This window comes from Melanostigma gelatinosum, assembly GCF_949748355.1.
Source record: "Melanostigma gelatinosum genome assembly, chromosome: 12".
Taxonomy (NCBI): Eukaryota; Metazoa; Chordata; class Actinopteri; order Perciformes; family Zoarcidae; genus Melanostigma; species Melanostigma gelatinosum.
In genome coordinates, this window is record NC_136645.1 from 20,195,462 (window position 1) to 20,302,210 (window position 106,749).

Below are 106,749 nucleotides of genomic sequence, written 5' to 3' on the forward strand. Positions count from 1 at the left end.
TTTTTCGTCTGAGTCTGCCTTTATCAGATGAGCTGCTTCTTTGGGGATCTTGTAGTAACTGTACTGTTCGTTATATTGTGACCCCACCGAGCAAAAAGTGCTGGATGTCTGGGTAAAATAACACTATTGGGATCTTTATCGTGGGCTTCAGTGAGGACACGCGTGTTTCTGATAAACAAGAGATCATCACTCAGCCTGCAAACTGAACTGTATTTTTCACATTTAGATTTCAGTCAAATTTCATGAGCGGTGGAGTTCCAGGCATGAAAGAAAAGAAATCTGTCACAGAGTAAATAAGTACATGACTATAAGTCTTCATTTTACGCATAACTCTTCATCCACATCCGAGCATTATGAGAATGACCTGGTACACGAGTGTGGATGGTAGTGTTCATCTCCTCTGGAAGCGCTCAAGGCCAGTCAGTTCTGTATTCGTGCAGCATGCAGTAATAACGTCTCCGTCTTAATAAAGAGACGCTGGAAAGGTAGTCAACTGGTTGTCGTATCTTTGTACAAAAAGGCTATGGAGAAATATTGAACACAACACTGTATTTCTCTCCAGAAAGATTTTTTGTTAACCACGAGGTGTGGGTCTTCATTTGCAAGTGTCATCTGATCTCTATCTTTAAGGATACTTGTAATGCCACATTTTACGCACTCGAAATATTGGCACATGCCGTGCTGGGTACATGGTGGGAATAATAACTTCTTCTAAAATGAACTTCAGATGCACCACAGTACTGAAAACGGAGGTGGAAACCACAGCAGCTCCTCAATTTATTTAAAATAAATTGTTTATTAGTACGTATACAGTTGCGTATTTTTGGTTGTGCGCATATCATGACCTGGTAAGGTTGGCATTATTAAATAGCTTTGAGCTGCTTGCAAGTTGGTCCTTGCTTGAATGTTGCTGACATTCATTTTAAGGAGTCACTTATCTCCGTGTTAGCTCACAAAATCTGATCTACATCAAAGGAACTGAGACGTTTAATGCCACATATATTTGGACAAACATTCGCCCAATGCCGTAGAGCGCAAAGCTCAGGTAGTTGGAGAAGGACAATTACGCATGGGGCCACCTAACGTAGAGTATTCGAAAGGGAGAAACCTTTTGTGTTAACTGATAGTACAAAGGTCCTGTTGTGTGCCACAGCAATAAAATCCCGATTTATTCTGTAATGTGAGCCTACATGTGTGCGCTATGACATCTCCAAAAACATGTCCACTATCGCCAACTCAGGGGCGCATTAGATTAACTTTACTTTTGGAGAGTTAAAGATTAGTAAAATATGTCAACAACACGCAGACACGTTTCAGCCCTGGTGGGGGAGGAGGAGAGGGAAGAGGGGGGAGCGTGGCAGAGCTCAAACATGATTTACAATTGCCAACAAAGGATCACAAAAAGCTCTCTTTAACTTTCTGTCTAAATATGTGTTTTGGAAACAATCTGATAACCATATGCTTTCAATAAACTGGACAAATACACCGTTGAGATACGAGATGGTGCCTTGCTGTTATAAAAGGCACAGAAAGTCTAAAGTAAACGGAATATTACCACTTTACAAATATCCATTGATGCCAAATCCATATTCGGATAGCGTGGACAGGTGTGGGTTTGAAGTTGTCAGTCTCTCTTTTTATCAGTGTGCCGTGTAGTGTCCTGCTTGTTATGCAAAGTGTAGGCAAACATAAGCGCCCAGTTGCTGTGGAAATAGCAGATATCGGAGCAGACTTGGTACGAAAAGTGATTTAACAATATTTAACAATAAACCGAGCAAGCTCCGGAGCAGGTGATACCTGCCCGATGCTCCTGATTAATACTTCCTCAACTGCAGTCTCCTTTGATTATTTATTAAGCGAAATCTATTTATTATTATTTTAGCAAACAGAAGTACCAGGTGGGGCTTTATTTTCGTCTTCAGCTTTTTGTTTGAAGGACGTTTTGAGGGGGGCAATCAAAGTCCAACAACTCGCTGACCAGATTGTTGTCATCCTGAACTAGCAGCGAAGCCTTTCAATGTGCCCCCCCCCTTCCCCTTCTTCTTTTTCTGGCAAAGAGCTGCCGGGTGGGAAAAAAGAGAAAAAGGAAACTTCTTCAAGATAGAAAAAACATCTTAAAAACATTTAATTGCAACCCGGATGCCATATGTACACCTCTTGTGAACCCCCTCAACAATGTGACTGCCTTTTAGAAAGTATGGAGTGCGTCTTTGGAGACGTGTGCGCTTTTGGAGAGGTGCGCGCATCGTGACCAGAATGACCCCGAACACACTTTACACAAGAAGTAATTCACTTTTAACGTGCTTTAGAGTTCCCTTTCACAGGCAAGGCATTGTACCTCTTACCTCAGCTTTAGAAGACAGTGTACACCAATTACAGCGGAATAGCTGTCCTATGGACACAGTTTGTCTTTTAGAAAAGACGTGAAGCACGAGTAGGGCTGTGGCTGCAAGCCGCCCTCTTTCTCCTCCTAAACTAATGCAGAAGGGTTTTTCTTTCTTCTGATAGCTTGTTGTTGTTTATTACTGGGTCTTCGTGGACAAAAAGAACAAAGTTGCGTTTTCTGCAAATGGATAAAATCCTCAGAAGACATGTTATTTTGAGACTACCTTCATTTTTATAAAAACAATAGTCATCAATTTAGTAATTGAAGATTAGTATATATTTGGATCGTCTTTTTTATTATTTCTTGCAGTTCATTATACAGAAATCTTCATTTAGCTGACTTCAATTTCAAATTTGGACATATTGCCATTTCTTACTCACAATTCTAATAGGTTGATACAGCAATTATAATTTGCCTTAATTAATATCTTTAGAGAAAAAGATGACAATAATTCAAATAATTTGTGTCTTTTTTTTTTAAATGTGTATGTTGAGCTCAGTGGTGCACAACCTATCCAGGACAGTGTAACCACTATGGACCTGCAGCCATCACTACAAACCATTGGGGATAATAATCAGCAGCATGTCACACACAGTTACAGCCTGTGCACCACATGAGCTCACTGACTGAGTTATTGATTCAAACATGTTGGTCCATTCATATTACATCGGGAATCATCGTTTGCGTAATACAAGGACACATGTGTTGTTCTTTATATAGCTATACTTTCACTTTATCATTCCAGCTGCTGCGTTAAAATAAAAATAATAAAATTAGCTTCTAAATAACGGAATGTTATAAATGTATCTAAGGTAGAAAGGAGATTTGTTTCTGCTGCACGTGTCCTCATTCTATAGTTGTTGGGGGTGTTGTCGCAGTGCCAGAACTCGGCTGCTCCGAGGCTCTGTTTTCACTCCTGAAGAGAAAACAACGTTTCATGTCATTACAAAAGCGAGACCAAACGATGCCTTCGTGTAATGTCGGAAATATGAAAACTATAAGTCGACTAAAGGTGAACAACCCAACAGAGTTGTATAATTTGAGTGTGCCACAAAAGCATCGCCATTTTCAAAATGCTGAGCGTCGAAAATGCATTGCTCTCAGTTCAGTCTCACTTTTGTTGTTTGAAACAGCGCTTGGTTCATAAACAAACATCAATTTCCATCCCATCATCCCACATCCACACATGTAGTGTTTTTTCTGCGAATATGAGGGTTTAGCAATCTGTGGAAGTGTAGATTATGGTTCCAATATTGTTTCCACTACTTTGAGGCCAATACAAAACAACATAATTAATGCAGTTATGTATGTTAACCCAGAGTCATCCAGTAAAAACAATGAATCTCAAAACTTGGTTAGTTTACATTTTTCAGACAAACCTAAGGACTAAGTGTTCCTTGATGGGTTAAGCTAATTGTTTTACTTTCTAAACTAAAGACCCGTTGGATTATGTAAAAAAACAAACATGGTCACAAAGATGGAAATAGGTCTGTTTCTCTGAGCAAGTATGTAGATGTTTAAATAGAGAGGCATTATGTGGAGAAACAAAATGTACAGACAAAAAGAAAAACTGAACCGTTATGATAAACTGAATGTAAAAATATATATAAAAAAACAGTAGAAAAATAAATGGATAAACAATAACAATTGAAAAGTACCCGGTGCCCGGTCTAGTTATGTTGTATTTGTGATTATATGTATTAAACGCACTGACATAACTGGGAGTTTGAGTACGAAGAGCATTAGAACGCAGCATCAGCTCTTTGCTAACACGTCCAGTTGTGGGAGTCAAAACGTGCGGCGCAGCTGCGTCCTCCTCCTCCTCAGTTGTTAAAAAGTAGATCTACACAAGGATGCGGCGCCACGCGGACGGCTCTCCAGCACGTGATCAGACCCGTCCGCTGCGTTGTCAGATCTACACTGAGCTAGACCGCGCGCAGCTTATTCGGCTGCTCGTTACTTCCTGAATCAGGGTTAGCTTGCTGCTGTTTCTTTTGTGGGTAGTAACGTTAGCATGTTAGATGAGAGCCGGAGACTGAACGCAGGCTACTGGAGGCGACTTTCCTAAGTGGCACACACACAAAAGAAGACTTTCGGCGACAACATGGACGCGTGGGTAGGTGTCGCCTCACTTTTAAATGTTATTTCTTTCCCCCAAATTACAGACACACTGTGATACTGTGACGGTGGCAGCGCTGCTGTAAGAGGAGAAGACTTGTTTATCTTTGTGAAGTGAGCTAACGTTACTTATGAGCCCACTTGTTTTGCTCACCGAGAGGTCCCAAGTCCACGAAACTCTGTGCGTGTGTGAGACTGACCCCTCATGTCGAAGCCTTTCGTTACAGATGTATGGCTGTTTTTATGAAGAACCCTTTCACCCACATTGTTTATTTGGCTCCTGAAATGAGTTGACCCTCTGTATGTTACTCCTAAGTTATATAAGACAATGAAGGGAAGTACAGTGCAGCCACATGACTGCACGATAATGCTTCTATTAATAAGCTGAAAGATTTAGTTTTGATAAGGTGTCTGCTGGTACGATTTACAGCTCCTTCCTATTGTTTATTGCCCTGCTTAAACCCTGTTCAAGTTAAACCTGCAGGAAGCTTAAACAAAGCAGCACTGCCACCAGACAGCTGTTAAGATTTGGGAGTTTTTCTTTTCCTTAAAGGAGCGGAATCAAGCTTTGAGGACTCAGCACCAGGGGGCATCTCGTCTGTCACAATATCTGCTGTCAGTGCAACATGAACCATGTGTCACAGGCCAGACTCTCATCTGATCAATACAAGGAACAGAAAGAAGAAGTCACCCAAAAAACAGCTATTTTTTTGCTACATGTCACGTGAAACTCCCCCCCCCCCCCCCCCCCCCTGAGTGATTTCTGGATCTCTGTTTGACTAAAAAGTCGGTGTGATGTCCTCCTTCACGGTCTGTTTATCCACTTTGATGTATCCAGGAGCAGCCACCTCACACCCAGTACATTTCCATGAGAACATGACCTCCCCTCTGAGACAACAAAAGCTCTCCTTACAGAATAGTCAGATGTTGGTGCGAGTGAGGGAGGGAGGGAGGGGGGGGGGCATTAGAGGAATGGGCGTCCACTGCTCAAACAATGAGTCGGGACAACACTTGCACAAGCGTCTTTGTGTGAACTCCGAATAAAGTTTTCCTGAGATGCAAAAGATAGCGTTGAACGGTCTGAGGAAAAGTGTGGGTGGAACCTGATAGGCCCCGAAAAGTGTTGGATAACAGAGAGAGGCCTGTGTGTGTGTGTTGAGGGCCACACTTGCCTTTTTGCACAGATCTTGCATAACGCCGGTTTAATCTCGTCTTTACGACGGCTGCGTGACAGCGATCTCGCCAGCCCTCGTATACCTTCCCAATCAAACCCGATCCCTATCATGACAGCTGGAGTCAAGCCTCCCAGTCACACACGCATGGTAATGGCTCCCCTCCTGTCTGGTTCTATGCAGCTGATCTGGCCCAACCTGTATGAGAGCATGTCATCCAAACAGGCAGGTAGAACAGCTGGAGTGTGGGCAGAGGTGCGGACTCCTATGGCTCACAGACAGCCCTCCATTAAAACTTCACTCACTTAAATCCACTTGATATTCTCACCAGGAAAGTCTTTCTGCATGCATCAGACAATGAGCTCAGTGTTTCGATAGCTCGAGGAGACGTGCCTCATTGTGCTGTTACGGCCTGTTTGTATCAGACGTGGATTACTCAACATGTTTTCTTTTGAACCTTTAAGCTTTCCGCCGTCTGATTGTGGCTGAGTTGGAGAAACAAGGGTCCATGTTATCCAACGGCCTGCTATTGTGTCATAAAAAACCCAAGTGGGGAGAGATAATGGAAAGATAATTTTGCTGCACTTATGAAATATCATTCGCGGGTCATTGTGAGTGATTACAGCTGTGATTTAGGCTCAGTTTGATCTTCTCAGGCTGTGAAGAATTCACACTCAGATTGACAACAAGTATTGCAGCGTTTACTGGTGATCAGGATTGGAACTAATTGTACATAATATCCCCGATAGTTCTGTCTATCTTGAGGCAGACTTCCTGTCATGTCCGATTGTGGTTGATTGCCAAACATCCCCTCTGCTGGTTGGATGTGTTGTCTGTGGGTTTCGTTGCTGGGGAGGAGTCTGCTGGTAGGTCTCCAGGCTGCTTGAGAGCGATCTCTCACTCTCACCTGGAGAACGAAGGGAACACTGACGGTATTAGTGTGACGGGGGGGAAACTGAACTCTGTGGGTCTGACAATGTCTTCTCATGTAAGTACCGTACTTCCATTTGGGACTCGTGGAAAATGAGCTACCGGTACTTTCCTTTTTTGAATTGTTACAAAGTCAGTCTTTCTTAAAAGTGAGTTGTTGGAGTATTGTTATGTTTCATGGCGTGTTGAAATTCAAGACAAATCTCTCTTTGGTTCTGAACAATTGTAGTTCACTGTTTATCAAGCTCAACTGTAGTATTTTGTTCAATCAGCAGCATGGTTTTCATAAGAAATCCCATAAGGATGACTATAACCACCATCAGCACGGATTATTCAACAGTCACGTCCTCATATTGACATATTCAGAGGAAGAACAGCTGTCTATGTGATGTAAGCATATTGTAAGACATGCATGTGTCTCTGTGTCCAGCGTGCCTTGGAGGTGTATAAGGAGATGGTGCTGCTGTACCTGGAGGAGGGCCGGCAGCAGGTCAACTCGCGCTGCGTGGACCTGGAGCCGTGGCAGATCATCGGAGTGACGTTCTTCACCACGCTGGGGGTGGTCTGGATCAAAGGCTTCCTCTTCCAGCGAGAAAGTAATCTGTCACACGTGGCGCATGGGTGCAAAGTAGAGAGGGGGGGGGGCGGGGGGCAACTTTCCTGAGGCAAAGATGGCAAATTGTAACAGTGTGATTTACATATTCTCTGAAATGTTAACATGTTTACTGACTTTTTTTTAAAGAAGTTTCCCTGGCACTCTGCAGTTAGTATCTTCTACTACAGTACTTGTTCCTCTAGTATGTTTGACTGCGTAAATGCCATCAATCAACAAGACTTTCTAGATCTGCTATCTATCTATTCATCAATCAGTGGTTGAATTCCTCAGCAACAAGGCCGGCTCCTCCTTGCTCAGACTGAGGCGTCTCAAAGGGAACTGCTTGTCTCCGGCGCTTTGTGTAATCTCATTGTCATCGACCACGTCTGGCCTTGACTTGTGATTAGAGATCACAGTCAGCTGTTTAATGTCTGTGGTTGAATGTGTGTGCCAGTCTTTCACCACAGCTGCTGCCTTGTGTGTGTGTGTGTTTTTTTTTCTTTTTGGCCAATAGGTCTCCTGTCCAGAATCAAGAAGCTGTGCTTTCGACTTGTCAGAAAAATCCCCTTTGTCGGCGCAACAGTAAGTATCAGTGGTGAACAGGTTCCTTGTTTTTGTCGTCGACGCCTATAAAGTAACTCCGTCCTCTCGTTACGACAGATCCAGAGCCAGCTCAACAAGGCTTTGGACGACATGTCTGCCAGCCTGTGCACGTTGAAGGAGGGGATGAGCTACACCAAACAGCTGCCCTCTAAAGGCCTCTCTCAGAGCCAAGTGCTGGACAAAATCAGAGAGTACCAGACTCTGAGTAAGTCGCCACTCAATCCTGAGCTTCATCATCTGTGTGGCCGACTGCCTGAGGGAGTGTGGCCTTTTTGTCATGTATTGAATAGAAAGAAATGTCTCGTGTGGTTGCAGATGAGGTGCAGTGGGACACCGGCTGTGTTTCGGGGGCCGTGTACTGGGGTGATGAATCACTGACCAATCTGCTGGTGAAGGTATGCATCTTTGTGTCGTACATCTCCGGGCTTTGGAATTCCAAGCACGAAGAGCCACGGTTGAACTTGAATACATTTTCGCTACAGTAAGCAGGGTTTCTTTTTTGTATTTTGTTTTTTGGACCAACAACTCCTGCCTTTTTAAAAGAGACCGCTGCCGCCCTGCTTTGTGTGTCACAGTCAATATTTTAACTTCTTTTGTCACTTTTTGTTCCCCCTCTTCTGATCCCAGGTATATGGAGACTTTGCATGGAGCAACCCGCTCCACCCAGACATCTTTCCCGGCGTGAGAAAGATGGAGGCAGAGGTTGTCAGGATGTCTTGCACGCTCTTCCACGGTGGACCGAACTCCTGTGGCACAGTAAGTCGTCCTAATTATGCTGACAGATTGTAAAAGCTTAAGGATTCATCTAAGCAAACTCTCTGCCTCCTTGCCCAGGTTACCTCAGGAGGAACTGAGAGCATACTGATGGCCTGCAAGGCGTACAGAGACATGGCGTATGAACGCGGTGTGAAGTACCCTGAAATGTAAGACGAGCCTTATTAGATATGGTTGATGAGTGATTTCAGTTTTCTTGTTCTGAATCATTGTGCCTTCTTGGGTTCTTAGTATTACAGATATGGCAGCACTGCACTTAATGATGGTCATGACAACACATTTTTAAGGCTTGTTGTTGTTGCTAGTGGTGTCACGGCTCACCCCTCACGGTTCGGATCAATCGAGTATTTATTTTTCTTTTCTTTTTTTACTCTTTAATCATCATAGTGTGTAATACAGTTTTACTGCTGCTGTTCCTTTTCAAGTAACAAGTCCCCGAATATCAATGCAGAATGTCAGTGAACAGATATAAAGCAGTAGTGTGTTCACGTGAACGGAGCAGCTTAGAAGCATTTAACGGTGAAGTCATGGCGAGCGGAGGAACGTCAGAAGCCACGGCGTCATTTAAGTCGCAAGTTTGGGAACATTTTGTCTTCCCTGTAACGTATAATGACGGATGAGGGTGGTGGACGAAACCTTTACGGTATGTAGGCGTTATTTAAAGAGAGACGCACGACAACGGCAAAACATCGGCATGTCCACACATATGAAGAGACACCATCCCGTCTGTCAGCGACGGGGACACTCCGGTGTAGAAAACAAAGGATTTCTAAATCTGGTTAAAATGCTTGAGCCACGCTACGAAATCCACTCACGCAGCCACTTCAGTGTGAAGCTGTTCCAGACCTCTATGAGAAGGACAACACTGCAGAGACTGCTTTCACCACGGCGGAGTGACTCTTAGTCCGGTGCTGTAGACACGCCCCCTCTGTGAGAGTCACACACACACACACATGGGCAGGTGCTGTAGACACGCCCCCTCTGTGAGAGTCACACAGACACACACCTGGTTCAGGTGCTGACAGAAGCATCAGAGTGAAGCTAGACGGGCCCAATAATATTCCAGTCACCACAGAAAGGTCTACCCTCTCCCCAGACAATGGAGATATTCTCATGTTTTTGAAAATAATGTCACAGTAATGTAACATTATTGTGTATTTGAATGACATAACCTGACAGGAAGTAAATATAGACCTATGGTGTTGCCGTTCAGTTCAGTGTAAACAGTGGAAGTGGAACTGGCTGTTTCTTTCTTTCAATATTGACCAAAGGATGAGGGAATCAACATACCTCATGTTGCACTTAAACTTAACAGAATTCTTGAATGTATTTTTATTTATTTATTTCATTTTGTTTCAAATTGGACATCTTCAATATTTTTGTTTTCATGTAAGACGATAGCCCAAAGTTCTTTGCTTTAAGTGTTCTTGAAGTTCTTTAATTAATAAATGGAAAGCAAAGTTATATTTGTCTCCTCCCCTTTTCTTTGTTGATCCGAACCGTGACTCCTGAACCGTGAACCGTGAGGTTTGTGATCCGTTACACCCCTATTGTTGACTGTGTCTTCTTCTAAAGTTCTAATACTATCTTTGTGTGTTTTTTTTCTACTTTGTGCAGTCTCGCCCCTGTGAGCGTCCACGCAGCCTTCGACAAAGCGGCGCATTACTTCGGGATGAAGCTTGTTCACGTTCCCCTTGACAAGCACACCATGGAAGTAGACGTGAAGGTGAGAATCCACAGTGTGTGCTGATCGACTGCTCTCCTTAGACTCTAGTTATTCCCGTATTGTTTCCTTTGTCTCAAGGCTATGAGGAGAGCCATCAACAAGAACACCGCCATGCTCGTGTGCTCGACGCCTCAGTTTCCTCATGGAATCGTGGACCCAGTTGAGGAAGTAGCCAAGGTCAGGAATGAAACATTTTCCCCCCCTAAAACACAAATGAAAAACGAGGAAGTGAAGCTCTCTGACACTTTGCCCCGGTGTGTTCCAGCTGGCTGTGCGCTACAACCTCCCGCTGCATGTGGATGCCTGTCTGGGAGGTTTCCTCATTGTCTTCATGGCCAAAGCCGGTTACCCACTCGCCCCGTATGACTTCAGGGTAAAAGGTGTTACCAGCATCTCTGCTGACACGCACAAGGTGAGTGGTTTTGTGTTCCCTTCAAATCAATTTCGTCTCGTTTTGTTGATTTCCAAACTTAAAGAATACAAAGAAAGTCATGATATCTACCAACAAATCTGGAAATCGTCATTGTGTTATGTGTAAAGACCAATGTTGACTATTGTGTTGCCACTACATGTCTCTCCAGTATGGCTACGCCCCCAAAGGATCCTCAGTGATCCTCTACAGCGATAAAAAGTACCGTCACTACCAGTACTTTGTGGCTCCGGACTGGCAGGGGGGAATCTATGCCTCGCCCTCCATCGCAGGCTCCAGGCCTGGAGGAATCATCGCCGCCTGCTGGGCGACCATGATGCACATGGGGGAGGACGGATACATCAACGCCACCAAGAAGATCATCAGCACGGCGCGCAAAATCCAAAAAGAGTAAGACACTGGCGCGTATTGACAGCGAAGTAGAGATGTGTTACGAAGAACTTTTGATCACCCCCAACATTGACTTGTTTTTTGTTTTTTTGACAGAATCTGCAAGATAAACGGTGTGTTTGTTTTTGGGGAGCCAAAGGTGTCCGTGGTGGCAATAGGCTCAGATGTTTTTGATATTTTCCGTCTGTCTAATGCGCTGACGACAAAGGGCTGGAATCTGAACACACTGCAGTACCCATCCAGGTACGTATATTGAATAAAATAAATATTAATATTACAATCAACAGTCCAGAGTGTAATGTTAGGTGTGGTGTTCTCTTTCACAGCATCCACATTTGCTGCACAGTTCTGCACACGAAGTCGGGCGTCGCTGATAAATTTATCTGCGATGTCAAAGAGCAGGTGGCCATCATCATGAAGAACCCCAAAGAGAAAACCACAGGAATGGTGAGCTCGCTCTGCACATGCGCGCGCGCACACACACACACACACACACACACACACACACACACACGTTGCATTCATACACTGAATATACAGTACAACTTAAAACTTGTAAAATGTACAATCATCATATAAATACAGGTACACACGTTCGATTTTTAGTGTGTATTCAACCGTGGCCTCTGTCGTCGAGCCAATTTCCATTTGGCGTGAGGCATGACATGACATGGTTATGTGAAATATGTTCGTCAGTCTCTATTGTTTACCACGCCGTTGGTACGCGTGGCATTTTGTTTGTCTGCTGCGCAAGCGGTCGATTGACGTTGACGCACGCTGCATGCGTGTGTCCGTTTGAAATGGGAGTGGAAACTCCGCCCAGCAGACACAAACCTGCTTTGTGCCAGTCAGGTTCGTTAGGAGCACACCCAGGAATGAAGCGTCGCCTTCAGTTGAACAACGATCACGTGATGCATGAAGCAAAGTCCTGCTGAAAAGAGATCCTGAGATTATAGTAGTACATATGCACTATACATTCAGGTTTTACATTACTGAGGCTCAGAGTGTCCCATTGACATTTGGGATGGGCTCAGCTGTCTCTGTTTTGTCTAATGGGGCTGCTGCTGCTGCTGCAGTAGTGTCAAACACAAACACAGTTGCTTTCCATCCGCAGTATATACAGCTCAGACGAACTGTATTCTCTGGGGGTTGTTAAAAGGTATGCTGGGAGATGTAGGCACACAGTGCGCTTTGTTAACTCATTCATGTCCTCCTGTCGTTTCAGGGAGCGATCTACGGCATGGCCCAGTCCATCCCAGACAGATCCATGGTGACGGAGATCTCCCGATGTTTCCTGGACTGTCTCTACAGCACTGAGGTTTCCAAGCCAGACACCAGCCACATGAACGGCAACGGCAAAGCCCACTGAAGCAGGACGGGGCCCTTCCTGCCTCGACCCCTCCGCACGCAGGGAAACACGCTCGCCTCCTCCCTGAGCTAATGGCTCAACGGTTGCCTTATCTTGCATACCTACACCATACTGAAAACATCTGCAAAGATCTCAGAAGCACAAGCCATCGTCATTTAAAATCGCTTGTAGCATTGTGCCTAAGTGGCACAGAGAAGAAATGACTGGTTCCAAACGAGTTTTAGTCTTTTCATTTGATTTCATTGATGTAGTGGAAGTATTCGTTTGTGTGTTATTCTATTTGTTTGAAAAATTCATTTCAATTTCAGCTTTTGTTAAATGCGTATGTCTGTCATAATCTCAACCAATTTACGAAGCAAAACATTCCTTTTTGAATTTTCTTTTTCTTTTTTTTTTTTACTGCCGGAACATTTCAGCTTGTCTCCATCACCGCGTCACCATCTGTCATGACTCGGCAAAAAACACAGACCAGCGAATGCTCGTTAGAAACGCTGTGCTGCCCTCTGGCATGGAAGCGCATGTAGTGTTTTAGACTGACTCTACGTGTGGAGGCCTGACGAAGGTGAAAGTTCTCATCATCATGCCATAGTTCTCTGGAAGACAGCATCTTTTTAATGTAAAAGCACTGCAACGCCCTGAAAAGAACATATCAGGTTAATCTGTGAATCACTTGAAACAACAGCTCTGATGTTGTAGTAGGGGTTTGCCTGGGAGCATCAACATGCATGTCCTTGTTTTTTAGCACTTAGTGTGACGACGATCGATTTGTTTTAAGTCTAAATTCGTGGACCATCTGCAGTGGTGGGATGTGTAGACGGAGGGAGAGAGATTTGGATAGCGGGAGTTTTTAAATGTCATTCATATTCAATAAAATTGTCTTTTAAATTTGAAATAAGGGAGAATATTGAAAGCGGTTAGTAGAATCCAAAGCTTTTTTTAGCCGCTTTAATGTAATTGTTTTTTAGATTTGGTACTTTCACTCAGTAGCTGGCTTGTAAAGCAATGACATTTAACAGGCTGTTTCCAACTCTGCTCTACTGTATTTTATCAAGAAGCAGGAACTCAATATTTCCTGCAAACATTCACCTGTGTACCACTTGTTTTAATCACTTGTCTCCGAATTCAATCTACCTCAGTTTCTAACCAATGCAGTTACTCATCCACTGTGACATATTCCAACAGGACAACTGTGTTTCTCCCCCATTTATAACATAATAAACTTCACAATATTTTGGCAATTTAACACACTGTTATAGAAGTGTTCTTAGGTCTACTGAAAGGAAATGGATCCGTCCTGTGATGGAGGTGTTTTGACCCAAACATTTGATAGTTTTATGTTGGTAGAAACCCACTCTGCCTGAATGTGGCTATATTTTGGTAGATATCCATTCAGCAGGATATTTACACATTTACTGACCGGTTGACCGCTCACCGGTGCATTCTGTAACACCAAAACAACCTTCTGTTGGGCTCTTTCTTTCCTAATATTGCTTGTTTAAATTGTGTATTTCCATTAGGTTAATTCCATGTTTGTGCAATATATACCTTTTCCTTTGATGGAATACTCTACTATAAATGTTAAGAAAACTAATTAGAAGCATAGTATTTAATGACAGCGTATTGGCCTTGTTAGTGTAATTTAACCATTTGTGTGACCACTAGGTGTTTTTTGATCACTTAATTTGTGAGCGTTTTGTGTTTTCAGCTATTGTTTTAACATGCTGAGCCGTTTTAAAGAGATTAGACATGAATGTATTAAGGTTCTTCTTACATGTTCGGGGATTTTAGTCAGTACCTGGTTAAAAGACTGACATCCCCATTAGCGATTGAAGCTTATACCATCATGTGACCAGGTGTGGAGACCCTTACCCATGCAAAGAAAAGACTGTTTCAATCATGACTCATCCTGTGTGCTTTGGAGAAATATCTTATGACGATTGAACGGCAAAGAAATCTCTTCTGAATAAAAACTTTTAATGCAAATTCCTCTTTAAGCGAAGTGACTACAAACTGTAACCGAGGAAATGTAAATGGAGACGTTGTGTAGCAACAATGAGCGTTCAGCTCTGTGCCTTCGGAGGTTTGAACTTGTGACGTCAAAGCAGATTCTCTCCAACATCATCAGGGATTTGGCTTTGTAACTGCAACATCATTAAGCTCCACATGCACATGGTGGACTAAGTAACACACAAACACCTTGACATATAATGTAAAACAAATACATCAGTCTTTAAATGTTTAATTTAGTTGTTAATGTCAGATGCCTTGACAACCATTGTAATTAGTTTCTTGGAGTGCTGGATGGCATTTTATTGGAAGGTGTTTTCTTTACTTCTGTCCATGTCATCATGTGAGGTTCTGAATGTTTAAAGATTTGTCTTCATGTCAGAGTGCATGTGTGAGTGAGGAAGCACCTGCCAGGTTTAACATGATCGACATCAAATGCTGTTTACCCACTCTGGCCAGTTAACACAGTCACAGTCTTAGCTGACTACAGCAGATGCTCTGTTATGTTTTCAATAAAATGCATTCAGCCTGATAAGATCATTTTCTGGGTGGTTTTTTTTTATAGTTATGACAAGAACAGTTGGACAGAGAAAATAGCATTTACTGACAGTAAAGTACAAACACATTGGCACATAAGACTAGTTGTGACAAAGGGACACATGTACCATTGTGAATGTTATCTGTAATAACTGGAATCTTTGCTGAGAAAATTGACTTGAAATCTTTGTGCAAACATTATTTTACTGTTGGTTCACGAACAACAAAACTACCAACATATTTTTAAAACACACATTGGACCCTTTGCAGTACCTACAGCTACATTTTCCACAATTCAGTGGAAGGAAGTATTCTTTGGATTTGCAGGATTTCTCAGAGGAACGAATACATGAGGATCTGTTGGCTGATGCAGTGTTGCTCACATCAGTGATGCCTGGTCAATGAAGGTGGCCAAAGTGATGTCCCGCTGGGACAGCCCCCCACAGTCATGTGTGCTGAGAGTGATCTGGACCTGGGGGAAAGGGAGCAGGGAACTCATCATATGAAAAGAAACGATTATTTTGTATCAAGTCACTGTGTGTTTGCTTTAGCCATTAGATGGACAGCCAACTTTATAAAAGCATCATCCATTGCCTTCCCATTGACATCCAGCAATGCCAAAAAGAGATTCAATAAAGGCAATTTGGACACAGCTAGACATGCGCACTATTAATACACTGGGAATAAACTGCCATTTTCAACACAATGCAATTAAATGTACTTCCCAGTAAAAAGATCTCAGGAAAGTTTGCGAGAAGTTGTTTCCTAACGTTCCGCAAATGTTCGCGGGAAGTTGTGAGCACAGTCATGAGTGTATGAAGTGATTTGGGGGCCTTTTGTAAGTAGGGTATAATTAATATCTAAACTCCATAATACATATACAGCTGTTTGGTTCCTCTTTAGTTGGGGGACCCCACTTGGGCGTGTGACGCGACGCGACGCGACGTCATGTCAGGCGCGATGCTCGGGACTCAAGCACGCGCAGTGTTGAGTTGACTAAATTGTTTGCATGAGCGGCTCTTTTCAGCAACCACACAGGCATGTTTTCAACGGGCACTGCACTCGTGAAACAAACACCAGTTAGCATTTACTTGCTGTCGTGTTTCCGGCCACCTGATGAATGTAAGTCAAACATCCGCTCTCTTTGAGCGCTGCTTCAGTCTCCACCAACTCCATCTGTCAGCTGCGAAATGCTCCACCGTGTTCAGCAGCTAACGTCAGTAGCTAGCTAGCTAAACTGTGTCAGGGCAGCGTGCGGTGAGTTCATAAGCTAGGGCAGTAGACGTGAACCAAAACAGTTCAGCTTAGAGACAAACACCTCACTGCTTTTGCAAGGACACTCGCGTTGCACAAACTCCTTCCTGTCTCATTAGCTAAACACGACACACCTGTGTGATCTTTATGACAGCAGGGAGATGTGCGCATTCAGCCAACTTCAGTTATTGGGAAAATGCTTTTTAATGTCAGTGTCTTTCACGATTTTGCCAAAACATGACACAGAAAGCCAGTCAGGACCAAGTCCAACTGTGCTCTCACTGAATGGTCTTTGCATGTGTCCTTTTTCTTTTACCTTATTATAGACATTGAACCACTCAGGGTGGTGGTCCATCTTCTCTGCCTGCAAAGCCACTCTGGACATGAAACCAAAAGCCTGAAAGGTAAAGAAGTCATGCAGTCATGTATGTGCATCATACACAGTAGATGCTAGTTCTGTGGATCCTGTGAGTTAACTGATACGTTAGATACCTGATTGAAGTCTTTGAAAATAAACTCTTTGTAAATGGCGTCCCGTCCCACGACCTCCACCCACTGAGCGTTGCGTAGCAGGGGGAGCAGGTGGTTCCTCTCCTCCTCAGCCAGACTCTGAATTTTACCAGCCTGGTAGGAAAGAGCAGAAGTAACAGTACAGCAGATCTGAGGGGGGCAGTTTCACTAACACAGACTGTGATTGGTTGCACAGGATCCCATCTGGAAACAATGAGAGGCTGCATTCCTAGTTTAAAAGACTAGCTGGTTCAAAGGTATGTTGTGGTGGGAGGGAGGGAGGGGGTGGGCCTCCCTTTTGGTCCGAATCTTGACACATAATGCATGGTCACATGGATTTAAACTGATGCTCCTTTCATGCAGCCCTCGTGACCCTGACTAAACTGCACTTTCGACATTTCACAAATGGATTTTTGAGGGCTTCGTCCCCAGACGAGCGGTAAAGCCTACAAACCAGAGCAAAACAGATGTGACGACCAGAGAGCAATGACATCAACAGGTATCATAGCAACAGACTAATCTACTCAATCAGCAGAGAGAATGGGCAGCACACACAATACCCACTGGCTTAAATCTCTTCTACTCATCGGATGCGGTTAATGCAAACACAGACGCAGGAAAATGTGCTCATGTCGTTCTTAACGCTGCAGAATTATATGGGCACATTATAAACTTTGTATCGAAATGATCTGCATTCCTCAGTCTGCCATTAAACATTATCTCCAGGAGTTTAACACCATGACAGTGGCTAAATGGCAACAAGTGTGTGTGTGTGAGGCGGTACGCAGCTCGGTGTGGCAGACTGAACACACACACACACCGTAGAGAGGTTGTGTACTCACCATGTTTGCAGAGTGTTTTCATGCACAGAGGCGGTTCAGCTCCAGCTCCCTGTTGCACAGATCTGCTGTGGCAGCTAGTGAGAGCGACTGGAATGAGTCCATTCAGCAACAGGTCCTGTTGAGCTGCCCCTGCAGAAGCCTGAGCAGAAAGCCTCACTGTTGATAGGCCGCTCGGCCACATCTCGGCACATGCATAATCATGAACTGTCATCTGTTGCACAAGGCATGCGTGAGGCCAGCTATCGAAGCAGGATTCTGCACACACACTTTGTGCACTGGCTGTGTGACGAAAGAAAGAAGCTACCGTCAGTCATGTGCACTCTTCAATGATATGTTATGTTGTATATGCACACATATTAAAACATGAACTTCTATTTTAGAAATAACCGCGCACTGTTAATGATGTCTCTGTTCAACAAGGACGGCAGATTTTAAAGCCAGCGCTGCTCTTCAGCTGGCTGGAGTTCATGTCAAAGGTTAATGAGCTGCTCCTCGGAGACCCCCCCCCCGTGAACTCATCTGTCACGGCGAGCGCTCAGGGAAATGAGCTGCTTAATGAAATGAGGAGAGGGACAGGATGTGACAAGTGATCAACATTTAACAGTTGGCTGGGCGGGGAAATGAGACTGGCGCTGGGATTTAGAACATAACCATTAGATTGGAGTCAAATGGTTTCGTGGATTGTGTTTGGAAATGGAGCTAATCCCTCTGACTTCTACACTAACACACACACACACACACCCATATAAGCTTTTTAAACTGCTGAACTGTCTTTTTTCATCATTAATTCTTATTTCATTCGTCATCTATGCAACAAAATTGCGGACTAATATGACCCCAAACAGGATTCCAAACATATGCATCACTAACCACTTTAAAGGAACCTCCAACCACGCATGCATGCTGCCCTTTGACCGCTTTTTATATTGGCGTGAGTGTTATAAAGATGAGCAGTGGAATTGTCTGTTTTCAAGCAGCAACATGGAGCCCGGGAGAACGCTTCAAGCACGTCTAACTCTGTTAATCCTTGTAAGCAGCAGCTACGGAGGACACTTGAAATCAGGTGAGTCTTCTATAGGAGTCATTAGTGGTACATGTGGATCCTTCTGCTACAGAGTTAGGTCTCCGTAATCAAGGGTAATGTTCAGTTATGACAAATGGACCTGTCGGTAGTATGAGAAGTTACTCAGTCAATCGTATTTAGTCACTGTTATCTTGGTGGTGATAGGCATCTGATACACCCTTCTGCTATCTTGTGTTTATGATGCACAAAAAGCTTTGCCTACATCATAAATGAGTGCTGTTTTTCAATCCATGCAGGGCCCACTCTGAAAATGGACCAGGCTCTGTTAACATTACATAACCAGCTGAGTGAAGAGGTGCAGGTCTTCTACACATCAGATTACTGCTACAAGGTAAAGGAACTGTCTGTTTGTCTCTTCCCTCCATCGGTCTGGTTGTCCAAGATGTCAGCAAAGTTACTAAAGTTCTCCATTTATATGTTTTCGAGGTTCATAGTGATGGTGTTTCTCTACCAGATCAAGAGGTACTCCACTGATTTAGCGTTGGACCCTTCTGCAGTTGGTGGACTCGCAAGACAGATTGGAAAACTTAAATTAAGTTCAAAGTATCTTTTGATATCCTGACTTTCAGTATGAGTCGAGCTTTAAAGACACTGGATCCTGCATTTCCCATAATGCAACACAATGGCGTTTTTGACAAGACTTGTCTGTCAAACCCCGCATCCTCAGTGTGTAATGCAAATAAACCATAGCATCCTTGAATCCCTTTACCTTTCATCACCGTGAACCCTTCAGATTTGTCTTGAGACCCCTTTGAGTGTGCCGTACATTAAGCCAGTGTTTCTCCTGTTTCTACTCCCCAGTGTGTGTACCAGCAGTTAGTTACTGTGAAACCCAACAACAACAATGCATCTGCGGTGGTCAGCACTAAATTCGCTCTGACTCTGCAAGTGGAATCGCAGAGCAGGAATGCAACTCTTTGCAGGTAACAAGTTTTAACATTGTAACAAAGCATCAATAACATCAAACCAACCTACGATCCTCAGAGGTAGAAATGCTGATTTGTTTCCTGTTGACCCATCTTAACTAGCCGTGGGAGTGTATTGCTCTTGTTTCCAGCCGTGATATAGTGCGGTGGCATCCGATGATTGCATCAGCAGTCTGTGGGATTATTTACAGGGCTGGGGGAGTAATCCTGACCTGCTTTCTGGACCTGAGTGATGCCCTCCCTTAAACTACCTCCCCGGGTATCGATCAGGAGCCTTTTTGGGGTTAATAAGACCTGACATTCCAATATTGATGAAAAGGGCTCATTAAAGCTTCAGAGCTGCTCGTCCTGTGGAAGCCTCAGCGGGGATGTTAACTGGAGGAGACGGGCGGCATATTTATAAACAATCAGGACTGACAAGACACGAGGGCAGAGTTTTCCATTCGGGGGTCACCTGTAAACACGGTGCCAGAGATTTGGTTGCAACACGACGAGCCTCTGGTGCTTTTTCTTACCCTCTCAGAGGTCTGGTCTTGAGCTCTCTAGATCAATGCTGAGGTCTCTAACAGGACTGTGCTGCTATTGATTCCCTTTTCCTCTTTGAAAAAAAAACACTCCAAGTGATAGCTAGTATGTCATCCCAGCAGTGGATCAATATGAGCGGTTAATGCATGTTTTTGGGGCCTGACATTGGAGATGACGAGAGTACAGAGGGATGCACTTTAAGTCCCTAGACACTAGGTGGTGCTCCTGAGCTTCATAGTGTTAAAAAGAAGGCGATAGGAAGACCACTTTTCATCGTCGGGTCAAAAGGGAAACGGCAGAAAGTGAATGGAAAAGGTCATTTAATATCTGCTGCTGAGGAAATGTCATTTCAAAGGGGATCAAATAAAAACAGCCTGTGGTTTTATGTGCTTTTAAGGGAAGTGTGTCTCAATATTTGACTGTTTTGGATGCAGGTGGAGTCAGACATATGGAGAAGGCGGTCATTACTCCGTTTGGATCCAGATGTCCGAGGCCGCCGGTAAACCCAGCTGCACCGACGCTTTGGATAAGAAACCGAACAATGCGCACCTGCGTAAGTGCACAACACTGATGAAGAATACAGGATGATGACGTTCCGTAATCAGCCGCGTAGTTTTGAATAACGTACTGGGAGCCAAGGTGATTGCTTTGCTGAGACACAGTGACAGTAAAGGAACCTTGGTCCGCGCTCAGGCCAAGCCTTTGATCCGCCCTCTACTTAATTGAGTCAGCAAAGAGGGGAATCACTCGGCCTGTCCACATCTACCGAGCAGTAATACTCCTCCATCTCCCGGGACATGATGCGTATTGATCAGATAAGACGTGCTTTCTTGAAAAGGGATAAAATAAAAGCTTTTCTGTTTGTTTTCGAAGGCCTGGCTCCGCGCGTGGAGCATTGTGGGTAATGCATTAGGGAGTGTGGAAGGATTAGGGCGTAATGGGCTTTTGAAAGCGTCTCTCTCCATAATGTACACTGTACTTAACAATATTGCAGATTATGTTGTAGATCAGACTTTTAAGGCCAAGTAGCCATTATCCAAGCAAGATGTATGGTCAGCGTGACGGCACCCCTCGCCGTATGATGAGCTTCCATTAGCGCCGCAGACCAGTGATTACACAAACTCCCCATAGGACCTGCTCAGCTTAAGTAATGGTCTGGTCAGCAGCTCAAGGCAGGTTAGAGTTGCCCTGCTGGGGAATTTCAAAGTTTACTCCAGCGTCTCCGATTGATCGTCCGTGGCTCTCTGTGAGCTCATTCGACGGGTGCAGTATATTCTTCAAGGATATGTTTCTGTGCAGCTACTATCGGATCCACCCTTTAATCACGTTAGCACTGTATTCTGCATTGTTTCACAAACCACAAGTCACCTGCCGAGGATGAGGGTGAACCTAATCGAGTTGTTCTGAAATGAGGCCATTCATTTTCTATTCATTCCGACAACAACTAATAGAGCGAGCGCGGCAGACGTCTGCTGTTGTTCTCACTGCATGCACAGCAGAGATGCCACGACTTCTCCCGAGGCGATACAGTGACCACTCTTTGTTCAGAGTGGATGTCGTCGTGTGGATTCAAGCTCGGGTTCAAATGGCGGCTTTTTGTTTGTTTTTCCACTGAAGACAAACACGGCGCGTACATCCCCCTTATTTCATGTGCTTTGACGCAAGAAGGCCATAACTGATGTCACCCTGTGGTATAGTTCTGTGATTGGTAGCACAGCTGTAAAATGTCTCAATGGTTTTTCATTGCTGCTGGTGCAGACGGCGGGTGAGCAATAATGTAGTAAACTTGCATTTAAAAAAAGTTTAAATGGTTTTCAGCATCATTTACATTTGTATCCACAGCAATCAGTGAAACAGATGCAGGAACAGAAACTCTTTTTTGTCCTTTTGGTTCCTTAAACAATGAACATGTTTTATCCTAATATTTGTTCTGTGATCTGGGTAGGTTCATTCATTCTTTGAGCAAATAAAAGACATTTCAGCTGCTATGTTTGTGCCCTCTCGTACGATATACTTCATCTTGCCCTCGCTCCTTTCTATGACGCCCTCTGGCAGACCAGCTCTCTCCCTCAGTCTTTGTTTTCTTGTCCTTGTTCCAGTGTAGCCTCACATTTTCCTTTTCGTACGCCTGCAGGGTTAGATTACCCAGATGGATCGACCAAGAGTTTTCCATTAGGTCCTTGTTTGTCACTTGAGGGATCCCCCTCTGACACTGGTTGACTGACAGAGAGCCACAAGGGAGTCCAGAGGCGAGTAGAGCAGACAGTTTGGAGTGCTAATCAGGCCTTTTATCCCCAGTCAGATCCCCTTCTGATAGAGATGTACAGCATGAAGCTCCTGACATGGACTTCCAGACAGACGGACTATGGCGTCGGATGGTACAGTCTGATGACACAAAAGTCCATTTTTCAACACTTCCTTTTCTTATTTTCCAGCTCTTGTGGTGGCAGCTCTCTTACTGGCCATAATCGCTCTCTTGTTCGTTGTGGCACCCTACATCTACAGGTACCCGTATGTTTCTTTACATCATCCATAATGAAAATACCATCCTGCACTTCCTCCTCCCTCAGAACAAGGCAGCTCAGACTTGTTGTCCCGTTTACAGGAGGCGTTGTACATCCAAACTTATTAAGACCATTTGCTGCCAGGGCCCACAGTACTCCGTGGATAATGTAAGTAAAGTCTGCCTCTCATGAATGCATTAGATTAATATCTTAATAAATGCATTGCGATGACACAGAAGAGTGGTCTGATTGATTAGATTTAGATCAATCATAAAGCAATCAAATGAAATGACTGGCAGACTCATCAGTGCACACTGTAAAATGTTTGAGATGCTAAACGGCTCTGTATGAACCATAAAATACACAATTGTATTCATGGATAATGTGCGTATGATAATGATTTTTAATACCCTTGCTTGGCCCTAAACTCCTGGAATTTCCCAGAATTTGAAGCGTTCAGAAGAGCGCTTTACAACACAACTCCACCACCTTTATTTCTTCACATTAAAGTTGCCTTGATCCAACAGGAACATTGCATTATTTTTATTGGCAACTATACGCAGCCTGAGCTGCATACCAAAATTGCTCTGAGACTCCAGTCATCAAGACGTTTAGGAGACACTAATGGAATGATTGATACAAATGTTAGCAGAGCCAATTGTACAGCAGACTTGGATGGAAGCGATGCAGCGTCGTGTCCGTCCAATCGTCTTGCTTGATGGCAAGAGCTGCTGTGTAATTTCTGTGAGCATGAATGGCTCCTCTCATTCTTCCATGCAAGATGTCTCTGTCTTCCATATGCTGTCTGGATGGCAGATCCATCATGGCATATTAGCGCTGGTGTCTTCCTGCTCTGGCTCTTTAAACTGCCGCGCAGAGGCCAGCGAGTTGGGCTAATCCAACTGAGAGGGCAACAGGCCAGAGTCATCTCAGTGCTGCCTTCACAGGGAGAGGGAAAAAGAGGTGCCGACACACAGCACAGAGGATGACCTGTGTAGAAAGATATCCAACTTCATTTAGAGGAGTTCTGACCCATGTGACAATTTGGATTTTGGGTTTTGGCAGAATTTCTACATCTCGGAACAATTCTAGTGTCATACAAGTTTCAACTACTTTTGTTTTGTGCTACAAGTATATGATAGTGTTTATGTATTTCTAATTGTGTACTCTTTTTCTTTTTTTTAACCTCTATTTTTTTCAATTTAAAAGTACAGATAATACCAAAAAACTCCACTTTGGTAGAGAGAAGGTAAACACTGCGCTACAGAGTGTATCAGGGCCTTTCAGCCATTGTTTTGGATTCACTGTCTTGGTTCAGTATTTCTGTTCTCATCCATCTTAATTCCAGCAAAAGCAGGCAGCGGTTTTGAGCAGAGAGCTCTAATAAATCCACTGCACGCTACCTACTCTGCACCAAAAGACTGTCGGGCAAAGTTAGCAGCTAGCGAGCACAGAGAACTATTTATCACCATCTTTCTCAGGAGTCAACAACTAAAAGAGCTAAAAGTAGAGTAAATACTGGACTTATTCAAACGTGACTCCAAATGAGTGCTCATGTTGCTCCTTGTCTGCCAGATGTGTGGATGTCTCATCTTTTCCCTGATCATCTGTATGAGCGAGAGCCTTTCAATGTTTACACTTCGTTCCGTTGCCCAGAACTAGACAAAGAAATCAGTCAATACTGCTGAAATACGTTAAACCGAATAGTCTTGAAAAATCGAAAAAATAGCAGTCACAAGTTGAAGCAACACACGACACTCGGTAGTCCCATACAGCAAGTTAACACATGTTATACGTTTCACAACACCTCGTATGAGCCAGACTGGTGTTTAGTTACTCGAAAGCCACATTATTTAGTCTACTCTCTAATGGTTTCTACAGGACCGAGCACAGGCTTGTGAAGCTGAGCACGACACCACTAAAGCTAAACCAGCACGTCTGCTCTCACTGGACACTTTCCGAGGGTATGTACGCCATCAACAACCATCCTGTTTATCGGTCTATCACCACATGTGGCTCGCTCACATGCTTATTCTTTTTAGAGCAGTCTGGGGCATGATGACGATCTACAGGCCCAATGTAATGAATAATTACAGGGGTCACAGTGTGGCCGCATGCTCCCCTAAGCTCTTGTTATCAGGCGGTATAGCTTTGGGCAGGATTTCTGATATCAGTGCGTCCCGGGTTTGGAACAGTGTGTTTCTGTTGGACAGGAGTGATGCATGTGATTGAATCTGGGCTCCCTGCTAGCCTTAATTGTGGCCTGGGGGTAGACACAAAGCACGCCTCTCTGGAAACAGGATGCTGGTGTGGCTTTGACCTCCCCCTCGCCAAATAATTGATGTAATAATACCGTCAACATATCAGCACACATCCACACGGCCATAGATCTCCTGCCAAAATGGGGAGCGAGAGGAAATCCAGCAGCATCCAGCGGACAATTGGCATCTTTTCCATCTGTGGCTTCCTTTTTGGACGGAAAGCCATCTGAAACTAACCGTGCATATGTGCTGAATTCAAAGTACCGCATAGTTTGGGAGCTGAATTAGTTGAGTACACTTGGACCAGACTTTGCAAAGGTTCAAGGAAAGGCCAGATTTCATGTCCGTTGAGTTACGCTGCCTGCCGCAGTTCTTATTAGCCGACATGTCCCTCTGGTGTTACAGGTACTTGTCACATATTGATGTCCTGATACTACTGGAAGCTGTCATACCTGGCAACACACTCAATCAAACTGTGACTCAGCAACCCAAGATGAACGCTGCGTGTGCCTCCAACGGCCTTATGACTTATGAGCCATACTCCCCCCCCCCAATAAGTAACAACTTTCTGCAGAGAACAGACGCATCGTCGACATAAAAATTCTGAGACATTTCTGAAAGCGAAAGGCTTTTTCTTCTGAGCTGAAAGGTTTTCCTGATCATTGCTCAGGCTGCTTCTGACATGATATACAGAGAGCAGCGGGGTACGGTTGCGGTGTTAATTTTTCTAAAAGGATTTTGTTTTTAATCTTGTGCCGCGCTGCTAAAAGCCTGTCGCCGGTTTCCATGCCATGGAAAATCGCAGCGTCAGTAGTTCGCAGTGCCACACGACGGAGGGAACGACTATTACGGCAAAACAATGGATTGTCAGCTGCATTTAGCACCAGCTGGCTGACTCGTTCTCTTCATTATTTTGACTGAGCTCCAAGTTTTCCTCTGATTCAGTTTCAGATATGCTCTGATGTTTGACCACAAAAAAAAAAAAAAAGAACCTTGGCATTTCCACTCAAGTAGTAATTTATTATGACTAGATTGGATGTCCGTGTATTTGATATGGCCGGCACAGGAGGTAACTCAATACTCTGCAGTGATAGAGTGCAACTATCCATTTGCAACGGGGGAAATGTACGGTACTAAGCTATCACTAATTGGTAAAGCATGTACAGTGATTCAAATCAAAGAAGTCCATAAGCGTCTATCAGCGAGTCATAACCAGTTGTCACTGCTGCAAGCGAGACACATCCATCTGTAATCTGTTAAACTATAAATCACGAATGCCGAAATCCCAGACATAAATTAAGTCTGTTGCTGAAGTGACAAACGCTCATTGGAGAGCTTCACGGGGATATTTACAGCTTCAACCTGATTAGGAACCAAGAAACTAGCCTGTGGTGTTTCAACCCCGGACATTATTAACTTAGGTGCGACAGAAAGCAAAGTGACGTCAGTGCACATCATATTAATAAGCACTTGTAGTTTCCCTTAATCATAATTAGCCACCACTAGTGTCACATGCGTGTGTGGTATTTGTAATGTAAAATTGAGCTCCGCGAGTGCTTTGATTAAAAGATGGCCAGTAAGATGTTGGAGGGATGTTCACCGGGTCTCATCTGGCCAGTAAATTTACCTCTTGTCTTTGTCACTATGGCAACTAATGGATGTGTTTCGTCCAAATTTAAATGATGGCACGCATTCATATGTGTGTGAGCGTATTTAGAGAGAACGAGCACACGGACACGTGCCGCAAGGTTCACTCGACTTTAATAGCCCCTTTGAGATGAAGGCGGCCGATTTAAAATCTTGTCTCAGCAGGTTGGGGCTGAAAGAGCAGTAATGGCTTCGGTGCATCCCTTAATTGAATCTAGGCAGAGAAACAAGAGGAGGCAGAGGAAGATACAGTGCATCTTATCAGGGAGTCTTGTTCTTAGAGGTTGTCCTGATCTTGTTATGCCTCTTAAAGACCCCCTCGATGATATTTCTTTTTTCTTTTTGATTCAATGAAACATGAATTAAAAGCATAAATCCAAGTATTTAGGAGGGCGAACGGTCTTTAGATGTGCCTCAGAGCAAACCTCTCGACCATGCAACCATTTACATTCCCCCACAAGTTTTGTGTGTTGTGTAACACCCCCCCCCCCCCCCCATCCCCATCCCCATCCATACTCTGACATGCAACGCAAACACCTCTCTTCCCTCCGGTGTCTGATTCGGTGGAGCACTCCATCACGTGTGCTGTGTTCTCAGCAGCCTTGGCCAGTGCTAAAGTATAAAGTGTATCATATATTAGACGCAAAGTCTTTAGTCAGCACTCCTGCCTGGGGAGATCCAGAGGACAAGTGTTCATTTCCTGAGTGATTCATAATGCTTAGATTGCATTACCTTGCATTTGTGAGTGTGACAGAATAAAAAGCCCCTCCTCTGGCCTCTTTGATTCCAAACTTCATATTGTATCAGATGTGGTTCGACGGTAAGAAAGCAGTTAGATATGAACACGTTAAGCTTTATTTATAATTGTTTTTAAACAGTTTTCACACATGTTTCCGTCATTCAGACTACATGCGTGACGGTTAATCCAATTGTTGGTGATTTGCTCAACAGTGTGGTATAGTGCCGACTAGGGGTGTAACGATACGCGTATTCGTATTGAAGCGTTCGGTACGAGGCTCACGGTTCGGTACGCATGACGAACCGAATACGTTTGAATAAAAATAAAAAATAAAAATAAATTTAAAAACCTTTATTTAACCAGGTAGTCCCATTGAGATTAAAAATCTCTTTTGCAAGATGTAAGTAACAATACAAGATGTAAGCAAGATGTAAGTAACAATACTACATAACATTAAGGAGCAGTTTTAGTTTTTTATGCTTATGTGTTGCTAAGAAGACACCCCAGAAGATGGGTCACTCAGGTATAGTTCCATCATTGTTCAAAGTCAAAGAATAACTTCATGATGTTAGTTGTAATGAATAAATATATTTTAAAATCAAGTACATTTCTCTGGCATTTATAGTTTTCTACTGTACCGAAACGTACCGAACCGTGGCTCCACTGTACCGTACCGAACCGTGAATTTTGTGAACCGTTACACCCCTAGTGTCGACTCATTGTAGTGTCTTTGTAGGTTTGCCCTGACAGCGATGGTGTTTGTGAACTATGGAGGAGGAGGCTACTGGTTCTTTCAACATGCACCATGGAATGGTTGAGTAAAGTATAAGACGTACACTATTCAAGTTAATAGCTGGAAGGACAACAGCTGACAGCGGTCATCCTGTTTCAAGGAAAGAGCCGATACTGGTGACATTAATGTCCGCCTTCCTTCACATGAAGCCAAATGTGAAATGAATGTGTGAACCCAAAGCTATTAGTCGATGGCAGCGCTCTGCTTGTCATATCTGCAACATTTCCTGACCCGTTGTCACTAATTATGATCAATGAAGTCTCAAACCAAACACACGTGGGTGCCATTCCTCAAATGAGCCGAATCAAAGGCGCAAAACCATCGATTTAGATTGTTATTAACAAACGGGGAAGAGACGAGAAAGAGGCGGGACCAATGTTTAAATGGCAGCTGGGAGAATACGGGAGGGGCAGAGCATGTGGAGTACTCGCCTCCTGAGAAAGAGGCGGTGGTGACAGGTTAAAGCGACGTAAACAAGCTAAAATGTCACTGCAACTTTTATGAAATCCATGTTCTGTGTTTAGGGGTGTTCTCAATTTAAATCTTATAATAGTCTCTTTGCCACACCTACAAGGGTGTATTGATTTCAGGGGTGGTTTGATTAATCTTCTCTTTGCTGCTGTCACAGGAGTGTAAACATTTATTCACCGTTTTGAAAATGGAAAGTTAATGTGAAGCGGCACTTTAAAGACATAACATCATTCTTAATTTACCTTGTATTCATTTTGGATTGCAGAGATTAGAAAAGGGCAAGAAGTGTGAACTGTGTATACCGGCATCCAATTGCGGTGTGTGTGTGTCTATTGATACTGATGCATGCTTCTGGATTTATTGCAGGTCTAACTGTGGCAGATCTTGTCATGCCGTGGTAGGTTTGCCAAAGAGGACTGTCATATATTTCCAGTTCTATTTTAATATGTACAAACATACATGTTTTAATAGCACAACACTGTTGTTCCTTCCAGGTTTGTGTTTGTTATCGGGACTTCAGTGGTGTTGGCCTTCAGATCCATGCAGAGGAGAGGAGTTAGCCGCCTGCAGCTGCTGCGCAAGATCTCCTGGAGAACAGTCGTCCTCCTGATGCTTGGCTTCTGCTTCCTCAACTACTCTCCACGAGACGGACCACGTAGGTGCAAAACATGTGGCGCAGGATGGAACAAACGCATTATGTTTTGTTCTGTACTGGAGTACTCTGGTATGTCTAATAATACGTCCACTTGTTACATGTACGGCACATTAGCAACATCGGAGAACAGAGAAGAGGCCTCTCTTGTGTTAATGCACCTGTTAGTCTGAAAAATGAAGCTGGGTAAAAAAACAAACTACATAGGCTTTATATTATGTGACATCTAAAGATTCATTCCATATTATCTCATACACACCTGCAACAATTGGTGGTTAAATCAAGTTTTTCTTGACTTAGCTTTATAGCAAACTGAATATGTTTTGGTTTTTGACTGTTGGTGGCACAAAACTAGACATGTATCAATAGTAACTTGGGTTCCAGGAATTTTCATGGGCATTTTTCTCTGTTTTCTTATGTTTTACAGACTAAAAGAATCAGCAGACTGATTTGATTCGGAAAATAATCTCTATCTGCAGCCCTAATATAGTAGAAGATACGTGTAATATAGTTTATATTTGTCATGTTCATAATATGCACAAACTAAATGCCTTTAGTCATGTGACAAAGACAAAGATGTGTTTTGATCCAGATGTGTGATAAAAGCCAAAGCTGCAGGGCTGTGTCGGGGTTAGAGGAGGGGGAAAATCCCCATTTCATCGTCCACCTGGGGATGCACAGGGCGCCCTGCACACATTAGCCATCCCCAGTGCTAATGGACTTTCCTGGGTGAATGTCTGCGTAACTGGGTTAACAAAAATATTATTATTGTGAGTGTGCAGTCTCACAACCCAGCACCAGGGGACGTTTAACGGGGCAGATTGAGCAAAAACAACCGCTTGCGGTAATGGACAATTACAAACAGATAGTGTTACTCTCTCCAGCCCCATGCAGCTGCTGTAGAGGCTGCTGCTGATCATAACAGCAGAGTGACTTTTACCATAAACTGCAGCTTTGCCCTCCGTCTCCAAGGACGTCCTCGGCAGTTCAGTCCCAGGGTCTGATCTAATAAGAGAGTGGAGTCACATCGGCTCAATACGTTAAACCGGTTCAAGGTCAGACGGGACAGAAGAAGGTGTTAACCTTTGACAGAAAGCATGAGTCATTTCAAATAAACGCCGCTGCGGTTAGATCATCATCAAAGCAGTCACCTTGAAACTCCAGTTTTTTCATTTTTATTTTGTCACTCAAATGACAGACTTGCGCACTACGTTGTTGGTTTAGACGTTTAGAAAGCACTTGATTTAATGGATGAATTTCACATTCAATTAGATAAACTCAAAAACGAGTTGTGGCGAAGCTGAACACGTGTCTGTTTCTCTTAATTGTGTCAATCAAAAACATTATTTTGCTCTAGGCGACAGTGTGCTTTTAAAATATTCAATCTTTGACCATTTGACATCTTTTTTGGATGATGACAAGTTACAAGAAATGATCAGTCGGATGAAGATGAGGTCAGAACGTCAGATTGAAACACCTACTGAGCCTTCAGAGAGTGTTCAAATAAGAAAAACGCTCTTTTTGAAAAGTTTTTGGCTCAGCTATTTGCTCTACTTAAGACTTTATTCCGTTCTGCTCACTTCCGCCATACAATCATTGTTCTATTCACTGAAAGTGCTCAGAGATGGGAAGTAGACAGCAGAGCTTTCACTTCTTAAATGATATTGAACGTCAGAAAGGATCTCAATTCCACACCCAAAAAAAACCCCTCCATAAATTCATCAAAAAGTGAAACAAAAGATTTTACAGTTTCCTGCTAAACTGTGACTTTCAGGATTGTTTTTTTCATTTCAGTGACGAATGTGTGTGGGGACACAGATGCAGTTAGTTATCTGGGTGGAGGTGTAACCAGCAGATGTAACAAATGTGTCATAAGTAAGAGCTTCCTCCTTTCCCGTGAAAGGAGAGATTTCCGCCTCTTATTTGATTTGTCCGGATCAATGATTGGGATTACACGGGTTTTCATGGCACTTTGTGCGGCAAAGAGGTTTTCAATTAACTAATGTCTAGATTACCATCAATCTCTCAACCACAAGCCCATTTTATCCCCCCCCCCCCCCCAATTTGTTGAGACAAAGAGATAACTGGGAATCTTTGATTAGGTTCTTGACGTGTCCGTATCCTGAAGGCTGACACCATTTCCCAGTGTGGCCAGCTGTCCATCATCCTCCCACAGGAAGTAGTAGCACTGTGGTGGAACGATAGAGACGAGCTTCTCATGTCCTCCACCATCAATCTCCTGATTTATGATTTGCTCAGATCAGCAGGAAAAAGCTCCACACCACTGAGTTCTATCTTTGCTTGTACCGTACATGAGTTGTAAGGTCATGTGTTCATCATTGGGTGTCAAGGCACTTGTAGTTCTTCATGCTGTGTGTCGGTGACCGTGTTTCAGTGTCCTGGTCCTGGCTGAGGGTCCCTGGAGTGCTGCAGCGTCTGGGCTTCACCTACTTTGTTCTGTCTCTCCTGCAGACTTTCTGGGGCCAGAAAGAAATCCCACTGAGAGCGGTGAGCAGCTCTGTCAAGTCCACTTTAGTCTGTCATTACACACCAGGGGGACAAAGGAAAAAGTCCAGCCTGAGAAAAACACATTTATAAAAAGCAAATTTGCTCCCACGGTGCACCTTGGATTCCGGAGTCTGTTATTGTTGCTGCGATAACTGGCCAAACATGCCAAACATGCATCCAAATACAGTTGTTAAACGGTGTCAAAGAAGATGAGCAGAAGAATATGTGTGTGCTGTGATGCAGAACCCCTGGTGGAGCCCCGTCCAGGACGTGGTCCTCTACTGGCCACAGTGGCTGATTATCATCCTGCTTGAGACTCTGTGGCTCTGCATCACTTTGCTCATGCCCGTACCCAACTGCCCCACGTAAGTCCAAACAAGGTTCCCTCTGTTGCGTAACTGACCAAGTGCAATCCTCTCATTAATCAACCGCACACATATGCTAAACGTGTAAATCTCTCCATGCTGAGATGATCTCCAGTTGGGGCTGCAAGCAGCGGCGTTAATGTGCACCTTGTGTTGCCGGTGTTATGAACCGCCGTGATTTATGGGCCTGTGGTGGATGCTTCAGAGGGCATAATTAGCCAATCTCAGTCTGTCATGTGCAATAAGAGGAGCGGAGGCAGAGGATCCATCTTCCTCGCTCGGCGTCTTCTGCTCCAGTGCTGCTTTTTTTTCTCCCCATTTCTGTGGCCCTGCATGACATCAGTGTTCAAATACAGTGTTCAAATAGTTTGAGTTCAAACAGCAGCACTGTCTCTTCCAAAGTCTCATTTGTTTTGCTTTATTTATTTTTTTGCGGAATGTGAGGATGATAATGATGCGTCTTATTTATCGGTGCCCTCAGGGACACCTTACAGGCACAGTTAAAAAGCAGCAGTGTGTCATAAAATCAAACAAACCAGAAATATACAATATTAAGTGTATGTATTAATTCATTAATTAAAGTGAATATCTTGCGAGAGAGAGTTTGTGCAGAGCAGCTGAAGGCTGAGGCTAGACGATATGTGGTCAACACAAACCTCGTACAAAGCTTGAAGCAGTCGGATAGAAACACCTGCCTGAGGAACTTTGTGTCGCGTGTTCCTTGCATTTTATTTCATTATTTAATCACTTATTATTTTGTTACTTTTCCAATGTAAAAAAACCATCTTTTAATACCGATTGTTCTATAATGTTTGCTATCAGAGGGTATTTGGGAGCTGGTGGAATCGGTGATAACGGTCTTTACCCAAACTGCACTGGAGGCGCAGCAGCATACATTGATGGCTGGATGTTCGGTGACAACATGTACAGATACCCCACATGCAAAGTAAGATCTTTTTCACACGCACTATTCATTATTTTGTCCATCTATCTTAAAACCTTACAGGTGGAATTAAAACTACCTTGCTGGTCCTTTTCATCTTGCTTTTTCCAGGAAATGTATCGCACCACGCAGCCCTTTGACCCAGAGGGGGTTCTGGGTACAATCAACTCCATTGTCATGGGATTCCTGGGGATGCAGGTACGATGGATCGTTTATTTCTCCTGATCTGAGTTATTTTTAAGGTGTCAGCAAATTTAGTTTTTATTTCGTTCCAAATTTCCTACTGCTTGGAATTGGAGTAATGTTTTTCATGATACTGTATTTTGAAAATCTGTAGTTTAGCTCAGTTCAGGTTATTTATTGAATAATTATGAAGGCTAATTAAAGGGGTCAGGTCACCCTGAATGGGTTTTGTGATATCTGGCATTTCATTTGTGACGCTCAAACCATTTTAAATTCACATTTGAAACATTTCGTTGGCACCACTGTCGCAACTGAATCGCTCTCCATTTCCCCCCCAGAGTAAGTAAGTACAAATAAACGGTTGCAACATGGTACAATTTCCGGAAATACTGATTTTGTGTTTCATAAATTTACTGTCGCACGTCGACACAACGTCTTTTAATAAAACAATGTCTTACGTAAAGAACCAGTGCTAATAAAATGAGCTATCGTACCGTTTTTAACGGCAGGGTTTCACCATTTCTTTCTAGTATCGGTACACCGTGCAACACTGGATGAGAGGGTCCGGCACAACAAACCCGTAAATCATTCTAAAGAACAAACGCATCCCTACCTCCTAGCAGGAGTTAACTGTGTATGTGGACGACTCTTTGTAAGTGCACAGCTGCCCCCCTTTAATGACAAAATGTTGTGAGGAAAAAGTGAAGAGAGAGAGAGAGCTTTAGGTCTTTAGACCTGAGCTTCTGACGGCGACTGTGTCGCTCATAAGCATTTGTGTTGTGGGAAGTAGCCATGCAAAAGCAGCCACATTGCTCAATTCCCAGTGGGCGGTTAGCACTGAGCCCTTCAGTCAGCGAGTCTTAGACGACACACCAGGTGTCCGCTGCCCTCCTCTGTGCTCGCCCGTGCTAATGTCCTCAGCTGAAACATATTCGTCATCACCAAATTAATCAGAGGGTGTGGATGACTTCCACCCTACATCTGGAGAAATGTGACCGCCACGTCAGGGACACGCCATTGACACCCACATCCCAGGCATATTCGGTTACCCAAGGACAAATACATGTCCACACCGGTTGTTGGTGTTTACTTAGTGTTTCTCATTAAATGTATGATTAAATGAGTTGTGGTGTCTGTGCTTATCTCTGCCTCCTACCACAGGCCGGGAAAATCATCATGTTCTACAAGGGGACGAACATCCGCATCCTCTGTCGATTCCTAGTGTGGGCCGTCATCCTGGTACGTTACATCATGCGGAGGCTGTAAACACAGCTGGTAAAGCAAATGAGTATAAAAGTGAATTGATCATTGAAAACCAAGACAACAAATCACTTAAAACATCGTCCTGCCTCTATGACTCACACAGAACTACCGGTAAGCACTTTTATGGTTTTGCTTTGCAACTTGTTTTCCTGCCACTCCGGTATTACTCATAGCTGCCGAAGCCACTCATTAGCAGGACTTAGTTGAGGACATGTGTGTGTGTGATCTCTGTACAATTAAACAACATCCATGTGTGGCTGTGTTTCCGGGCAGGCATGGGTATCCAGTGCCTCAGGGGCATACACACTGTCTCTCATTGCCTGTGTGCCTCACATGTGGTTTTAGATTAAAAGAGTTGTGCATATTACTTACAGTCTACTGCATCTGATGAAGGGAATGGCAAATTCATAAACCTGCACAGTCTTAACAAATATTTAAAGACCATTCACATGACGGTATGGATACAGTGGAATAACAGAAATAGATCAAAGTCCATTCAAACCCAGAATAAAAAGATTAATTTCTTCATGAATCTGCGACGAGAGCATTCGTGGTTGTATTTGTTTTGGATCTGTGTTCGTTCTGGGTGGTCCCAAAACACAAGAAGAGGCAAGCTGGCCTATTTCATTGAGAGGGGGAATGCGTCCCACAGGGAGAAGCCCAGTGTTACACGAGACGGCCCGTTTTGCATTTCTAAACCTGTGACAGGAGGCTGTGAAGTCTGCTCTAACGAGATTGACAGATATCCATGTAGAAAGGCTTTGCCGAGCTCTGCTTGGCCGCTGTCTGTATTTGCACGTACAGCGAGATGCTGCGGAGATGTAGCCGGTTTGCAGAGTGTTGTTAGTAGGAGCCTGCAGTGCCGTGGAGGCAGACATCCTGAACTGGCAGTGCTGTGACCTGAAGCGATGATGGAGCTGGAGGTGCTGGCTGCAAATCAGCCTTTGAAATCAAACTGTGCAGGATGAAAAGGAAAAGCACAGAAACAGATCCAATTAGTTTTAGGTTGTGTACGTTGTTGTACATTACTGTTGCTTTTCTACTATTTTAGATATCAGGTTCCTGCAGACTGTGTCTCTGTTTGACCAATGTGATTAAACCACACTGAAGGTTCTTAAACTAAGCAAACGGCTTCATCCATTAACTTAGTTTTTATCACTTCTACGTCTGGCATGTAGGTTTGTCGCATCGTCAAGTTTATTTAGCCCAATATCGCATGCAATATCTCAATGGAGTTGTCAGGCCCGTGATGCTAATGGCTCCTCTTCTAGCCCATACGTTCCCCAAAAACCTCAGCATGTGAGAAAACAAGACGAGGAGTGCACAGTCATGCTCGCAGCTCCGTGCAATGCTCTGCGCTAAATGCTAACATGCTCACAATAACAACATGCAAGCAGTTGTGTTTACCGTGTTATAGTTTAGCGTGTTAGCATGCTAACAGTTGCTAATAGCGCTAAATATAAAATACAGCTACGGCTGACTGTCATATCATTAGTTTAGCAGATATTTGGTCATGAACCACAGTATTGAGTGTTAAGATTTTGATTTTGAATATTAAGATCTGATGATGTAATGTGGAAAATAAGAGAATCACCAATGTTATTACAATTAATCCTGAATGTTTGTTCTACATTTTATGGCGATCCATAAATGTCCAGACATACAAATGTTGACCTCATGCTGGCTCCACAATTCTTTAAGATTCATCATCTGGGAACCATGAATGTCACATTATGCAAATACATTTGTTTAGTTGTCAAGACGATACACATTTTCAAGACAATTTGTTCAACAGCTGTTTCATTCTGGAACAAAGTGGTGGACAGACAGACAAACACTGCCGACCCCAAACAACAAACAAGAAAACAATATTGTAATCCAATAAGTATTTAATAATTGTAATAGGTCAGGATGTGATCAGGTAAGAATCCTCTTCATATATGTGAGAATCAATTGAAATTCTCTTGTGAGAATTGAATGTCGTTAACCTCAATTCTTAAATGACAAATCTCCCCATTATGTCTCCCGGTGTTGAATCTTATTGACTATCATTGTGGAGCGAGTGACTGGAGGGAGCTGAAATATATTAGATCCATTTGGCTTCTCCCAGAGGCACCGAGTGATAAAGTAACACACGAGGAAATAAATAAACATGAGGCGTTTATGTTTTCCCCACTGTATCCCTTGGTTCACCGGCTGTTGCTACATAGACGGTGGGGATGCTACTCAAGATTGCGATGCTGTAGATGTTCTATTCAGGATCATACAGCGTTTAGTGATTGATCAATACAGGGACTTAAAATCCTGCTTAACTGAAATGGAGAACAACAATAAAATGGATGTTCTCACGTTGCAATGGTTGATAGAGAGCTGGCCTTATTTTTTATTGATTTTGGGAAGAGATACAGACCAGATGTGTTTTGTATATTTACTTTAGTTTCTTCTTTAATCTCTAGTAGCTAAATCTGTTTTTAGTCCCGCAAAAGAAAGAAAGCTAAATAGGTTTTTGGCCTGTTCTTCATATTGCCTTTTCTAATCTGATTTTGCCTGAGAGGGGAGGAAGAGCAGAGCTGAACTGCCTCTAGTTTCAGACATGTGCTCTTAACATTAGCGGGTCGTCTCGGTGGAGGAGGAAGCTCATTTCTGCAGGCATCCAACCACAGGATTGCTATTATGCACAGGAGGTTCACCAACCAGAACCAGAAAGTGTTGATACAGTAAAAGACAAGCCAGGTTTTACACCACAGCTCTCTGTGGTTTGATTTTTTTTGCGGCGGATTGGTATTCAGGGGCGACCATGCATCTTCCTCCTAATAAACAACAGTCCCTGTTAATTACAATCCAACGATCAGGCTCCAGAAGTGAGATTGAAATTGAGCGATTGCCCCACATACCAGCCCCGTCCCACATCCTGCTGCCTGGATAGCCTGGAGACTCAATCGTGCCCCGGCTAGGCTATTTCCACACCATCGATTCTGTCATCTATACACATGATGGATATGCACCTAACTATCATGTTTGGACTCTGATCCATTGCCCTGGGTTTGTCTCTGGAGCACACAACGTTTCCTCAAGTATCTAAATGACATGTAAAGGTAAATAGACGAGACAATAAAAGCTTTGATCGAGATCATACACAGTTCCTCTGTATCGCGGCTGATGAGGCTGTGCAGTTGACTTCAGACGGGGTGTGACCCTGTAGGTGGCTGTCTTTGAGGTGCACGACGTTCCAGTGTGGAGGCTCAAATTGTCGTGTTTGCATTCCGATATTGTGTGTGTGTGACTTGATGGACCTTAATCATCTGACTTTCAGATAATCGGTTAATCTGCCGGACTCTCTTTATTCTGTTGCCTCACGTTTTAGCAGCCCAATGCTGCTTGCTTTATCACCCTCCATCGATTTGAAATCTGTTTCATTTCCACCCTCAGGGAATCTCTGCAGCCATCCTTTCTAAGTGCACACGAGACGGAGGATTTATACCTGTCAATAAAAACCTTTGGTAAGTGCTTCCTGACCCTCTAAATCCAGCCACTTTTCCTCACAAAAGAAAGGATGGGTTTCCAACAGGCACAAATCAAGGCTGCTAAAACACGCGTTTACTTACCTCTAACGACAGCTACGACTGTAAATAATCACCCGCGCTGTCGGGAGTGTGAGGTGGAGAGGTTATACATCCTCCCAACATGATCACTCTTCCTTACAGCCAGGAAAATCCAGGATGCTTTATCCTCTCTACTCACTCGCGACACATTTTACCAGCTCCGTGTGATGGAATGAGATCAAGCTCTGGGAGAAGGCATCTATACAACCGCAGTGTTGTCTCACCGCTCCCAAACTATCATATGCCTTTTTGGTAAAACAAGGCGCGGCATCTTGATAAGTGTGTATAATGGTTTTGCATGAAATGCAAACCTCGGACGCAGATTACTTTACGGCATTTGTTCCACTCCCACATTCCCCTTAATATGATGTGAATCATTTTAATGTTGCAGCAGGAAGAATACCATTTCATCTGTGATGTGTAAGCAAATTCTTCATGATGTTCCACAGGGGCCCCCGCTAACGCTGTCTTCATCCCTCGCCATTACCTGCCTGGCTTTTATAGGCAGTTCATCACACACAGGTTATTGAGCTCTTGAGTACGAGTCCCTGCCTGGATGTCTAGAAGTAATTAACTCCCAGCTAAGAATCCTTTTTGGCCCCACTTCAGCTGAGATCAAAAAAATAAATAAATAAAAAGCCCACTGCAAGGAGGCTCCGGGAGGCAGCCATTTTACATCAGATGATATTACATCAAACATTCTTGCACTTAGGAACAGACAGGGACATGGCTGGCTGGCACGGCTCCACGTGGGGCACGTGCCAAGGATCCACCGCTGATGCCGGGACAGTTTGCTGGATTGGCTCGAGACCCCTGGCCGTTATTTAGCTGCAGCACAGGATTGATAGACTGTGTTTTTACACCCTTGTTCACACCGTGCCACTGACATTGTAGTGATGCCCAGATGTGTGTTACTGATGGTCTGTCTCTCCAGGTCCTTGTCCTATGTGGCGTGTATGGGCTGTTTCTCCTTCCTGCTGCTGGGAGGCATGTACTTTGTCATCGATATTAAGGGCTGGTGGGGCGGACAGCCGTTCATATACCCAGGTACTGTTTGTTCACAAATCAACGGGCTCACTGTATTGCACTGGTATGTTATGCTTTGGTTACAAACATTATTGGCACATGATGAAGCACCTTGACTGCATTGAAAAATGCAGTTCGTTTCTTAAAGCTGTTATTGTATTCAGCTAAAACATTTTTATATTAACAATGGGTCATGTGACTACTTGTAGATCTAAACAGCTTTATTGAACGTTGTAACGTCTTTCAGCTCGTCGTTTTATTGTTCTAGCCTGTAACTGTAATGTTTTGGTCTCCCCCCCCCCCCCCCCCCCCCTCTCAATGTTGTTTCCATAAACAGGCGGCTGTATTCAGCTAAAATGCTCTTGAAGCCCACTGTACACGGCCTACCCAGCAGCAGACAGACATAGTTAGCGTCTAGCTGGTGAACATAGCGGAGCATTTAGCAGCTAAAGAGTCATATTTCCCTCAGAAGTTGGCAGAGAGCAAAACAGAGCTACAAGGAGAGTGAATATTGAACTTGAGGCCAAATTACTGCGTACTTTTCTTTGTCTCTGTCGGATGTGTAAATAAGCAACCGTTTGCTAACAAGTTCGCCACGTCAACTTTAGATATGATGACATGTCAGTGTTGTGTTTACAGCTAAAACATCAGTTAAATCAGGCGTAAAGGAGAAATTCTGGTACATTTGAACCTGGGTCAAATAATTGCAGCCATGTTGACGACACTTTAACTTCACTTTGCACTCGCTACCTCCATTGGAGTAATTAGGGAAACAGGAAGCGCTGATATATCGGAGCAAGCAAATGCAAAACCAGTTTTACATTTAATTCTTTAGTCGTGATCAGACTCAGAGGCGAGCGTTTAAAATGATAAATGTAAAATGGAGCTTTATTTTGAAATATATATTTTGTCCGAATAAAAGTTGGCGGTGAGAGGTACAAATACTTTACATTAGGACAGAGTCGTCCTGTTTGACTCTCCTCCTCTCCTCCTCAGGGATGAACTCCATCTTTGTCTATGTTGGCCACTCTCTCCTGGGTTTCTACTTCCCCTTCAGCTGGGAGATGCGCTTCCAGGAGAGCCACTGGGAGTGGCTCTTCCAAAGCCTGTGGGCGACCGCTCTGTGGGTGCTCATCGCTTACCTGCTGTACAGGAAGAAATTCTTCCTCAAAATATAAACCAGGATGATCAAATGTCCCCTTTTCATTCTGTAGATGCAATTTTCTTTTTTTTTGTTCGACGCAAATGCTATTCATGTTAAATTATATAGATTATCATAACTTCAGTGGGAAAAATCTGGCCTACTGTTGTTTGCATGTGAATGAATTGTACTGATGCTCATATCCAAGCCTTCCGATGAAGCAAGCCGCTCAGAGAAAGTGCTTTTAAGTTTTTATCAAACATGCTGCAGCACAGCAAACAAGTATGAACATGTTCATCCATGAAACCCATTAAATCGGCACATCATTTCTAAAGAACATGTCTGATTCATCGTCTGTGTGGGCAGCTGAGGATTTATTTGATGCCACTTGTTTTGTGCACTGAATAGACTGATTAAATCAAATATACTGAGGTGGTACTTAACAAATTACGCCGAGTGATTCCACTACGCACCAGGCCAGCCATTATGAGTCTGTTGCCATGGCCATTCCTTCTCCTTCTGTCTGGCTGTGTGTGTGTGTGTGTGTGTGCACCGATACCATCTGCTGTCCGAGTGACAGTACTTTAATAGGGGTCAAGATGCACAGCTCACAAAGGAGTTTCATTAATGGGACAGACACCTCTTGCACTCATTGTATTAGAAAATCAGGGAAATTACACAAATCCAATTCATCAGAGAGCAGCGACGTGCCCCCTCACAGAGCCCGAGCTCGTTACCGGTCTCACATTTAACACATTGAGCTACGCACCTGCTGAAACCCAGTTTATTTTACCGTTTGGATTATAACGTTTCCACATGGTTGACAATCGGATTTATCGATGTGTGGGACGCACACATGACGGGAACCCTGAGACCAGTGTGCCCTCAGCATCAGGTCAGGTGGTGTGTACATCATGAAATGAGCATCCAGTTCATGAAATGGAAAAGCACCGTGCTCTTCTTCCAGAGTGAAACCATACGACACACACTGCTCAGTAATGACATTGCGTAATATGCTGTAGTGGTTTTGGTAAGTGTCTAACGAGCAGAAGTTGTTGTTTGAATCCCTGTAGGTGCATCCTGCCTTCTTGAACAACACTCAAGTTCATAATTGCCGCAGCGAGCGATGGAAACGCATAGCTGCATCTTCTTGAGATGAAAATGAAATCAATACAGACTCACCACAGAGGTCTAAAGATGTCTTTTGTGTGTTTATATGCAGTGATAAAGCTTTTTAATTTAAGGTATAAGCATTTAGCTGACTCGATATGAGCGACTTACAGGAACTGCAGCAGCTCAAAACTCAGAAACATCACGAGAAGTTGTTAATACTGATCAGAATTAGAATGTCTAGACGGCGGAGATGATGAATATTCCGCTGATGTTTCAGATTGAATTTCTGCGACAGGAACGTCGTCAGAATGAGCCCATAAGAAAGCGTTGTCGTGGTTCCATGACTACACCACAGCATTTCCGTGTCTCTATTGATTCTCAGCGAGCGTATGTCTCAGGATACCTATAGCCCGTCACATGGAAACTTTATCCCAGATACAATGTTCTCGTTCAGACCGCTCGGCTCGTCCTGTATCGCATAATGATCCCCACACTCCCTACAGCCAGCAACATCGACGGTGAACACGTGGGTACGGAATCTGCTAATGTATTGACATCAATATTATATCTGAAAGAAAGTGACACATTTATTGGACATTTTTAAGCAGCACCTTTATTTTATATTCATATATTGGGTTTTAGATGGAAGCTGAAAGGTGAATCATTGGTGTGTGGCTGTGTAACAATACAACTGAATTTAATAGCAATATAATCTGGATATTATTCAGCTTTCAACTTGTATTTTCAGCAGGTCCCAAGTCCGTGTATAATTCAAATGAATGATATAATACACATAAATATGAACTGACTACAGCTAGTTCTTTTACTTACTCACATAGGATTCTTCCTCTTTATATACAGTCTGTGGCTTCTTCTAGTGTTTCCTTTTTTAATATAGCCTAGTTGATACAAATGAGACAAATTGGACCAAAGACAGCAGGTGCAAATATATAACGGCAGTGTTTTCTCCTGGCTGGAGCTCCTGAGAAGCCCTGCTGTCCCCTCTGCAGCCCAGTGAGCTCCAGACATTGGTCGGAGAGCGATTGCTGTGTGAGTGACTGGTGTCCTGCCCCGAGGCTGCAGCAATGCATCACTCCACACACCATCCAGTCACAGAGAGATCCCATCACTTGAACCACGGCCTTTAGCCACGGACCTGAGGGAGGGGGAGGGGAGGTCCCGTCCTCAGAGGAGTTTGGCCAGAGTCACACAGCATGGTCTTACAGTGTTCGGTGATTTATGAGCAGACAGACTGCACATGTTTGCTAGTTATTAGGGAAGTATAACTAATTCCTATGGTGTTTTAGGGCTGCAGCTCAGCAGTGAAATGGTTCATCATTCAGCCTGATACATCCCCGTTGGCAGGAGTTGATCAGATGCTGGGCCGCTGACTGAAACCTTGTTCTCAAATCGACCTTTTAAAATATTTGGATCCACTGAAGAATCCATGAAGAACTATCGTTGGTGCTGCTAGATGTGAAGTAATGATTCACTTCATCCATAAATGATTACAGATCTGTTATGATGAAGCAGTGATTAAAATGAGCTCACCTGATACCCGGGTATCAGGTGAGCTCATTTTAATCACTTAAATGGTGCATGTTAAAGGTACAGGCACTGTTTTATTAAAAAGGCCTTTTTAATAAAACAGTGCCTGTACCTTTAACATGCACCATTTAATGATAATTGTTAATAATCCCCCCCGCGGAGTGTTAATGAGGTGACTGACCTGTTAAATTATGCTCTTACATTTCCTGTAGATGCTGTGCTGCCTGCTGCTGCGGAAGCAGCGGGGCAGTGGGTAGTGAAGCAGTGAGCCTCCTCCCCCTGTCCAGCCAGCCAGTTAGCCCCGCAGCAGCCACTGGAGCCGCACACAGCAGCGCGTCTATGGCACACTGAGCATTTCATCCCCTGCCGGAGCCGCGCGCACAGGACACACTGGTTTATACAGCGCCTTCATTGCTTTGAACGGCTCGATTCTTTTTGGGATTTTTTGTTTTTTAGTATTCGTCGCTCTAAGGAACTTTTTTGAATCTCATTTCCATTCAGAAACTTTCACTTATGGTTCGCGAATATGGGGTCAAGTTGTGGTTTCTCTCGGGGAAACATCGTTGTGCTGCTGCTGCTGCTGGGAGGTAAGCGTCATCTTTACATGTATTGGTAGACTCGTGCACATGAGGGGCCACAAGGTGAAATTGGAAACAATTATAAATATATGTTGCACTAAAGACCGTTTCCAATTAGTTACTTGCAAAAGATAGGGAAACATAACAACAATAATAATTATTTTTGTAAATAAAATAAAACTGAATGTTAAAGAGGAGAAAATTAGAAATTGTGTTTTATAATCCTAAATCCCGTTTGAGATATTATCAGTTAATCTGACAGCATCAGTTTTTGTTTCAAGCATCCTCTTAATCTCCTGTCAGGCAGAAAGGCAATTACTTGTGGTATGAAATAAGATATATATAATAGTTTGGGATGCATTCTAATTTCACAAAATGTATGATTCTGTGCAAAACTGACAGTCCTATACGGTGCAACAAATTAAGAGAAATACAGAGAGGAAAGATTTCTGAGCTGCAACAAACTGAGCCAGTGGACCTGAAGTCTAGATGGCAGCTGACAAATAGGCTACACATGGAATTGTCTGCTCATGTGTGAAGCTCAATAGCTTTGCTAAATTGCAACATTTTGGAAGCGGAGTGAGTTTTAAGGCTTTTCCCAGAAGAGTCTGAAATGGCACGAACACAAAGTTGGCATCGTTTCTTGCTGCAGAAAGTGATACTTGCATTGTGCGCCGTCTGTTATGCGTAGTATGGCACTCTGAAACCTGGAGTCAAATGAATACGACCGTACATCATAATATTATAATCCCATTCACAATCCCACAGCCCAACTGTACCAACAGTTCCCTCCCATGCTGTCTATATATAAAGTGTCTCTCATAGCTCAGGAGTGTGCAAATCTCATGTGTGTGTGGCAAGTATGTCAAATGTGATGCTTGGACAAATATAGGCCATTGTGTGGAATCCCTGAATTTGTTTTTGGACTTTGTCTCAACTGAGGTTACTATCAGCGCTTTCATACAGGATGTAAAGTGTAAAACTGGGATGCTCATCACAGTCTTTTAGTGGCATTGAGATGTGAAGAGGGTGTTCATTTCCATGTGGATGGGTCGGAGCTGTTTCATGTCTGCAAAACTGGACTTACACTACCAATAAACTACAAGACGACGTAATCGCCCAAGGGAGCACTTTCCTGCAGTGTTGTTAAAATGATTAATGCTATTTTTAAGGTGCCACAGTTGTATGTAATGCGCTCTGCTTATCTTTCCCTATGACAGACAGTGTGGATCTCGTTGCACGGGGCCTGAGAGATGTACTCTCACATCACACTCACAGTAGACATGATGCTCCCGCATACATTTACATCTCGGCTCTGCTTTGTTCTGCGCGTATTGTCGCCGAGGCCGGCGCTCCTCCCGGTATTTACAGACGAGCACAGTTGGTCCAGTTGGATTTCATATGTCAAGGACGTGATTAAACAGGTGCTGAAACCTACACCTTACGTAAGCGCCTCACCTGCCTGTTCGCTGCAACAAAAGACCTCCACTTGTACAGAGGAGAGGAGGCGAGCTGCAGGCAGGTGTGCAGCAGCTGCTCCCATCTCTAGGCAAACACTGGCTTGTTTGTTTTCTTTAGGAAAATATCGCCTGTTATACAAGTGCACACAGTGTTCAGTTTGCACGTCGGACGTTAACTACCCTCAAAATGACACATCAGCTTGATTTCTCTGTATATGTTGAAGCTGATTTTCTTATTTTATTTCACTTTTTGGAGGCTGTTCTGACTGTTGACGTCATTAAGAATATGGCCTTTTCCTTCTGTACACTTCTTTATTAAGTTATTCGATCTCCAAATGAGTTTCATAAATGTGTGGGTCCTCATCTTCTCAGTAATCTAATCATGTTGTGATGCACTTTTTGTATCGCATAGCCTCTTATGCGAGATTATATCAGTATGCAAGTCATTAAATATTTGATAGAATCGTAGGAAGGGTTAGATTGTAGAAAACGGAAGATAGTTTTCGGGTTTGGTAATTCCCATCATCACGGTTCCAGGTAACTCATTAGTTTAGTGTTTCTTGCTGAGGTATTCAAACTGAGGAAATTGGCAATCAGCGCTCACTATAAGAGTAATCAGCATTTTTACATTTGGCTGCGTCGCCAAGCACTTACGAGTAGAGACGTCATCCAAGTTACTGAAATCCTCTGGTCAGTCATGGCTTTGTTAAGATTTTGAACCTCTGATATCAGGAGGAAGCATAATGGGCTTTAGTGTGTGCTAATGAGATCTCATGACTTAGACTAGTTTAAAGGAACGCTGGGGGCTTATGGGCTGCTTTGCTTTTCAAAGGTTAATGAAACGTTCCGAATTGAAACTCAATAATACCGTATGTGACTCAACCTGGCATGAGCCTTGACTGAAATGCACCAAATCCTTTTAACAGACACTTCTGTGTAATCCATCACTTCCACAAGAAGAGCCACAGATGTTTTCACATAAAAGCATCGATCCGTTTGTCTTCCACCGTGACCTTGCTGCTGTAGCTTTGACCCTGCTTTGTCCTCTGACCTTTGAAACCTTAACCAAGTGGTAATCCCCAGTGATGACCCCACCATCCAACAGGAAGCCATGATGCCTCCTCCTCCTCCTTGCCTTAGAATGATCATTTTCATCAGCATCTTTCCCTTTTGAGGAGGACCAGACCAATAAATCTCATTTGATACATGCTGCTATTTGATTTAGCTCCTTATTACGTTGCATGATTTAGTAAAGCTTCTGTCTTGCGCTGCCTATGGAGGCATGATAAATCTTGTCAATTCTCTAGTCTTGCTGTCACTACGTCTCTTTTAGGATAATTGGAAAACATCAGCTGACAAGTTTCTTTGCTGCAGAGTTTATCTTTTATATTTAATTACGTAAACAGCGTTGCTTCTCTTTGTGTATCTCTGAAAACTCAATAAGTTCATTACTTGTCGATGACATAGGCACAGGGACTATATTTTTTGGTGTTTTTAGTTTATTGATTTTTATAAAAAACAATTGTGGAATATAACAATAACTGGCCTCAGCTTCCCTCCATCTGTCTCACCCCTCCCTGTCCCTCCCCGTCCCTGAAAGGCTAATAAACTACAAATGATCAGAGCAGTGATGCAGCAGTTTCACTCTTTCAAAGTTTGACGCTTTGTCTTTGAGGTATAGCTCCTCCTTTTGCCAGAGCATGCAATTTTTAATCAACAAAATATTGGCACAAATGCATCATCCCATTCATAAGTTTTTGATCAAACTGAAGTGTTTGTTTTGAGGATCTTGTCTGATGGAGGGACACCGACCACTGCGTTATTACTTCCATTGCTGAGAGTCTTAGCCCCCTAACTCTGGACTGTTGCTTCTGCTGCTGTTGCATGGATGCCGCTCCTACCTGTCAAAGCTCTGTGCCTGATCCTCTAGTCAGTTCAGGGTCACACTTCCCTCTCATGCATGGGCAGAATCTAATTTGCTGTGGTGAAAGGACAAGGGGACATTGATTGAAATTCTGCCCTCTGGGCATTCAGTCCTCTCGTTTCACATGGGCCTTGACAAGTTATTTTCCAGTCGCCTAGCGGTGCGCGCTGTGTTTGACCCGTCGTTTACAACAATGAACAAAACAAAAGAGCGAGCTTGGCACATTTGATTCCACATGCTCGTGTGTCACTGCAGAAGTGGAAGTGGGTGATCAACGTTTTAAAGGTGCTCAGTGTACCGGCTTGAAACATGAACATCTCATTTATAAATTCACTGTAATTAACGGGACAATCGTTGGAACTGATTTCTTTTTTTATAATTCAGACCTCATTTAAACCCCATTGCTTTTTGTCAAAATGAGAATGTCGCTGCGTTCCCCCTCCACCGGCCCCACCCTGGCATCACCCTTCGTCCATTTGTTTGCTCCCTCACTTCACTGAAGTGGGTAAACATGTTTGGAAATTATTTTTCCACCACCTGCCAGTTGCCAGAAACTCTGAGAGCTTTACTTCCATTTGTGCTGGAAGATCAGCGCCCTCCGTTCTCTGCCGTAAAGCCACGGCCCTCCCTTTGTTTCCATACTGTAATCCATCAGATTCACTATGAAACCCGATGTGGTGACACACTATGGAGCAGCAGTCAGAAGCTAAAAGTACTAGTCATCTCCACAGGGCTCTTTTTTTGGTTTCGGTGCTGCCTGATATCTCAAAGTGGTAAATGTTTAATGATGACATAACTGTATTTTGCCACAGCCAGCTAATGTCTTTGTCCACTTCTGTGTACATGTCAGTGAATCTGATGGCTTGTTACCACCGCTGTGATGAGGATAGAGATCAAAGCAGTCTAATGACCACTGCGTCAAACTCAGTCGGGAGCTCTATGATGTACCACGTGGTCAATATTTGATGCCACTGTCACTCCCACAGGAATTCTTAAACTGAATTTGTTCATGCAGCGAACCCCTGAGGAGATGTTCTATTAGATTTCTTGATGACTGATGAACATGGTTCATTGGATCCTAGCTCTTGTATTCTCTGAGGGCTAATTGGATTACATTACGGTGTAATTGATTATTATGTTACGGTATGCATCATGGTAACCTGAGTAATCTACCTGCAGCCTGACTACCTCCTCCCAACTGAGATCAGATATCGTATTACTCTGATGAAAAGTTGACGTGCACGCTGGCACAGGAAACCAAGAGGGAGAGATTTCCAAACATCATGATCAATAAAAGCTTTTATAAGTGGACTTACAGCTCAATGTGCAGATTTTTTCTTAATTGAATACTTGACAAGAACCATTCCCATAACTGTTACATCTTTGGAAGCGGAGTAATCGTGATAGGTTTCAGAGTGATTATGATATTTATTGTATTTGCTACTTTGTAATAGTTAATGGATTATTTGAAAATGTGGATATTGAAGGCCTAAATTGTGGCTGTGAAATGAACAGTAGCTGTAATACTTCTGTGGCCATGCAGCTGAACAAAAGGGTCCATATTACAACAGAGATGATTGCACACATGCAGCTATCAGCTGTCCCCCCCCCCCCCTCGTCTGTCTCATCAGTAAAAAAACAATCAGCATCCCTGTTGATTAGTAAGGTTATTGATTGGTCTGTTGCCCGATACAGGGCCTTTTCAGTGGGTCGTTACCGGGGACAGATGCAGCGCACGTCGGCCTTGGGAGAGGAAAGGGCATCGGGCTGATCTCTCACCGCGGGGGGCTCCAGTCTACGAGCAAGATTAGTGGGGGAATGAATCATACACTCCCCCTGCTGTTGACAAGGATGCTCAGTGAGGACGTCTGGGTGGGAGATCCACATTTTATTTCATTGAGACTTGAGGGACATTCGCAGAGGTAGAGGCAGCCTGTGGGTTTGTCTAGCTGCTCATGAGCTCATAGCTGGTAAATCTATCAGCCCAAGCACGCATTGAGCTAATTGAGTTCCTGTCTTTGTCTGGGACAACGGAGAGGGCGTCCCGCCCTATCAGCTCGGACCAGTCCCAGACACACGCCGTGGTCCGTGGCTGACTGAGCACATGGCTTCAGATTTTGTGATGAGCTTGTGTCCTTTTTGTCCTTCCGCGGTTTAAATATGAAACGGAACTGACACAGGCCATAATTAACTCAAGGAAAACTGCCATCGTCAAAGCCATATGTGGGGTCGTTTTGAATCGCTCTTAGTCTGGGCTCTCCCCTGAAACCTGTTTGCCTTGGTAGACCCTACCAGGGGCTAATGCCCCGGACAACATAGCTCCCAGGATCACTGAGCCACTCAAACTCCTCCACCACGATAAGGTGGCGATTCGCGGAGGAGATTTTTCTTTTTTCTTTTTTTTTATTTTATTTTTTTTCTTTTTTTTTCTTTTAAATTTTAATTAGCCTCAGAGGGTTTTACAATCTGTACACATACGACAGCCTCTGTCCCAGAACCCTCTCATCGAAACAGGAAAAACTCCCCCAAAAGCCCCTTTAACGGGGAGAAAAGAGGAAGAAACCTGTGGGAAAGCAACCGAGGAGGGATCCCTCTCCCAGGATGGACAGAAGTGTAATGATGTCATGTGTACAACGTGTATGTGTGTGTATGTGTGTGTGTGTGTGTGTATGTATGTGTGTATATGTATGTGTGTATGTGTGTTCAGATTTGTTTGTTTTTTTAGTAGATTATTAGGACATCTGATAACTTCTACTATCACAGTAGAAGTTATCAGATGTGTGTATGTATGTGTGTATATGTATGTGTGTTCAGATTTGTTTGTTTTTTTAGTAGATTATTAGGACATCTGATAACTTCTACTATCACAGTAGAAGTTATCAGATGTGTGTATGTATGTGTGTATATGTATGTGTGTTCAGATTTGTTTGTTTTTTTAGTAGATTATTAGGACATCTGATAACTTCTACTATCACAGTAGAAGTTATCAGATGTCCTAATAATAACAATAACATCAACTGTTTGCTTGTTGTTAATATACAAACAGTGTACAGTGTACAGAATATGTGTATATTCACATATATTCAGTGCTAAGAACCACTGTTTGTATATTAACTGTTCACCAAACTCACTTACAAGTAATTAGTGGATGAAAACATATTCAGATCCTTCACTGCAGTCACTGCAGTAAAAGTACTTATACCATACTGAGAAACAATCCACGACGAGTAAAAGTCCTGCATTCAAAACCTTACTCGAGTATGTTATAATCAGCAAGATAAAGTAGAAGTACCCGTGCAGTAAACCTCAACGCACAACCTCGGATGTGTGTCAATTGTTCCACTTGGCTACTTTTCCAAAGCCTCCTTCTCCAATGAAGTCCAATTCTCTGTAGTGTACAGGATTGTTCCAGAGTATGTCATTCTTTTGTTTCGGAATTCGTTCTTGTGGAGTTGGAGGATAAGCATTGTATGCTATGGAGTCTGTGCTCTCATAGCTGGAGCTGTCTGTGTCTGAGAATCCATATCTTGAGTCAGTTGATTCATCTGAATCAAATGGGGGCGAGACAGTCATCAAGTCATAGGCAACATTTGGATAGGAATAGGTCTCGATGTGATCTACCAAGTGAGCCATTGTAACAAAAGAATGGTCCAGGGCTTGATCGGGGGTGATTCGTGTTGCAGCATTTGGATCGAGCAACCGTTTTAGGAGATCTAAAAATGCCATTGTGTCTTCCTGTTCAACACAAGTATTTGCATTTGAGTTGTTAACCACTACTTCATCCAAAGTTCCGACAGTGTCGAAATCCCACTCTGAAATGGTCTGCATACCGGATGCCTCCATGTACTCTTTTGCTGTCTTCAGTCGCCATCTTGAATTGGGAGAGCAGCCATCCCTCTTGAAATACTGGGTGGTGTACGTTCCAGCATTCAGCAGGTGATCTTCTGGCTGGCCGAGTAGATGGCAAACCGTTTTCATGACGTTGTATGGTGATTCGTCAGTGAAGAGGCCCTGGCAAAAAAACAGTTCTGTCAGGAGACAGCCCAGTGCCCACATGTCAATGGCTTCAGATATGGGGAGGCCCAAGGCCACCTCTGGAGCTCTGTATGCATAAGGTTGCATCATCATTCCGTCTCTTGCTTCTGAGGCTGGAATAGCCAAACCAAAGTCAATTAATTTGACCTTGAAGGGCTCATCCTGGTGGTTGACGAGCATGACATTGTCAGGTTTCAGGTCTGTGTGAATGATGCCGATACCCTTCAGGGCTTTAAATGCTACAAGTAGCTGACGTGCAATGGGGCGGATTTCATTCAGGCTCAGTGGTCCCCGTCTCTCATTCAGCAAATCCAAAAGGCTCCTGTCCAGCATCTGGAAAGCGATGCAAGACATGCCTTTGAAGACGAAACTGTCTTCGAATCTTACCAAGTTGTTTTCCTCTGGGTCAAGGGTCTTGAGTTGTTTCAGCATTCTCACTTCTTCGACGTGATCGATCAACTCTTTGTTGATCTTGATGGCGACAACCTCGGATGTATCTAAATTGATACATTTGGCAACTTTGCCAAAACTTCCTTCTCCAATGAAGTCTAAAACACGGTATTGTACAGACTTGTTGGAGAGTATGTCATGCTTCTTTAGCTGGAAGTCGTTGTTCATTTTGTTTTGAGCCATTTTTCCGATCAAGTGTTTCCAAGTAGTATCCAAGTTGAAGTAGGTTCAGAAGAGCTTGTCTTGCTGTGGGAATGTGATGTCTACTAAGTAACAAGAGAAATAGCAGTTGACATAGTCTCTTTGAAAGTTCTAGAACATTCGATGACATCATTTTCACATGTCATGGAAGCCAGATTTAAGTTCTAGAACATCAAAGTCACATGATGTCATGGAAACCAGATTTAAGTTCTAGAACATCAAAGTCACATGGGATGTCACCAAGGCAACTCTGCATTCTAAAGTCTGTGGAGTGGAGCTTGAAAAATATTGTGTAATTTTTCAAAACAACTTGCCCGCATGCCCATAATTTGCAGTCTTTATCAACCATTTTAGGTCAAATTGTAGGAAATGCTGTGCTGGTCATAGACATGGGTCAGTGGACTTCAACTAACCCTAACCCTAACCCAACCAACTGCTCCATTAGACTCAATGTCTTATTGGAATACCCCAGGGTAGTTAAATCAAACTGTGTCAGATACGTGTATAGAAGAGTGAAAGGGTTTTTTTTCCGTTGTTGTTGTTTTTTTCACCAAACAAGCGACGTACGATTTCGGTTTCCGTATATCCACTCAGCTGTACATGATATCTCTTGTAAACACGGATTGAGTCCTCCTGTTCAAACACTGGCTTTGTTTGCAAAATGACTTACTCTGGCTTTTGAAGAAATGACACAGTATATGGCAGCTAAGCGTCCGTTTTATTGGTGTGTGAAGGCTGTAAAAGGTCTGCTTATGGTGGTAATGTTTACACACTTTGAGTTATGGGAGGTCAAAGCTGTTCCAAATACAGCTCATTGTCCACGTATATGTGAAAATCCTGTGTTCCTAAGACACAGAGTTGAGATTAAACCTGTGCTGCATCTTTTATTTTTCAAAATGATTTTCGTGCGTGGTCATCGGAGGTGAAATGTCATTACGATCTGTATTTCCGTTATTCCTGCGCATCATTTAGGGAAGCTAATGAGTCATACTTTTGGAAAATCCAAGTCTGTGTCATGGCTACACAGACCAACGATGCCATTTGCTAAGAGAGGCCTGCTTGATCCATTCAAGCAGTTATATTAAGCAGTATATTTTCTGTAAATTGAATTTGTTTCTACTTTGCATTGTTGATCGTTGTTGATTGTTGTTAAATGTTACGCACCTCCCGTCATGTCAAATTCCTTGCATGTTCAACATACAATGGCAATAAACGGTTTCTGATTCTGATTCTGATTCTGATTAAATTAATTAGTTTTGATATAAACTGCTTGCTTTCTGTTGGCTTCAGTCCTGGAAAGAAATTTAATTTTGAATGATATAAACAAATTGTGTCGTCCAGCCACCGTGGCTTCCAGCCAAGGCCGGCGTTCATAAATACATTCGGCTCCCACTGGTTCACATGTCGGACCCTATAGTTTTATTTGTTGAGCCGCTGTCATCCGCGCCGTTTGATTCATGATGGTGTGTTAGATGTCTGTGGATTCAATTAATTTCTTTATTAATATAACACAGGGCTGTTGAAAGGAGGATATTTCTAGCTTCATGAAAACACAATTTAATCCAAGATCTTCAGCATTTCATCAAATTAATACAAGCATCAGTCTAATAATGTATTATGATGATGGTTAAGCTGCAGTTCTCCACTCCTATTGGGCCTTTGTCAGTAAGATAATGGCTCCCTCTTATGGCCATTTTGAGTATACAGATGGAGACCTACGCTGAGATTGCATGATGTTTTGCAATTAACTTCCAATATTTTCTCACAAAGAAACATCATATTCAGTTATTTTGCTCCTTGCAATATATATATATATATAAGTGTCGCTTAGAGTTACATTTAAAGTTGGTTCACAGTATGTAACAGGTGCTGCACCATGTTGTACTACGATAGTAAGGCCATGCAAACCATGTTGAACCATTGTGATTCTGCCTCCCAAGGTCTTGCAACACTGCACTATTTTATAACACGCGAAAAAGTACAATGTTTCGATAAAAGAATTGGCTTTTCATCAGACTCAGAGGTATCAAACAATCTGTGGTGCATTTGGATCAATGTTGTTTCACTTAGGAGGAAACTTAAGGTCTTCCTTTGGTCTGGTTTGAAATCTCCAGCTTGATAGCATCCTAAATTCACTTTGGATGATTTCCTCTGTTATGCAACTCAGGAAACAAACATAGCCAATTTGATTAACCTCATTTTCGCTGCGGGTAGATATCACATCCATTGCTGCAAGTATTTTCCCTTTTTGTAATTCTCAGATTTGTCCAACAGTGAAGACTTTCAGTTAAAGAGACATACAATTGACGAATGACCTATTACAGTGGCTGCCTTTTATGAAAGAATGTATATGAGAATTCTTACATTCATTTATTGTATCATCATCTTCACATTACTTTCAGCCTTTCCCAGCTTTTGCCTGTATGTCTTTTTGAGTATATTATTAAAGATATTTGATTACGTTGGGGTGTCAACCAGAATGACCAAGACAGGGCATTGAACACATCTACAAGGAAACCATTTGAGGTGGCGTCTGTTGGGTCTAAATACCTCACAAAAAACAATATAAACCAGATCAAGCCTCAAGACATTTTTCAACCTGAGTGGTTGTGGTGAATTTAGCAAAAATAAAAACCATCCCTCAAATCTGAGTCATGAAACTGACACCCACCATCCTAGAAAGATTAACAAACAAGTGGCCTGCTGTTTGTTTTTGTCTCAGGACCATCTTTTAATAAAAAGGGCTGCAGCCTCCCTGAGTGTATCTCCATCCTTCAGGAAGGACGGCCACGTTTTATCCATCAGCTCGGCCTCATGTCATCCAACCCCCCCGCCAAATTAAATCAATGTCTGAAACCAGAGCCGAGGCCTCAACTGCACCAACAGAAATAGAAAATCTAGTTTTGCTGTCTGCTAATGACATTAGTGCGTTCCCTAAATGGTCGCCTGCCGTCGTCAAAGAGGAACATAACAGGGGTATAATTACAGGAGGAACACTTGCATCTCCATTTTCCTGTAAAACACAGCCTGCTGTAGCTCTTTATGGATTTCCTCAACACATGCACACATCCCCCTCCCCCCTCTGGCAGGTAATGATTCATCTCTCCTCCATATCGTGTTATCCCTTGTAATTAAACTTCTCAAGGTGAACAGAAGGAGAATCGGAAACCACATGTTATTGACCGTATGAGAAATTCATTAAAAGAGCTGCATAAGTGTCATTTGAGCCCTCCTTTCAATATCCGCTGACGGGGGAGATGACGGACGTATCAGTGGAGGAAAAAAAAAAGAAACTGAATCTGTCATATTCCATGCATGTGTTCATTTCCATTCAGTGGCCAGACAGCATTGTCCGTGGGTATTGTTCCCACAGTTCAATATCCAGAAAGAGATGTCTGATAACTGCTAATAATACCCAGCATTATTGTCAGACCTTATTTTCAGTGATCACAATGTTTCCCTTAGAGGCAATATAACTTAAACCCCCCTGTGATTCACTTGGCATGCCTGCTTTTTAACATCTGCTTCTTTCTTCTTTCTGCAGGAGCGACCGGGCTGTACCTCCCTCAGAATGAGTACATTGAGACGGTGTATGTTGGCCAGCTGGCAGGGACGCCGATCCTCCAGGTCCACGCCATGCTGGACAGCGCCTCTGAGCGGCCGCATTTCCACCTGTGCTTGACGAGCTACCCCAGACGCTCAGGCGACAGCTCCTGGTTCAATCTGGACATCGACACCGGAATACTGTCCCTGAACAAAACCCTGGAGGAGAGCGACTTCGCCTTGCTCAGTGAGTTGGATGCGAGCATTTTGACGGCAATGTGTACCGGTAGTCTCCTTTCAGTGCCGCACATTGCGAGTGAATTAGTGTCTTGACGTTTATGCCTTTTGCATAATGCTTTGGCTCCATGTGCAGGTCTCTGCCCTCAGGATGATAATGTAATTGCATACAGGCAAAAAAAAAAAGAGCTTAGTCATCAAAAAGAGCACTGCCTGAGATTAAAACGGCGCTTCATTTTGTCCCGTCAGATCAACGCTCATGGTCCGTGAAGAAGTTGTTCCTGCATGTGATACCGAACTTCACCAGGAAGTCCCAGTGCAATAGAAACTCCCCTCGGGTCACCCTGGACTTTGTCAATGCCACGATGCCTAAGTGCGCTCAGACAGATATGAAGGAGCTGTGCTTCCCTCACAGAGACACCTCCAACCCCCACATCATGGAGAACAGGTTCCCCGGGGCCCTACGGCAACTCAGGCGTCTCACCAGACTCAACGTCTGCCCCAACTACACCATCACTTACAACGTGGAATCAGGTCGGACACTTTAAAGAGAGCCTTTGTAACGTGTTAAGGAGGAAATGGCATGTTCTTCCTCTTACAAATGAACAGTTTAATTAAAAAGCAACAAAACACACCATTGTTCAATTGAATACACTCAGGTGTTTTGCCGGTTAGTAAACCTAAGGTAACTATTGCTGTATAACACAACGCTGATCATTTTCTGACCGTATGACTCTTATCAACTTGTGCTACTGTTAAACTAGTTAGCATTTTGACTAAATGCCTTTATTTCGTCACTGGTAGGCACCGTGGCAACTGTTAGTAGCCCAACAAATCACACCCCAGCTCTGACTCGGTATCTTGCATTCAGACGGTGGCCGTACACACATACACACCTGACGTTGGTTGTTCCCCTCGTCTGCAGATACTCCAGCCCCGTTCGCTGTTGATGAGAACACCACGGAGCTGGTGGTGACGGCTCCGTTGGACCGCGAGGAGGCCGAATACTACCGAGTCCTGCTGGTTTGCACAGTCCGGACAGAAGCGTTCATCACCAAGGTGGAAACTTCACTGGATGTTTTTGTCAACGACGAGGACGACAATGCGCCGTACGTGAATGGAACAGACACAGCCGATGTTATCATCGGCTTCAATCGGACAAAGGTGAGGAGACCAATATGACACGGATCTGATCTTTGTTGTTTTATCGACACAACGCAATGTGGGCTGATTTTTATCTTCTTTACATTTATGTATTCATTTTTCTTCAGGGCGGCTCCTTTGGGGCTTTGTTTGTCTTTGACCGGGATTTAACCCCCATCTACCCCATCGACCAGACTCACAATAAGTATGTGGGGACCTTGCTCAATAATGACCCGTGGATAAAGGAAACGTTTGGCATAAAAGGCACCTTCAGTGAAAAGAAAGCTGCTCTTGGAGGAATTCGAGAGACCGTCCACGACTACCGTGAGTAATCCTGGGGCGAATACAAATCATCTTTTTTTATGAAAACTGTAAAACTGCATGTTTGGCCCTTGCTTTCAGAGCTTGTCCTGAAGAGGGACCTGTACGTGACTGAGAATCGCACCCTCCAGCTTGACTACCTGGTCAATGACACCACCTACCCCGGTCTGGAGGGAACGGTGTCGCTGCACTTCAACGTCACCATCTTACCCGTCCACATCCGCTTCGCCAACATCACACATATGTTCACATTGACGCGGCGAGCTTCTTTCTACGCTCAGGTTCTTATCTGTACTATCATACCAATCTATAACTCTCTGTTTGGTCTGCTGCTGTCTTAACGTGTAGGTAGACATGTTTTCAAGTTTTTAGTAACTCACATCAAAAGCTCTCTGCTGGATGAGCCACACCTGTTCGCATCACATCGACATGTTTGAAGATGCTAAAGATGTCCTGCCGAGGAGCTCAGGCCTCAAAGCCTCAATGAAAGATTAAAAAAAGATGTGCAAAACATCAGCAGAGCATGAAAACTTTCTGTAAAATAGCATCTGCCTTGATGTCACTGAAGTGGTCAGAAGTGCAACGTGCTTCAAAGTTTTGATGCTGCAATGATTTTATTCCCCAATAGGATTTAACTCTGATGTTATTTCTACTCACTATTTAGAAATGCTAGTGTTAGTGCGCTCCTAGACTTAATGAGACTGCCACCTGCTGGCTCAGTAAGTACAATAGAAATCAGTATCTCTGTAATACAGTTGTCCATAAAGCTGTTTGTATTATGCCAACCTTCCACTTAAATGACATACCGTCTTTTAAATCTCTGGTCCCATCTCCTCTCAGGTCGGCAGAGTCTGTGTGGAAAACTGCCAACAGTTTGATGGCTTCAGGGTGACGTACCGGCTGGTGGTGCCAGATAAGAACGTGTCTGCAGACGTCACAAAGTCCTGCTATGCAGCCATCGGCATCACCCAGGCCCCGGACGAGATGTGGGGCCTGCTCTATGTGAACGACTCTGAGGCGCTGCGCAGGCCCGAGTGCCAGGACCTGCAGTACCTCGTTGTTGCTCAGGAGGAGCACACGCAGCTTGAGGCCAGCACGCAGATACACGTCATATTGGATGGTGATGGTGAGGCAGTAACAGTCGAGGTCCACTTCATATTTCATGAGGGTTTTAAAAAAGACAGGGTTTAGTCTTCACATCGTAATGAAATCTGAGCTGTCTTTTGAAGATGTGTGTTTTTGGCTCTTTTCTGCACACAGCAAACAAGGCCAGTCAGGAGAGCCAGCAGTTCCCGACCTGCGCAGAAAACAGACAGCGAGGAGACTGTGAGTCTGTCCGAGGCCTGGGGGCGACAACAGGGAGATGCCAGTGGAGGCAAGGCACTGAGAAAGGTACATTTTATTTCATGGACACATAAACGTCATTGGCTCATGTCCATTTTAATTATGAGGCCTTGGAGTCATTTAACTAGAACCAAATGTGGTGGTCTAAGGATCAGAAGCAGCATGTGCGTCCTTTCCAGGAAGCAACAAGAGTCAGGAAAAATGTGATCTTCATTTTGATAATTACAAGCTCGAACAGCACCATATGATAGCTATTGAGGACTTAAATTTAGGCCAACAGCAAGACAAGCTGATCATACTTCTGACATTTGTTTGTCATCTGGTAATGTTTTCCCACTTAAGTTTTTCTCTCCTTTGTGTCAACGTTCCAGGAATTTCTGAAAACTACTCAACCTGCTCCCCTGACCTGCGGACATGTCCAGATAGCTTTTGTGATCCAGTTGAAAGCAAAGACGCGTCAATATGTCCACAAGACTGTACAAGTAAGAAACACATGCCTGTACTGATGGATTTCTGCACAAATGTAAACATGTAGAGGACATTTTGTATCACGTTCTTATTTATGTTCTCTGAAGAGGAAACTGTTACCGGAGGTCATGAGCGAGGCCTGAGGAACGGGATCCAGGCTGGATATGGAACCTGCTACTGCCTCTCTGAGAGATGCTTTTGTGAGAAGGAAGTTGTCGACGGTGAGTCGTCATAAATCACACAAAACTGTCAATATTAAAGTGAAATACAGTCTCTGAGAGGGTCCTTATTCATGTCCTCTCAAGAATGAACCAGAAATAGATTGCTACTCTCTTGAAATCCTCCAGATGCGATATGTGACGACATGTGTAAGACCATCATCGCCACGGCTCTGCTCCTCTCCTTCATCGTCTCCATCCTCCTGTCTTCGTACTTCATCCACCGGTACCACAAGAACTCGCCTAAGCCCCCGATCGCCTCTGCTGAGATGACTTTCCGCCGGCCAGCTCAGGGTTACCCCATCAGCTTCCCTGCTAACAACATTCGCCGGGGCTCGCAGGACTCCATCGAGACAGACACCTTTAAAATACCCGTAAGCTGCTTCTTTCGGCCTGATACCGACTTCTCTTAAGCAAAGTATATTGAACTGGTTGAGAAGTCAACAATTTTCCTATGTTTTTTTCTAACAGGAGGATCCTAAGTGGGAGTTTCCTCGTAAAAACCTTGTACTTGGCAAGACTTTGGGAGAAGGAGAGTTTGGGAAAGTTGTCAAGGCAACAGCATTCAGGCTGAAAGGAAAAGCTGGTTACACCACCGTGGCTGTGAAAATGCTTAAAGGTAAGACAAGCCAGCCAGAGGCCAGACACGTTGGGGAAGTAATATGAGAAGTGAATGGTTTCATCATTACAATCCCTTCTTTTCCTCCATGACAGATAACGCCTCTCACAGCGAGCTGCGTGACCTGCTGTCAGAATTCACTTTACTGAAGCAAGTCAACCATCCGCACGTCATAAAGATGTACGGAGCGTGCAGCCAGGATGGTAAGACATCAAGTGCTCCATGCTATCCCCTTTCAGGACATGTGTGTTCCACATGGACTCTGAAGTGCTGCATTTCTCTGAATAGGTCCATTGCATCTCATCGTGGAATATGCCAAATACGGGTCGCTCCGCAACTTCCTGCGCGAGAGTCGGAAAGTTGGCCCGAGCTACATGAGCAGGGACAGCAACCGAAACTCCAGTTACCTGGAGAACCCAGACGACAGGGCGCTCACCATGGGGGACCTGATCTCCTTCGCATGGCAGATCTCCAGAGGCATGCAATACCTGGCGGAAATGAAGGTATTTGACAAAATTACATTTTCAAAAAAACATGTGCTCCCTGCAGACATTTTGCAGTTGAAACATTTGAAGTACTTGAAATACTGAAACACAAGTTTGAAATACAAGTTAACATGGAAGTTCTGAAAGAGGTTCCAAGTTTTAGTTTAAGTGCAAAGGCTGAATGAAGTTGAAGTGTCAATTTCAGTGTAATCACTGAGTGAGATTGAAATCCCTTCAAGAACTACAAAAACTGCTGATTCAGTTGAAGTTCAAGCATTGAAAAGTATCAGTTAAAGAACAAGAGATGAAAGCAGTTGTCACATGATGAATTGTGATATGAACACTAGAAGATGAAAACACTTGAAATGTCAGTTTAGGAGTAAAAGATGGACATACTGTAGTCGAGATGTTCGTTGAGGTGTTTTTGGTGAAATAAGTTTAAATTTCAGTGGAAGTGTTGAAGCCACTTCCAGTGTGTGACCCGTGAGCATTTGCAATGTCACATGGCTTTAATTGATTTTGGTCCGACAGCTTGTTCACAGGGACCTTGCAGCACGAAATGTTCTCGTAGCTGAAGGGCGGAAGATGAAGATCTCCGACTTTGGCCTCTCCAGAGACGTGTATGAAGAGGACTCGTATGTTAAGAGGAGCAAGGTAAAGACCAGAGACAGAAAAGTACCAATTTCGGTTTATTTACAACAAACTTCAAAAACGTAAACAAAACTCTCTCGCTTATTTCCAGGGTCGCATACCCGTTAAATGGATGGCAATAGAGTCCTTGTTTGATCACATTTACACAACACAAAGTGACGTGTGAGTACAAAAGACATTTAAAGAAACAGTTTGTCATGTTGGGAAAAACACTTTTTCACTTTCTGGCCAAGAGTTAGAAAGTGAATATGTGTATTTCCCAAAATGTTGAATTATTCCTTAAAGCCATTTTTTATTCCATTCTCTATTTATTGAAATATTCTTATGATCCCCATGTGCTCTCTTCCAGCTGGTCCTTTGGTGTGCTGTTATGGGAGATAGTGACACTGGGAGGAAATCCATACCCAGGTATCGCTCCTGAACGCCTCTTTAACCTGCTCAAGACTGGTTACAGGATGGAGAGACCAGAGAACTGCTCGGAGGAAATGTGAGCTCCACTCTGTCACTCTGCAGCATCTCCTCATCTCTTCTGAGTGCAATAACTCCCCTCCACCACATTAATAAGACAGTCGCGGAGAATGACTGTTGGGAGGATTAAATGATGCTGATTCTCACCCGCTGTAAAACCTTTTCCTCTGCAGGTATAATCTCATGCTTCGATGCTGGAAACAGGAGGCAGAGAAGAGGCAGACATTCTCAGACATCAGCAAAGAACTGGAGAAGATGATGGTGAAAAGTCGGGTATGGTGAAGCTTCACAGTGCATTCATATAAGTTATTCATATTCTTCCACAGGAAAGCAGTGATGGTGGGGGGGGGGGGGAGCTATTAATCAGCCTCTTTCCAGGCAATACTGGCGCAATTGTGATGCAACACTTCGGTGATGCATCATTGGGATCGGGCTGTCAGACCTTTTATGCTTTCCGCTCCTTATGGATTTGCTAAAATGTGGCCTTGGGCAGCGTAATCGCAGAGCCCACCAGTCAGGCCCCCGCTGTTGAAGTGAGGCTAAATATAGAAGATTTAAGGACAAGGGAATGCAGGCGTCCCAGAATACAGCAGGCTAGTTCTTCCCTGTTGATGTCACAACGAGAGAGCGCTTACACAAATTTCCGCAGGACCTTTGTGAGTAGACGTCACCGCACTGTGTGACCTATAGCATGAGCACACTCAGCCTTGGCCCTCACTAATCAGCCTAATCCCACCTTCATCTGCTCTTGTCAGGATTACCTGGACCTGGCAGCGTCCACGCCAGCCGACGCCCTGCTGTACGACGACGCCCTCTCTGAAGAGGACACACCACTAGTGGACTGTAATAACGCCCCTCTCCCTCGAACCCTCCCCTCCACATGGATTGAAAACAAGCTCTATGGTAGAATCTCCCATGCATTTACTAGATTTTAGAAACAGGACACACAACACAAGCTCTCTTTTTTGGCAAGTTGTGATTGGCTTTTTCCGTAGTCAAGTGTGCGTGACTGTGATCTCGGGCATGCCTTGTGCTGATTAATGCTGACACATCTCCCATTTCATCGTAAATGAGAGGCTCAGTGGAAAAAAAAGATCTTGTGTCTTGACTTTTCTGTTTTACTTGGACCTGCTTCTAATGTACATGAATGCTGACCAAAAGTGCTACATTTGTAAATATTGAGTATACCCTCCATTCTAATTTATACGGCGCTGCTCATACTCGTGCTTCATCTGCATTTTATTTGTAGATAGTTCACGTTTTCACTCCATCACATTTCCATCGTCATCATTCCATTATTCGTGTACATTGGGAGAAACAGTGTGTAACATTTGAAACAGGTCCTTGCTGAATCAATCACTCACTGTGTTTTTTTCATTTCAGATTGTCTTAAATTTTCTGACTTTCCAATGTATATTAGCTATTGATATGTACTGATTTCACAATGCTGAACAGAGAAACAGTAGGGCTCTTGAACGCAACTCTCTGGTGACATTGATTCAAAGTAAAGAACACATTGGACTCGCTACTTGTGGTCCATCTGCACTTCTGAACAGTAACATCAAGGGAGTCACAGGTCAAAATAGGGGCATAAACAGAGCCTCGATACATCACTAAAACTCAATAAATAGTCAATGATACGATATTTCACTTCATGTAACATATACAAAGCCATAGCTGTACACCTCTGAGAGTCAAATCAGGACTTGTGTCAGAGACCGTCACGAAAGAGTTTGATTTGAGAGCCTTACTGTCTGCACGCTGTTAATCTTTCACTGAGTGCAGAAAAATGATATGTTCTCGTTTTTAGGCATGTCATACCCCAACTGGCCTGAGAAGAGCCCGGTACCGCTCAACAGACATGATGCCACTAATCCAGTCTTTACAAGATATGCCAATGATAGTGTTTATGCAAACTGGATGGCTTTGCCCTCACCCGCAAAAGCTGTGGACAAGCTTGATAGCTAAAGACAAACCGACACTGTAGAAAAGATGACTAATTGGTAGATGTGTATATTTCTATAAGACTGTACATATACAATCTGATGCTAAAGTTGGTTCCCTTTTATTTCTGTTGCACGGGTATTCAATGTTTAAAACTGGGGGTCTTTTTGCTGCAGAAGCGGCAGGATCAATGTAGACCACGCTTCATTCAGCTCTTCAGTATGTTAATTATTACCTCACGGGTCATGGTGGCCAAGTTGTATCACTGCATGACTATTGTACCAGATTGTACGCCAGTGTCAATGTCTTTTAAGTGCCTGTGCCGCTTCTACAATAGCCTCGGATTATTAATGTGCGACTGTGAAGATCTTGTTCCAGCCCAGGAATTAAAGGGGACGTCTTTACCATCACCTGCTGTAGACAGCTGGGATTGAGTGGACAAAAGCAAAAGGCTGAACTTGTTCTGAAAAATGTAAAGTTTCTACTTTGGAGCATTGTTCTCCTCAAAATGTCAGAGACCCATTTAGTGTTTCTCCCAATAGATGTTTTCAAGCTGTTCTTGCCAAAGAAAAGTAACACAGACATGATAAGTGAACAGTTTTCTTTGTTCTTGTTTCTGTTTTTTTGTACATGAAAGATATCAACAAGTGAGTGCTTCTCCAGTGTAAGGACATAATGGACTTAATGTAGATTGTGACCATGTCCCGTGTCATGACTACAGCTCACTTTTGGATTCACTGTAATGGCAATCTTTGTGGAAGACGTATGATTATGTAAACTAATGAGTGTTATCATGTTGTTATTATTTGATTCCAATTAATAATAAACATTAAAAATGTGCAATTTGTCTACTCACCTCATGTCTCTAAGAAATAGATAGTGAGCGTCTCTTTACAGATTTTTCTTCTTTTTTTTTGCATTTATTCAAAATATTCCAAATGCAACTTATGCTATCACATGAATCATATCACTCCAAGCTTCACTGTAATAGATAATGTTACCACTTTTAAAGATTGTAAACTGATTTAAGCTCCATTTTGGTCTCCATCTCCAGCTCTTGTTTCAGGATACACTGGGCTGTCAGAGTATGCGCGCTACTGTGACGTCACATGAATTTGTATCGTCATATCACCATAAATACAAAAGAAAAACTCAATGGAAATTGAATTTAAGTGATACGGCCCTCAGTAGGCTTCAGTTAATGGCTAACGACAACAACTCCTTTCATCACTGATAACCCTGTAAAGAAGTTGGACACAACAGTCACCGATTGCTGGGTTCGCCTAAAATAATGACATAATAATATCACTTTTTTGACACATTATTATGACTTTTTAAATATTACACTATGACTTCAGTCTTTTTTTCAACATACTTTACAAGTAATTCTTTGGCCTTACTATACAATGGCTTTTTAATAACTTTTTTGAAAATACTATACTATGACTTCTTTATGTCTTTTTTGACACATTATACTATAACTTTTTTAAGACACACTTTACTAGGACTTTTTTATAACTGTTTTTAGAAATACTATACTAGGGCTTTTTTTAAGACATACTGTATTATATTATGGCTTTTTATTACTTTTTTATGCATAGTGACTTTTTGACACTCTTTCCAATGTCTCTTTTACGATGGATTTTTTATGACTTTTTAAAGATATACTATATTACGACTTCTTAATGACTTTTTAAAACATACTATGAATATTTTTTAAGACATACTATATCATAACTTTTTTGTTATGACTTTAAGACATGCTGTACTGTGACACAAACTAAGCTATGATTTATGTTTTAGTATTTATACAGTATATATAAATAACAACAAATATTTAATTAAGTCACTGATTAAATTGATATAACATTACTAGCACATTCCTGCCTCTCCTAAAATAAAACAATTCTGCTCAACAAGAGTAAGTTAACAAAACACTTAACAAAAGGAAAATATATCAACATAATCATGTTTGAAGCCTGTACAGCAACTTACATGATCATTAGTCATTTAACTGCAAGCAACTTCTTTATTTAATTCAATTTGTTTCTTAAACTCTACAATGTTACACTAGTTGTGAGTATTTTGTTGACTATTAATCTGTCTCAGCAGAAAGAGTTAGAATAAGTTAACTGTCAGCTTTCTTCTGAAAAAAGGCAGTATGGGACATTTATTAAAATAGATAGGCCAATGTGACGTACTGGTCATCACGCTGTCCGTGGTGTCTCAGTGATTTCCACATAATGTGTGCTGGGATAGGCTCCAGACTGTCATTGTTAATGGGAATTAATGAAGGCAATGACTAAAAATAGAACCTAATGGGAACATTTCCTGGTTTACTCTATGCACCATAATGATAACAGATGTCATGTTTGGACATTAAACAAGTAATCTGTCTCCGCTTAAGTACTAATTCAATTCAGAGTTGTCAGCGAGTGTAACATCACAGATATGAGGTTTGTTTTGCAAAGACAAATACAAAAATACATTCATATTTATAAAAAATATTTTGTTTCTGTTCACAGTGTATGTGTTGATAAAAATAAAATGTAATTATTTAATATTCTATATGATGATAACTTTTTACGGATAATAAAAACGTTTTTATTATAAACAAGGAGATTCAGCGTGTGAGATGACGACCCTCGTTAGCAAAGCTCCCATTGGTTGGTTGTTGACCGGAAGTAGACTACGGTCCACTCTCTTCTCTCGGCTCCGTGGCATTTTGCAGCGCAGGCTGTCTGCTGCTTTTACACTAAACTCACAGCTGTAAGCACAGGCAGGAATGGACAAAGACGGAATTATGTGAGTAGTTGTTTGAACACTATTATAACTGCTTAGCAGGCTCGCTAATAGATATGAATTAACCCAAAAGCGAAGTGAAGCTCCAAAGACCGCTAAGCTAGCTACATAACCGTGTCAATATCCGGTTTGTGTTTTCAAAGTAAGTGTACAGGCTATGTATGGTATCACATTTTCCAGAGGGACAGGAGGTGCAGAAATTTGGTCAAAGACTAATGTGCTGTGTAGCTACAACACGACTTTGTATCCCAAAATGTGCATGACACAGATTGAATGCAAATGTCAATCATAATTCACTGTAAAGTTGTACTTTACAAGATTAAATAGGAAGCAGGCCATGCGCTTAAGTTTTTCCCCATTAAAACGCCAACCAAATCAGATATTTAATGACAATGCTGAGAAACATCTGGGCGAATGTCTTGTTTTTAACTCAACTCACTTTTGCCTGCTTAAGAAGTCTAAGTCTTTAGTCAATTTACTAGAATTTAGTAGAATTTACAAAACCCTGTTAATGTATGAATGTGTAGTCTTTATGAGTTAATTAATTAAGACTTGGGATGTATTCGTACCAAGACAGTGATATAAATGTCAAACCTGTACTTTAGGTTTCAGCCAATCCTGTGTTGCATTTATCTCTTATCCTGGTCCTTGGCAGCTAGAAAGACAACTACGCTCATTTATAGGACATAGTGGGCTATAAAGCATAGACTAATATGTCAAAGTAATGACTAGCAGGAGTTTAATGTGTTTTTTTTCCTTCTTGCATGTGAGAAGGGTGTTGCACACAAACCACAGTGTACAAACCACAGTGTATGTTAAAGGTGACAAAGCTGCAGAGCGCAATGTTTAATCCCACTGACATTATAGAACAGAAATTTCTCCAACTTTCAGTGGGAACAGCACATTTTACACTATTTTTACACTATTTATGGGCTTAGTCTCTGTTTGCATGACCGTACTTCGGGGAAAATGTCTTGCAAAGTACAACTTACTTTTTGGAGTTGTGGAGGGGCTCCGTTAAGATTCTGCGTTTAAAAATACCCAACAAGCAGCTTTCAGTGGACAGTTTTTGTTATTGTTTCCTCTTTTCTGACTGGTTGAAACCTTGAGACTTCGCCTAATCAGCAGAATGGCCCCTCTGTGAATATCTCATTGGACTCAGACCCCTGCTGGTTTTCATTATAGCCGTCTCGAGCCTGATTTATACCTTTTGAGGCCGGCTGAAGACGATGAAGACTTTAAAGGCTCCATAAGATACTGAGGACTTGGATCGGCTGGCCTTGTATGAGATCACTTTAGCATATTGTATAGTGTCGGAATACGTCTTCCAATACTGGGCTTGTTTTATATATTTTGTATATGGCTGTTCTGACAGAGTGTCATGCTGTTATTTTGAAAGTAAGCCGCTCAACCGGAAGTCAATATTGAGTAGCTTGCTGTGGAGCTCGCCTACTAGTTTCCCTCTGTGCTGTTGTTTAGCTCACTCAGCTAGTCGCCGTGTGTTAGCTTTCCAGGTGAAGCTCGTTTCTTCCTGTTCTCGTTTGTTCAGGTTGAAGTTAAATCTTCAGAATGTTAAATCTTGATAAAAGTTTGACACAAAGTGGACACGTTGCTGCAGAAACATGGTTTATTCATTATCTGAATGAGACTTTCACTGGCAGGTTGGTCAATTACACAATGTTGTATTATTAGATTTTATTGTCTGATTATCTGGTAATAATCCACAATGTTTTAATCTGAACCAGAGCTAGTTCTCTAAAAGTCTTCACAAATGGCTCCCTCCTTGTGGAGTATATATAATATTTGTTGTCTTATTGTTGAATTTGTTGACCTAGGTGATCATCGCATGGATTTACCCAGGACAAATGTATGAAGACAGTTGTAGGTTGGAGCCGAGAAACAAGACCTTCACAGTAAAATGACACTTCCAGACCTCTGAGATGACGTGCAGACGCACATTGTAAGTAATGTGATCAGAGGGGAAAGGGAATGCAGACTTGCCAGCTATAGCTTGTATGCAAGCGTGATGCCCAGGCGGGGGTTGACGCTCCAGGGCCGGCTCCGCTGGCTCTTTCTGGGCCTCTTCCTGCTGCTGGTGCTGCTGCTGTTCGCGTACCTGCTGGAGTGCACCCCTCCAGCAGACGTCAGCCTGGCCCTGCCCGGCCTAGCAGGGGAGAGCTACGGGAAGGACTACTACCAGGCCCTGATGCAGGAACAGGAGGAGCGCCACCTGAGCCGTGCCACTAGTCTCAAGCGTCAGATCGCCCAGCTCAAGCAGGAGCTGCAGGAGATGGGCGAGAAGCTAAAGCTCCTGCAGGACAAGAAGGAGCCGTCTGGGGTGCAGGGCCTGGCCGAGACGAAAGACCAAGAGCCGGGAGATCTGCTGGAGTACCTGCATTCTCAGATCGACAAGGCTGAGGTGAACACAGGCGCACGCCTCCCCAGCGAGTACGCCCTGGTGCCCTTTGAGAGTTTCACTACGTCCAAGGTGTACCAGCTGGAGATGGGGCTGACGCGGCACCCGGAGGAGAAACCTGTGCGCAAAGACCGCAGGGACGAGCTGGTGGAGGTCATGGAGGCGGCGCTGGACATCATCAACAACCCCGATGAGGAGGACGGTGTCGAGGAAGACATGCCGATGCAGAGACAAACCTACACAGAGGGTCACTTTACTGAAGGTAAGGTCCACACTGCCTGGCTACGGACGAATAAGTGATCACTGTAACCGATGTGTTTTCTCAGAGAGACATTCTTTTTTCATATTTCACAGGACTGTACAGGACAGAGCGAGACAAAGGGACTCTCTACGAGCTCTTCTTTGCCAAAGAGGAATCCAGCAGCTTCCGCCATGTCACGCTCTTCAGGCCTTTTGGTCCCTTAATGAAAGTCAGGAGCACAGCCGTAGAAACATCAGGAATGATTATCAACATCATTGTGCCGCTGGCAGGCAGAGTAGAAACGTTCTCACAGTTCTTACACAACTTCAGGTGAGAAAGAACCAGAAACTGTTGACATGACCCAGCATGTTCTCTTCCAACGCGTGTTCAGGAGACCCGTTTCCCCGGATTCAACCATTGTTGTGCAACCTTCGTGTTCTTGTGATTCATTTGAAAAATGCACGTGTGTTTTTTAGGGAGGTGTGCATACAGCAGGACAGACGAGTGCATCTCACGGTGGTTTATTTTGGGCCGGAAGGTCTGCCGGAGGTGAAGTCGTCTTTGGAAAAAATGTCAAGGTTTGTCCTCTCACTGGGAAAGAGCTTTTCAAATGTTTGCGGTACTCTCGTGGTAGTAACGTGTTGTTTTCAGGGAGGAGAGCTTCTCCAACTACACTCTGATCCCAGTGGACGAGGAGTTCTCCCGAGGCCGCGGTCTGGACGTGGGAGCCCACGCCTGGAAGAGAGGCGACGTCTTAATGTTTTTTTGTGACGTTGACATCCATTTCACACTTGAGTTCCTGAGCACCTGTCGTCTCCACGCCGCTCCAAGTAGGTTTTTAAACACATTATTGTTTGTATTCATTGTTTGAATAGTCCTTTTGTTTACAGGTTGACTTTTACTAAATTGTTCTCAACTGTTTGTAGATAAGAAAGTCTTCTATCCGGTGGTGTTCAGTCTGTACAATCCTGCCATAGTCTACGGGAATCTGGAGCTGGCTCCACCGACTGAACTCCAGCTGGTAAGGACGTCACGTTTCTCTCTTCATGGTGTTTGTACAAAGATGATTTAAATGTGTGTTCTTTAAAGATCCCCATCACACGTGGTTTAAGACATTCTGTCTGCTTGGAATGGTGATTTGCATCCGACATTGCAGCTACCGTGTTTAACGCTGTTACTACTACAAATATTTCTTTTCCCACATTTAAAACTCCAGTATCTATGAGTTTGCAAATTTCTGGAGGTTTGAGTTTCCACATCACACTTGGTGTACGTTGCGTACTGGACTGTGATTGGCTTCCAAACTAGTTGTAATGTCATAAAGTCATCTTGTACGTCGACGTTTCAAACTCCGATTCAAGGCGATCACAGAGGAATGTGAAAACAGCCTCTAGTGTCGAACTCTGCACAGTGAAGGTCAAACATCTGACTGAAGTAAACAATAAGCAAGTGGAAAAGGACTTAACTAAAGTAGTGACATCAAATTCATTTCAGTTCAACCGAATACGTGGTGTTCCCTCGTTTATTGTCTCTTTTCATATAGATTCACAAAAAAGATGCCGGGTTCTGGAGAGATTTTGGCTTCGGAATGACGTGTCAGTATCGCTCCGATTTCCTAAACATTGGTAAGAAACGATGCAACTAATAATGAGCTAAGTTAACTCATAAACACCTGATAACGCCGCCTTCAACTTTTACTCCTCCAGGTGGGTTCGACCTGGAAGTCAAAGGCTGGGGCGTGGAAGACGTCCACTTGTACAGGAAGTATCTCCGGAGCGACTTAATAGTGATTCGGACGCCCGTTTCCGGTCTTTTCCACCTGTGGCACGAGAAGCGGTGCGCCGACGAGCTGACGCCGGAGCAGTACCGCATGTGCATCCAGTCCAAAGCCATGAACGAGGCCTCCCACTCGCACCTGGGCATGCTGGTGTTCCGGGTTGAGATCGAGGCTCACCTCCGCAAGCAGGCCTTCAAGACCCAGACCAAAGCAGAGGACTGAACAAAGCCTCCCCGTTCCCATCACCATTCCCGCATTAAGACTGTGAGACAATACTAATCGCACTACAGCAAAGGCCTGTTTACATGGATCCTTCTGCATTTCACCGCACAGCTGTAGACAAATGAATGTACAAAGACAGACGTGAATCAATGTGAAAGCTAACAACGCGGTACAACAGCGTTATCACACACAGGTACACTGTCGGCTGGCTGATGTTGAACTTGCTGGATGAGAACTAATATGTAATATATTCGGTTGCCGTTGTATTTTATGCCGTTGCAACTTCTCGTTAAGCCGTCCTACCTGCTTCAAACACGGCACCTGATTTTCAACCGGTTTCTTCAGCGTTATCACCTTCTGCTTAATTACCTTTCTTCTGAATGTCACGTCAGCCAGTAGGTTTCAGCCCAAAAAAAATAATATCAAACAAGATCAAAAACTACCAGCTGCTGACGTGTAGAGTGGAAGAAAGAACGCAGTTACAACAGGGTTAGAAGTCCAACTTTAGAACTATTTATTTACTGTTGACAAAAGGACAAATAAGAAGTTGCACTTTGTTAAAATGGAGGTTAGGAAATGCAAGTTGACCCCACAAGCAGAACATTTCTGCAAGTTGAGCATCAAAGCAAATTACAATCTTTGCTGCTCCAGTTAGTGGCGGTTGTGTACGGAGTCGTTCTGTTAATATTATATTTATAGGTTGTTTAAAAAAAGGGAATTTGTGTGTTTTATGTGAGTCACTCTCTCTTCCTTTGCTGAAGACTGCTTCTAAGTGACCGGTTTAACAGAGAAGCATGATTTACTAAAGAGCCAGGAGCAAAGGTGAGCTTATAGCATGCAGCACTATGATATCAGGTCTGTGTGGACCAGTACGACCGTCTAAATAACTAACACTCGTCCTCAACGCTATCATTCCTAATACTGGACTGAGTCTGGATGTTACAGCTACTCTTGTAAATACTTTAATAGTTTTTTGTTCTTGTGAGTTGTACATGACTACCGGTACCTGCTTGAAATGACATGAAATGTTATTCCATCTCATGAGGTTAGAGGCGTGATGTTAATGAGAACAGCCCGACGTAGAGCAGGAAGTGCTTTATTCTCACAATGAAAGCTTATTTATCTCATCCTTTATTCTTTTTAATTCATGTTTTGCTAATATTACAGCTTTTTGTCTGTTTCCCTCGCCCCCGCAGGAGGAATGTTACTCTTCTTCCTCTCAGCACGACACAACCATTCGAACAAAGAACATGTGCAAGGAAATGATTTATTTTGAAAATGTTGGCCATTAAATAAAACAGACAGAAGGCTGCATTAACTGCTGATGAGTCATTTCTGCTGTTTGCATTTGATGACACAGAGTACTACAGTTCTATAATTTAAACTATAAAATGTAATGTCAAACATGCCCACGTCTTTAAATCTACAAGCTCATTTGTAATGCTTCTTAATTTAAGACAAATGACAAATTGTATTATTCATCTGTAGACAATAAACTACATGAAAAGAAAAAAATTGAAAAGTTAAAATCTAGGTAAACTGACGTGAAATAAACCGAACGGCAGAGTTTCAGACGGGCTTCTCCTCATGGTATTAATGCACCATCTGTTCTGGATGGATCCCGATGGTCTTGTAGATCTCTTTGAGAAAAAGCAGAGCCGTGTCTTCAGATTGCCTAAAAACAACAGGAGAGTTATTGTAAAGGGTTTCCCTTCAGCTGCTAACGGCTCATAGCGACAGTAGGAACAGCACAGGTGTTACTAATGACATTAAGGCCGGGTCACTGCCACTCCAGTGTGTGATTAAGTCACCAGTGTGTCAGCACGCACGACACCAGGACCCTGAGGCAAAAACAATTGATAAATAAATATATATATTTTTTATATATATAATTTATAATCAAGACTGACTGGAAATCAGTAAAAAGTGCCTAAAAGTCAATCCAGCCAATAGTTGGAGCTGGAACCATTACCTTCTTGGTATTTTTGTTTGATAAAGTATTTACCGATTAATTTACAATTTAAATTTCAAAATAGCGGATACATCTTCTGTTGATCGACTAATCGTTTCAGCTTTTGTTGACTGAATCTGAAACTTTATCGCTGACATGTGACCATGCAGCGGTGAACAGCCCGAATGAAGCGGAGGTGCTATGTACCAGTAGCAGAGATGACTCTGGAGGGCAAACAGGTACTCGTTGAAACTCTCGATGGGCTTCTCCTGCAGCACGTAGTCGATGCGATTCCCTCCATTCAGCATCCCCACCTTCACCTCAGGCTCCTCCTCCTTTAGTGGCTCCAGGCTCTCTGGGATCTTATGATCTGTGAGAAACCACGATGGAGTTATAAATATCTCACAACACAGTAATAACTCGATCGAAGAGAGAAACTCACCCTCCCGCGCCTGCTTCTCCTCTTCTTCGATCTGATTGGCCACTATGGCCAGCTCGGCCTGAAGCTGGGCAGACGAGGTGTGAGCGCGAGCGAAGTCGTTGAGCGTCTGCCAGGCGCTCCTGAGGGAGCTGATGAAGCCGTGCTTCAGGTCGGAGCCCATCCTGGTGAGACTCTCCTTCAGCTCTGCGACACAAACAGATTCATCACTAAATCCATCCCGCAGGGAGACGAAGACCCACGCAAGCAGAAATGTACGGAAACAGGATGAGCGAGTGTCGTACCGAGATGAAGCCTCTTCCTCCCTTTGTGGTGCGGGATCAGAACAGGCTTGAAGTCCATGTCTGGTAGTATCATGGGCTCAATCCTGTATGCCACTGGGTCCAACTGAAGGAAAACGAGTCATTGATGAAGCCATCAGATAGTAACGTGACTCCGCTTCACTGCTTTCATCACAATTTTAGCCTCTTAGTTTGTACTTTCATACAGAGTAACTAATGTGTAGGGTTAACGGGGGATTACTATGTTTCTGTGACTTTAATAGACAACACTCAAAGTAAAAACTAATTTTAAGAATTACAGCTGATGCCTTTGCACACTACAATAATATGTAAAGACTTGCAGTTAAAAACAAGAGAAACAAGCTAAAATAGTAACTTTTGTAGCTTAATCAGTGATTCCTTGAGGATGCACAGGTTAGACGAGCTGCATACCGGATGGTAAATATTGAAGAATCCTTTGCACGTGGGCAGCTGGTACGTCTCCTCGATCTTCTCCAGTCCCCGGACTGTCAGAAACATGCCGATTGGCGAACCCAAGGCGAAGAAATTAATCGGCTCAAAGTCCAGAGCGTGGTAAACCACCGACACCTGCAGAGCAAATAACGTTATTAAATGTTAAGAAAAGCTCAGAATCAGCTTGAACATGAATCCCTTATTGCGTTTAAAGTTTACCTGCCCGGTGCCAACTTCAAAGTAGTTGTAGTCGACGTGGATGGAGCTGCCCACCGGCAGCTTCTTCACATGGGGATCAGGAAGAGCTTCAGCTGCTGGTGGCGGCGCCGCGACCTGACTGACCTCTTTGAGCTCCACCTTCTTCTCCCGGGCGGCTTGACGTGCGGCCTGCAAAACCGAGACAGAGACACCAAGGACCGCGTTAACCGCCACCGTCGGTTTGCAAGCCTCACGGGCGCTCGAGAGACTTCACCTACCTGCTTGTTCACTCTTTCTTTGACAAACTTGGCAATCTTCTTCCTGGGACCCAGCGGGATCCCCATCTCCTTCAGGTCCTCGATTGTGCACATAAGCTGAAAGAAGCAGGACAAAGTGAAACAGCCACCAACATCTTACGAAGAACAAGAAGAAGATCAAAAGCTGAGCTGCTGTCAAATTACCTCCCACATTTCAGTACTTAATTACACCATTTAAAACCCCCTTGACTTACCAACGTAAGGAAACACGTTTGACTTTATGACAAGCAAAGGAGGCTTTTATTCTTACAAAAGATTCTATGTCAATCTTCTCCTCATCGAAGGTGTTCTTGTACTCGGACAAGCCCAGGTGTTCCAGCATGGCGGAGAGATCCTCAAACTCCTCCCCGTCTTCTTTGGGCTCCTCTTCCACAGCTGGAGGGGTGACGGCATTATTTCCCTGTGTCACATGATGGGAGAGGCGGAGTTTACAATCGTGCACACTGCAATGTAATGATCCATTATGCACACCAGTGTGTCAAAGAGCTGAAAAACATGTCTGATCAGTTATTACATGCATCCCATTAACTGGTGTGTGACCTGTTTGGCGTGTCCATTAGCAGTGGGTAGGATTGGCATGGCCAGTGCAGAAGAGCCAGTCTTCTGATTTGACAACAGGTCAAAGAGAATCAAGGAGCCTGCGAGTGCAGAGGAGAAGCAAAACAATCCATGTGAACCACAGAAGACAAACACGAAGCCAGCGGTGGAGAAGCTGAGAATCAACTGGTTTGGTACCCAAGCTGTGTCCGGCCACTGATGTGCTTCCTCTGTAGTCTGGGTTCCTCATCATGAACAGGGCATAAAGTCTGTTAATCTCCTGGGCAACTGTGTCCATGATGGTCTGGCAGTAAGTGGGACTGTTGTAGAAGAGCACGTCTAACAAAGTCTCATTTGTAAAGTGACGTAAGCGTCCAGTGCTGGGCAACGTAATCTTCTTTATCCTCCTGCAAAGAGAAATAACAAATGTGGCCAGAGTTGATTCAGAAATAAAACCCCATATATATATATATATATATATATGTATATATATATATGTATATATATATATATATATATACATATATATATATATATATATATATGTATATATATATATATATATACATATATATATACATATATATATAAAAATGTAATAGGAAGTCTGGTGATGTTTCTTATTTTTAACAAATCCCACAAGAGCCACACTGGTCCTTCATTATCCACACACACACACAAAATGAGTATTAATCCGCTGCTGAAAATAGTCCCCAGCAAATGCATTATTTCCTCTTGTTTAAGTAACTGAGCCAAAAACTACAATGACCAGCTGTGTCTAGGAAATTACTGAGCCTCGTTAAAAATCAGCATCTATATATTTGTGACCTGTTGTTGAAGATGTGTGATAGAAGTGCACTTTGGGCTGAGTGCCACAGAGTATTGAGAGACAGACAACTGCTCTGTTGGGGTTGGTCTTTTCATTTGCAGTCAATAAGAAAAATGACATTCTGTACATTGAATGGAAAACTGACTTTGAATGCATCCATGGATCCACTGTCATTTACACACTTAAGGAGCATTAACTTCTAAAGTTTGCGTTGATCATCATCAAAAGCTTCCACAGTCCGCGTGAACCAGCCTCTCCTCACCTGTCCACCCCTGTGGCGTCTCCATGTAGCGCCGTGTGCCACTGGACGGGGAGGAACTCCACCCTGCTGATGGCGTGCTCGTCCAGCGGTATGTGGAAGTGACTGTGCAGCAGCTTCAGCGACACGCTGCGGAAGTCGTCCACTGAAAGCACACGGATTACTTCAGTACGGCTTACTTCGGGAACAGCGTCACTGCCGAGGCTACACCAAATTCTGGCCAACGGCATGATTTGTTTGGCACTCACCGCACTCGACCATGCTCCGGAACCTCAGGTCACACACGGGACCGATTCCATGAACCATGAACACGACATGATCCACCTTTGCGAGCTCACCTGAAACAGATGCAGAGGACGGACGTGTCATTCCACACGATCACTCATCGCCCCGTTAACATCTCAACACGCACCTAAACTCTGAACTGTGCTCAGTCACAATTAAGCTGCAATACATAAACAGCTGGATATTAAAATGCATCTCACAGTTAACTGTTCCTCATAAAACAGAGTGACGGGTGGCACTTCCTCTCATGTCTTGTGAGATGCATCATCTCACTTTATGATGCCCTGACAATTTATTTTTTCTATGGATCAATGAGCTCAGAGTTTATTACCATTTGCAGTCTAACATGACATAGTACACGCTGACTTTTATGTTGTTTTTCAAATAAGTGCCTTCACTTCACATTAAATGAACTGGGGGCACAGAGGGACTCGACTACCATCTGGTACTTCATCATGGTCATCATCAATCCCTCTCTTCACCACCCTGGGCCTGGTCTGCCCGTCCTGAGTTGTGCCCCACTCATCTGGCATGGCGGAGGGCTGAAACTGCACGATCACCTACGGAGGCCAACAGAACGCATTAGGTCGAACTGACAGGATGAATCGTTCACTCTCATCAGACTGTGGTTTACCTTCGGATTGTGCATGACAATGGTCTCTCCTGATGGGAACTCCAGTTTACGGTGCCACTGGTTTGTAGACACGGCTTTCTTATATTCTGCCTGGAGTTAGAGACGTACTGTTTAAGTATATGAAGTGGTTTATAACACAAGTGCACATTAAAGTTGATGAAAAGGAGATATGTTTTTGCCTGGAAGTGGCAAGATGTTGCCCCTCATTTGATTAACACAATAACTGTTTCTGGTTAAACGTAGCAGTGAGACGAACCTCCAGCTTGTCACTAAACTCCTCAGAGTACGGAATGAAGCGACTATCCGTGTCCCCTTTGTAGAACCAGCTGCAGCGCCGGACCTCCGTGGGCTCCTCTTCCCAGTACACCGCAGTCCGCATGCGGTCATAGAGCTGCACGTCGTACCGACCTCCGTCCGTACGTATGATCACATTTTCTGGGTCCGGTTGAACTGGAAGAACAAAAAAGGCCCACAAACGCGTCAGAGCATCTCACAGCTTCATTGCTCTGTGACAGCACCAACACCGACACGGTTACATGTTGCGATTTCTCTGGAGAAAAACATTCACGGACCACACACCTGAGTTATAGGTCTCCTCTAGCTGAAGAGAGTCAATGAGACTGAAGGGAAGCCAGACACTCTTTGACTCCACCTGCTTGCAGTAGAACCAGTGAGGCTGAACAGCCTCATAGACATTGTAATTGTGTGGCATCATGGGACCAGCAGGGACTATCGCTCCGGCAGTGGTGGCTGTAGGCGGAGGCACTTGAAACTGTGTGGGAGGAGGCTGAAGAGAGAAGAAATCATATGAGGCATATAGCTGGTTCTCCGTTATTAGTGATTTCAATAACCGGACAAACAAATGTACACACCTTTGTGAACGTGGATCCTGACAGCGGGAATGTCTGTGGCGGAGAGCTGAGAGCGTACGGATTCTGCTGAGGCGTGTGTGTTCGTGGCAGGACCTCTGGAACTGGAATATAGGGCCAGGCTCTGCTGCTGGTGGGGGTGTGCCGGTACGGGTTATGACTCTGTGGCTGCATCTGTGGAGGCGGTGGGGTCATCGAGGCGGGGGGAGGAGTGTGACGCCCCATAGGGCTCTGGTAAAGTGCACTGCCGAACGCTGGAGGTGCAGGATGGTTCATTTGGGAGCCCGGCGGGGGTGGCGGAGCCACGCCGACACTGCTGGGAACAGACGGCGGGCCCGTTGACGGGGCCGGCGGCGGGCATGGCGACTGGCCGATGGCTGCGAACGGGTCACTGCTGGTTACGGGGCTGGAGAAGTAGTTGAACGTAGAAGGGGCCGGCCCGTTCCCAGAGGTCTGACCTAGAAAGCTGTCTTCTTCTCCAACGTCAGTGGAATCAACTAATAAATCAAAGCAGGAATTTGAACAGTGACTACATGTATTTAAGACTCTACAGTACAAGGAACATCTAAAACAACGGATACATTTAAACACAACAGGGGAAGTGGGCAAGGGGACATCTTATAATCTCATGTTTTGTCCCACAAAACTCCAAAGACATTCTGTTTACAGTGATATAAAACGATTTCAGTTTAAAAAATGTATTACTCAATAAAACCATTTAATCTCTATATAATATATAATAGTACATCAGTGCATCTACAATAAATACCTGCCATTGAGGATGTTGTGAAAGTGAAAACATTGTACATACAACCCAGACTACAGCTAAAGTCAGCTAGTTTGATATTAGTGTTTTTAAGAAGGACTTTAGTTTGTCAGCTGACGCAGACAGAAGGAAGTGGCCAGTTTAAAGACATGTTTTGATGACTCCAAAGTGACTGCTAATCCTCCTCATGTAGCACCACACAGGGTACAGTGTGTACAACACACATCACTGTCAACTAGGCTCACTTCTCTGACGGACGACCGTCAGCTCAGACACGCTGTTTCTATCCGTTTCTCTCACTTTCACACTGAGTGACACCTGACAGTAGAGCAGGAACCGGGGGTTAGCTAGCTAACTAGCTTAGCCTGCTAACGAAACCGCCAGTGTTCAGGACGTTTCCTCGGTCGGTATTTCATCTCACCTCCTGACAACACCGCTGGACCAGTGGCCTGACTCACTGGCATGAAAGGCAGATTGAAGTTAAACTCTGGAGCCGCGCTGAACAGTAAATTTGCACTGGTGTTGGCAGCGTTATTATTCTTTCTATCTGCCATTTTCCCCTAAAATCACACGTAGCCAGTGACGTTACTGCCGCAGCCCGGCGGTGACCGCTCGGTTCTCCAAACGGTGGTTTCGCTGCCCTCACAGATTTCACCGAGCTCTAGAGCATTAATAGCGTATTACATAATACAGGACGGCTGAACACATCTTCTATAGGTCTGCTAAATCCACGTAGGTCGTCTGACCGTTGTTCGTTGGTTGTAGGAAAAACAAACACTTACTCTCACTACTGCCGCCTACAGGCCAAACCGTTCAATACAGCGAGCACTGTCGCTTTGTATCATTACAGTGCGCTAAAGTAATCAATGCTATTTTGAATTAAGAATATTATAAGAAACGAGTATACGGAATACATGAGTGTTCGCCTCACAATACCACCAACCTAAACTCAAAACACCCCGCCCGGTTACAGCGCCGAGCTCCGGTTGGTCCCCATGTGCAAAACAAACGAACTCCGCTCTTCGACTGGTGACGCAAATTTCCCGCCCTCACTTCTGCCATCCTGTGTGTGAGAAAGTAACCAAATAAGTCTTTTGGACGGATATTTTATTTTGTTATATTTTATATTCTCCAGACGCTAGTCAGTGCCTAATGATGCCTTCCACACAGGACTGGATCAACGACCCTCTCGGTGTTGTTGAAGGGATGTTTGGTAAGAGACGCACCGGAACTTCACTCCTTTGACAGCGAACTCGTGAACCTCGCGAGTTAGCTGTATGGCTACGGACCATGCTAGCGACCATGCTCCTCACATGTAGCCCTTAGGACATAGAAAATGATTTAATAACATGCGGGTTGAACCCGTCAACGCTGGTGTGTTGCAGCTTGTTCCGGCACCGTCACAAGATGAAGTGCTGTGTGTGCAGTTTGATCTGAAGAACTCTATGCTCATCCACATTACAGTCCACGACATGATGCATTCACGGGTCTTTAAAGTCGTTTAAAACTGTCTTAACGTCTCTGAATGCACTGAATTGGTTTGGATATAGGTGTTTGTTATTACTTTTTGTCCTAATAACAGCTTCAGAAGTTGTGAAATATAGTGTTATTTCTTTGTCAATATATGAATGATGTTCTGTTCAGCTCCTCTTATCCACCAGTAAAAAGAACCAGTACCTGACGCTGATCATTATTTCAAAAATACATAATGTTAGAAATCAAGCAGTCATGTTTGAAGTACTTGGATCATTGAAAATACACATACAGACATAGAAACATACAGTAAAAGTCCTCATTGTGATGTACTTTATCACATATTGTTATGTATTTTTATACTAGTCAAACCGAATTTTATACATAATAATATAACATTTTTTATATTATAGTTTAATTTGGTTTACGGGTTGACAGTCATGGGCAGAAAAACTACAAAGTTCTTCACACCACCACGATTACGCACTGATTATTGTTTGTTTGTTCATCCCATGCTGACATTATAATATTTGATATAAAGTAACCAAGCTGAATGAAAACGAATCACTGGTATTCTTAAAGCCCAGGTTTTCTGTTATTATACAGGGCCAAATAATTTTCTATGAATAAACCTAATTAAATTATTTAAATGTCACCTGAAATGAAAAATAATATTCTGCTCTCGTTGATTATTTTTAGCTGCTTCCCAGAACAATCCAAACTCTGGATGGGAGGCGAAAGCGGTTGAATTCTTTAAAGAACACCTGAAGGAGAAGGACGCTCACGCCTGGGTAACGCAGCTCTCCGATGCTTTCAACACATACATTCCACAGAGATGCAGAAGATGTACACGTCAATGTCACCGCCCCGTTTCAGCGCTCCTAAATGACGACCACCTTCATTTTGGTGCAGGTCCCGTCTTTAAACGATGTCCCTCTTCACTACCTGAAGCCAAACAGCCTGGTGAAGTTCCGTTGCTTAATCCAAGACATGTTCGATCCGGAGTTCTACATGGGAGCGTATGAGGCCGTCGATCCATCCACAAAGGCCAAAGTAAGCGCTTGCTCTACCTGTCCCGTGCAGCTATACATGTACAGTCCTCTCATGTGTGTGTCCCGTGCATGTTTCTTTGCATTCACAATGCATGAGACGTCATCACAGCGTCATCTTATTTTACTGTCTGACTGCCCCCAGGTGTTGCGATGTGGGAAGTACAAAGATGTGACGGAATGCGAGGTAAGTACCGCTCAAGAGATCCATAAATCCCTCAACTCAGCTTCAGCTTTGCTCACACACACACGTGACATGTGTTTACCTCCAGGTGGATTTTCACTCCAGGAACACTGTGACTGCAGAGAGACAGACTTTCTACTGTGTGCCGATCCCCGGAGAAAGCCCCTGGGTGAAAGAGATATCCTTATCTTGTCCAGATTGTGTGTGTGTGTGTGGAGATGCTCCTCAGACAGGATTTTTGTCGCGTGTTCTTTGCTGTATTTTTATAATAGTGCGCCTTCGTTTTCCTTAATTCTGTCGCACCGCTATGCCGGCTCCAGCCAAGCACGAGTGGTTCCCTCCACCTCGTACGCACCGACGAGACAGAAACGCAGCTACGAGGAAGACGACGACGACATGGACACTCAGCCGCAGAAGCAGAGGGAGCCGCATGCTGGTAGGAGCTGCTGTTTAAAGGGAACATGGAGCAGAATGCAAAACAGAAGCTTTGTCCATTCAGCGGTTTACTGCTGTCAAGGTGTTTTAATAGACAAGAGTCTCATAGTTAAGTTTTCTTCCCATGGAGATAAAAATTCACCGTGGGAGATGAAGGTAGTGTTTTACTGCATTATGTGCTCCGTTATGTGCTCCTCTCTCTATCTGCTTGTATAACCCACAGGTGAATGCAACGTTCTGTCGGAGTTGCCACTAGGCACTCTGGGAAATGTAGGAAGCTGCTAATTGCAGCAAGTGTAGAGAGCTGGTACACCAGAGATGTAAATTATTACTCGCATGAAATGTATTTGACATCTTAGATTATTTAACAATAAAAGTATAAAGATTGAGGATATTTTGCCATAAATGCAGACTGCCCCCCCCCTCTCGCTGCAGGTCCTCAAAGTCCATCAGAACATCACGGTAAGGGGGACTGCAAGCGGCGGGAGACAGAAGCTCCTTCCAGCCGGGCGGCACCTGCCTCCCATCTGGACCTCAACTTCCCCCTGCCAGGAGAGAAAGGCCCCTCCTGCCTCCTCAAGGTGTGTTTTGTCTCCTCCCGCTCATTTTCATTGCCGGGTCAGCGATGCATCTCTCTGCTCTTAAGAGGTGATTTCGGAGACGATACCGCCCGTTACCGGCGGACTGTCCAAGTAGAGGACAGCAGCTAAAATGTGTGTGTTGCTGGCAGGTGTACGAGGACAGGGACGGCTTCAAACTGAACGACACAGTGGAGGTCTTCGGGATCCTCTCCGTCAGCCCTGCTCTCAGCGCGCTGGCCGGCGAGAAGTAAGACACGGCATTCAGTTTGATTTCCCTCCCTGGCGTCGATGTGCTCATTGCTCACTCTTTGGCGTGTCCACGACAGAGACGCCTCCTCGTCCCTCCTGGACCCGGCGGACGGCATGGAGACGGCGGAGGAGCAGAGAGTGCACAGCCCGCCGGCCTCGCTCGTCCCTCGCCTCCACATGCTCTACGCCAAGCCACTGACGCACAACAACCCGCTGCTGCCGGCCGCCGCCGCCTTGGAGGACAACAGTGCCTGTAAGGACCAATGGTAGACTTTTCTTATTTCAACCTCAGTTTTTGAATACCAGGCTATTGCACTACATCTGCACTGATGTTTCCATGATAACAAGCTGAACAATCACTGTCAGAAGAGATCCGGGGAAATATTTGCTTAGTCTCCTGCAAACTACCTTAACTTAAGGGCGGAGGGCACAACATTTTGCATCGCCACCATTTTGCAGTGATGTAAATGAGTCTAGCTGCACGTCATCTGATTTGCATACTGATGGTGGGTTGTTTTGACACATGCTGGCCTGCACTTTTGCAAATGCGAGCGTGTATTCATCCCACAAGAGGAAGCCTGCATGAGTAAACACCAGCAAACAGATCAATGTTTAATTGTCGTTAAAAAAACAACGTGGGCATTTTTTTGGTAAAACATTAAAACACCTTTGACTAGAATATTGCTGTAAACACAAGAGGGAATATAACCGGCCTACATAATAAGTAATATCAGAGGTTTATCAGTGGTGCCTCTGCAAAACCCTGACAGTCTTAATCAAATATTCCCTGCTAGTGTATCATTCTTGAGCTTACACGATATTAATGTGTAATATGAATCAACTGGTGCTCAGTTATATTTCGACACACTCCGCCTTGTCATGCTGTATTACACACTGGGTCAATGCTACGTACTATGATGACACACAGGCGTCGTCAGCTCTTTACAAAGACGTCAAGTCAAGTGACGCGTCGGCTAATCGACTAGTCCGTCAAGATAAAAATGTATCAATACTTTAAAATCTGTCAAGCAAAAATGCAAAACATTGTTAAATGTGATGATTTGCCTCATTCATCAATTAGTCAGATGCAACAAGGAAGACGGTAAACAAAGCAGATAAATGAGGTAGACTCGATGGGGACATTGATGTTCTCGTGCCGGCCGCTGTAGTTCCTCATGCTTGGCACACGACAGAAGTCTCAGTTGGTTGCACTCTGCTTCCTCACCGCGAGATCCCCCACACTAGACCTGTCGTGGCCGGAGGGACTTGTCTTAACTCTTTGTCCTTCCTCCTCAGTTTTGTCTTCGACCCTGAGCGAGATGGCCGCGGTCAGGGCAGAGCTGCTCGCATACTTCACTCACATCCTCCTGGGAGACGCGCTGGCTGCTGAATACCTCATTCTGCATCTCATTTCTAGCGTGTACGTCAAGTTAAATCTCTCATGTTGAAGCGGGAACCTTACCGCCTTTTTTTGTTGCTTCATGCTAAAGCCAAAGGAGCTTTTTCTTTCTTCTTTTTTTAATCCACAATGCGGTTAATTCTCTCGCAGGTACACCAGACGGGACGTTCTCCCGCTGGGCAAGTTCACCTTGAACCTGAGCGGCTGTCCGACTGTCTCCTCGTACACCGAACGCTTCTACCAGATCATCCAGCAGCTCGTGCCGTCTGTGAGGGAACATCGTCACGTCCAGCTACTGGCAGTACTAGGTTAATGAATATTTGTTTTAGTTTGGAATGAACGACAACTAAAGTCCCCTTTCCCTTCCCAATACAGTCGTACTATCTGGGCATGACCCTCCAGAATATGAACCAGATGCGGTTAGTGCCAAAGAAGGACTATGTGGCCAACCGGCTAGTGAGCGGGGCCCTGCAACTGGCCAGAAACACTTCCCTCTTCCTGGACGAATCCCAGCTGGAGCAGGGACAGCTGGATACAGCAGGTGAGGCTTCTAGAGACCACGAGGGGGCGACACTGAGGAGGTTTAATGCCCTACCTGCAGCCTGTAAACACTGTTTGTAGGATCAGATTGAGCTAACGCTAAACAGGATGGATCTTCTTCTCTGTGTGTTTGTGTTGTGTAGGTGTGCGCAACGTCACGGCCCTGGGGAACCTGATCTCGTGGCAGAAGGTTGATTATGACTTTAACTACCACCAGATGGAATTCCCCTGCAATATTAACGTGCTCATCGCGTCAGAGGGCCGCTCGCTGCTGCCGGTGAGGACAAAGAGGGATGAGGCGTGCAACTGTAGGACAACAAACCCCCCCCCCCACCTACCCACCACTGATTCCCCCCCAATCAGCTTGAGGCTTAGGTTTCGTTCAGCCCCTCACGAGACGAGCCACATCTGACGCTGGAGGTTGTTTCCAGCTGGCGTCACGCTGTCATCTCGGCTGCAGCGACCCCCTCCTCCCCTCCCCTCCTCCAGCCGGCAGGCTTTAGCTCGGGTCTCACTTTGTTGCGAACAGCCCGAGGAATGTGCCGCGTGCTATTCCTGTGCGGTGGTCTAATGGGTTGTCATGGTGGCAGCTGCGTGCCAAAGGAACAATCCTGGGACAGGCGTCAGGCTCGGCCATCTATTCGTCCCGCAAGTGAAGGGCAGCGCACTGTAAACCACTCCCAGGGCTGATTAGAAGTCAGCAGTGCATGGCCGTGTTTACATTGAATAGCGATTGGCTGATGATCAGCTTGACTGTCCAGCTGCTCGAGTGCTTCACGGTCAGCCCGCCACGGCTTTGCGCCTGTCTGTCGGGCTTTGAAGTTTTGACAACATGCCAAACTAGGCGCGCACGCAGCAGGCAGAGCCGGCTTTTGCATAGCAACCCGTGTGTGAAAAAAGTAAAGATGCAGTTAGCTGTTCTTCCCTGGCACAGTGACAATATTTCTTTGTCCGTTACTCCACAGTCAGACTGCCGGATACACCTTCAGTCTCAGGTCGCCCCGCCCGACATGGACGAGTATCTCGGCAGCATCCGAATGCATCCGCAGGCGTCACAGCTGAACAAGTTCAGAATGTACCTGAGCGTGGCTCGGCTGCTGGACTACAGCATCTCCGATGAAGTGACGAAGGTGAGACATGCTGTCGTCTTCAGCCCGAGTTCAGTTGCACACAAGTTAGTGAGATAAACCCTGGGGGGGAAAAAGTAGTATTCATAAAATGTAATCAGTGAAAAGCTTATTTGTTCCTCTATGTACCTACCAGGTGTGTTTATAATGAGCAGTCTGTTATCATTTGTGTGCATTAGTGTCCTTTAACAGCTTGTTTCTGATGTCCTCAGTCAGTTGAGGATGACTTTGTGGACATGAGGAAGGACGACCCCCAGAGCATTTCTGCTGAGGACCTCCACAGGATGCTCGTTGTGGCAAGGTGGGCTGTGACTACTGTTATAAGTTACTTTGTCTAGTGACAACAGCCTGCAAAGCCTTTTAAAAGTGTTCAAGAAACATAAGCCATGACGACCAACAATGGAAATGCCAGATATGACATGAGCAGGGACAAGGGGCTGATGAGACCAAAATAAGTTGTTTAATACTTTTCGAATCACCGTTCGTCTGAAGGAGCGCCTGGGCTGGGAAACTGAGATGTTCTCGCTGTATTTGGAGTATTAATTAGTGTCTGACTCCGTCTGCAGGTTGCTGTCTCTGAGCCTGGGACAGACCTCTCTGTCCAGAGACTGCTGGCTCAGAGCCAAACACGTGGAGATGCTGCGGAGGAGCCGGCTGGAGCAGCACAAGTGCGTCAACGGCAACGAGCCGTGATCAGAGCAAACAAGATGGCTTTTTGATACAAAAAGTTTGTAATAAAGATGTTTTTCATGTGTCATATAGTTTGTTTGTTCAACTTCTTTCCAGAACTAAGTTTCAGACATTTCAATATATTTTACAATTCATTTTTGTGAGTTTGTGTATATATACAGGTAGTTGTTAGAAAGAGCAAACTGTTCATGGATTTGGCAATAAACCCATATTTTTTTTTTATTCCAATGAAATGTTACGAGACAAAGTGTACAGTGCACTTCAAGTAAAAACACACCCGAAGAGGATAAGAATAAATAGGACACTTTAATATCCAATACAATCTCAGTACACCGTGGAAAAAAATGACAGTCAGTTGGTAAAGAGGAACGATGACCACAAACATTCAACCGTAAATGGTGCTAATGGTAGCAAAATGTGCATAAACAGTGCAAATCAAATGCCTTAAGACCTCGAGTCACATGACCGTTTGTCGTGGTCTGGGGTCCTAACAGGACGGGAGGACGACCACAGACAAAGAGGAGGTGGTTGCAAAAGCACTTGGTGTAAAAACAAAAAGGAAACAGCTCAAACAGAACGGACAGCTTCTGCATATCAAAGACACAAACACTGTAGCGTTGTGGTCGATATTGGGAATGTTGAGGATTAAGGTTCCTTTCAGCAAGTTTGGGACATAATGCGTCCCCGCTCTGCTTGAGAACTACTCCAGTGTTTGCAATCCTGCAGGAAGTTAAAAAAAACAAAAAACCTTGTAACCTCAGCATTAAAACGTTGCATGACAGCTATTACCTTAAAGCTTTGGCAGCGCCACACACAATCTATCAGCAGGTTCAATAATAACTGATGTAGCAGCCAAGGCTACAATCTCACTCAACACAATTATAGTCCGGTAACATACACAAGTATCCCACTTCTGATCTGCTGGTGAGCAAGCTGAATGCAGAAAACAGGCAAATATAAACGCAAAATACTAAATGTGGAACCGTCTATCTCGGGATATTTCAGCTCAAACGCAAACCAGATAATTATTATTCCTCATAAATATACAGAGATATACAAAGCAGTGTGACGTGATGAGACAACCTTGGTTCATTATACTTTCCTCTGGAGGACAACAGGTGACTAACGAGACAAAACCTCACTTTTTTTGAGGTTAACGGAAAAAGTGTATTCAATACAACCGTTTACGGCTTCATAGCACATAAATATAAGTAGGGCTCTGAGGCGAGCGCTCCTACATACCAGCAGCAGGGATGCGCTAATGCACACATACTGTACAGTACATATATACACACAACACGCTGTTTCCTTGTATGTGCCAGTGGATGAAATATCCCAAGATAAAGCTCGATGACAGACAGTAACCCTGAACATGATGGTTTATACAGTACACCAAATGTAACATGTAAATGATTGACTTAAAAAAGGTAGATTTAGCCATAAATACCTGATATACATAATCCCACTTCCATTCCCTGTTAAGGCAAATATGCTTTCAGTTTGGGGGAGTGCATAAAGCGTCAGTGTGTCTAATCATTGGATGGGCGCAATTGCATATACACCTACTATATGCTACTCTCCTGTCTTTGTCGTACACGATGCACAACGAGTTCAGAAGCACAACCGTTAGCTCTATCAAACAACTCCAACCAGTGGTTTTCTGGTTATGCGTGGTTAGCCATGACAGGACTGGGCGTTCTTTTCTAAATATAATGCTCATACCTCTCTGACCTTATTAATGCCATCAGTTAAAATAAAGCTTCCGGGAAGGCTGTACTCAGGGAACAGATACACACGATACTCACTGTACATATCAACAACCGGGATACTCTTACGAAGGTCTTGTGTTGTCATTATTTCTATAACGGCATATCTTCTACGTTACACTGGACAACATTGATATCACATAGGATAACTACTGACAGTATGTCGCCTGGCTAGTTTCTCACAGCTATACAAAGGGGAATCGTTAAGATATTTGGTCGGATTCTACAACAACTGTTACAAATTGAGGGCTATTACGAGGCCTATATCACAAACGCCAATAAGTGACCCGCACCAACAGGACGACGTAAAGTACATGATAGTCAGCCTGGTCTTTCAACGTACAGCTAATGTTTCACCTGCCTCGTCAAGACTCAAGTTACCGTTACCCTCACATGCGAGCACTGCGGGTATAAGAACCTGTCAGACTAAGGAGAGTGACATGTTTACATGCACAAAATACAAGTACACAAGTTTAAAACACCGTAAAAACCTAAATATGTTTTTTCGTCTTGTTATTGGTCTCTTACGGTAATCGTAGTGAAAATATCCTTGAAATTTGATAAGAAAACTGAAGTTATAGAAGGATTTCCTTCAAAATGGTAGCAATATTTCTGGAGTGATTTGGGATTTGGATGTACATACATTTATTTCAATCAAATATTCTACCGTCTAAAATTGGACATGGGAATTCTAACACCCGACATTGTGCGAGGCTGCATGGTAAAAGGGATACGAGCTAAACTTCCCTTAGATCAAAACAACTGGACAAGACAATCAGTGCTCTCTTCAGAGTGAGGGAATCCATAATGATGTGCACATAAACATGGTCACGGTCATGTTGGGCTTACGTATATGTTTCTATGTTCTGTACAAGAGCCACCATTAACTAAAGGGCAACTTTAAGAGCGCGATTCTTGGCCGAGCAGTGACGCTATGTGCAAGCTTTTTGCTACTGCTACCATACATGAGGTTTCTACACGGCGTGTGACGACAAAGTCCCGCTACAAGGAAAGCACTAGATCTGGATGATCCTGGTCTGGCACTGTGTAAACATTGCCTTCAGCTCGTTCTCTTGGGCTTCGTTGACAGCATCCGGCTCTGGGCTCTTCTGTACCTTCGCCACGGCAAAGTTGATGCCCTGGGTGAGTCCCGCCTGGGTGAGGCTGGCCACCTGGACCATGGAGCTCTTGATCTTGGCAAAGGGGGACACCACTCGGCTGCCGTTGCTGTCGGCGGGTGAAGGGCCCAGGCTGCCCTCCATCTGTGAACCCAGGCTCCTCTGAGAGCCTCCTGAGGCTGCAGAGCTGGGCTTCTGGACGGAGAGCAGGTTGGAACTGGAGGCGGTGGAGTCGACGTCTAGCTGGGAGGGCCTGGGGAGCTGGGGCTCCTCCGGTTCCTCTGAGCGCGGCCGCTTGTCCGAGTCTGCCAGGGTCTTGTTCTGCACAGGCGCCGCGGGGTTGAGTGGGGGGGCAGCGGCTGGTGGCCGCTCTCCAAACACCTCAACGGGTTTGGTCTGTGCGTCCTGGATAAACTGGTGGCAGTAGGCATCAATGGGAGTACCAAAGTCGATCAGAATGGCTTCTTCGGCCACCGAGGCGGACCCGGGGGACATGTCATCACTGACTTGAGAGAAGCTTTCCTGCTTCCCGTCACAGCCGGTGACTCTGATGACAGAGGGGATATTTAGCTCCACGCTGCAAATAGACTGGGAGCGACTGCCCAGTCGCGGGTTTGATGCTACAATGCCGCAGCTGGGCAGCACATAGTCCACGTTTTCTAAAGAACCAGAACACGGGCGCTCCGGGTCAGAATTATAAGAGTCAGAGTCGTCTGAGATTTCAGAGTGGCCGTCTCCGATATCTTTTAGGGCTCCTGTGCCAGCGTTGTTATCCGATGTCTCCAAGCTACTATCAGACTTCCACAGGTTGACATGCATAGTTGGCTTTAGGAAATTGACTTTGACATCAGGCTTAGAGAAGGTGCCCAGCCTCCCGAGGGGCTTGAAGGGGCCAATGTTTACGTTTGTCTTGGTCTGTTTCACTCTCTGGTTGAGAGAGGAGAACTTGTTGAGGAGGAAAATTTTGCCCTGAGCGAGACCAGAGCTACCCTGGACCTCAGCCGGTTTGTTCTGGATGCCCATTATATCCTCATGAGGTTTACTCTGCCGCCTGTGACACAAACAACATTAAGAACCTGAACCACAGCTCGCATCATTGGTCAGAAGTTAACAGTGTGCTATGATGGCTGCAAATGTTCATCTTCATTACATCTAAATCCGTGAAAAAGAGACAAAAAGAAAGCTAATTATCTTAATGACTAGTACTCACCTATCCAGCCTCTTTTCAACCACAAGCAGGTCCAGCCCTGTGGCCTGTTTAGTTATGCGAAGCATCTCAGCGATGCATTGTAATGTGTCTGAAATACATCACAATGTAAGTAAATGCAGCTCACGTTCCAAAACATCTCCTTTTTCTGCTGTTTACAGTATTTTAAGAATGGCTTCCTACCTCTTCCATCGTCCTCGGGATTCCGCGTTGCTGCTCTCAGTGTGTGAAAGTACCCACTCGTCTCTTCGCTCCTGTAATGCAGACGCATACAGCAGAACTTCGGCTTCCCAAACAGCGTGGGCTCCGGACCTGCAAAAGAAAACGCAACTTCCATTTTTAGTGATGTGCCTTCACTGCATGAATCATAAACGGCCGGAGACATTGCTAAAAGGTTACTGAGAAACTGTTAAGCACACTTTTAGGAAGTGTTGGGTGACTCAGCGAGTGTACACGAACCCTCACTTCTCCTTTGAGTCAAACTTACCAATTTCGATCTTTTCCAAACCCTCTAAATTGAGACGCTGGTATTGGTCGACTTTATCTGCTTCTTCATCGTAGCTACGAGAAAATAAATGCAAACATAAGTGAATCTATCACAACGATCTCTAAAAGAACAATGTCGGTGAAAGTCAGACTCACTAAGCGATGTAATAGGCTTTGTCAGACAGAAGCAGCAGCACATCCACATCTTTGTTGTTTGCATCAACGAGGCTGGTGGGAAATGAGAAAACGGTGTCATGGAAACGACTGTAAACATAGTATAAATAGTGCAAAAGACATGTCAGGTAGCCGCTAACCTCATGTCACAGTTGATGAGGGCCCAACCTCCATGGAACTTCTCATCGTCAGGCAGCAAAAGCTGCATGTAGGTCTGCAGCAGGAGGCTGACCTGCTCCTGCGCTCCCCTCTGGCTCTCCTCCTCTTTCTCTTCATGCTCCTTCTCCTTACTGAAGATGGAGTACAGGTCCTCAGTCACCGGCAGGCCCATCATCAGGTCTGCAGGGAGAGGATCCGATCAATGGGTGCGATTATTTATATATACGGCTATAAAAGGTGTCTGTTTTTCCATACCGATGACAGCTTGTCTGTAAGCATCTCTGAAGCGGTTCAGATAGTAGCGGTTGGCTGAGTTCACGCCATCCTTCATCACGCCAGCCAGTTTCCTCTCCCCTGTCCTGGTGAAATCTCCCTAAAACAGATCAAACAGTGTCTGTTAAATATATCTTTTGACTTGTGATTTCAGTCAATTTCCTAGTCCAAAAAGGCTAATTTCAAATTTGTCATTCCGATGCGTTTAATCGACTGAAATAGTTTATGCGCTGTTGATTTATCAGATGTGAATGTGTGTGCAATGATGTTACCTTGAGCGCTGCCGTGCCTGCGTACTGCCTGCTGATGGTGTCTCCATTGTTGGCCCACATGATCTGATAAATCTTGTAGCATTTGGGAGGCAGAGGCTGTTCTGGAGGCATCACACCCAGTTTCTTCAGCTGCAGGAAGACAAGAGACATTTTTGTCCATGGGGTCTGCTGTTTAAACTGAGAGTGCACATGATGATGATGATGGTTCACTCTGCATCAGTGGGAAAGGTCCGCCTTCATTTCTTTTATTAATTTCTACTTTTGTAATCCAAGCTTTAGAGAGCCATATAAAATATGTCACGGGTGATTCTATATTATTAAAACAGGCATTTCTTATAAAAGTACATATTTACAGCAAAGCCGTCAGTCCGGACCGGGAACAGATCTCACCTGTTGTTCCATCACTGCCCGAGCAACAGCAGCCTGGACCACGTTGGTCCTGTCGAGACAGTCCATACAGTTGACTCTGAAGATGCCCTCCTGCTTGCAGATGACTCCGGCCTGATCCACCCTGACAGAGGAAGATGCATAGACAACAGGATGCATTCATGGGTTACAATCTTTAACCCAATAACAAAGTGGATCTCTAGCATGCACTACAGCCTGCTGGTTCATTGTAGTTTTCTAACTAAATAAATCATATTTGATGAAGATAAGCAATAGATCCATGTTATCAGCATTTCTCTGAAAGATCACAAAATACTGACATGCCACTTACCAGGCCCACTTCATGTCAGTGATGAGATCAGAGATCGCATCAGTCAGTACTTGCACGTTCTCTAACTTCATACCTCGGCTGAGAAACAGGATATAAGAAGCATAAAGGGGAAGTACACGCAGCGGGGTATGAAAAAGGAAGACTGCATTCATAACCAAGTTACACTGCTGACTGAGGAAAGAGTTTCTCTCACCAGTGCTCGTGAAAGTCAAATGAAACGTATGTGAGGTTTGGGTTGTTGTAAAGCAGGACCTGCTTCAGATATGCGTCGCCAATTATCTTCTCCCGTCCGGTTTGATCCACCAAGTTGATGATGACCTGAAGAAGACGATACAAAGTGCTGTCATTGAGCCTCGTGTGGAACATCTGCCCCTCTAAGCCCTTCCTTTAGATCACACCGAGATGCTACATGTTACCGGAAGAATGACTGAAGAACTTTCAGCTAACTCATCAATATTAGTCAGGATGCTCCGACATGAAGCACATGGTAGTTTGTTGGTACACTGTTTGCATCCACAGGTGACAGAAAACGCACATTTGTGATGATTAACTACACAAAACAATCCTTATACAAGACTGATGCATAGTCAATAACTATGCTAAGCAGATACCCAAACACACACTCCGGCACGGCACACACACCTGCGTCTTGTAGAGTTTAAGCTGTTCTTCAAAGTGATCAGAAAAGTAAGACATGGTCTCCTTCTCTCCTGAAACAGACACATAAGCATACAAATTATTTTTATACAATTGAACCTGGCTAAAGACACAAAGAGAGCTAGTTCACAGATAACTTGTGCGACACCCAAAGAGAACACTGGTACTGAATGAAATGTATTTTTTAGGTGCAACTATAACACAAAATAAACTGAAAGTGCACTTCACTCAAACACACCCTCTCTATTGGACCGTATGCACGGTAATGTAGTTCTGCTGACCTTTCTCTAAGCGTGGCCGGGGATTGTAGCGGTACCCCGCCTGGCTCCAGAAGACGGGCACGGAGCCACGCGTCTGTACAAAGGACAGAGTGTGGCTGTGCACGTGGATCAGCTGCTCCGTCTCCACATAGTTAGCCACACGGCCATCGGTATCCACTCCTCTGCGCTTGTACCGCATCCCTTTGGGCGAGGAGAAAGCATCCGCTCTATTCAGATTATTTATATCACAGATCATGCTTCAATGGACCAGAACAAAAATGAATTGTTTGCAGAGTTACTCAAAGCCTTTTGTGGAAGGACCCCTATGATGTGTGAACAATCAGTACTAGTTACACAACATTACACACATCTTTGACTCAATCTGAGCTCTGGCATGACCTTCCTCTGGGCCAGGCTGACGGTAACCGTAGCTTTACCTGCGCGGTGGCGGCTGCGTCTGGAGATGAGGGCCACGGTGAAGCGGGGATGGATGTCATCCACACAGGTGACCTCCTGCGGTGGGGTCTCAGGGCTGCTCCTGTCGTCATCGGGTGTCTCGTTGTAGTTCACCACCAGCTCCTCCACCTGCACAAAGCCCTGGATGATTGGGATCACCCACAAGTCCACCTCTGGCACCTGCAGCATTCATAGTGTTAAAAAGAACAGCAGGACAAGAAGATTAAAACGGGGGTTGTCAGGTTTGATAATGGAGCACTTTGCATCCACAAAGTAGATAACCTTGTATAACGCAGAGCCGTTAGCCTCTCTAATCACAGAGCATTTTCATACTCGGCGCCAGCTGAGAGAAACAAACCATCATGGTGCCACTCTGTATGGAAGAGGTTTTACCTGAAGGTCAATGATGTCTTGGATCATATGTTTATTCCAGAAGAAACGGTCATCCACCTTTGACAAAGAATAACAATTACTGTAATTTCAGACACAAAGTGTTTTTGCTTTACACGGCAAACAAAGAGTTGCGATTCTCCCCACACCTGTTTCCATAGGGGTAAGCTGGACTTCTCAGAGTCTCCCCGACGCTGCACAGTGTTTGTCAGGTCATAGGTCATGCTGTAGTAGAAGGAATCTGAGTCCATGAACACCTTGTACAGCTCGTCCAGCAGCCGCCTCTCCAGACGCTCCTTCTCTTTATTTTCCTTGACCTGGAAGGCAGGGGAATACTGGATTGGGCGTGTGGATAGAAAAGAGCGATAAGTTGAAAAAGCAAACAAAGTAAAATCCTATGACAACTTCAAAGCGCGAAAGAAAAGAAAAGCGGTACGCCTGCTTGACGATAACAGAATACATATTAATAGAGTTACAACAAATAAAACACCTTCTTCTTGATGGGCACAGCCACATTCGATTTGATCTGGCTGAAGGTTTTCATCAAGAACTTGGACTCATCCGGAGACGGGGCCAGTTTCTCCGGTTTATCGATTCCAAAGTGATGCTTCTTGCAAAGCTGAAAAAGAAGATTTGGTATCAAATTTAATTTTCTCAAAACAACATATAAACAAAATGTTTAATACTACCCACTACAAACAGCCAACAAATATAGATCTCATTTTCCTAACCTGAGGCTGTAAACAGTCTTACGGATACATTGATCTAAAGGATTTCTAGGCACAACAGGGGTGGACTGATCATTCTGCAGTACAATGACGACGTACAGGGGACTAAAGCCTAACCAGGAACGATCATCCTCCTCCGTAGTTACTCACATGGAAATATTCTGTCTCACCATCCATGAAGCTCCCCTGAAAGACTAAAATGTTAGTAATATTCCACTGCCTTTGCGATCTATTACAGTGAAATTAGATATAATTTCCACTCTAAATGCGTGTGTGAAAATAAAAAAAAGATATACACACACACACACGCACACACAACAGCAACTCATATTTGGCATCAGGGTCAGCCTATCAGAGATGAATCATACGCTGATGCACACAGGGTATTCTTGGATACATTTAAATGTAATAATTAAATACAATTTAGTATTGTGACAAGCACTGCTCTAATGACTGTCAGGGGGTTGAATGCATGATTAAAACACAAGTGCATGAACACAGCTCCTCTCGTCTCATGACAGCATGAGTGTACACACACCTCCAGCTCAAGCTCCTGAGGCTCTTCGTCAGACAGAGGAATGACGGCTATCTTGGTGATCTTGTAGACTTTGTGGTCGCCTGGTAAAGTGCCCACCAGAGCTTTCTGTCGGATTAATACGAGGCCCAGAGGAAGGTCTGCCGGGAGGAGAAAGAAGAAGGGGGAGTTGCATCATGGGTGCAGAATTTTTCACATTCTGAGAGGTGTGAAGAAAGCAGCTGCACACCGGCCATTAACCACAGATATTTTTAATAAGGCAACACATGACATCTGGTAAACAAACACCCAAACCATGTTAATCCAAGTGAATTAACAGAAGAATATAATTGTCATGCGGTTTCTTGTGAAAGGTACATGGTTTGATTGCAAACTTCATACCGTGAGGCACCAACAAAATCTGATTTATCATCGATGGAATCGCCACCATCAGCTCACTCATCTTCGTAACGACACACATTCCAAAGCGCTTTAACACATTTTCTCACACCTTTCCTTGCGAGTAAGAAACATGCTATGCACTGGATGATTTAGTTACTCAAGCATCCACTGCACACAGATGGGAAATACTGGCAAGAATGTGGGTGCTCGGTGCAAATGCAATACACAGCTATGGGAGGGGAGATGTTCAAAAAGGTTCATCATTCTCTACTCACCTGTGTGAAGCTGTATCTTTCCAATGACACCTTCTACCACACCCAAACACACTGGATTCCAAGCCAACAGCAGGTCTGTCGCTGAAACAGAAATATGAAGACGAAACATCAGAAAAGTGGCGTCGCAAAAGCGCTCACAAAGACACGCTTGTGATCAGATAAACAGCAGAGGTTGAGAAATGACATATGCAAGCACAGGGCCATGTAGGACGCTCTGTTTATTGAGGTTAGAGCATGTGCACCTTTTCCATCAGACACAGCTAAATATTCACACTAAGGCCTCAAATGGTTGTAGTTGGGTGTTCTCATGTTAACACTAACAGCAGTTTTTAATACCCAGTAAAACACTCTGAACCTTTGTGTGCTGACATTTTCAAACACCAAGTTTGAAGTCGGTTCAGTCAACAAACTCAGTGACTCATAGAAAAACTAGAATGCTTAGCATTGGTGACGGATTAAATATCATAATGGAGAGAATTGGAAAAGTGTGAGGGGCGTGGCTAAGGTTGGTGAACATCAACTGAAAGACAATGACTTCCTGTTCGACCAGTCGGAATATTTCGTGTACAGGGGAACCGGCCGAGAGGGCCCACAGGAAAAGTGTTGCAGGAAAGAAAAATAAATACAAAAATGATTGAGAAACAAAACAATAACACATCTTCACTCAGAACGTGTAATATCACCAAACTACTCTACTTGAGAGTGGAGTGGAAACCCAGTGAGGAGTGGAAACCCTTTTTCCAATTAAATAATGAAACAGTGGTGCAACTAAAACCCTGTTCAGGATGGCTGCACAGCTTCAACGGACACGCGCTGCCTTCTGGTTGACTCGAAGGAAACTTCTTTCAGTTCAGCAGTTCTCTCCCTTCAGCTGGGTGTAATTCACACAGCCCCACTGTACTTCATTCAAGACAAAATCATGGCCCAGTCTCTGTCCCAGCTATGAGCCACAGTAGCAGCACTGTTCTGCAATGGGACTAAATGAAAGGTGCGATGCCAGGAGCTGCTTGACACACCATCATGCCTGTACCTGTAGTTATTGTACCACGTAATACGTCAGAATGGTGTCATGGATTTCTAGTAATTCACCATATTAGAATAGTACATCTGTTAAACTAGCATTTCATATGAAATATATAAAATAACCTCCTTACAATCCTGTACTATGTGTATTTGGTTTAAAGAAGAACGGCACAGTACAGTTCACCCTTCAGTGTGTAACATAAGGAGCAAAGCAAGAAGTTTGGAGTCTGTTTGGGGTGTTGGCACTGCCCGGGATGAAAGCTAGGACGATGATTTCAAGACTTAATGGCGCATCAAACAATTTCCATCTTAGCATTAAAACAGTCAACTTGTTTTGTTTGACGCAGCTGGATAATTTAGAGCGGTTACATTATTACATTAACGCTTATTTCAGAAATTAACGAGTGACACTTACGAGTGGGAGATTAGACTAAACTGCTGTGTTATAACGTTACATAGTGACAAGAATACCGTTCGTCAACTCCACACAGGCCATGAAACGCAAAGCTTTTATATTCCTCTAAAAAGGTAAAAGAGTGAAGCGTTAGTTTCAGGTAAATGGCTGCAGTAGAGAAAGCTGTCATCCGTACGCACCAGGTTTGACGGCCATGGTCCCGTCTCTCCGGCTGCACCACAGAGCACGGTCCCCCCTCTGGAGAATGTAGTCGTCTTTGGCTTGGAACAGCTCCATGTTGTCCCTTTACGTGGCACGGGGACGGTTAACTAGCTGGCTTAGCAGCCAGGTGCAGGTATTTATACCCGTCCACGTCTCGGAGGTGAACTGTCGCTAGCCAGAGAGCGACTGGCTAGCCACGGTTAGCTCGTACCCCACAGGCTCGTGAGCTACGGCAGCTAGCTACCTCGCGCGCAAGCAGCAGCTAGATGCGTGTCGGATTTGTTTATTCCGTTTCTACGCATACTGGTAATCCAATTCCCTTTCCACTGGAGAAGCAGCCCTTCACACGGTCATGCCGGACACCGTAGAGGCAGAGACACATCAATGAGTGAGCTGTCCCGGCAGCTGCTGCGTGAATTTCAAGACGTAGCCGACAGTTTCCTGCTCTAAACAATAACACGTGACCTGTTCCTCAACAAGTACGGTGCATAAAGCTGTTATCATAATTTAGTAAATATATTATCAGAGTAATCGTGAATTATACCGTTCATTATTTATATGATGTAATTATATGTTGTTAACTACAATCCCTATTCTGATGAAAGTGGAGATTAAGAATGTGTGGCTTTATTTTATTGGCTTGGTCAAAAGTTTTAACAGCCATTATAGTTATTGCCTTTATTTGTCTTTTTTTATTAAATAATGTCGTACTTATATGTCGGAGAAAGCTAAATATCATAGCTACATTACTGCTTGTTTGGTGACAGCAGGGTTAATGCCAGTTGAATCTGGGGAAATGTAGGGTATTATATGTAAAACAATCATTAAAAGTAATTAAGTCCCTATTCTGATGTTACAGTTTGAGATCATTTGTATATAAAAAGCGCAAAAACACACCACTGGTGTCCCCATCCATCAAGGAAGAATGGGGGAAACTTGTTCCCGGTAATGACTCAGTGGAGCTCTGAGGGAGAAGGCAGAGAGCAGCTGACCTCAGACTGAGAGGTAGCTGTTAAACCGACCAAAGAAAACTAAACCAGGCTTAAATCAGCTGAATACTGTTTGGGACACATCTTCAACTCCTCTCAGACTGACCTGGTCTGTGGGGACACAAATATTAGCCAAAAATCCATGTCAAATACATTTTATTTTCAAACATACCAACGTGACTTGCTTTCAACAATGCATCAGTCTGCTACTCATCAACTGTGATTAACACTACACCACAATCCATAACTTGTAACGGTGTGTTAGGCAGTGACCCCCCTCTCACAGATGGCTTATGGTTGTACTACAGTGACACATTACTACACAAACAATTAGCATAACCTTCAAAATAATTTCAAACCGTTTGAAATGACAGATTGAAGTTTTCTTGCACTTCATCTCTTTATTAAGAATTGTACAACTTCTCACAGTTGCCATTTTTAAGGCTTTTAGGCCGTTTTTTGGGGGTTAGCGTCATTACAGATTGTGGCTGTGGTAGTTATACATTCTGACAACCAAGTGCTGATTGTCTGACACATCAAGTAAGATTACACAGCTCACCTCCATTTGTCATTACACATTCATAAATGTACCAAAATACTATATGATATAAATACTGATATAGTGTTTGAAATAAGTAAACCAATGCACATACAAACACATCAATCAAAACCTGTGTAACCTATATATTTCAAATGAGGTGCTGCTGATGTTTCAGCGCAATACATTTCAATGATGGCAAAGTGCAAAGACGGCAAAATCAGTAATGCACCAAAAAGCAGCATCTAACAAACATATTCACTGTGTTCTGTGACAAAGCAGCTCCAACATGGCCGTGTGGCTATAAAGGGGGACATGCTTTTCTGTTGACTGAGTTTCTGCAGTGAGTTCAGCTTAAAAGCCTCAGTATTTGCACTTGTTTACTGACTGATTTGTTTTGACTGGATTAAGGGAAGCTCCATACAATATTTGATCAAGACAAAAGGCAACCACACGTAACGTTCCTTAAGAAAATACCTCTGCTTTTCTTCCCATGTATTTAATAAAGGCCTCTTATTCAAACTTCAATTTCACTAGAAATTGTTGACAACACCTTGATCATGACAGCTGTCTTATTATGAAGACATTGGCACAACATAGAAGGCAACAACATTGGCTTGAAAAACATGATCGCACTGAGCTACCATCAAGTACGTGCTGAATGGCAGTAAATACCAACACTGTTAATCGATGCATGCAACTTCCACAAATGCTGTATATAGAGGAGGAGGAGGAGGAGGAGGAGGAGAGTTTGCCGGGTCAGGCTCGCTCACTATCAAATATAAAGCAGGTTATCCTTCTCCCCTCTTGATCATGGAGTGTGAGGTCATTAGGATATCTCCTTTGCCAGCTCAACATTTTCCTTGGTGATCATTCTGGGCTCTCCTTTCTGTGTCAGGTTGTCTCCCTCCATCGCCGTCTGGCTCGCAGGCCTGGCTGGCTGCTCCTCCATTTGCTCCAGTTCGTCCAGGATGTTCTGAACACGACGGACTCCGTCCCGTCTCGACTGCCGTACATCTACACGACCCTCCGGGTCGACCGAGTCCAGTGCTAGGAGCTCTTTGGTCAGCATCTCCTCCAGTAACATGTATCTCTTACCATTCTTCTTTCCGTCAAAGCCTCTCACCTCCTGCTCCAGCTTAGCAACCCGTCCGACTATCTGCTGTACCTTAGCCAAGCCCGGGTGAACAGGGCTCTGGGCGGCCTGCTCAGCCTCAACCTTTACGGGTGGGACCTCTGGGGGAACAGCTGTCGTGTCCTCGGGTTTTGGAGGTATTTGAACTGTGATATCTGCAGTATGTTGTTGTGGTTGTTCAGGTTTCTGGGGTTGCTGGAACTGTTGCTGCGACGGCATTAACTGTTCGGGATGCTGAGGCTGTGGAGACGTCTGAGGTGGTGCGTGCTGAAACTGTTGAGGTTGCTGAAACTGTTGAGGTTGCTGAAACTGTTGAGGTTGCTGAAACTGTTGAGGTTGCTGAAACTGTTGAGGTTGCTGAAACTGTTGTGGTTGCTGAGGCGGAGGCTGTTGAAACTGTTGTGGTTGCTGAGGCGGAGGCTGTTGGAACTGGTGAGGTTGCTGAGGTTTTTGGACTTCAGCTACCGTGTGCAGCGGCTGGGGGAGCTGCGTGTTCTCGGGTTTCTGCTGAGTGCCTTGTTGTTCCTGCTCCATTTTCTGGGGCGGGTCTCTCGTGAGGGCATGCTGCTGAGCCTTGGAAGTTACAAAGGAGTCGTCACAATCTAGGTCAACACATGCTGACAAGAAAAGCAATAATATTTTGAACATAAAGGGAAAAATCCAAGTGAAAAAACACAAAAGATATTTACCTGTGGTCTTTCTCCCAGCACCTGCATTACAATAGGTGACTGGCTTCTAATATGAGGCTGGAGGTGAATAGAAGTAGCATCGCGATGCTGGGGAATCAGTACCGGAGAGGCTCTTTCCCGGGGAGGCTGCATCACCGCAGAGTAGCCAGGCCATTCGTCGGTCTGAAGCCGATAGAAGGGCTGCTGGTGCTCCGAGTAGGGGATGCGCTGAGAGTAGACGGAGGGATTCAGCTGAGTCTGCGCTTGTGTTTGGCCTCCTCCACCCTCATGGATCACCGGGATGGGGATGTAACCTGCTTGAAGACCAGTGCTGCTGGGCCGCGGGGGTTGGTGGTGAGGAGCAGTGTAAACCTTGAAAACGTAGCAAATTGAAACAGCGAAAATCAGGCATTTGGTCATTTATTTTGCATACAGATGACACAGTCTTGCAGCATGCATGCTCAAATCCAACCTCTGCTGTTTGTGAAACAGGCGAGCTGGCCATTCCAGGCTCCACGGAGCAGCTATCTGAAGGTCCATGTAAAGGGGATCTGGGCCTGCAGTGGAGCCCCGGCGTCGGGGAAGGTGTCCTGCCGTCCGACCGGATATTCTGTGCAGTGTTTGGCTGGATGTAGGAATAACACGGATGCTGTTGCTGCCTCAGTTCTGCGCCCTCGTGGAAGACGGGGATAGGAACGTATCCGGGGCGCAGAATGGGGTGCTTCATCTCTCTCACAAAGGTTTTCTGTAGCTCCTGAGGGCTTGGTTCTGGTGGTATGTTGGGTCCATTTGCTGACAATTCTCTGACCTGAAACACGGCCAACAGTATATCATTTAAAATGTTATTATTTCTATTACATGATCCAGCAAAGGAAAACAACTAAATAGAACACTCTAGAATACCTCTAGAACATTTTAGGCACCACTAACATTGTTTTTTAAAGTTATTAAACAATTTAACCGCTGAAATTATGATCCCTAGGCCTAAAACAAATGATACATTTTGACCAAATATCATCAAATATTTTGACAGTTGAACATGTTACAACAGCCTATTACAGACATATTAGTACATACAACCGAATGTTTTTAATACATGGAGGTATTTTTAATAGGAAAGCTCTCTCAGACCTGAGATAACTGCAAAGGTCAAAGGTTAAAATGTGACACAGGGGGATGCCAAATGTATCACCTCTATTGAGTATTTGATAAATGAAATGAACGTCTGATTAACGTGGACTGACGCTCACTTCCACTCAGACAGTTGCTGTGTTTGTTTGTGAAATTTAGCTCCTCGATAAGACGGGAATCAGTCACCTTTTAAACTATCATGTTGACGGCTAAACATCGATTAGGACACACGGAATCTCTTCCTTGCGTCAGTCTCATTTGACCACTGACAGAGTATAAATAACACCGGAATACATTTGTATGCACAACAAACCTATATTGACACTGAAAGTAAGGGGACTTAGTATCGCAGGAATATCATCACTGGAATTAAAAATAGCATAATATCTCCCTAAATACAACAATGGCACTGTCAACAGGCTGCTGGGCGTCAGACAGTGAGACTCATCAGGAATAACGTACATTTATTAGCCAAAGTGGAAAAGGTATTTTTATTGTTCTATTAGTGTACTACACCTGCAAATGACAGCTGTGGAGCAACAAGTCTTCTGGTAATTCAGCAGCACTCTGTCAATGATCTGAGAAGAGACCAAAGCCCTCCTACCTCCAGCAGCAGAACAAAAACCGCATTTATATGTAAACCAGTGTCATATTCGCTCTCAGACAAAAGTTATTAAGAAGCTATGAACGACCCTTTGCCCTTCTGCCATTTCTGTATGGGACACTTGCACACTGCCAGCACCATTGCACCCATTTTATCCCCCGACAGCTGTGTCTTTCTAGCAGATTCTTCGGGGACACTAACTTTGGACAACACCGTCTGTCTCTGAGACGAGAGATTACCAACTGGCAGCCTGTCAGGGGGGTCTTCTCTGCAGACCTGCGTGTTTTCACCACATGTATTAAATACAGCTGATCATACGGTTACACTCTACAGGCCAAAGTGAACGAGCACCAATCCTTGTAAGGAAAAAGGTTTAATACCAGCTGGACGTCGCAGTGTTCTCCGCCGTGAAATACATGTTATTAATGAGCTGATCATAGGTACGCTGCATGGTGAGTCATCGAGTAATAATAGCGCTAGATCATGACTCGGGAACATAACGGGGTTGATCACCCGTTATAATAGGCTTATGAGCTGTCTGTGGGGGGGAGGCGACGGTCCTAACGAGGCCTACCGTCAACAAGATTAATAACAGTGATGTAGCGCAACGCGTTCCTTTAACGGCGCACCGAACCAAAACACGCACTGTAGCCGACGTAGCGCGACATGAAAAAAGTAGGTCCGTGAAGGAGTTGTACGGCCGTTAGCCGTTAACACTGACGCGCCAACTTTATCCAGCTCCTCTTTTACCTTTTTCGCGTCGTGTCGCGGATCATTCCAGGTTGTCGTGCGGTTGTTGTGATCCACGAAGAAGGGCCATCCGGTCTGAGGGTCAATTTTGACCTCCCAGCCGAGGGGAAGAGGGTCGTGGTCGTTGTTGGCCGTTGTCGGTATCGGTGTCGGTGACTGCGTCTTCATGCCGTTCATGTTGCTGGCTGTCGAGTACTGAAACATGTTATACGGGCGACGGACGCTTTAAAGATTCCTTGAAGTGACGTGGAAAAGTGGGCTGGAAGTTTCTCGAAATAGCCAGGTTAATGTTGGAGGCGGACAGCGCTCGAGACCGTGCCATGGCTTCCCAAACCTGTTGTGTCGCAGATCCCCCCCCCCCCCCCCCCACCCCACCCCACCCACCCCACACATAGACACAAAGTACACCTCTGATCTGCATTACATTTATTTATCCCAGGGAGCCGCACTGAGGAGGATTTTCTCCGCAGCTGTGGAGAAAGTGCTCGCTCCACTCATGACGGTCTCTGCTGCTGACAGGGAAATATCTTCTCCCTAATATTCCCGGGACCTCTGGAGCCCCTTTTGAGAGCGATTTTCTGTGTTTTGCAGACATGGGAATCCCAAAGCTTCTTTTTTTTTCATCACGAAATGGGTTCCCCCAAATAGATGTATTCACACTCTCACATGATAAATCCTTTCCAAGAAGACTCAATCTGTGTTTTGCTAGAATCTGGTTCACAATTAAGCCCACGTAACTGTGGTGGTGTGCTACAGCGTGGGCACATGCAGCGACACCTCTAATGACAGCCCTTCCTTAATCACAGGACTTACTCCATTTCAGCTCATGGGGAATACCAGAAAATGTCAAGGATTTGAAAATAGTGAGGAGATTGACAACAAATATACAATAGGAATAATAAAGGTGATTTTTATAGGTTATAGTGCGATACATCACATTGACAAATTATTTTCAGATTCTTTATTCAGTGATGATGTTTCCAGAATATTAGCATGCAGACATATCAACCCGTCCTGCCTTGGCCCATCTCTGAGAGTCAGGTGGTGGTTTTATTGAGTCAAGACCTCAGTGTTGCTCTACACAAACTGGAACCACAAGCAAATGCTCTGGATTTTTCTAATTCAACAAAACAGAAGAAATATTTCTGGTTGGACTTTAAATAAAATCACTTCGAATTAAAAACCACCTGTCAAAAACGAATTAAAGAGTGTGAAAGTTCCTGTCTCTGGCGCCCCCCAGTGGTAATATTGAAATACATTGTGGCAGACAGCAATACAGGTTTCCTTATACTCCCAGAGGAATCACAGCAATGTATTCTTTAATTCAGTGATTCTCAACTGGTGGGTCGCGACCCAAAAGTGGGTCCCTTTGCCTGACAAAAAAAAAAATAATTGTGATTTTATTTTGAAGGGAATTTTTTATGCAGCGGAATTATTCCAGCATTTACGGCACTTGTGGTGTGAGTTGTGAAAGTCAAATCATAGGACGATCTCCAAAAGAGAGAAATGGCCAGAGAGACCAGAGTCATTAGACTCTGACTGGACAGACTCATAGAGGTGAATTCTTCAAACACTAATTTCTCTTTTTGGAAGATGAGAAAAATATAATGTTGTGGATTTTTCACTTCACCCTGAATGAACTGAATTTAAAGCTGCAGGGCAATTCAGTAAAAATATTTTTTCTAAATAGAATTTCAGGGGGGGGGGTAATCGTTTTGGCCCAAAAGAGGCGGGTCTATAAAGCAGTTTAGCCAATTGCTGATTCAAGATATAAATGAGTGACATACAATTTAGCCAATCAGCGCCCTCAAATAGATTCAGCGTGGGGCCAGAAAGATTTGGCCCCCTAGCTGCGGGTTCTCGTCAGTAATATCCCCCCCCCCCCCCACACACACACCCCATTTTAAAATAAAAGCCGCACACACATGATTTGTTGCAGCTGTTACGTGTTGCATCTCGGCCAATCAGATATGAGGATTCTGAGAAGTTTCCTGATTCGAGTGACAGAGTGACCAGGGGTCTCAAACTCATTTTCACTCCGGGCCACATCAGCATCATGGTCGCCCACAAAGGGCCGGTTGTAAATGTAACTACTCGTAACATATTGTGAAATAACTCTCTGAATTCACAGTTTAAAGTAGTCTTCAATGTACTCACAATACATTTCCATGTCAAATGTACAGTAACCAGCCAAAGAGCTGCTTCTATGACTGTTTAAGTATCTCATAATTTTGACTTTCAATCTCATCATTTTGACTTTCTAATCTCATACTTTTGACTTTCAATCTCAGAATTTTGACTTTCTATCTAGAATTATGACTTTCTATCTCATAACTTCGACTTTCTATCTCATAATTTCGACTATGGGGAGATTTTTATTATCAAGTCTAACTTAAAAAAAATGTAAAAAATAAATAAATAAAATGACGTAGCGGGCCTGATTCGGCCCGCGGGCCGGGAGTTTGAGACCCCTGTTTTAGAGACTTTTAGAGGACCCCCCCCCCACACACACACACCCCATTTCAAAATAAAAGCCCCAAAGAGTGAATTCTAATTGAAATGCTTGTGATGAAGCCAGGCATTTAATAACCTCTGTTTATGTGTGTCAGACATTATGTTTATGTCTCCTCTCCCCCTCTCCCCCCACCCAGCCCCACCCTTTCAAAATAAAAGCCCCATGGATTAACTGTATTTAAACAAGCTCAAAATCTGGCTTTTTTGTTAAAAAAATTAATGCTCTTACTAATACTGCGACAACTGCTACTGCTGCTGCTAATATAGTATTACTACTACTGCTACTACTTCTACTATAACTTTTGCTGTTGCTACTATTACTACTACTGCTATTACTGCTACATCAATATTATTACCACCACTACTGCTATTACTACCACTACTACTATTACTTATACGACAACTGCTACTACTACTACTGCTATTCATGCTACTAAAAGTAGTAATACTACTACAGCTATTAGTATGACTGCTACTAGTACTACTACTACATCTTCTACTGCCATTACTACTACTGTGATATTAAATACGACCAATACTACAGCTATTACTATGACTACTGATACTACGTCTTCTACTACTTCTTCTAATTACTAATACTTCTGCTGCTAATAATACTTCTACTACAACTACAACTTCTACTACTACTACAAATATCACTACTACTACTACTACTAGTACTTATTCGAATGCTACTAATACTTCTACGAATAATACTTCTACTACAACTTCTACTACTACAAATATCACCACTGATGAATTTTTTGAAGCCACAGAAACTGTTCAAATATCAAAATGTTCAGCTCTTTCAGGAGAGGGGTGATATGACTTTTCATATTTGTAATCTTTAAACTCTTTGAATTATTAAGCTTTTTGCAATTTGTTTTTGAATTGGAT

General features: G+C 44.0%; 9 protein-coding genes across 13 annotated transcripts; 5 read left to right on the forward strand and 4 right to left on the reverse strand.

Annotated features, from left to right (window-relative positions):
* Positions 1-4,372: 4,372 nt before the first annotated feature.
* Positions 4,373-14,324, forward strand: sgpl1 (sphingosine-1-phosphate lyase 1). Of its 2 annotated transcripts, none has more exons than XM_079280399.1 (14): positions 4,373-4,502; positions 7,037-7,202; positions 7,716-7,783; positions 7,862-8,009; positions 8,120-8,199; positions 8,432-8,560; positions 8,639-8,727; positions 10,196-10,304; positions 10,383-10,481; positions 10,570-10,716; positions 10,886-11,124; positions 11,221-11,367; positions 11,451-11,571; positions 12,350-14,324. In XM_079280399.1, exons 1-14 carry the CDS (start codon positions 4,491-4,493, stop codon positions 12,491-12,493), a joined length of 1,698 nt encoding a protein of 565 aa, XP_079136525.1. In that variant the 5' UTR covers positions 4,373-4,490; the 3' UTR covers positions 12,494-14,324. The 2 variants fall into 2 exon arrangements, with proteins under 2 accessions (XP_079136525.1, XP_079136526.1); XM_079280400.1 differs by lacking the exon at positions 4,373-4,502 and adding an exon at positions 6,610-6,664.
* Positions 14,325-15,080: 756 nt separating this feature from the next.
* Positions 15,081-17,763, reverse strand: pcbd1 (pterin-4 alpha-carbinolamine dehydratase/dimerization cofactor of hepatocyte nuclear factor 1 alpha). The gene is made up of 4 exons (XM_079280404.1): positions 17,644-17,763; positions 16,784-16,915; positions 16,608-16,688; positions 15,081-15,509 (listed from the first exon to the last, which is right to left on the reverse strand). Exons 1-4 carry the CDS (start codon positions 17,644-17,646, stop codon positions 15,417-15,419), a joined length of 309 nt encoding a protein of 102 aa, XP_079136530.1. The 5' UTR covers positions 17,647-17,763; the 3' UTR covers positions 15,081-15,416.
* LOC306785864 (heparan-alpha-glucosaminide N-acetyltransferase) lies at positions 16,928-40,592 on the forward strand. Its single transcript, XM_079280398.1, has 20 exons — positions 16,928-17,058; positions 17,165-17,300; positions 18,621-18,706; positions 18,964-19,058; positions 19,529-19,650; positions 20,613-20,731; positions 22,614-22,683; positions 22,784-22,850; positions 24,564-24,646; positions 28,066-28,142; positions 28,960-28,990; positions 29,088-29,248; positions 31,641-31,753; positions 31,997-32,118; positions 32,941-33,064; positions 33,173-33,259; positions 34,406-34,483; positions 37,937-38,007; positions 39,044-39,156; positions 40,132-40,592. Exons 3-20 carry the CDS (start codon positions 18,625-18,627, stop codon positions 40,311-40,313), a joined length of 1,797 nt encoding a protein of 598 aa, XP_079136524.1. The 5' UTR covers positions 16,928-17,058; positions 17,165-17,300; positions 18,621-18,624; the 3' UTR covers positions 40,314-40,592.
* Positions 40,593-43,360: 2,768 nt separating this feature from the next.
* On the forward strand, positions 43,361-63,780 carry ret (ret proto-oncogene receptor tyrosine kinase). Its single transcript, XM_079280395.1, has 20 exons — positions 43,361-43,524; positions 55,130-55,375; positions 55,615-55,899; positions 56,291-56,529; positions 56,637-56,832; positions 56,911-57,110; positions 57,670-57,955; positions 58,090-58,221; positions 58,545-58,655; positions 58,749-58,862; positions 58,989-59,233; positions 59,331-59,478; positions 59,574-59,681; positions 59,767-59,981; positions 60,495-60,617; positions 60,706-60,776; positions 60,964-61,101; positions 61,256-61,355; positions 61,838-61,985; positions 62,893-63,780. Exons 1-20 carry the CDS (start codon positions 43,464-43,466, stop codon positions 63,048-63,050), a joined length of 3,324 nt encoding a protein of 1,107 aa, XP_079136521.1. The 5' UTR covers positions 43,361-43,463; the 3' UTR covers positions 63,051-63,780.
* A 1,938-nt stretch (positions 63,781-65,718) lies between these two features.
* On the forward strand, positions 65,719-71,798 carry csgalnact2 (chondroitin sulfate N-acetylgalactosaminyltransferase 2). 2 transcript variants are annotated; one of them, XM_079280401.1, is made up of 8 exons: positions 65,719-65,831; positions 67,664-68,506; positions 68,599-68,815; positions 68,962-69,063; positions 69,137-69,315; positions 69,412-69,506; positions 70,029-70,110; positions 70,192-71,798. In XM_079280401.1, the coding sequence occupies exons 2-8, from the start codon at positions 67,855-67,857 to the stop codon at positions 70,482-70,484; spliced, it is 1,620 nt and encodes a 539-aa protein (XP_079136527.1). In that variant the 5' UTR covers positions 65,719-65,831; positions 67,664-67,854; the 3' UTR covers positions 70,485-71,798. The 2 variants fall into 2 exon arrangements, with proteins under 2 accessions (XP_079136527.1, XP_079136528.1); XM_079280402.1 differs by lacking the exon at positions 65,719-65,831 and adding an exon at positions 67,352-67,489.
* Positions 71,738-78,971, reverse strand: sec23ip (SEC23 interacting protein). Of its 2 annotated transcripts, XM_079280397.1 has the most exons (18): positions 78,724-78,971; positions 77,540-78,033; positions 77,247-77,454; positions 76,924-77,117; positions 76,668-76,757; positions 76,473-76,593; positions 75,997-76,086; positions 75,752-75,893; positions 74,859-75,067; positions 74,664-74,761; positions 74,374-74,523; positions 74,085-74,180; positions 73,828-73,995; positions 73,588-73,743; positions 73,159-73,261; positions 72,878-73,060; positions 72,643-72,805; positions 71,738-72,159 (listed from the first exon to the last, which is right to left on the reverse strand). In XM_079280397.1, the coding sequence occupies exons 1-18, from the start codon at positions 78,854-78,856 to the stop codon at positions 72,078-72,080; spliced, it is 2,880 nt and encodes a 959-aa protein (XP_079136523.1). In that variant the 5' UTR covers positions 78,857-78,971; the 3' UTR covers positions 71,738-72,077. The 2 variants fall into 2 exon arrangements, with proteins under 2 accessions (XP_079136523.1, XP_079136522.1); XM_079280396.1 differs by having other exon boundaries at positions 72,643-73,060.
* Positions 78,972-79,371: 400 nt separating this feature from the next.
* On the forward strand, positions 79,372-86,094 carry mcmbp (minichromosome maintenance complex binding protein). The gene is made up of 16 exons (XM_079280022.1): positions 79,372-79,515; positions 80,475-80,566; positions 80,688-80,828; positions 80,970-81,011; positions 81,097-81,186; positions 81,312-81,444; positions 81,879-82,024; positions 82,174-82,271; positions 82,351-82,526; positions 83,570-83,693; positions 83,823-83,940; positions 84,048-84,213; positions 84,356-84,489; positions 85,178-85,342; positions 85,552-85,640; positions 85,906-86,094. The coding sequence occupies exons 1-16, from the start codon at positions 79,455-79,457 to the stop codon at positions 86,030-86,032; spliced, it is 1,902 nt and encodes a 633-aa protein (XP_079136148.1). The 5' UTR covers positions 79,372-79,454; the 3' UTR covers positions 86,033-86,094.
* A 222-nt stretch (positions 86,095-86,316) lies between these two features.
* inpp5f (inositol polyphosphate-5-phosphatase F) lies at positions 86,317-97,837 on the reverse strand. Of its 2 annotated transcripts, none has more exons than XM_079280474.1 (20): positions 97,502-97,837; positions 95,885-95,965; positions 95,232-95,368; positions 94,456-94,584; positions 94,115-94,282; positions 93,969-94,025; positions 93,557-93,755; positions 93,141-93,320; positions 92,845-92,912; positions 92,396-92,520; positions 92,203-92,280; positions 91,875-91,995; positions 91,485-91,613; positions 91,195-91,312; positions 90,921-91,119; positions 90,763-90,834; positions 90,608-90,681; positions 90,304-90,432; positions 90,124-90,211; positions 86,317-89,964 (listed from the first exon to the last, which is right to left on the reverse strand). In XM_079280474.1, the coding sequence occupies exons 1-20, from the start codon at positions 97,596-97,598 to the stop codon at positions 88,812-88,814; spliced, it is 3,402 nt and encodes a 1,133-aa protein (XP_079136600.1). In that variant the 5' UTR covers positions 97,599-97,837; the 3' UTR covers positions 86,317-88,811. The 2 variants fall into 2 exon arrangements, with proteins under 2 accessions (XP_079136600.1, XP_079136599.1); XM_079280473.1 differs by having other exon boundaries at positions 94,115-94,300.
* An 825-nt stretch (positions 97,838-98,662) lies between these two features.
* bag3 (BCL2 associated athanogene 3) lies at positions 98,663-103,637 on the reverse strand. Its single transcript, XM_079280633.1, has 4 exons — positions 103,339-103,637; positions 101,326-101,661; positions 100,875-101,225; positions 98,663-100,758 (listed from the first exon to the last, which is right to left on the reverse strand). Exons 1-4 carry the CDS (start codon positions 103,540-103,542, stop codon positions 99,880-99,882), a joined length of 1,770 nt encoding a protein of 589 aa, XP_079136759.1. The 5' UTR covers positions 103,543-103,637; the 3' UTR covers positions 98,663-99,879.
* Positions 103,638-106,749: the final 3,112 nt, after the last annotated feature.

Bases quoted from the DNA above. Each gene is read 5' to 3' on its own strand.
- pcbd1 (XM_079280404.1), bottom strand. The intron at 16,689-16,783 runs GTATCTAACGTA...TTTACCTTTCAG, and splicing joins TTTTCAAAGACTTCAATCAG to GCTTTTGGTTTCATGTCCAG. The intron at 15,510-16,607 runs GTAAAAGAAAAA...CCTTTCCCCCAG, and splicing joins GGTTCAATGTCTATAATAAG to GTCCAGATCACTCTCAGCAC.
- csgalnact2 (XM_079280401.1), top strand. From the start codon at position 67,855: ATGCCCAGGCGGGGGTTGACGCTCCAGGGCCGGCTCCGCTGGCTCTTT. The intron at 68,816-68,961 runs GTGAGAAAGAAC...TGTGTTTTTTAG, and splicing joins CAGTTCTTACACAACTTCAG to GGAGGTGTGCATACAGCAGG. The intron at 69,316-69,411 runs GTAGGTTTTTAA...AACTGTTTGTAG, and splicing joins TCGTCTCCACGCCGCTCCAA to ATAAGAAAGTCTTCTATCCG.
- mcmbp (XM_079280022.1), top strand. From the start codon at position 79,455: ATGATGCCTTCCACACAGGACTGGATCAACGACCCTCTCGGTGTTGTT. The intron at 83,694-83,822 runs GTACGTCAAGTT...ATTCTCTCGCAG, and splicing joins CTGCATCTCATTTCTAGCGT to GTACACCAGACGGGACGTTC. The intron at 85,641-85,905 runs GTGGGCTGTGAC...CTCCGTCTGCAG, and splicing joins AGGATGCTCGTTGTGGCAAG to GTTGCTGTCTCTGAGCCTGG.
- sgpl1 (XM_079280399.1), top strand. The intron at 8,200-8,431 runs GTATGCATCTTT...TTCTGATCCCAG, and splicing joins TGACCAATCTGCTGGTGAAG to GTATATGGAGACTTTGCATG. The intron at 10,717-10,885 runs GTGAGTGGTTTT...ATGTCTCTCCAG, and splicing joins TCTCTGCTGACACGCACAAG to TATGGCTACGCCCCCAAAGG.
- inpp5f (XM_079280473.1), bottom strand. From the start codon at position 97,598: ATGGAGCTGTTCCAAGCCAAAGACGACTACATTCTCCAGAGGGGGGAC. The intron at 93,321-93,556 runs GTAAAGCTACGG...CCTCGCCCAAAG, and splicing joins ACGCAGCCGCCACCGCGCAG to GGATGCGGTACAAGCGCAGA. The intron at 91,614-91,874 runs GTGAGATCTGTT...GTCTTCCTGCAG, and splicing joins GGGCAGTGATGGAACAACAG to CTGAAGAAACTGGGTGTGAT.
- sec23ip (XM_079280396.1), bottom strand. From the start codon at position 78,856: ATGGCAGATAGAAAGAATAATAACGCTGCCAACACCAGTGCAAATTTA. The intron at 76,087-76,472 runs GTAGTCGAGTCC...CATCTGTTTCAG, and splicing joins CCATGATGAAGTACCAGATG to GTGAGCTCGCAAAGGTGGAT. The intron at 74,524-74,663 runs GTCACACACCAG...CATGTGACACAG, and splicing joins CTAATGGACACGCCAAACAG to GGAAATAATGCCGTCACCCC.
- LOC306785864 (XM_079280398.1), top strand. From the start codon at position 18,625: ATGGAGCCCGGGAGAACGCTTCAAGCACGTCTAACTCTGTTAATCCTT. The intron at 19,059-19,528 runs GTAAAGGAACTG...TCTACTCCCCAG, and splicing joins CATCAGATTACTGCTACAAG to TGTGTGTACCAGCAGTTAGT. The intron at 28,143-28,959 runs GTTGAGTAAAGT...GATTTATTGCAG, and splicing joins TCAACATGCACCATGGAATG to GTCTAACTGTGGCAGATCTT.
- bag3 (XM_079280633.1), bottom strand. From the start codon at position 103,542: ATGTTTCAGTACTCGACAGCCAGCAACATGAACGGCATGAAGACGCAG. The intron at 101,662-103,338 runs GTAAAAGAGGAG...GCCGTGTTTCAG, and splicing joins CGCGACACGACGCGAAAAAG to GTCAGAGAATTGTCAGCAAA. The intron at 101,226-101,325 runs GTTGGATTTGAG...TACGTTTTCAAG, and splicing joins CTGTTTCACAAACAGCAGAG to GTTTACACTGCTCCTCACCA.
- ret (XM_079280395.1), top strand. From the start codon at position 43,464: ATGGGGTCAAGTTGTGGTTTCTCTCGGGGAAACATCGTTGTGCTGCTG. The intron at 61,102-61,255 runs GTGAGCTCCACT...TTTCCTCTGCAG, and splicing joins GAGAACTGCTCGGAGGAAAT to GTATAATCTCATGCTTCGAT. The intron at 61,986-62,892 runs GTAGAATCTCCC...TCTCGTTTTTAG, and splicing joins GATTGAAAACAAGCTCTATG to GCATGTCATACCCCAACTGG.